This window comes from Xiphias gladius, chromosome 17 (genome assembly GCF_016859285.1).
Source record: "Xiphias gladius isolate SHS-SW01 ecotype Sanya breed wild chromosome 17, ASM1685928v1, whole genome shotgun sequence".
NCBI classification, from domain to species: Eukaryota; Metazoa; Chordata; class Actinopteri; order Istiophoriformes; family Xiphiidae; genus Xiphias; species Xiphias gladius.
In genome coordinates this window covers 25,403,323-25,521,575 of record NC_053416.1, presented here as the reverse complement: position 1 = coordinate 25,521,575, position 118,253 = coordinate 25,403,323, and the positions used below count along the sequence as shown (strand labels likewise).

Genomic DNA, 118,253 nt, shown 5'->3' with positions numbered 1-118,253 from the left:
TTTCCAGGTCCATGGAGGAGATGAGGTTGTGTGGCTCACGTCCCGTCTGTTTGGCAGCACCTCAAAGTTGCTGGGCGTCACCCACATCCATATTCATCATGCATGTTTAGGATGCATCTATAATATTGTCATCCCAGTTTTCCGTACTATAATTTTGCTCTATTCTGTACACGACCATCTATAGCAAGTTTGTCCATCCTCTAAGAGCGGCCCCTCTTCTGTTGCTCTGCCTGAGTATTCTTCCATTCTTAATCAATTTGAATGGTTTACAACTTGTGTTTTACATTAATTTCACCCGTTAATTCAGTTATTATTATTATTATTATTATTATTATTACTACACTAGCATTATCCAGGTTGGCATATAATTAGGGGTAGAAGTAGTCCAAACAACAAGTCATGGAAGGAACAGACATGACTCACAAATCAAGGAGTAAATTAAGAATACACAGCCCAGAGACCTTGCATGAAAGGGCAATGGTGTTCAATACATTGTAACACACTTCCTGGAAGCTGCTCCACAGAAAGGAATAAAGGCTCAGATCAGCAAATGTATTTTATTGTACATTTACAAAACAACAAGAGTACAAAAAATCAGCCCACAGACATTTTTCTGTTTGTTTTGGAAGGAGTATATGCAAATTTCATTTCACAACTGCAGCAAACAGTCCCTCAGATGAACAAGGGGAAGGGAGCAGAGAGGAGCGGGAGGGGTTACAATCAAACTTTCATAAAGCCTGTCTGTCTGCTGGCACACTGGAACAGATTGCTGCAGAGAAACCAAAGGAAACATAGAAAACTATGACATTCTTATCGGACTACATAGGTGCAGGGATCTCAGTGGGGAAGCGCTCAGGCAGAGGTGTCCTTCCGAGAGAGCGAGAACCCGCTCGTTTTGGCTTTTCCAACCGCCCCTCTCAACCAGCAAACACACTTTGTGCTTCATATTTTCTGTTGTTTTGCCATCACAACAAGAGAGTGCAACAGTAGTTAATGCTTTTCCAAAAAGTATACATTTTGACAAAAAAGTTGGCACATTCAAGACGACATGAGCTTTTTTTATAATAACAGACTTTTTTTGTTTTACATTTGTGAGTTTTTTTTTTAATTTTTTTTATTATCCTCATAAATACAATATACGTCTCTTTCCCTGTATCCAGAGCCCACAAAAGAACAGTACAGACACAGGTATTTACAAATCAAGGGAGAGGAATGAACTCGATAGCTCATAAATTATCATAGTAATACCAAAAAACAAAATGTAAAGTCCATTGTTCTTTCTTTCACAGCAGTGACAGAGTCTGGCATCCAGACACCCGAAACTTCTTCTCTTGTTCAGCTCATTGCGTCCACGGTGGAAAGCAGGCGGATGATGGAGGCATTGGTGGTAGGCTGACAGAGTCACTGGTGTCCTTATCTCATTTCCTGGAAAAAGGGGGAAAATATTTACATATAAGTCAAGGCAGATGCTGGGCTTATATACTCATATCAAGCCTTGCTCAAGTGGACAGTGGGTGCTGAAGACAGGAAGCACCATCGCTTTCTCTTCTTAAGATTTTTTTACAGCCCTCGCTTTCTGACCCGGAAGCTACTTCTCCAACAATCAGTCCACCTGATTAGGATTTTTAATATGCTGCGGAAAAATGAAAACCATTGAGAGACAATAAACCATTATGCCGGGAGCAACAGAATCTTGCCGTGGTTTGGTATCGCAACGGGTCAATTTTGTCACGACTGTCAGTTTTATCAAGGTTGAGTCAGTTTTGTCAAGACTGCTCTGTCGTCAGGGGTAAGGACTTCAATGTATTTCCTCTCAATCGAGGTCCCGTTTAGTAATAAGGTGTGATCCTGTACATTTTTATACTGTATGTGTTTCCCAAAGCAGCACTTCAGCACAAGCAGACTCTGCTATGCACTTCTTGACTTAAGCCTTCCATGCTGTTCTAGAGGCTGCTGAAAGACTCTCAAGTAACATGTTGTATTTCTGTGGGCCGCGTAGATATCAAAAACACATCAATTCCAAATTGTGAATGTCGTAAACAACAAAAAGAAATGTTTTATACTTGGAATTACTCAATATAAAATCAAATCTAATGTGCAGTGAACTGTCAGAGCTGTTTATGATTCAACTTACTGGGTAGAAGTCTGTTTCAGAAGGTGAACTTGATCACTTTAGCTGCTGCTAGACACGCACCTTACTCTTCTGCACATATGAAACTGAAAATAAAGCAGTGATGTTTCTGTACATTCCATGAATATGCACATCATCTGTTTGGATTGTCATCATTTCTGTAGTAGTCAATCTACTGTATATGAGCATGTGGCAAACTGTGCACCATAAATAAAAAGAAACATGGAGATGGAAAATCTGAAAACAAAAAATGGCATTTCAGCCAGAAAATATTTTATATTATATTATATACATATATATATATATATATATATATATATATATATATATATATATATGTATATATGTATATATATATATATATATGTATATATATATATATATATATATATATATATATATGTATATATATATATATATATGTATATATATATATATATATATATATATATATATATATATATGTGTATGTATATATATATATATATGTATATATATATATATATGTATATATATATATATATATTATATATTATATATATATATATATATATATCAGGCAGGAATAGAGAAATTGCACATCAATTAAACAAATCAAATGTTCAGTCATTTATTCTTGTGTGTGTGTAAAAACCTAAGTGAAACAGGTTTCACGTAGCTCTGTACAAGTAGGTTGGAAGCACTTGTTAATTGATCATTGCTGAGAGTGCCTTAAGTTACAATGCCTTTTTTAAACACCTCCCACGGTCAGAAAATGCGTTTGGGAAGCAGGGCCCTGGTCTTAAATCTAAACTGGTCGTCAAGTCAACTGGTCTTTATTGTGGTCCCTCAGAAACGAGTTAATTGGTCATCAAGCATGTGTTGCTCAAAGCGTCACCTATGCATGAACGATGTCTGGTGAAGAGAACAAGTCTTGTGTGTTCCCCACATCTAATGGCGTGTCTCTAAGTTTCATACATGCCTGTGCTATGACAATAACTGCACACTTGATGTGCATTGTCACCACAGTCTCAGAGCAGATGTAACAGGCTCGAGGACAGCAACACCCCCCACCCATCCTAGACTGACCGCCAGGGTCAAAGGGCAAAGATAGCAGTCAGCAACTGCACAGGAAGAAGGGGTAACCTAATCCAGGCTTCCTGTGGAAACAGCCCAAACTTTATTGCGAAGGATGTAGTGCTTTCATGTCCCCGACAAGGCGTGAAAAGGCCAGTGAGGGTCAGTTAGGGGCAGTTGGGGGGCTGAAGTGTTCCTTGCTGCCCCACTGGGGGCGACCTGAGAGGCACCAGATACAAGGGACCTCTGTGTGTGCATGTGTTGAGAGCGAGCGAAAAGAGCAATTGTGTCTGCCCGTGTGTCACTTTTACAAGTGTCTTTGCTCGGTTCCCATGTCAGATGTGTGTTGGGGTCAGCGTGGACTGACCCATGACGGGGCCATCCTTTCTCTTTCTCTGCACACAGGCAGCTTTATGACGCCTCAGGTTACAGCGTTAAACTTAACAACTACAGCACTTAAAGAAGCATCAAAGCTGCTACACAGCCCATTTCTCATGCAGCCATGCCTACGTATGGATGTTGGCTGACGTACCTCAATGTCATTTCCTCTCAAAGTCAATTTGATTGCTTTACTTGTAACCTATGTGATTGTTGCTATACAGGTAATTTAGTTCTGAAACTGTGGAGGATCATTTTGCTAAAAAGTGAACCAAAAGCAGTGGTAGAGTAACTAACTGCATTTACTCAAGTACTGTACTTAAGCACAATTTTGGGGTATTTTTAATTTTTATTTACTTTTGAGCAATTTCATTTTCTTACTTTATACTTCTACTCCACTACATTTCAGAGAGAACTCTTGTACTTTTTATTCTTTTCCATTTATTTGGCAGCTATAGTTTCTAGTTACTTTTAAAATCCAGATTCTGTATATAGAATATTAAATTGTAATGGAGCATTTTTGCGGTATAAGTGTGGTATTGCTACTTTTAAGTGGGTAATTAACAGGTTAGGTAAAAGATCTGAACATAGTTGATAATAATTTAAATCAACAGAGATGATGATAATTGTTTTTTTGTTCTACTTCTAGAGATAATCATACGCTATGAATAAATGTTGGAAAAGGAAAAGGAAATTGGATACTGAAATAATGTTACAAATATTGTGAAATAACAATATGAAATGGAAAGAAAATTGGAAAAATATAAATGAAAAATGTAAAATCTTTTGGAATCTTCAAATCGTTAAATTTGAAATGGCTTTTGTCATTTCAATATCTAATGACCTTTTCCAGTTTCTTTGTATTTTACATTTAATAATACCCTGATAATCATTAGGAGTACAATAAAATAATTATGTAATTTAACATTTCTCATAATTTTCCACTGATCCTTGGCATTTTATTTCTGGGCAAACTTAACCTCCATAATAAACCATCCTATTTAACACATTTTCCAAGTGTCTCTCCATCACGACGATGGCCAGGATTCTGACTTTAAGCAACTTCATGTGCTTTCTATCAGTTACTAACCCTGTCTACCTGCTGCAATGTTGTTTTTAAGTGTTGCCTCACCAGCATGAAATCTCTGCAGAGATTTCCATTCATCTGCCACAGCTTGTTCTGCCATAAAAGACACTGGCTCGTTGTGAGGGAGTCTGCATGTGGTGCACTTAAAGAAGCCCTCCCACTGCGAAGTGAGGCCTCAGAAGTGCACACCAGAGAGAGCAGTGGGCTTGCACTGTTTCTTACTGTAAAGCCTATCCTGAGTAGATGGTAATGGCAGATCTGTATGTATTAGCCTGAGAGCTCGTTTGTGTGTGTGTGGGCAGCAAGGGAGTGTAGTAGCTCCCACACGTTCTGTGGAAGATTATGTGTTTTATGGAGTGCAGGTAATGATATGTGGATAAAACTAAACCACATCAACCTTTCCATGGCATAGTCTTTGTTCCCATGCTCATGAATATCTGAAAGCATCAATTATTAAAACCACCGGAGGTGAACGGAGAACATTTTTTCTTGCATAAAACCACACTGAAATTATAAAACCATTTGCGTTGCTGTATTTTACCTCGTTGTGTTTCCTGGCCGAGTTGAGCCCCCGGGAGCTTGTGGAGCCTCTGGATGAGGAGCTTCCCGTGGTCGAGCAGTTACTGGACATCTGACTCCTGGAGAGGTAACAGGCCTTACTACCATACAGCATCATCTCCTCATCTGTGGAGGAAAGAAGATGGAGGATGACAGTGAGGCCTTGAGGTTGCCGTTTAACAGGCAGCAAAGTGTGTTGTTGGGAAAATGGTTTAAGTTAGATAGAGAAAGAACAGTTTTAGAACTCCTCTATTTTTGCAGTTGTTACTGAAATTCACATATTGTAATGTCTCAGAAATTAGGGCACAGAACAAATAAATGAAACTTTTGTTTAAACTAAATGAAAAATAACTTTTATAATAATAAAACTTTTAAATAAATAAATTAACACTAAAACTAAATGTTTGACTGATGCAGCTGTGACGTGTGTGCTTGCTAGTTACAATGTGAGGAATCCATTCATAGGAAATGATCTGGCACCCAGTCACCAGCCAGTCCCATTTTAATCTACTGTGTAACACTGGAGGGGGAAATACTGCAGTGCAGTAGTAGGACATGATACAGCAGAAATGTGGAAAAGGCCATATATAACTATATTTTACTCTGTCAGTGAAATATACAGGTCTTTTCATTCTATTTCTCATTTCTACAAAGAGCGAAATATTTCGGTACATGCACAATCTGCCCTAAGTTAGATTCTGCTAACCTTAAACTAGAAATGGTGTCATATGTGTCATAAACGAAATTATGACTGAAATACGAGACTCTGCAGAACTTTTTTCTTACTGTCAGCGTGTCTTTGTCCCGAGCCTTTCCGTTGGTGGCTACTGCTGCCGTACTCATTCCTCTCCAGGGAGGACAGAGCGCTATTCCCCACACTGTTGGCCTCCACGCACCCCTGGGGACCCTGCAACCTGTCCTCCTCTGGGGGCGGCTCCGGAGGTGGGGGCAGGTCTAAACACAAGAGATGGGGTGAAAATCATACGTGCAAGACCATCTGAGTTTGGAGTTTCAGGAGCTAATTTTAGTGTGAGGTTATTCTGTTACAGAATAGCTTTATATTGCTTTAAAAAAGAAGGAGAACGTTTCGTTTTTGTTTTCTGTTTTCCCATAATTGAAAGAACCCAAGAGACTAGTTAAAATGGTGTTTTCTTTTAGAAAACAGGGGTAATTTTAAATTAAAACTGACTGTCTTATTGTTAAAATGAGAGTTCTGGTTATGTGATTCACATGCAGCCACATGCTGTTAAACTGGTTTCAAGGTTATTTGATTGACAATGCAGTGTCACTTTAGATTCATAATCTTTTGCATTGCAGTGCGATGGTTATCTGGTAAACATATGGTGTGTGGAGAAATTCAGAGTCTGCAAACTAAGATTACAAGTCAGATTTATGTATATAATCAGGAACATTAGCCACAAATCTTGAATCAGAGTCATAAATATTCAACCACAGATGGTGTGTGTACTGTATGTGCTAGATTACTGTGATGCCTTTTTATTCACTCACTGACAAAGAGCAAGAGTATAAAGACAAAATAACTGCACAATTTTCTCCTGTGCAGTAGAGCTGCATATCCAGCTTCTGAAAACATTACTGTCCCCCAACAGTGCCATTGTCATGGTCATGCAAAATAACAGCCTTTTTGATAACACTTACTGAATTCGAGAAAATGTCAACCATGAAAAACAGAAATATAAAAGCTATTGTCCTTGTTCTGCTGAAGTGAACTTATTTGAATCCAAACTCAAACCCACTCACCTCCTTGCATATCTCTTCGGTATGCTGAACTCTTGGACACCTTTTTTTTCACTCTTGATTTTTGGTTGGGAGGAGTGCATGTATCTGCTGGGGATGAGCGACTGTGCACTGTATGCGAAAAAGCAAAAACATAACCATCAGAAAGTGTTTTTCCTCTATACTGAACCGACTGGTATTTGATGTATTTAATGCATATGGATTATTTAAATTACAAACAGTCAGCACAGTTTTAGGGTGAATGCATACACGTATATTCAGCTAAAGCAATCGAGCTTGCTAATGTGCATTTGTGCCTGTGTGTTACGCGCAGGCTTGTATGTGTGAGTCGCTTTACCAGGTGTAGTCGCGCTGCCGTTGTCTTCATTCAGAGCTGGCCCCTGGCTGTGCAGGCAGCGAACGGCAGGACTTTGGCACTGCAGAGTGCCAACTTCTGATGAGCCTTGATGCTGTTGGCCAGAGAGGTTGGGGTTGGACTGGGTGAGCGGCGGGCTTGGCGCCTGGGGAACTGGCACTGGACCGCAGGGTAACCTTCTGCTATGGGAAGTAAGGGCAAGATGTTAGTGGAAAGAACAAATGAATTGGAAGCTACATCTTTGCTAGAGGGTGAGGTTTATGTTACAGGAAAAAGTACAGATCGTGTGTGCTATTTTTATCCTCTGTTTGGTGCTGTAATATTTTTGCCCGCCTTCTCCTGTTATGATTTTAAATGTTTTCAGCTTCATTGTTATTTAAATGGCTGATAGAGCATCTGGCCAAGGGATTAGCCACTTGTCTAACAATGGCATATGTGGCTTGATGGACATTGTCGCTGTAAAAATAAAACAAATAAATAAATTAGATGAAATGATATAGATTTTCCTGAAGAAATTGTTGAGATGGATGTGAAAACTTGCAGCTACAATGTCAAAATAAACAACTAGAGTGAGACTAAAGCTGGTTTAACTTTAACTTTAACAAGGGTGTGTTGAATTGTGAATTGTGAAAACCACTTTTCATTTGTGATATTTTGTCTTGAAAAAGTTGCATATTCGCGCTTTAACGTCAAAAAGCCTCACAATAACAGTTAAATAAACGGATAAGACTGATTACACACTGTTACGGGGGAATTTCTCTATGTAAAATAGATTGATTTGAAAAAAATAACAGTAACTTGATTTTTTACCATTGCACTGTCCCTCTGTTCACTAGCAGTGAACAGTGGATGATAAAATCGAATTGGGGAAACACAACGATTAAAAATGAAATAACCTTCCTTCCACAAAGCAGAATCGAGGCTTGCATTCAGTAAATGTGAATAATGGATGAAAAATTGGTGTTTATGTTCATGAGTTAGTGTGTTAATGATGATATCTTTGCTTTTTGAAATTTAAAAAAATATTCAAACAGTGGATTCAAATACAAGCAGAACCATTAGGTGCTAGTCAATGCCGAGTCCTTCACATACCGTGACAGCTGCTGGCCATCTAGTTGGTTGAGGCGGGGGAGGTCATGGGGGGCTCGGGTCTCCTCGTGGGGTGACGGGGTGAGCGTGGCAGTCGACTGGTGACTGTAGGAGGTGGCCGGAGAGGAGGCGTTGTTCCTCTGCGGGGGAGAAGGTCCGTCCTCGCAGCCCTCCATCAGGTAGGTCCTCTCAGGGAGGGGAGGGCACCACTCCTCATCCGAGCTACACAGACAAAGACATAAAGATAGGGATACAGCTAAATGATGCAGTGTAGGAGATGCAGCTGGATCTTATCCTTATGTGCTCTTAAAAGATATTGTTGAGGTCAACCTGGTTGTTGGCTGGTGCCTTCAAATGCAGCTAGCTATGAGGCTACTTAGAGATTACTGCTGTTCTTTCAGGCTCGACTCAAGTTAGAGGGCCTTGCCACTGGCAAAAGTGCAGGAGGCTAAGCTTCCACTTGGGTGTGATACTCACTAACAATTTTGCCCTGAGGTTGCAGGGAGCAACTGGTACAGAGGAACACAGCTAACTATGTTTCAAGAGTTGGAAAAACAGCTAAATCACTAAAGCAATTGACCAAGGCTGAGGTAATTGAGTTGTCAAAGCCAGAAGCATAAGAACCACATCGGGTTTGAGACTTAATGTGCCTGTTAGAAGTGACAGTAAGTCTAAATGATGACGTAGCTGTGTAATACTAATTTATAGAGATGTCTGTTTGAGAAAGGGGAGTGGGAGTCTGACTCACCCTATGTCCATGTCCTCCTGCTCTGGGTACTGGTCATCCTGCTCACACTGTTCCAGCTCTCCAGTGGGGGGCGGCGGGGGCAACGCCTCCATCCAGGTCAGCGACGGGGTCTTGACAGGCTTACCCATCGCCTTCTGCTTGGGTTTACCTACAGAACAGACAGAGAGAGGAACACAATGATTCACCTGAAGAAGACAATTTGTCACACTGAGCCGATTCATCATGAGCATGATTTGACACCTATACCAGCAGGCCTGTGGCTGAAAGATATGAATATGTCTATGAGATTAGGGCCAAATGGGCAAGCAAAATGAGATTCTTAGAAGATATAGAAGAACTGTTTTCTTTTGACCTTTCTAGAAACCTTTTCCTGGGTGCAGTACTGATGCTAAGTCGAGTCAATTTATTTATAAAGCACATTTAAAAACAAAAGATGTTCACTCAAATTGCTTCTACGTAAAAAATTCAACCAGATAAGAAAAATAAGTAACGGAAATAAGGGCTGCAGCTAACAATTATTTCCATTATCGACTAATCAATTCATCATTTGGTCTGTAAAGTGTCAAAAAATGGTAATAAATATCTGTTACAGTTTCCCGAAACCCATGGTTATGTCTTTAAATCACTTGATCCAACCAACAGTCCAAAACCCTAAAATGTTCGGATTACAATCACATACGGTACAACAAAGAGTTCCTCACAACTGAGAATCTGAAACTAGGCAATTATTGGTATTTTTGCTTGAATAATTACTTGTCAAAATAGTTGCTTATTCTGTTGATCAACTCATCAATTACTTAACTGATTAATTTCAGTTCTAATGAAAATTATTAATTATAGATTAATGCAAAAATATTATAGAAAACCATTGAATAATAAAAACAGAATGTGGACAGTCATGTAGTCAGAACATTTGAAAAGATAAAAGCTGGGTTTTTAGTATAGTTGTCACAGTCTGGAGGCAACACTGGATAAAGCGTAACCACACGATTTCATTTGGGAGTGTGGAATGAGGAGCAGTGATTGGTCAGCTGAGGAGCCTGGAGGTGGAGTAGGGGCTGAGGACATTGGAGATACAAACTGGTGCCAGACAACACACACACCGCAACTAAACACATGCTTTGCTGGTTCGGTTTTATAAGCTGCAGCAAAAAAATCTGTGTATACTGAGCAAAGACAGAAAAGGTCATGCTTGTGGTGCATCCTCACCATTGCAGCGGTCCGGCTGTGCGTACTGAGCTCCAGAGGGCCCCGGCTGGGTGATCCAGTGTCCATCATCCTGATGCTCACTGCTGTGGGCCGGCGCCTGTGTCTGGTTGGTGAAGGGCATAATGGAGGTGGAGGCATAGGGGGTGGTGGAGGTGTGCTGGGCATAGGTGAAGCTGTGCAGGTCCTCGCTGGTGGCGTCTATGGTGCTGTAGATGGGACCTTCAGTGGAGCCGCCCATGCTGTACTTCTCCGTCTGATTCAGGTAGTTGGAGATACCAGCTTCTACACAGGGACAGAGGCTATATTTAGCACAGTTTTCTTGCGTTTTTGGGAGTCTGTTAACTCTGTTTTGTCAAACTGAGCTATTCTATTTATCACCATGCTCAATGACGCTTCACCTCAATAAGAAAATCTGCCACAACAGCTATTACATGAGCACGACAACACAATAACAGACATTCATACACTGTATCTACCAGACTATTCTGTCGAAGCAGCATCCTACCATTGTAGTATCTCTCAGCTGTGTCTTGATTGGCGCTGCAGCAGTTGACGGCCTCCTTACCACTGTGGACCAGGTTGGTGGTGGGCCAAGAGTCTGCCAGCCATGGGTAGTTGCCCATGTTGCCTGCCAGCACGCCGGGTCTACAGAGACATTCTGGCATTAATTTAAGGCTGGGTGGGACACAGTACAACACCAACGACTGTCCAGATGGAAATACAAGAAACAGCAAAGAAAAAGCTGCGTGTGTAGACAGTGAGAAACATTTACAGTTATCACTCCAGTCTACTGATGAGGGTAAGTGTTAAAAAGAGAAGACAGATTACAGACACATAATAGAAAAAAGACAAATGTTGGACATAATTTAATTACCTTCCATTGAGTCCTGATGCCTCTCCATGAGGGAAACCAACTGCAGAAGACAAAGAAAAAGAGAGAGTGATGAAGAGAAGTAAATGACCCACGCAGTGAGGATTAAATTATTTTTTTTTTTTTTACATCATACGTGCTCCTAAAAAATGTATTTAAATATGAAATGCCTTTGGCAACAATCTGATCTCCACTTAAGGTACTTTTCATGATTTCTGTCATAAGTGCAAAGTATCATCCCAGGCAGCAGCATCAGAGAGCCTCAGGTCAGTAACAACAAATCATTCCACATCACCATCATTCTTCCTGACCTGCTGGTGTGTAGGCGAAGGAGGCAGTGTAGTGGCTCAGCTCCTTCCTCTTCTTGCGCCTGCAGTAGATCCAGACACTGAAGCCCATGAGGATGACCCAACAGGCTCCGCCAATGCCTGCAATGAATGCTGGCTGCTTGACCACATCAGTAATCTGCTCGGCCAGACTTACGCTGCTCTCCTCGCCGTTGTTGCTGGTTCCACCGCTGCTGCTGCCGCCGCCTGGCATGGAGGGCTGTTCAGCTGGTAACTCTGGGAGAAAGAAAACAGGAGGGACGAGGGCAAAATGAGATGAGAAAGAAGAACTGAGTGAGAACGCAGCAATGCTCTGAGCTAAATGCTAAAGTCATCATGGCAACGTGCTCACAATGACAGTGCTAACATGCTGAAGATCAAAAAGTAAAATGTATACCATGTTCACCATCGTAGTTTAGCGTGTTAGCATGCTAAGATTATGGATGCTAATTAGCACAAAACCCAAAGTACACCTGAGGCTGATGAAAATGTCTTTAGTTTTGAACGTATTTGGTCAAAAACCAGAGTACTGGACAAAATTAAAATTTTGACCTGATGATGGTACTAGATGAAGAGTTAAGGGGTCATCAAAGTTACACATACTGGTGGTGGATGGATTCTGGTCCAAATCCGGACCAAAAGACAATTATTCCTATTATTATACCCAACCCTTAACAAAATTTAGGTGTAACCTTATCGGAACTGCTTGCAAGTGACACATGGCTATTTCATCACCTCACCAGTCATTTTTCACGCTAGAAGCTGCATTTTGAATCAAGCTGTCCTCAGAGTAAGGTGTTGAGAACCACAAAGCTGGAGAAATCTGCCGTTTTTCTATAACTTAACTTAAATATGATTATGAAAATTTGTAAGTGGACCTGCTTGACTTGTATTTGATGTCATTAGGACTCATCTTCTGGGATACATGAAAATCTATACCAGATGTCATGGCAATCAATCCAATAGTTAGTAGTTCACTCCAAACCAAAAATATTAACCTCATGTTGGAACAAAAGGAAGTTCGTCTTCTTGTCACCATAAACGTGTGTACAAAATTTCATGACAATCCATCTAAGGGTTGATAAAACAATTCAGTCTGGACCAAAGTAGTGGACCAACAGGCGTGGCTAGAGACGTTTGTCTCTCGTACATCTGTATGTTGTCCCGCCCTTATTGTTTTTCTCATTGTGGACTCACTGATGAGGACAGACACGGGCTGACTGCGAGTGCCAACACCAGCGCTGGTCACTGCCGCCACCTCCACCTGGTAGAGCACACCGGGAATCAGGCCTTTCAGCACGGTGGACAACGCGTTTCCGTCCACCGTCTTGTTGATGTAGTAGCGCGTCTGGTTGTCTCCACCACTGCCCACACACCAAACCTGTATGGATACAAAGAGTTGGAACTGAATTTGTTTTGCAGCTGCTTTTGGTCTCTGCTGTGTTTTTGTGACACTTTTAGATACTAGTCTGATATTCCTCAGCTCAGAGTGAATTTGCGTTTTAATTCGCTGAAGAAATAATGAACCATGGGCTGCAACATTTGATCTATTCAGAACGACATCAAAGCATGGTCAGACGTTCCCACTGTTAAATGTACAAAAGTCATTGAACTTCACCACGAACCAGTGTGTTCTACTCTGCGTTTGAAGTTTTAGAAAGACTGCCTGGATTCTTTTTTTCCTTTGACAAGGTTTAATCTCTGTATGTACAATGATTGAACAAAACATTAGGGCCATCTTGCTGAGATTGAATCACATTTCTTTTTTGTGCTATCAACTGTCCTCCAATAACCCTCTGCTCCCTTCATTCTACATCATTTTTTTTGATAAATATAAGTTTAATTAAGGAAATCTCATTAGTTTTAACATCTTATATATAAAATATTGTGCACGTTTTGTGTGAAATGAAGCTCATTGCATGCCATATATGCTCCATGCAGTGTTTTCTCTACTTGTTACGTGTTTTTTAGCGGCTTTGTGCTATTTGTCTGTTGGTGTTGGTGATTGGAGCTTGTTGCCTTCAGATAAAACTGCTCTTGTGTCAAATGCATGACTTGACTCAGCCGAGGCGTGTTTACCTTGTAGTCCTGGATGACTCCATTCTGCATCTCGCTAGGTGGAGGCTCCCAGGAGACACTGATGCTGGAGCTGTTGCTTAGCTTCACTGTTGCGACCGTAACAGCTCTGGGTGGCGCACTGGGGACTTTGATAGGTGGGAAACAGCATGCATGTCATTTCATCAACATACTGATACATGGCACAGTGAATGGCATAGAAATTGACATACCGTATAACGTATAAAGCAAAAGTTAAGAAACATGAAAGTGAACTGTAGCGGGAGGGGAAATTAAGTTTTAGCAAGTGCTTTTAAAAGTTTTATTTTACTTATTTATTTATATTTTGCCAGAATAAGCTACCCAGGCAGGTCGATCCTACGTCTATAAGGGCTGATGGCAAAAAAACACAAATGTCGACTCTCTTGTTTTTAATCTAGATAATCTAGATTCCATCGGCCAATGTAAACTTGCTGAGGACCTCGGGCTGGGTTACGCTGAAATGAATGAAAATAGGGATCAATATAATTAATCCAAATACAGGAGGATAGAAAATTAACCCCAAAATGAGATAACATTACTAGCGTGCATGCAGTGCCATACAGGCTAATGAACAGCCATTTTCAAGGCCCCAGAACGTCAAAGAAAACATAGCCTAGAATATAAAAATAATTTTTCTTTGAATTTATCTCAGATACAGACATAATTTATGAGATTTTTCTTACCTTCTTCTGGGGTTCGGATCAGTAATGTCCGGCTGTCCTTGCCCTGGAATTCATCGAAATAGGGACGGATCTTTATCTCATACTCAGTTCCTTTGAACAGGCTGGTGAGGACGGCGCTGCGCTCGGAGGGGGAGTTGATGTCCTGGAGGAGCCAGGTTCCCCCGCTGGGTCGGTAGAATAGACGGTAGCCCTGGACATACTGAGACTGACGGTCAACCTTGATGAATTGAAGGTGGCGGCGGGGGGAAAATGAGAAAAAAACAGAGGCAGAAGGCAGATGGAGATAAAGTCAAACAGTGAATTTCTCCTTTACTTAACCCTAACTGAGCCCTCAAACGTTCCTACTCTAAATACAACAAAGATTTGAGCCACTCACAGTCCAGGATACTCGGATGGAAGCAGGCGTTAGCGTGACAGGCTCTTGAAGCTGGACAGCCACCTCTCCCAGCTCCCTCTGCACCTGTCTGTGGTCCACTCCCTGACCTGTAGGACTGACATCTGAGGGAAACACATATATTCATACTCCTTAGAGCGCTGCTGCCAATGAATTGGCACACACTGTGTGGATTTTCACGATAATAGATCTGAGTCATGCTTTATTTGGTGTGAGAAGGATGCAGACTGACCTTGTGTTCTGACAGGCTCAGAGATGGGGCTCGGGTCACTGAGGCCGTAGGCATTGACGGCTCGGACAATGAACAGGTAGATGGTGTTGGGGAGAAGACCGGTGATTGTGTGTGTTTCCATCTTGACCATGTCGGCTACGGTCTGCCATGTGCTGCCCGCTGATTGGCTGCGAAAAGTTAGGAGAAAAAACTGTTGTTAAGTTTCTGATACCAGTGTGATATTTACCGACCACAGTTTGATCCCTAATCTTAGACTACACAGGTGCTTGTGTGTACTCTCAACATCTCAAGTCAGAATCTATGCATGTGACATGTACAGTATAGTATTTGATGTAACAATACAGTGGAGAGTTGAAGAATCAAGCGTATTCTTTTTGTCACTGTTGAAAGAAAAGAGTAGTGGAGAAAGTATGCCTTCCAATGTCAAAATACTCCACATCTAAAAGTCAAGCACTGAAAATGTTACTAAAGAGAAAGTATGGATGTATTACTTAAGTATACTTTATGTCACAGTTATCCAGAATGAAAATAATCCAAAATTATTAAATAATTACGGAATTAAGCAAAAAGCAGAAAATCCTCACGTCAGAAGCTGGACCAATGAAATATTTGGCATTTTTGCATGAAAAATAACTTAAACTACTATTAAAATAGTATTATTTTTCTGTCAGTTAATTAATTAACTAAGCATTTAAGCTGTAATTGTATGACCTGTTGGGTAGTTAGTTGGACAGTCTAAAACACAGCATGATAATTTATGAGCTCTTCATATGTTTTGATTGTCAAATCTTAATTTGTACAGGGACTAGTAGCTACAGCTGTCAAAAAAAAAATGTGAAAGCGCTCCCTGTGAAATGTAGCTTAAACTACTCACATAAAGTACAAGTACCTCAAATCAAAGTACAGTACTTGAGTAAATGTACTTAGTTACATTCCACCAAAGAAAGACGGCATACAAAAAGCTGTGTGTGTCTGCGCCAGTTTCATGCTGCATTCAGGAGCTGCATTCATGCTGATTTGATGTGCAGCTACACAATTAACCAGTGCATGGGAAGATCTCAAGGCAAAGGCAGGATCTATTTTTGGCTTCCTCTAGTATGTCTTATCTGGTAAACAATAGCAGATGTGAGAAAAGTCACTTGGTTCAGACAAGTTTGTGCTCACTAGAAGATTTCCTTTCATAATATACAATTTGCTGTCCTGATGAATAATGTAATGAGGCTTGTAAGAAGGCACAGCTGCCTGCAGGAAACGATCTTGGCCTTGTGGCATTCACCCAGATGCATAATCCCACCACCCCTCAAACCTGTTCCCCTTTTCCTCCCATCTCCCTTTTTCTCTGTGAATTTATTGTCACCTTGGCAGAGCAGCAGTCACAAAAAGGCCTCCCCAACCATTTGTTTGACACTTTTAGATTTTCCCCAAGGGTACTGAGGGGGTTTGTGGTGAACTAGCTTCAGTGCTGAATTGCACAATGAGACCAAAGAGGAAAACCACTCATGAATACTCATTGCGTATGTGTGAGTGCTAGCTGCCCTGAGCCAGCACTACATTCAAGGTAACTTTGTGGAGGAGATGCTCAGGGGGAGTTCACACAGTCACACACAAGGCTGTGGCCCCCAAAAAAGAGAAAATGAATGCAGTCTTAGCAGGAGAAGGGGAAAAGTCTGCCTTTTTACATTAACGAAACACTATTACACATTGCATTTGTGTAAACACACACACACACAAGCCCCAACCGTTTCCCTTCCCTGTGCTCCTACAAGCAAACCATAGCACCTCAGTCAAGGAAATGCTATTGCAAACATCCCAGCGGTCCCCTCCAGCTGCTTTATAAAGAACCAGTTTGCGTTACCCGGAAATGCTCAACTCAGCTGCCATGGGCCACGGTTTATGTCTGGATCTGATTAAGCTCGGCCAGTGTTCCCCTCTTTATCGAATTGGAAGGACAGATTTTCCCATAACACTGCCTATCTTCATCTGAAGGCCCACTCCCATCCGTCGAGCCACCCATACTGCTCTGCTAAATCTACTTTTCTCCTAATTAATCCAAGGTGAACTTCCTCTCCAGTGACAGTACCTGAAGGTTTCATTCAGGTTCACGAGTGTCCAGATTTGCCATGGAGGACAAGACTGACAGTCTCTCACTGTGTAGTCTGTGCATGTGTGTGAGCACCAGCAAGGGTTGGTAGACATTTTTTGGCTAGTTGTGTCGGACTGAACTGATTCGTAAAACCTTAAGTGAAGTGTTACAATCTTTGTACATTTCAGTCTGTAGTTTGTCTTTATTCTCAAGATCTTATTATATTTAATAAATGTGGTAGCTTGGATGACTTTAAAGAGCTGCAAACTGTGAACAAATCTAGTTAGTCTGGGCTTTCAAAAGGTTTTCTCTTCTGACATCACCAATACTCTTGCAGTACAACTGTCAAATCTTTTTAGGTATTCAGTACAAGAAGAATACAGCCTTGACTGCTCAGTGAAGAAGAGACATTTGTGGAGATTATTTGAAGAAAAAAGCACACAGGCAGAGAGCGGTGAAGGTCCCCTCGTCAAGGCCAAATCTCATTTGTCCTTGACGACCATGAGGATGTACTGACATCGGGTAAAAACAGGGGAAAGTGTGTCGATTTGTGTTTTTACCATTCAGGTGTGAAACTCACCTGAAGGCCTCAATGATGTAGGAGGTGACGGCAGCTCCTCCCTCGTGGGCATTGGGTTGCCAGGTCAGAGAGACGCTGTTCTTGGACACATCTGTGACTATGGGTTTGTGCGGAGGACCTGGCAACTGGAAGGGCTCTGTGGCCTGAGCTACTGATGGGTCTGCACTCTCTGGATGGTAGGAGAGCAAACAGAGGTGGAGGCAGGAAGGAAGAGAATGAAGCGAGAGGAGGAGGAGGAGAAACAAAAGCAGAGAGAGGAGGAGGGTGCAACGTTTGCCTTTAGCGTTACCGTTTCATAATGTCCTCTATATAATTCCACTAATGTTGAGTGAACATTTGCATCACCCTCGCTGCAGGCTGAGCTCCTCACTTCTAACAGACTTCACAATTTTTGCTATTCATGACAATTATTTGATCTTAACTAACCACTGCGATGCTAATAGTCAAATAACAAACATAGGTGTCATCAGAGCAGCTTGTTAACTCCTTCATTTACTGCCACTAATGAAATTTCTACTGCTTGAAATATTTTAAGTGCTAATGCCTGAGAGAATAAAAAGGGCCTAGGCTAACAGACGGTCTTGCTTTGAGCAGCAGCATCACTACACCCCAAATAAGGGCAATAGCATGTCTTAACTTTTATTTATCCCTATAAATGTGTCTGTTCTTTTTCAACATCAGGCTTCACACTCATGCACTTAACAGGCATTATTATTTGCGCTCTGCCCTCTAACAGCCTCAGGACCAGCAGGGGTTAAATGCTTTAATTAGACTCACCTACTTGTTTAATTGGCCATCAGTTAAATGGTCACAAGGAACACTACCATGTTACTCGGACTTTTTAAATTAAAAATCACACATTAAGAATAACTTCTCAGTGTGTAAATCTCCTTATCTGCAGTAACATTTTAATGTGTCAACGATAAGGTCATTACTGTTAATTAAAACAGTCTTACACAGTGACTTTTCTAAGTTTACACAAATTAATAACAGAGCAGAAATAGAAGACTTATATTAAGGATTTTTATACGCTTCCTCGTTTTAGCCTGCATAATTTTTTTTTTAAATTATATATCGCTATGTTGTTATACGTTGTCACTTCATAGAGCTGCCATTTGCATGTATTTAAACCCCGCAGAGACAATTTACCTTTGACTTTTAGCACTCCACTCCAACTCGTCTCTCCACTGGAGCTGGAAGCCAGGCAGGTGTAAACCCCAGAGTCCGTTTCCTGGCAACAGTAAAGTGTGTGTCATTACGTTAGTGTGAGTGCGTGTCTGGGTGTGTGTGTGTTTGTGTTTGTGTGAGCGTGTGATACTATGTTAATGCACCCATTACCAGTGATTGAGACTAAATGTCATATCTCTCACAGCAGAATGTTTGTACTCAGAATACTGAGCAGAGGGAAGTAAGTGTGGATAAAAAGCTGGCAGAACAGGGAGCTGTTATTCACACAAAGCCAACCAATTTTCGTATCAAATAAGATTGGCTTTTTAATATCAGTTTACATCAATTTGTGGCTCCCTTGGTGCCAATAAGTTTAAAAAGTTCATCCGAAATGCTATCAAGAGCCACCACCTTTTATCTTTCTGTATTCGTAGAGCATCACAGTGGGTTCATGGAAGAAACCTCTCACGTTGGCAGGCAGGAAAATCACTGATGACATCTTCTAAGTTTCTAAGATGAAACTTACATGTATCGCTGACAGTATGGGCAGAATTACAGATGCATGGATAGATAGAATAAGATGAAATTTTTAGACCCTAGACAGGTGAACTTTAAAGGCACATGGGGCCTCATGGTAATGCAGATGGATTTCATCTGCATGGTTCGGATGTGAAGTCATGCATGTGAATGATTTTTGATATATCTTCCCCTTATACGTCAGTAACTTGGAAATAATATTTTATAAAATTCTTTTTAAATATAATGCGACATTCAGCCTTAAAATTGGGTGTTTTTATCTAAATCTGTTCATCATTATTCTTTCGTTATAATATTAAAAACTGCTTCAGGAATCAATTATTGTTAATTTCATATGAATATTTTCATTCTCACTATGCAAGCCTCGACATAACATCTGCTTTAATTAACTGCTTCTACTTTGGACACTTTGTCAATTGTAGTTAACTCACTTTCTTCATAAATGATACATTCTCAGTGGACTTATCTGAAGTCAAAGCTTACGTCAAGCTGGTGGCTTTTATGTTCCTCTTTTGATTCCTACACAGAGGAGGAGGAGAGTTAAAGGAAGGATTAAAGGACTGAATTTTAATGAGCAGCTAGAGGTCCAGAAATTTCTGAGGCACCGGTCTTTATACTCAACAGCTACTTAGCATTCTGGACTGGCTATGAGCAGATGTAATTAAGAGGTGTGTGATAAATGTGCCTGTGTGTGTGCGCGTGTGTGAGCCCGGGTATGTGTGTATACATGTGAATGCTGGCAATTAAATTTTTGGGGAGGCAAGCCAAAAGCTAGACAGGCTGTGAAATTGCTTACAACAGAGGGAGATGTTGGGGGTCTCTACACTGGGGAATCTTTCAATGTGACATCGAGGTAGTAACAACTTGCAAGAGCAGTGCCTCTGAACATGTTTCTGTTTGTTTAGCTTCATCGCTCCCCGTCCGTCTTTCTTTCTTTCTGTCTTTCTGTCTTTTTTATTTCTTTCATTTTCTGTTTTAAGTTATGGATTTACCCTCACTTGAAGATGTAGAAACAAAACATATGATCGTTCTGTAACTATTAATGGGCGTTAGAAGACAGAGGACACCAAAAGATTGTCAATATATGTTTAATGAGGCTTTAACCCTTTTTTAAATTAAACAAATTATGGACATGCCAGAGAGGAAAACCTGTCAAAACTTTGTGGAAACAGGGATGTCTTATTCAAAGGGACCCTGTGGTGTATTTAAGGAGTAGTGGCACTATGAAACAATGTTTTGATGAGCAGGTCCATGATTTGTTTGTATCTCGTGCTACACTGGTATGTGCCCAAGGACTTGTGGGTGGCATGATACACATATGCACTGACGACTTCAGGGGGCAAATGTGTGTGAATATCTATGTGAGCCATTGTGATGAGTAATGAAACTACCATTTACCTCAAAAGTGGCTATGTTTGTCAAATGAAAAGGGGCTGTGGAGTGCCATCTGATACGCCTTCAGACTTACAGATCTATCACCCTAATTGGACTTCCTGGATCATATTTCATTGTCTCACTGCTACGTATAACAACATGCCCCCTCCAACACAGCCCCCCCTACATTTATGAAATGCACGGCTGCTTTAGGTCTGAGTGCCCACTAACGCCCCCAGAAATGATAAAAATATCCCAATCAAAATTGGCCTTGCAAATATTTAATGAAGAGGTACTCCACAGGGTACTTTTAACTGTATTTACGATTTACTTTAAAGCCTTTAATGTACCATGCAGAAATTATGACCACCAGTGGAGTTGTAGAACAATGTTCTAGTTGAAGGGTATTTATATAAGGAATTCTCCCAGCACATGTACAAGTTCAAAGGGCGGCAGTGCATATCAACAATTGGTGGCCTTAATGTACCATAAAGGTTAACAGAGCATCAATAAAACTAGGGGCGAAGAAGAAAAAGACTACAAGAGATGTGAACAGTGCAATTTACCAACACTCACAAATTTGCAAATGTTTTAGGAGCTGTGAAATTCAGCAATTTTGCTAAGGTCTTAAGGATACATAAAATATATTTTTGTGAGAAATTAGTTTAAAACAGAAACATGTTACAACATAATCTCCACATGGTAGGTTTAAAATTAGATCAATTATAATGTGAGTCACAGATACTCAGCTCCATTTAAAGTACATGGTGAGGTCAAAGGGACTAACTGTTTGTACTCTGACGTTAACTGGTGTGGGCTGCTGGCTCTGATAATAGTTCTCCTCTTGTGCATTGCGCATGCGGCTGTACAGCTGTGTATGTGGGATTGTTTTGGGGAATTTTTATTTGTTTTTTATCTGTTTTGCTGCAATATGTTTCAGTCTCCTTTATACATCAATTTACATGCAGACCCAATCCGCCACAAACACAATCAGCCTTTCCTTATTCACTTATTCTGTGAACACAGCCCATATTAGTCCCATTGAAAACCTTCTACATAATGCAGAGGATATGCACGGCAAAGTCTATCATGACTAATGCCTCGCTGAGTGCTGTGGACGCACTCGGCCATTCTCCTTACTTGCATCTGTGGGCAGGCTCATCAGTAAAACTGACAGAGGAATTACTCAAGCCTAAATGGCTTGTCAGAGTGTCCTGCAGGACACGGGACAGGTGACTCTCTGGCCAATACAACATCCCTCACTGCTTCTCCTCTCTTTCTATAGGCCCTGACCTTGAGCTGACCTGTGGGCTGGCTGATGATGTGCCTGTCTGAGGGGTCCCCAGATGGTAGCGTTTGAGCGGCGGATGGGGAATCGGCAAGGAGGGCGGGTGGGGTAAACAGCTGGGACACCTGACTATTAATCAAGGCAAGCAGCTCTGGGCACCATGTGAAACAGATTGCTGAAAAATGGATGAGGCGAGAAGAAGAGTGGAGAAGAGGAGGGAGGGAGGCAGGAGAGAGGAGCGCCAAACTTAAAGTGGGAATGTGTGAATATTTATTTATTTATCTTAGTCTGATTGCATCTTTGACATTTGAGATACATCTGCACTGCACTTCCCAGAAATCATCTGCCAGTCAAACAGAGTGATGTGAACTTTGGTGTTCTCTTCCTTTTCTTTGTCCACCACCTGCCAGTCAGCATGGGTATTAGCTTTCTGCACAATAGCACAGAGATAATGATGTCAGATCCTTTTTTGGATGGGTGCAGAAGGGAAATCTGATAACCGACTATAACATGTGTACACTGGGATTTAAAGTCAACACATGAACTCAATTTCCTGCTTTAACCTGATTATTCCAGTAATCTGTTTTCTTTTGCGTCCATGTAGTCCTCACTCTCCCTGGGCTTTGTTTGGGTTCCTGTGATTCCCAACTGTCCCTCTCCCTTCCTTTTTTACCTCGCCATTACCACACACACCCCCTCCTTGCTACACCCACATCAACCGTTTAGCAGAATGGCAGCACAAGCCTCGCTTAACCCCCCCCCACCAGCACAACACATGCACATGCACACACACACACACACACACACACAAACACACACACACACACATACACACACACACTCTTCCCGTCTGTCCAGGACGTCTTGGCAGTGGTGAGGGACAGCGGTAGTGTGTGTCTGGCGAAGATCCCAGGGTAATGGCATCTCCTCATTGCCAGGGTATGAGGAACGAACAGACCATCTGTCCCCCTCCAGGGGCCCAGATGAGAGTGACTTATTTATACTTATTATTTCAGGGTTAAATGTGATTTATGAACACTGATTTAATTTTTTCCTATCATTCAAATGGAAAATTGAGCTCAGTGTTTTGTGTTTAATGTGTTTCACGCTTTCTTTCGATTTGAATTTTGGAGTTAATTAATAGCAGAGTTCATATCGAGGGATGTTTAGAGGTTTTTATATATGTATAACGTGGGCCTCTAATGTAAAACAAACTTTTTACTTCAATCAGTTCACTTTACTGCGAATTTAGAAAATAGTCTTATTTTGTCAAACTGGAAATAGCCTGACTGACACACGTAAGTACATTACATCTACTGTTTCAGTAGTATCCACTGTTATTTGATAATTTAGGTCATATTACAGCAGGTTATATATCGAGTCTTCTAGTTTAAAGGTGCTATATGTAAGTTTTCTCAGCTGCTGAATGCGGTTTCTAGCTGGGAGTGGGTGGTGGGGATTGTCGCTTGCCAGGAGCTTGAGCCAATGTGGTGTTTACAAGAAAAGAGGTTAGAATTTGCCCTCTGAGCAGCGCTACTTCTTCATCCTCTCATGTTGGGCTGAGAGAAGACTGGAGGCTACAATAACTCAATATCACAAAGTGGTATTACGAGATGGGATGGGCTGGGGCTAGCCGGTTAGCATGCTAACGTCAGTAGAACAAAAAAGTGATAGAAATTGAAGCAAAACAAGAGTTAAGATTTCCGTTGCCTTCCAACACTGGAGGCAGCTCTTGGCGAGTAAAGGAATGACGTTTGATGCTAAACTTGCAACATTTCGTCATTGCAACATTTGTAGCACTTTTCTAGGCTTATCAACCACTCAAAGCGCTTTACACTACTGCCACAAATTCATACAGCGCTTTTTTCTATACATACAGCGCTTTCTACGCACACTCATACACCGCCGATACATCGGGGGCAACTCGGGGTTCAGTATCTTCCCCAAGGACACTTCAACATGCGGACTGGAGGAGCCGGGAATCAAACCACTGACCTTCCTGTGGCCCTGAATTCTGTGGCCCCTCCTCAGCTGTGACATAATAGCCAAGACTCCAACTCTGTATTTTGTTTGCTGGACGTTCACCTACAAGGCCAGCCAACAGACCTCAACAGAGGTTCAAACTGGTAAGACCGCAGACCTCAGTTATCTTCCAGCTCATTATCATCAGAGGGCATGTAGCAATAGTGCCCTGTGAGTCCTTGCTATCCAAACTAAAAGTGACTGATGCAATAGTGATGGTCAATGTGTCAATCTGTCTCTGTCTCTTGTCCCCCCATCTGATTTTCGTAGCTTTAGCACCAAATTAATTGCTGCGATTTCAGACTGCTGAGAAATCACTTGTTTCCTGATTCCTGCTCCTGTTTCCTTTCCTGAAAGGAAACAAGAGCAGTTAGGTTTTAAGTAGTTCAAAAGTTAAAACAGGTTATTTTAAGCACTTTATTTTAAGATACTGTAAAACCAAAATTGAACTAACCTAGGGGTTTGTTTAGACCCTGTCTGGTTGTCTTAGCACTCTCATTTTCATCCTTTTTGGACTTCACCAATTATCTTAGTGTGTACAATGTTTTGATCACTTACAGAAAGAATGGCCAAAACTAAGAAACAAAAATCCCAGTTGTATTAAAACAGAATTGCCCTTTAAGACAAAAACACAAACATCTTGTTTTCTACAATCATTACAGCTAATGGAAGTGAATATACAGAAACACTTTGCCTGAAATGCAATATAACTGCAGTATATCAATGTGACTGTGGGCCTTGACTCTTTGGTTTCGTGACTCCACTGATACCCCATTGCTGACATCACTGATCAAGACAAAATGTGTACGGAGCAACATTTCAAATAAAACAAACAATTTCTACAAGTAATTTTATGATCTCATCCGTAAATTCCAAGGCTGCAAAACAATATAAAATCAAACACACCACTATTATAAGGGCATGTCTGTTCACTGTGTGGAATCTGATTAGACTGAACCAAAGTCTACAGAGAACTTCAAACATGGTGTTTGACAGCTTCAAAAAGGTTCCAAAGCATGAGCACTTCCAAGTTGGTGCTCTCAGCTGTCAAGTCATTCACTTTTATTCCCACATGACCTGAGTGCAGCATAAAATGCACTTTAGGCTTCTGACTCCCAACTATTTTGGCTTCTATGTTCTCCTCTCACTTAGCCTCCTGCTCCTCCATCCTTCTCTCTCACTCATCCAGCCCTTACTCACACTGCCGCATTGAGGATTTAATTACTAGTCTCAGCGATCGTTAATCATTGAGAACCCACAATCAATTACTGCGTGAGCCTCCTCGAGCCTCGCTGAGGCTGCGGTGACCTCAGGTGCTGCTTTGTACCCAGGAGGGAATTCTGGGCAGAATGGATTTCATTAGCATTGAGTAAGACAGTGCTAACGACTTCTAATGGCCTCGCACGCTCATTATCATGGTGATCACGCCTCGCTGATGCTGTTTTTTCTACATTCCCCACCTCTATTCTTCTCATGAAAACACATCATTTGTGTCAACCGTAAAAATGTCCTCCGTTTAAGTGCTTCATACATACCCGTTAGTTAAAACTGTTCTGTTTAATCATGCGGAATATATTTATCTTGTGTGAACTGCATCATGTTTGATGTGCAAATAGTGATACATGTACAGTATATTGTGATTACATTTTAATGAGTTCTGTGGAACTGATGGAATGACAAGTAGCAATAAATACGCAAATAATTAAACTAAGTTGAAGGTCATCACAGAAAAGCTGTTCACTTAAAAAGCAAAATAAACACAGCTGTTGAAAGTTTTTCATTCCATATGTCAGTGCAATGGGATTTCATCAATGTTTTTGCAGTTTATTTAAGTGGAGATCTTTCATTTAAATACCTGGAGGTTGATGATTTGGAAGGTGCCGTTTTCCATCAAGCTGATTCGACCGTCATTTCCGAGGATCCTCTGGCCGTCTTTCTCCCACTGGATGCTGGGGATGGGGTTGCCCATGATGTGACAGTGTAACTGAGCGGTGGAACCTGGAGCTAAAGTGTGATTGGCTGGTCCCTGGCGGATGATGGGAGGGACACGGTCCGAAGGTGCTGTAAGGACAGAGAACAAAGTCAGATCCTGCTGCGGTTTGAAGTAAAAGGTCATAAATTTCTCCCTTCATGCCATTAGAGAATTGTGATAATTTGTTGACATGAACCTTATGTTTCTATTCTGACAAAAGTCTGGCTGTGTTCAAAATTTACTCCATTGTAGAGCTGCAGTATAAAGAGTCTGTACCACATAGTGTGATCGGAGTGTTTGCCCATATTTTCTAAATGGGAAAAAGAAAAACTCAACTTAACCTTTCAGCTTAATAGTGCTCACACTGCAATGAGACATACATCCAATATCTAACTACCCATGGCCTGAAACGTGATGATCATCCACGGTCCTGACACTCAACCTCATGGTATTTAAAGAGGGTTATAGCAGTCTCTAAAAAAACCACCAAAAAAACGCACATACAAAATAGCCACAGATATCTTTAACAGCAGAATTGCTAATGCAATCCTTTCAGCTACTAAGTCTTAGTGGCTATGTTGAAAAGTATACAGTGCTGCCCTGATACTATACTGACATTATGGCTTACACTAAATCCATCCACTCCGGGAGTTTCCAATCTCATTATCCATCACAACAACAAAAAGCTACAGGGCTCTAAACAGCTCACTCAGCAGTTCAGAAATCAAATCATTTATCCTAAAATTATTAGGATAAATGGAAATATTACATATCATTCTGCTTCTACGCTATTAAAAGTTGTAGTATTTTATCATCAATGCCCTAGAAGCCAGACTAAGAGAGAGAGACCCACTAAAGTCAGCTGTTTGGTTTTTGAGTTACAAATCTACATTTGCCTGTAAAACCACAGCATGTCCTACCATCTGAAATGTAAAATGTCACTAGAAGAGGACAACCATTCCCAGAGGCTCTTGGGTCTTGCTCTCTTTGGTCCTGCCCCAGTTCAACATGCAAATTCATGACATAGATTTTTCTCAGGCAGCAATATGTCGATGCAGTTACCTCCTGTCGAGTAATGGACCACTAGACAGGATATTAAGTAGAATATCAAAGAATATGCATTATTTATAACACTTGAAACTGAATAACACTGAATAACCATGAATAATATGGAGTGTAGTCCTGGTGGATAATTTATTATTAATTATTTATTAATTTTTTTTTTTTTTTTTTTACCACGACTTTGCAAAAGTTTTAGGCACTTTAGATGCTAGGATTCTTAACCATCACAGTACCATCAGGGAGGAGTCTGATCGGTCCCCAAATTCATTCTGCAGCAGGAAAACAAGCCCAAACATTCACCCAGAGTCATAAAGAACTATCTTCAGAAACAAGAAGAACAAGGAGTCCTACAACAGACGGTTTGGCCCCCACAGAACCCTGATCTCAACATCATGGAGTCAGTCTGGGATCACACGAAGAGACAGAAGACACTGAGACAGCGCAAAGCCACAGAAGAACTGAGGCAAGTTCTCCAACATGCTGGAACAACCTACCTGCCGAGAAACTGAGAAACTGTGTGCAGGTGTACCGACGAGAACTGGTGCTGTTTTAAAGGGGGTCACAGCAAATATTGGTGTAGGTTTTTTCTGTTTACTGCACTTTGTATGAAGTTAACTGGTAAATAAAAACTATTTATGACATTATTTTTGAAATCGTCCTAACTTTACTTTTATTGCTTAAAACTTTTGCAAGGTATTGTATGTGTTTGTAGGGTATAAAGCCCCACAATTTTATAGAATCCTGGCCAGAGACTCTGTATAGCCAATAATGAAGGTATCAATGAGCTGGTAATTACTTCAATACCCTGATTACCTGATTATTAACTATTTAAATGTAAAACATCTACTGTATCTCTGCAGGTTGTATCTATTACATTTGAAATGGGATTGCAGTAAGTGTGTAGGTCAGAATACAACATCATACACACATTTTGATATCTGACAAATAAATGTAAAAATAGATGAGTAATTGTTGTATGCTTTGTTTACATTAGCAGCACCACTGGGCTAAAAATCTGAGCAATAAGGAGACAAAGGAACACTTATTACACACATATGCACATGCACATCCCTATTAGAAGTGCAGCTGCAGGTTGCAAATTTGGGCATATTCGATAAATAAATGTGCTAGAGAGTTAGCATTCTTTCATTTGACCCTTGTGGCACACAGCCTTCCTGACATCTTGTCCTAGCCACAGACAGTCACCACCAAGAAACTCATGAACTTATATGGCTGTGCTCTATTTCTCTGTCTTTAAGTTCAATCTTAAATGAAAAGACCATGGTATGAGGGTTGACAGCTAGCAGAGTTATGCTCAGTTTGGACAAGTCAACTAAATTCCTGCACATTCTTAAATGGTTGTGGAAAGAGCTGATGCTTGTTCTGAACAGAAAGTCCCTGCTTTTCTTTTCTTTTCTTTGCTCTTCCTCTGTGGTGGTAAACCCTGCTCCCAAAGCCCTCGACATGCAGTGATTGAGCAAAACTAGAACATTTCACTCACCCTACAGCGTAACATTTTCCTACAGCATACCCTCACTTGTATTTTGTGCTGTAGGGAGCTGTGATATCATCAGATAACTGAAGCTAACTGAAAATGTGTAAAGTCAACACAGGAGTTAGTGTAGACAGAGCTGAGCAACATCCCTGTTTAGTACCTGAATGGGAGGGGTGCAGGGAGGGAAGCATATGTTGCTGCAGGGTTATTTGCATAGAGCTATTAACAGTTGTCCCATTTGATTACATCAGATAAGGACTCCTGCTGTTTTCCCATTTGAGGGAAGGATATTTTAATTTGAGACAGATTTGAAGGGGTTTTGAATTTATATGGGTGCACATGTGGGGGGCGGGGGTTAAATCAGCAGATTGTGAAAAATAATTCATTGAATAAGAAGCTGAAAAGTGTTAAGTTGAAAGATTGGCATGAAATCAATGGATTTCAATTGATTTTAGATGGTGTTGCATTTAGATAAGAATTGCATAGTGTTTTTACTCAAAACACATAAATGGTGTAAATTTCATTACTTTTTGTCTCGTCCAGTTTGCCAGCAAAGTTTCACAATTGTTTTTTTTTTTTTTTGGGCTCATTAGCATTAATTATTACACTGGTGGGTTAAACTAGCTGCAATCTGAAGATACAAATTGGTTTCAGTAGCAAATGCTAATGATACACAATCATCTTAAATTTGTACTAATTATACTATACTCTTTATAGTTATATTTACAGAGACCCAACATTCCCCCATGAACAGGTAGAAAACCTTGAGCAGAACCCACCTCATGGTGGGTGGCCATCTGTCTCGACATATGTGTGTGTGTGTGTGTGTGTGTGTGTGTGTGTACTGTATATATATAATATATAACAGTGTATCGGTCAACAATAAAACAAAGGAAAATTCATTAGGTCAAGATGTCATTTGAACCAAACTCCGAATTTAGACCTTGAGCAGAGCAGTCAAGTAGAACTAGAAACTACAAGTGGTAGTTTTTACTCTCCACATTGTAGTTAACAATCTCTCTTCAAGCTCTTTCAATCCCTCTTTATTTTGTGTCAGGATACTGTAATGATGTAATTCCACACCCCGCCTGCCTGTTTGTGTTTACACTCACCACTTTCCACCTCTAGCAGGGCTTTAGTCAGGATGCTGCCGGCCACACTGATGGCCTGGCAGATATAATAGCCAGAGTCTTTGACTTGGACATCGGTGATGGTCAGCTCACCGCTCAGCGACACAGAGAAGCGACCTGACTGTGACGGTTCCTGGATAGGGAACAGCAAGATCTGGAGAAGAAAAACATCATGAAAATTAGTCTCTTCATTTAGGTTATTCATCATTTACTCATATTATACATTAATATACGTTCACTGATTTGTTTTGTAATTAATATCAGTTTGATGTACAGTCAACTATCATGATTAATTTATGTTAACTTGTGGACATTATTTCATAGTTGACTTAACATATAGGTGCTCATTTTTGTGCTTTTACTCAGTAGGGCTGATATTGAAAGAAAAGCTTGAAAACCTCAAGTAAAAACACAAAGGAAGTTATATCAATGCCTGGCAAAAGCTGTTTGACTTGCAGCTGTATTCAGAATTGTATTTGAATTATGCAGGCATAGACAATATTAATTCATAAATGTGGCTCTCTTGACTATTCACGCATCAGAGCTTATTTAAGCTTGTGCTGACATTTTCATTTAGACAGAACAGATTTGAGATTTGAGTTCCCAAATTGACAAATTTACAACATAAACACACAAAATGCAGTTATATATATAAAAAAAATCTAGCACACAAGAAAGAGACATGATGTTGAGGGATGGAGGAACAGCAGCAGAGAGGATGAACAGATGCAGACAGTGGTTTCCAATCTAAAGACATGGGCTGGTTTGCTGCAAAAGGTCAAACATCAATTCAATAAATTAGTGTAGCCAATTATTGTAACCAGAAACTAATTTTCAGTATTGGTCCTCTGTTTGCCCTCAGTATAAAAAAAATCAAGAAAACAAATGGTGCACGGTGCCTGTAACTAATCTCTTTCATTACATCTACATCATGCAGACCCTCAGCTGTTAGTTTTATCCCGTGAACAAGAAGATAAGGTTTTAGGGCATTGGTCAGGGGCACTTCAACAGGGTACAGTGATGTGACTGCAAACCCAAAACCTTCTGGTAACCCTCTCAAACCACTGTCAAACTGTTGTATTAGATATTACCAGCGGTTTATAACCCTGTTACACACATGACTGTTTGTTCATCTATAGCCTGAAAGCAATTCACACCCAGCCTAGTAAAGATCTTCTATTGGCTTTCACTTTACATAATACCATGACAGCAAAAGCGTTTTATCCCTGATCTTGTCTTCTTTCCTTTTTCACTTGTCACTATGAAATAACTGTATATTTCCCGGGTAGTTCATTGAATAGCAGCCACCATTCCAAACACGCTACCTACATACTTCCTCTCCTCCTCCTCCTACTCTTCCTCCATCCTTCCTCCTTTTTATCTCTCTCCTCCACTCTTGTTCTTCCTCTCCCACACACATTCTCCAGGCTTCCTCCAACCTCACTCTTCCCCCTCTAATCTGTACCTGGGAGCCATTCCACAGGCACCCACGCACTCTCATCAGGCCTTTCAGCGCATTCCAACAGGCTGCAATGCTTATCATATACTCGCCTTTCTCACAAACAGTTCTGCATGCATAACATCCCCCCCGCCCCACCACCTCCACACACACATTTTTGAAGACATGCAGGCCTGTGCAGACTCACGTTGTGGCGTGTGTTTTCCCATCATCTGTGCAAATGATGGGAAAATAATGTGTGTGTGTGTGTGTGTGTGTGTGTGTGTGTGTGTGTGTGTGTGTGTGGGAATCACCCTGGCATTGAACTACAGCACATAATGATGAAAGCAAAGGATGACAGTCAAGAAGAGAAGAGAGGAGATGCAGGCTCTCTTTAAAGCACATGTATCAGAGTGGCATGGAAGGAAACTATGTGAAACTAGCATCATAACTTTATAACAAATAACCTTTAGGATTCGTTTTTTTCTTTACTTTGATCAATATGGGAATTTATCAGTGTTTATTTAAACATTTTAAAGATAGGTGAAATTGGCTAAAATTAGTTAATATTACAAAAAAGTGAAATTATACTGTAATTATGCCGTTTAATCCGGTAATTATGTGTACCGGACCTTTTTCATCATTGTTACAATAATAAACTCACGGAACAGTCACAGTTTGGTTCAGGTTGTGGAACGGTGATGGTTACAACGTTGACTGTGGGCTTCACACGGGAAACAAACAGCAGTCACAGCCACTAAAGGTCGCTTAAAAATGAAACCTAACTATGGGTCGTAATAAGCTGCCGCTCAGACAACCGATTGGGTTGATTTTTAGAGTCTCAGCAGAAGTTGACTGGGGTTTAACTTTTTTGCCAGATGACTCGCCTTTTTTTAAAAATAGAGTCTGCGTCAGTAAAGCTGGTATGTGGATGCAGTGGTCCAACTGAAATGAACGAAAAGGCTGTTTCATGCAGTGCGAATGTCAACCTGAACGCTGCCTTCATTTCTTTTTGTGTAAGCAGATCTGAACCATGCTTGTTTACTTCAAACTACAGTGGATAGGAAACACTGCTTTTCTGTACAAGGCACCCTGGGCTTGGAATCATTGTCACGACAAACTTCATTTTGGATGCTACCTGCGCACCATGCAGTTCCGTGAAGAATATAACTGCATTGTATAGTCAAGCTATCTCCTTTCTGCCTCTACGGTTATTGTGCTCCGTACAGTATATGTGAATGCTGTAAATTAAGTTTTTTTGTGACTCTGTGTTAACTACTCTTCAATGCCAGGTCTTTCCTGAAGAAAAAATTTTTGTTTTAGAAAATCACACAAAAAAAACATTGTAAAAAGTAAATTTCATTACTTTTAAAAGTACTGTTTCTCAAAATTGAAAAGGAATTGTACCAAAAAAAATATACATAGCATTGGTATTTATGGTAATACTTACAAAGACAGAAAGGAAATGTTGGAAATGTGTATCTTTGAGCTCTTTGACTACTCCAACTCAACCACCAACCAATGTGCTCCAATACCCCTACTGTCAGATACAAATTAATGGTGAGACCCCGACGGATGCGTCAGACGGTACAAGTGGAGTCATTCTTTGGGAAATACATTAAATTGTTTAATACAAAGCTGACTCCAATACATGTCACAGAAAGTTTCTTACCTGGCTCCCTTCTTTTTGCCAGAAGACAGCTGGCGGAGGGTTTCCTTTGGTGCCACAGAGGAAGGTTACGGTGCGACCCGGAGCTGTGATCTGGTCCCGCGGCCGAACCACAATCTGAGGGGGCACTGCAACACAGAGAATAGAGAGAAATGGTTAGCAGGTCACAGCAGAAATGAAGTCTTTTTGTGTCTTTCTTTGTGTGTGTGTGTGTGTGTGTGTGTGTGTGTGTGTGTGTGTGTGTGTGTGTGTGTGTGTGTGTGTGTGTGTGTGTGTGTGTGTGTGTGTGTGTGTGTGGTCAGTGTGTGCTGAGTGAGCTTAATACTGTGAGAATGTGCCAGCAGTGACACTGAGTGCATTAAGCCATGTCAGGCCACCAGTGATGACAGCAACTCATAACTGATAACTCTCACACTCAAGTTGTCCCTGTCTCTTTATCTTCCATGCACACACACACACACACACACACACTTGCACAGAGACATAAATGTACTCAGACAGAGGAGCACTATCACATCTACACATAGCTGTACTGGCTGTAAGTGGCATAAAACAGAACAACACAAATCTCTGCTGATTTGTTTCACTTGCAGACCATAAGGCTACAAAGGTCAAAATTTAAAAACAAGTATTAATATGAAGATATTTTTTAGGTAAAGGCAACAGAGTCAAGAGAAGTTTTTCTTCCTGACACAGTGAATTAACATTTCTCAAGTAGTTTATGAAGATAGTTCATTGAGGAGAGTGTCTGCAGCCTTGAGAGAGCTGAGAACTTATTCTATAATTAGCTGCCACTGTGCTTGCTTAAAACCTCAGGCAACTATGTTCAAATACTCACTCAAGGTTGCAAACCAATTACTCTTGATTAAATTTTTTTAAATAAGAGGGTTTTGTGTCAGAATAGCAAGTGGTGACACACTGTGTCAAGGCAAAAGGGGGAAAAAAATCAAAGAAAAGGGAAAGGGGGGGTGGGGAGCAAAAACAGACAATGACATCAATGACGTTATACTTATCAAGGGGTCAAGTCTAGTCTTTGTGAGTTATTCCAAACATAGTTCAGAACAGATACAACAGAGACTCCACAGCAATAGAAATAAAAAAAAAACTTAAAGATTCTCCTTTACAATAAAATCAGTATACAAAACATCAACCAAACCCTGACAAGTGGTTCTTTTTTTTTTTGGCTTCTACTTTTTGAGTTCTAGGAACCAGGAACTGTGCTTGCATTTTGACCAAAAGAACCAGGGACTAAATTCAGTTCGTCCTGGATAGTTGCTGGTGGTAGAACTATCCAATGATTCAGGAACTATGGGGGCGGAGTTTTCAGCGCTAAACGTCGATGATTGGCAAACCAGAAACCCAGAAGCTGCTTTAGCTTGTGTATCACTTAATTCACAAACAAGGAAGTAGTGAGCATGAGTAGCATCAATATTAGGATGTGGGATGAAAGTTTCATGTTATGTTTATTTAAATTAAAAACAATGTCCTGATTAGTTTAAAACAAAAGCAAGAAAAAGAAAGTGTGTGCGATCTGGCTGAGAGCATAACTAAAAGAGGGAGAGAGAGCAGTGACAAGCAATCAGAGTGAGTGAAGAGAAACAAAGCTGGATTTCCTAATTGTTTCTCTTGTTTAACACTCAACATGTCGTCTACTGTGAAGACAAGCATTTTTAGTCTCCTTTTCCACCTCTTCATGTCTCCATTGCATCCATTAATTTCATTCATGAGAGTCACGTAAATGCAAAGAACAACACAGTGGCTGTATGTCATTGTTCCCTTGTGTTAAAATTTCGTTCCTACCAACACAGTCATTTTTAATCCCTCATCAGACTAATTTTTAAAATTTTCATATTTATTCTGATGCAAACACAAATGCACAAAGGGCAGCTTTAGTTCCTACTTTAATTCCTGTGGCTCCTTAGTACCTGGAACTACTTGATCGAAAAGAGGATTTGTCTCCTCTGGGATGGGTCTACAAAACAGGTTTTCTGTGACCTTGATTTCTTTGGCTGTAATTGATTAAGGATGTCACACATGCTTATTGGTTAAGCTAAGGCTCATGATTGCCCACCATTGAAAAACTGATAAATCCCACCAGATCAATTCATGCTGAACTCCTCTCTTCAGATAAATGTAGTGAGTTTACCACTTACTATCAAGAAAAAATGTCCAGCATTAGAAATAATACTTTAATATCATGCAAATCGAATTTATCTTGTCTGTCCCCTCACATCAGCATACCATTTTGGGTTACCTGGTTGCCATGTGTTATTTTACAGCTGCTAACTCTAGTGGTCTTGACGAGGTGGTCCAGCAGCTTATATCTACCACCTGTTCACTTGACCCTATTCCCACAAAACTGTTTAAATGTCTTCTTCACTGCCTATCAGATGATCTACTGAATATTATTAATGTCTCCCTACAGTCTGGTGTTTTCCAAACTTCTTTCAAGAATGCTGTTGTCACTCTGTTAATGAAAAAGAGTAATCTAGACCCATCCATGACTAGCAACTATAGACCAATCTCCAACCTTCCTGTTATTAGTAAAATCCTTGAAAAGGTTGTTTACAATCAACTGCACAGTTACCTAGCCCTACACAGCCTGTATGATGTGTACCAGTCGGGTTTTAGAGTGAAACATAACAGTGAAACGGTTCTTGTCAAAGTAATCACTGATTTTAAAAGAAACAGCAAACAAACAAACATTCTATTCTACTGTTGTTAGACCTGAGTGCTTCTTTTGAAACTGTTGATCATGACATTCTACTAAACAGACTTAAAACTATATTAGCTTATCAGGACCTGTTCTTGGTTCTAAACATATTTAAAAAGAAAGGATTTTCTCTGTAACTGCTGGCAACTTCATATATGAAGAAGTCAACATTTTCTGTGGGGTTCCACAAGGGTTAGTTCTTGGGCCACTGCTGTTCAGTCTATACATGCTCCCTCTTGGTTCCATCTGAGAGAATCACAATGTATGCTACCATTCCTATGCTGATGATAGACGGCTGTAGGTCTCACTTTCTTTAGACAACCTCAATCCTGTAAATGAGCCTGTCAGATGCATTGATGACATCATGCTCTGGATGTCTCAAAACCTTCTACAACTTAAAAAAGAAAAAAAAAATGTAATTCTGATAGTAGGCCCAAAAATAAAGAAAGGAGATGTATCCATGTTATTATCTTTTTCTATAAAGCACAATGACCATGTCAGAAACCTGGATGTTAAGATTGAAGCCAATCTTAACTTCCAGCATCAAATCACCATCATTACGAAGACAGCTTTCTACCATTTAAAAAACATTTCCAAACTTAAGAACTTCCTCTCCCACCCTGACTCCGAAAAATTGGTCCATGCATTCATCTCCGGCAGATTAGATTGCTGTAATGCCCTTTTAGCAGGACTTCACAAAAAGACAATAGGTAGGCTGCAGTTACTTCAGAATTCTGCAGACAGAGGGACTGCAGACTAGGAAAATACTAGGACTGGGACTAGGAAAATACAACACATTACACTTGTACTGAAAAAACTTCACTGGCTGCCAGTACAGTACCGCATTGACTTTAGTGTATTACTGCTTGTTGACAAAGCCCTGAATGTACCTAGAATTAAAACCCAATTAGGTGAAGGTGCATGTAGTCACAATGGTGCTGTTCTCTGGAACAAACTGCCTGATGATCGGAGATCTGCTGCAATTGTATTTTCATTTAAAAGCAGTCTTAAAACATTGCTTTTCTCTCAGGCTTTTGGTTAGTGTGTGTGTGTGTATGTACTGTTATTGTATTTATGTGAGGTATTTTTATATGTGTTTTCTATCTAATTTGTTAAATATTATCCATGTTTTATTGTAAAGCACATTGACTTGACTTGTGTAAATTGACTCGACTTGACTTGATATTCAATCTCCTATGTTTGGGTGTAGAGCCTATCAGAAAGGTCAGCCCAGAACCCACATCTGATTCCAGGCACCAGGCTAATCAGATGTCTCTTAACATAGATGCAGACAGGGAGGGGATAGGGGCTGTCTCAGTTTCTCTTTACTGTTACATGCTGCTCCTTATCCCTGTGTGTGAGTGTGAGTGTGTGTGTGTGTGTGTGTGTCTCCACACAGACACATGTGCATCTCATTGATTTCTATCGATTCTGTAGCAAGTGACAGGCCTTCCTCCATAAACGGGATGTGAATGCATAATGATGCCCTCCACCAGTCCTAATTGATTTGTCATCTTCCCACCTGATCTCCTGCTTCTCTTTCATTTTCTGTCCCAATTAGCAATGGGAGAAACTGAGAGAAAGAGAAGGAGAACGTTCCTAAAGAATACAAAGACAAATAGAAAAACACTTCACAGTCATTGAAAGTGAAGGGAAAGAATAAATAGGAAATTCTCCAACCATTTATTTTCTCATGCAAAGTTTAAATTTGCACAGAGAAAATCCTAGAAGATCAAACTAAAATCTCTGAAAAATGAAAAGTTATAATGTACCTTGAGATGCAAAAGCTCTTGTGCTTTCTTAAATATAGTGTGTACCCTCCATAGAATATACTGCAGATGATGTATGCATGCCAGAGTTTGCCTTTTCTTTTTTGCCAGTTTTTTGGGAATTCAATTTTGCTAATTGATGGACAGATATCTTGTAATAAAAAAATGAAATGTAATAAATAATAAGTTCTTGTTTTGTTAAGAGGGTTAGAGTTCGACTGAGGACAAAACAGCTAGGAAACTAGGATAAACGGAGAGAAGTTGGAGGGTCCAGTCAGAAAAACAGGCAGGCATATAGAGCAGATGAGTGTCAAGTATTGAAATTTCTAAGATATGAAATGTTGATGCAAGCTTAATTTCATACCCTGCATACACATTTCATACCCTGTCCTTTCCTATTCGAAAGACTTCTTCCACCACGGGCCTCTTCACACCTTCACACAGCAGGAGGGGATCTATGCGTCAGATGCAGGATAAATCACAGCCAAGGGGTCCTTGGCTGAGGTGGGCAGGGTCATCTCCTGGGATCAAACATGCAGTTTTCTTTAACCCTAAAGGTCAAAGCTCAAACATGCACCCAGTGTTTGGAAGTGAACCAGAGTCGAATATGGGCCAGAGGCTCTGAACACCTGGTTTCACTCCCCAGGTAACTCAAGGACAGGCTTCCTGGTATGGCTGATGCAAGGCCTGAAATATTAAAGAAATGCAGTCCCTCTTCTTATGTAATGCAACTCCAGGCCTGTGCACATACACATGTGATGAACACACATGAGAAAAGAAACTGTATCAGAACATCCTGCTGTTTGACAAAAACTTGTCAACACCTGAACATTTCCCCCTCGTGTCTGACACAAAGCCATAACTTTGACCCAAATACAGTGACAGCTAGGAAGATTCAGCCTATTAAAATGCCATTTTGGTGCACAACACAGCCCTGTCTGGAGATTAACAATGTTTGATTTGATGAGGCAAGCCGGCACATTGCCTGAGGCTGTAATAAATAATTAGCAATAATGGGTGCACTCGGCGCGACACTAAGCTTTAGATTTAGGGCAGGAAGAAACATTAGCATCTTCACATGGGGTGGGAACAAGGAGATGAATTGTAACAGAACAGCTGAAATATACATGACAAAAACCAGCAAACAATGCCTGCATGAGGATAGAGTATTTGCACAGCTTGTACAATAATTTCCCTTTCTGGGCTCCTGGCTTTTACTGTTTAAAGTACCCTTAAAAAGATAGACACTGTCTCTGCTAATCAAACACCATGGCACCTTCATTTTCCAGTTTTATGAAATGTATAACCAGGTCAGTAAAATGATGGCACATGAACTGATAACTGCAGGAGGCAGTGTCAGGGAGGTAAATTGGGGAATGTCTAAATAAAGAATGAAACACTTGAGATCGGAATTCAAAAGAAGCATAGAGACTTCTTTTATATGCTGGATATTGCCAGAGCTGGAGAACACATTATAAGGCTAACATGCCAAGAGGGAGGCAGAAATAGAAAAGTACTGCAACTTAAATTTCCACTGCTTTTACGATAAGAACTGTCAGACTGAAGGGGGGAAGTCTGGCCTTAGTGTGAAGTGCTTGGCCTCTTTAAATATTTGCGTGTTTCTGTCTGACGTAGTCCAAATGTTATCCTAAAGATATGAAAAATCCACAAAATCCAAAGACATTTGGCCAGTCCTTACCTTTCAAAATGGAAATTTAAAGTAAGACTTGAGTTTGACGGGAAGTTCAAGATTAGGTTTGAGGTGGAGAGGGTTAAAGTTACTCTTATGTTCCACCACAGACTACACATTGAACCCTGAAGAATATTAGCTTGTTGCCTCCCTTGACATGCCTGATGTACAAAGGTGATCAGGTAGGAATGGCTGGAGGGAGACACCATGGCTACCCGGAGCACATCATAGATATTGTCATGCTAGGCAAAATAAGGCAAAACAATCGGCCATTCTAGTGTTTTCTGTTGGGACCAAATGAGGCGCAGAAATGGTCTTCCACTATGATGTCAGTTCTCATGTATTGTCATGTGTGTTGCAACGGGCCATTTTCGAGACATGTAGCCTGATCCCAGCCCAGTATCCTGTGAATTACATTTATAATGGACGGCTCTGCACTCAGTGATAATGCAGGAAGTAGTGAGCTCTTTATGTAGCAAGGCAAAAAATAAGGGTGTGGAGGCCATTGTGGTGGATGGATGTATAGCAATTTCATATTGACCTTTTTATTGGCTTTAACCACAATCTTTCCCTAAACTTATCCAAGTGTTTCAGCTGCTTAACTGTTACTCATACCTCATTTGCCATAGCCATGATCTTTCCCTGACCTTAACCATAACGTGGCTGCCAAAAAGTTTGGCAGGATTGTCCAGTATTGATGTATTGTCTGGTATTCATTCTTTTTTGGTGACAGGGACGCAGATCCCGGTTTGGTCAGGTTTGAGAAGGATAATCAGCTGCTCAACACGTACTCTGATCCCACTCAGACAGATCAGGTTGCACAACTTGCTCCCCTGCTGTTGTATGAACACGGCATGTTACTCAGTCACACAGCAAAGGCAGACAAAGTGCTTACAACCAAAGCATCTTACCTACCCCACTCCCCCACCCGCACACTTGACATGTGATTTGCACCAACATACTGAAGCTATCACAGACAGCGGAACACAAATACACACATACACACTCCTGGCAGGAGTTCCTTGGGGGCCTGGATGTGACAGGCAGCTGTCACAGTCCCACGCTGATGCAGACACCGTGTTTCACACACTTACGCTTGAGTAAACACACTCTCACGGTGCTGCTTCTACTGCCGCTGTTGCATGAGTCGTCATCTTCATTCGCTCATATAACACCCTCTCTCCCATACACATTTTTTTTCCTGAGACGGTTTCCATTCTGAAATGGTGATTGAAGATATTGGTTATTTCTTAAGCTTAATGTATTGTAGCTGGACCATATTTCATCTATGCTTTTATTTAATTTGGAGGTGGACATTTATGCCCAGAACTCCAGCCTATTTGTCCAACATCAATATAGTTAATCAATATAGTTCGAGGAGAGTTGGTCTGAGGTCTAAGTGAGAGCAATCAAATAAGCCGATTTGATATGCCAATCAATGTCAAATAAAAATCTCAGCCAGTTATCTGCTCCATAAAAAAAGGCTGTGTCAGATGAAATGGAAAATGTTCCTCCTTTTGGCCCTCTTGTAAATGTACTGCATTTCTGTAATGTTTTGTCATCTTGAATCAAAAATTTTCAACCCAAGAAATGTCCGTTAATTTCAGTGACTGGGCATTTCAAACCTTCATATCCCATTTATTCAAGATTGTTCTTCTAACTGTCTGAAAAAGAAATATTCTATTGCTAAAGTATGCTCATTTCACAGTGAGTGCACTGTGAAAACAAGTCATTTTGTTTGCATTTCCTTGATAACAACAAAGGTCTATGTATGAAGAGACAATGCCAACCAAGTAAACAGCATAGCAAACAATCTCTTTTTTCGGATTTTTTACTTGTTATGAGAAAAAACAGATTTAAGATTCAATACTAAAGGCAATGACTAGTTAACGTGGGTTAATTTTACGTCGTGTGGACCAGTGAGGGACTGGCCAATTCACACATTTTGCACATTTCTGCTCCACTGTACTACAGAGAATTGTTTCTCTAATGGACATAAATCTGTTGATGCCCTCTGCCAATGTGTTACAAAGCTTAAAAGGGTTGTTTCATCGCTCTCTATTGGCCCAGCCCACGCATATGCAAAGTGACTGAGAGAGGAAAAAGATGAAATGTTAAAATAATATCAACTTTTAAAGCATCAGGCCTCTTTCAGAAAGAAAATAAAGACACAGATAAATACAAACACAACACTTTCTACAAACACACACCACAGTTAAGACTTCTCTTTGCTGTGTTACCTAATCTGTTCCTGAAACCCATCATTTAAACTCCCTCCTCTTTATTCCATTTTTGCTGTGGTGACATTGGAAACAGAAATTGTCTGACTGCCGATTCCCCAGACACCTGTGAGAAATTGCAACTCCTTTCCTCAACGACATGTTTGTCTTCCAGGGATGCCAATGAAAAGTCCATACACTGTAAGAAATAGCAGTGAAGCAACAATATTTTCACTTTCATGGTAAAAAGTCTATTTTAGTGGCTTCGGTATTTTTTCTATTTCACAACACACAAAAGAAGGAACTTGTTCTGCCTTTTTATTCTCAGCCTTTCCTCCTTTAATTACCAGAAGTCCACCATTACATGTGGAAATGATATCATACCCAAGCAGCTTGGTGTTACAGGATGAGTTTGTCAGCTTCCAAACAACACTGCTCTGTTAGCTTAGGGGGTCTCTGCTGAAGAAGAAACACTATAAAATGACTATTTTTCACAGTGCAGAAGCATTTTTCCAGAGAGAAAATTAAATTGTCAGAGCATGTGTGATTAATCAATGTATGACTGCAGCACTATTATGCTATTTTCATTTATTTTACAGTGTGGGGGATATTTAGGGTTTTACTCACTGTATTTCCAGTCCACTATGACTTATGTATTCAAGAGTGTTTGTGTACTAAATTAAAGATCCTTGGTATTAATGGAGGCTTTTTCTCTGTAGTGATGGAAGCTCCACCTAGATGAACTAGAACATGACTGGAGTGCTGTTATGGAAAATCAAAGCCTACTCCCAGCGTTTCTAGAGGTACTTCAATAAAATTTGACTATCCTCTATTTAAAGTGACAGAATAGCAACAACTGTAGTGGGGTTATGCTGCCAACGTGGCTACCTTTAAAATCTGTATCTGTATCTGTACCTTTCTCTCATGTGTGTTAAGTCTCTCTCTCAGACACACACACAAACACACACACACACACACACACACACACACACACACACACACACACACACACACACACACATGCATGCAAAGAGGGGATGAAATGGAATACTTACTGGATGGGCCAACTGCGATAGTGATGCAGAAAAGTGGTGGAAAAGAAAAAAGGAACAGAGAGATGAATGAGAATGAGATGATGAGCTCATGATGAATGGTGACATTGGACGAAATATCTGAACAAAACAGAAGGAAACTTTGGAGAGCCACAGCCACCCACATCTATTTAAAATGAATAATAACATAATAAAAACAATAATTAGCTTATTGTGAATGGACTGAAATGAAACTGACTGCTATTTAAATAAAATGGTCCCGAAAGATCATTGGGCAACTAGGAGGAGGAACGATGAACTGAATGTGGAGGTTACAGGTGAAGATAAGAGGTTGTGTTCTGAGTGATCTGTGGTTTTCTACAATACATGGTCATTTTCCTTTGTGAGTGTGTGTGTGTGTGTGTGTGTGTGTGTGTGTGTGTGTGTGTGTGTGTGTGTGGTATTACTATTATCCCTAATACTGCAGCTGCATGCGCCAACCCATAATTAATTTCCATTTGCCTAACAGCTATTGCTGGGAACAACTTCTTCATTCTGCTACAAAATTCTTTTAGTAAAGTGAGTTTATGCATGTGCAAGAGTGTGTATACTGTATGTGTGTTGCCTCTTGCACCAACAAATACCCTGTGTCTGTTAATCAGTGCATGCGTATAGTATAGTATGTGAGCAAAAATGTGTTGACAGATGTCAGAAATGTCTGTACAGACTGGAGTGCATGCTCACATAATCAACTGTTGCAGAGTAAAACTCTCCATATTCCCTTTTATCATCACAAATGACAAATTTCTCATCTCAGTGCCTCTCTTCAAAAGACTAACTTTATTCTAATGCAATTTCAATGCTTTTTGATCTTGGCTCTCTCTCCAGGGGGTTGACAAGGCAAAGCTTGAAAGGCACTTAAAGTCCAGGCTTTTTCTCATTTATAGTTAACAGTTAACAGCATGTCTGTTTATTCACTTATTTTTTCTGACTTCTAATGGGCAACATCTTTTAGTGTAAACATTTTGGACATTTGATGATAACATTCAACATGTTCTTAAAGTCCTGTATTTTCACAGAAAATTATCATTAGAAAATTAAGAGAAAATTGACTTGATGGCAAATTTTCTGCAAAAGCTACCAAATCTAATTCATTAAAAGTAAGACAATTAAATGAGACAGCCTGTTGGTAGGTGAGCTGTGGGAATTATGTGATAGATCATAGCAGAACTGACCATCTGTGAAAATAATTTACTCATGTATTCAGTGTTTTTTTTTTTTTATCACAAGCAAAAGATCCTACCAATGCAGAACTTCCTCCACTGCAGTTTCACTTGTTTAATGATATTTTTTTTCGAAATAGGGAAGGATAAGACTTTTTTTTTTGTTGGAAGCAGATTTCTACTTTTATTTATTAAGAAAATGACAGTTTTTCTTTCTCTTCATTTTTCAGTTTTTCACCCTATTAAGACTTCATATTAAATCAAACAAGTTGCTAAGAAGAAAAGTTTTTGTGGTTTACATATTTTGCAAATGATATTTATTTGTATTCATCAAATTTTAACAGCTACATAATGTCTCTGCAGGACTATCAATAACTTAATCTGGAATTTCAGTTGCTTCAACAGTAAACTGAATTCAAGATGGAATTTCAGAGATAAAATTTTACTATAATATTTCTGATGCATGTATTTGTGTGTGTAGTGAGTGCGGTGCAGTAGCCCATGTATTACCATGCACTTGCAGGGTACCCGATGCCTCGGCTTTGCCCACACTGTTCTCTGACACACAGGTATAAGTGCCCTCGTCCTCAGCTCGCACCTGGGTCAGACGTAGGCTGTTGTCACTGCGGATCTCAAATCTGGAAAGACATACACACAAGATTTTTGCAAAAAATATATCAGTGTCCTTGAAGCTCCAGTTGTTATTGAATTTTATGTTTTAATGAAAATCGGAAGACTATCCGGTTCACTAAACCTCTGAAAAATTCAACGCCGTAGCTAGTAGCGCTATAAAGCTAAAACATTTTTCTTACTATCTGAAAGGTTATGCAATGCAGTTGGCATGTGGTTTGGTAAATCTCAGAATATTGTCTACATATCAACAGATCGACTCTTGACACCGTTGCCCCTTTTAAAAAGAAGGTATTGAATAGGAGGAGACTAGCGTCGTGGTACAATTCACAAAGGCGTCTTTGAAAGTAGACATCGTGAAAGCTGGAAAGGAAGTGGCCTTCCATGAATCTAGAAGAATTTCCTCGCCTAGAAAGATAGTCTGTTACCATGTAAAAAAGCCCTCTGTAATGCCAGCGAAGAAAATAAAAACAACCCCAGATTTCTTTTCAGCACTGTAGCCAGGCTGACAGAGTCATAGCATTATTGAGCCATGTGTTCTCTTAACTCTCAGTAGTGAAGAAATCATGAGCTTCTTTATAAATAAAATACAATTAAACAAATAAAAGAAAAAAATCATCATCACCTTTCCACAACTGGCACATGTATTGGCTAGTACCTTTAATTAACACTTCCATATTTGATCTGAACAATTTATCTTTATTAACAGGTTATGTACCGCAGGGTTTTAAGGTTACAGTAATTGTACCTCTATTTAAGAAGCCTACTCTTGATCCAGATGTTTAAGCCATAAACACATATCCAGCCTCCTCCTAATTTCTAAAATCCTTGAAAACTCTGTTGCAGGCAGGTAGCTAGTAAAAAATTTACACGGGTTTTGCTCTTTACAGCTATTGCAACTGCTTAGATAGATAACAGTATATACAGCTGTTCCTGGTCTCTCTCTCTTCTCTCTCCCCCTCTCCCTGCTCTATCTCCTCTTTCCCTATTTATCTCCTCTCAACCCAACCAGTTGAGGCAGACGGCCGCCCACCCTGGTTCTGTCGGAGGTTTCTTCCTGTTAAAAGGGACTTTTTCCTCTCCACTGTCGCCAAGTGCTTGCTCATGGTAGGGACTGTTGGGTTTCACTCTGTAGTTTTGTTCAAGTTTTTTGAACAAGCGGCTGATGTGATTAATGCCCACAGCCTTTAATACATGTGGAGACAGAGTGAGTTGTCCTGTATAGCTTCAGGCATCGGTCAAAAAATCCATCAGAGTCTCCCTGTGCAGATCTGAATCTTGCTGACAACAAAAGAACATTTTACCCTATTTCCCCTGAGGGATCATTAAAGTTTCATCCAATCAAATCCACAAAGTGTGTGAGAGAGCAAGTGAAAGAGCGTGAGTCTCACAGCACCACAGTCACAGTGTTACCCTGGAAGAGTATCATGACTGTTATCGCGTACTACCATGGTTCAGCTCCACACGATACAGAGAACTCCTTTCTGGCAACACAGCGAGCACAGAAACAGTCTTGAAGGCAGCTAACTTGATAGCTGTTTTAAAAAATGTCGCAAGCTGCTGTGCCATATGAGTCACACATCTTGATTCTAAAAACAACTTTTTATCTGCAGTAATCTGCATCTTAGGAATGTTACTGTATGTATGGTAAGCAACACTAAAGGGGTGAGAACATATTTAAATTGTTTTCATTTTGTATGCTAAATTGAGAGCAGTTTGAATCAGGCATTGGCTCACTTTTATTCTTGCCTACCTTATCATAGAACGATGATTAACTGCAGACAAGAAGACAGTTGCTCTCTAATTGGAGGTTGTTATTTAGTAGTTAGTAAAATAATAACTGCACTACTTGTTACTGAAATGTACTATATTTATAAGTACCACCCTGGCACCCAACATGTATTGTTAGTATGATGATACCAGGTTGGTACTGATGCATCATGCAGTACTAACAGACAGCACATAGGTGCTGTTTCAATCGTACCTGCTACGGGGCAACTCCCCCTCCTCTCTCCGCCAGCGGACAGTTGGAGTCGGGTCTCCATGCACCTCGCAGAAGAAGTCCACGGTGTCATCTGCCAACACCACTTGGTTCACCGGCTGTTTGGTGAACACTGGCCTCTCTGGAATTAGACAGAGACCAAGAATGGGGAGAGAGGATTGAAACTGCTTGTGGAGCTACATTCTTAATTGCAGTTTGACTTTTCATATTTTTCAGCAATTTATAACAACAGCCTTCATGTAATAGAACAGTGGACAAATTAGGGATAGCTTAGCCCAATACAGACACAACTATTGATGTAAAATCACATCTCTGATGCCTCAAATGACAGAAAAGAACACAGAAGCAATTGAGTTATGGAGTAAAAGGAAAGCAGGAAGTAAAGGTTTGGGAGGCTTAGGCATGGTGTAGAAAACTGTGTGGGAAAGCTGATGTCCACTGCATTGTACCAGAGCTCACCCTGGGTCTAAATATTTGTCAGAGCCTCAACTGAGCCAGAGAGATTTCTTACCAAACCTTTTCCAGGACAACAAAGGACCAGGTTTAAAACCCAGATACATGCAGGAACTGATGATGAATTGCTATTGACTCAGTATTTTTTAGCAGTATTTATCAGAAATTTGATTAAACTTAGGTAATAAGATTGTTGAAGCAGCACAGACTATTATATAGATGATAATAAGACATATAGTGGCTACCAAGGAAATAAACTGTGAAAACTAAAATTAATCACCACAACTACAGATGTAAGATTATCAAACAAGATTTTGCATCATCATTGACAGAGTTAAAGGCATGACAACACTGAGTTGCACAGGTGGGAGAATCAATAGGACAGTGACAAACAGTATGTCCAGAGAGACAAATATGCATTGTAAGCTCTTATCATGATCATAGGTTTTAAAAATTGTGATAGCTTTTAGAAATATGTGCAGACATGCAATAGCTATTATCTTGCAAAATTTCACAGATGGCATTAATACTAAATATAATGGGAAGTGTCAGGACATGCATTGTGAGGATCCATAAATTGATCAATCAAGTATTACACACTGGGTTTAGGTTTACTGTTGCACCACTATGTCCAGAAGGAACAGCATCTGAGTGGCAGTGGTGGTGAGAATGAGGGGGACAGAAAAGAAAATATCAAATCTCTATCTGTTAACTGGGATCAATACACATTTTGAGAACGCTTATACTGCTGATCTGTTGAGAGCAAAGCAGAGAATCAGAGAGGAGGTCAAGAGAGCAAAGCAAAGGGCAGCTGGGAGGGAAACATTCATCTTCCGTTCCAACAAAATCAGCTGCAGAAAGATAGAGCGGCCCAAGAGAAATAAATCCAGAAAAGGCAGAAAACAGATGATAAATGAAACATTGAGTCAAGTTTAGACAATTTGCACTGTTATTTGAATATATATTTTTTATGGATTACACTTTAACCTCAGCCGTTATTATCTGAAGATATGGAACTTTGCAAATTGAATATGTTTTTTGTGTAATCAATAATAACAATACCAGGGATTTGTAATGTGATGACAAATCAGAATACTATAATTACCATATTTTTAATTTCCCATACAGTGTATGAAAGTTGACCGTACTTGTGAAATACAGTAAAAATGGCTCACCAAACACCACTAGTTCAGCAGGATCACTGTCTTTCTCGCCAACCATGTTGGTACCAACACACACATACATGCCAGCATCACTCTTCCTGGTGTTGGAAATCATCAGCTTTCCTCCTCGGATCTGAAAACGAAGGGCACAGGAAGGGGCAGAAGAGGGAGGAGGGAGAGAGGTACAGAAGAAAATGGATAAAAAGATTAGAGGCAGAGGAGGAGGACAATTGGTGGTGGTGGAGGAGAGGGAAAGAAAAAAGACAAATGGAAAGAGGTTGGGAACAGGATATTGAGGCATGTGAGTCTAGAGAGAAACCAATCCATCATCATGTGTGTGTCATGACAGATGGCTCCTCTGCTAGTTCGCACACAGTTTGACAGTGTGTCTAGCCCCAGGACAGTCACCATAGAAACATCTTCCATTGCTCTGTGTGTAATAAGTAGCTCCAATGATTCATTGTATGATGAAGGCATACATTCTTTGCACAAACGTATGCTTCAAAATAGCAGGTTTACACGCTGGTTTTATTGTATTCTCAAGGTGTTGTGCCAATTATTTCTAGAAGGTGGGTTTGTTCTGAAGAATACCATCGAAGGATTAAATTAAAAAAAATCAATGCAGTTCATTAGCAGTGTTGCTTTTCAAATATCAACTGCGATTGAACTGGATTGCTTCTTAATTAAGTTCTTCTCATCAATAAACAAAATACTCGTCAGTGGATGTCCAAAATTTTATTTTGATGTTTACCTGAAAAAAAGAAAGTAGTTTGTGTGACCCAAAAACTGCAATGCACAAACGAAATAAGCTGCAAATTACTTTAAAAGTACCTGCTGGATTACTTGCATAAAGAAAAGATTCCAGCTGGAAACAAATGAATTGCTGATTTTCCTTCCCCGTAACAAAATATTTTTAGACTTGTCAATATATATGTAGAAATGTTTATACAGTGCAGTGCAGAAAGTATCACATTTCGTTATGTTGCAGCCTAATGCTAAACTCACCTAAATTCATTTTTTCCCTCATCAATCTACACTCAATACCCTAGAATGACAAAGCAAAAACAGAATTTGGGATTTTTTTGTAAATTTATTAAAGAGGAAAAACTAAAATATCACATTGACATACGTATTTGGACCCTTTGCTATGACACTTGAAATTTAGCTCCGGTGCTTTCAATTTCTCTTGATAATCTTTGGGTTGTTTCTACACCTTGACTGGATTCCATCTGTGGTAAATTCAAATGATTGGACATGATTTGGAAAGGCACACACCTGTCTACATAAGGTCTATCAGTTGACAATGCATATCAAAAACCAAGCAATGAGGTTGAAGGAACTGCCTGTAGAGTTCAGAGATAGGATGTGTAAAGGCACAGATCTGGGGAAGGCTACAAAAACATTTCTGCTGCATTTTGCAGGAAAGAGCAAAATGGCCTCCATAATTCTTCAATGGAAGAAGTTTGGAACAACCTAGAACTGGCTGCCCGGTCAAACTGAGCAATCTGGGAAGAAGGGCTTTGGTAATAGAGTTGACCAAGAACCCAATGGTCACTCTGGCTGAGCTCAAGAGATCCCGTGTGGAGATGGGAGAAACTTCCAGAAGGACAACCATCACCGCAGCACTTTACCATCTGGGCTTTATGGCAGAGTGACCAGATGGAAGCCTCTACTAAGTGAAAGACACATAAAAGCCCGATTGGAGTTTGCAAAAAAGCACCTAAAGGACTCTCAGACTGTGAGAAACAAATTATCTGGACTGATGACATCAAGATTGAACTCTTTGGCCTCAGTTCAAAGCATCATGTCCGGAGGAAATCAGGCACTGCTCATCACCTGCCCAACACCATCCCATCAGTGAACCATGGTGGTGGCAGCTTCAAGCTTTGTGGGTGTTTTCAGCAACAGGGACAAGGAGACAGGGTTGAGGGAAAGCTGAACGGAGCAAAATACAGAGATATCCTTAATGAAAACCTGGTCCAGAGCACCGATGACCTCAGCCTGGGCAGAATGTTCACTTTCCAACCTTCAATGGACAATGACCCTAAGCAAACAGCCAAGAAAACGCAGGAGTGTGAATGTCCATGAGTGGCCCAGCCAGAACCCTGACGTGAGCCCAATCAAACATCTCTGGAAAGACCTGAAAATGGCTGTCCGCTGACGGTCCCCATCCAGTGTGATAGAGTTTGAGAGGATCTGCAGAGAAGGATGGCGGAAAACCCAGGTGTGCAAAGCTTGTGCCTCATACCCAAGAAGACTCAAAGCTGTAATCGCTGCCAAAGGTGCTTCAACTAAGTACTGAGTAAAGGGTTTGGAAAAATTTCTAAAACTCTGTTTTTGCTTTGTCATAATGGGGCATTGAGCGTAGACTGATGAGGGAAAAAAAGAATTTAAACAATTTCAGCATAAGGCTGCAACATAACAAAATGTGAAAAAAGTGAAGAGTTCCTAATATTTTCTGAATACACTAAATATTTCTTTTAAATAACTGCACTCTGCAAAACTCTGTATATTAACTTTCTGTATTGGCTATATGACTTGTTAGGATGGATCATTTTTGCAGTGTTCCAGGCATCTTTATGGAAGCCACAAGCAAACTTACAGTGATCCTCTCATCTCGATCATTGACCCGGATGTTGTTTCTTTTCCAAGAGATGGTAGGCTCAGGATGGCCCCTGGGCGGAATACACTCCATGACAGCCGGCTCACCAGCTGCTACCACCACATCACTGGGCGTCTGACGGAAGTCATCTCTCAGAACTGGGGAAAAGAGCAAAGGTGCAGAGAGATGATTAGAATTAGTGTAAACCTCTTTGTTGATGATACTATCTTTTATCTGGCTTAGCATGTCAGCGTAGTTCTTCTCACATCCTGCTGACATCCAGCCTGCTGAATACTCTCCTTTGTCTGACTATGCACACATGTCATATTTACTCATATACTCACATACTAACTGCACTGAAATTTGGCCTTCAAAAAGAGACAAGATGAGTGCCAGATGCAAATAAAAAAATAGGATCATCTTTTACTATTTGAGCAGAATAACAGAAAGCAATGGGACATTGATACTGTATGACTGTGAATTTAACATAGTGTCCCTAAGGTCTTCATTGGCTCACTGTCATGCGTGTGGCATCACAGCACATCAATAATGAAGGCTCTTGTAGCTGACACACACAAAGTAGATGAATTATTCAATCCAAACACACACACACACACACACACACACACACACACACACACACACACACACACACACACACACACACTCTGTCTCTCTCTCTCTCTCTCTCTCTCTCTCTCCCTTGGCAAATGCACTTGCATTAATACACTTGAATATGTGGTCACGAAAACAAGTCACTATTCACAAAGTTCTGTTTGAAGCTATTGGCAGATGTTTGATTTGGACATCAAGGAGTTGGTGGATGATTAATTGAGGAAGGAGGATAACATGGCTGGTTTGCGTACATTTTGGCGATCTTACTGATGAAATCAATTAGTTGTATCAATAAAATGACATTCAACTCATGTCCTGACTAAAGTGTCTCCTGAGTGTGCAAAGATATGCAGGATCACCTCACCTTAAAAGTGCAAGTCATGTCTTAAAGCAGCGCCCTAGTTTACACCAACAGCTTTTCAGAAACTTTCAAACATTGCTACTAAAAAAGCTGTCAAGTATGTCCTCTCTGTCTAGGGGCTGACACTTTTATTTGAAAATTCAAATATTCGTTTGAACGTAGGGGGAAAAGTTAATATTCAAACTGTTATGATCTGTTGAAATTCAAAATTTATAGTCTATAAGCACAACAGACCGTTTGAAGTAGTTTGCCTTATGATTAAGCAGAGGGCGCCCTAAAACTTCACTATCAGCTTGATCTTTGGCATGCCATATTGACAGTAAACTAAGCTAGTAATGTTGTGCTGTTTGCTATGAAAGTGCAGCAGTGTGTGGAAGTATTTTGGGTTCTACACGTAGATTGCAAAGTTAGTGACAAAGATACGGCTGTTTGTCGACTTTGTACAAAGCAGCTATCTTACACTACAATGTCAACAAATCTGCACACTCACCTGCTAGCTTGCCACCCAGGTGAGGCAGCAGAGGCACCACAGACGAGCGTAGCAACATCAAGTGTACCGCGTCGTCTGACTGCCTACTATTCGGCACACTCAGCTTCAACAGGCCCCATGCCAGAAGCTTTTAAAAATGCCATCAACGATAAGCTAGCAAGACATACAGTATATGCAAGGATATGTGGTCCATTGGTATTGTTTCAGGAGAGGGGTTTTGGGATCTCATGATGGAACTGGAGCTGGGGGGGTTTGGTTAAAAGCATTTAACCAAATGTATTTAGCCTCATTTCTCACCTTTCAGGTTGAAATGTAGTTTGTTAATGGCAGCAACATTTACAAACTTAATACCACTGTTTTTAATTAGTCTATTATGTAAGTACTCCTTTTTCTATGATTGGGCAGCTTCTGCAAGCACTTGTACTTTTCTCAGTCTGGGCTGTAGTCAACCAAAGATGTTAAAAAATTGACTGAAATTGTACCTACTCTTCAACCGATCAACTGGAAGAAATGCAGACAAGTTAGTCTGCTGTTTTCATATGACTTACCATGTTGGTTGTCGAGCTGTGATATGCAAACTGCTGTCTGCAAAGTTTACACTTGACTTTTTGGCCGTCTGTAGTCTGCAGCTAAGCCGACAACTTCTTTGACACGTTGTCAATTAGTTTGGAGCTCTCTTTGTCAGGATCTGTATTCATTTCCTGTTTTATTTTGAAGTTGGCTCTGTTGTGTTATTGTTTGTTTTACTTCCTGGTTTTTCCCGCCTGTTTTGATTACTGTCTCCACCTTAATGTCTTTCACCTGTGTCTCGTTTTCTGTGTATTTAAACCCCGCCTCCTTTCTCATGCGTTGCCAGATTGTCTTGGTTACCATTGTGTTCAAGCTCTCTCGCATTTAGTCCCGATTTGGATTCCCTGTGTATGATCTTTTTTTCCGGTATTTTTGTGACCCTCGATTCTGCCTGTTCCTGATCTGCCTTGTTGCCTGGTTTAAATGACTCCTGGTATTTTGACCTCTGCTACGTCTCTCGGGTTAAAGATTTGGATTTTGGACATTGTACTTCGGCCTGACTCTCTCTCTTGCACTTGGATCCACACACACCTGTCCTTACAGTACAATCTGGCCATGTCGGACCCAGCGGAGGGAGAGAATTTTTGTCATGCTCTGGGAGCTCAAGGGTTGCGTCTCACCGATTTGGAGTGGGCAGTTTCCAGCCTGGGACCGGGAGTTCAGTCATTGTCTGAGCAGCTACAATTCCTGGCTGCCCAGACTTGCCAAGTGGTTACTTGTCTGGATTCCATGTCTTCTGCTACAACAGGCCCAGCTGTTCCTGCTCCACCTCCAATACCCAGGGATCCTCCAGTTCATTTTTCAAAACCCAGAGCACCCCCCATCTAAAGGTATGATGGCACTCCTGAAACGTGCCGCTCATTTTTGACTCTTTGCTCGCTAACTTTTGAACTGCAGCCTCTTACCTTTGCCACTGAGCGTTCTAAAGTAGCCTTTATGATCACTAATCTCACGGGACGAGCACGTGAGTGGGCCACGGCTGAGTGGCAGAGACATTCATCTACCTGTGACTCTGTAGCTACTTTTTCTGCTGCTTTGGGTCAGTTTTTTGGTCAACCTGTCTCGGGCCGTGAGGCAGCCCGTGCACGTGGTAATCTCAAGCAAGGTAGAAGCCGTGTATTTGATCATGCCATCAGATTTCGCACTCTGGCTGCGGAGAGTCAGTGGAACGACGAAGCACTTGCAGACACTTTTTTTTTTCCTGAGTCTCTCTGAAGATATAAAGGACAGACTTACCATGGTTGATCTTCCTACAAGTTTTGAGGGTCTTGTGGAACTTACTATTAAAATTGACAACCAGATGCAGGATCGAGAGCGGCTCAGAGGAGCTACAGGCCCTGGATCTGTGCCTTTTTAGTCCCCAGGAGGAACCTATGCAGCTTGGTCGTACCCGTCTGAGCCAACAGGAATGTCAGCGCCGCCAACGTGAAGGACTGTGCCTCTACTGTGGGGAAATGGGGCACTTCCTGGCTCAGTGCCTGGTAAAAGGGCCTGGCTCACCAGTAACCAGAGGCCTACTGGTGAGCCACACCGTGACTGCCTCTAGACCAGCACGCTCCTTGACCCCTGTTCAGCTCATCACTTCTCCCAAGAATTCCCTGGCCCCTTACAGCCTTCATTGACTCCGGGGCAGACGAAGACTTCATGGATCTGAACCTGGCCCACCAGCTGAATCTACAACTCCACCCTTTGTCCAAGCCACGCCGGGCCAGCGCTCTCGATGTCACCTGCTCAACTGGGTCACAGACCAGACCCCTCCTCTGTCTCTGTTGATGTCAGGTACTCACAAAGAGACCATTTAATTTTTTGTTATTGAGTCTCCTCAATACCTCCTTATCCTGGGTTATCCCTGGCTGTGTAAACACAACCCTCTCGTGAATTGGTCTACTGGGAGAGTTACAGTGGAGTCCTACTTGTCAGTCTTCCTGTTTGTCTTCTCTGTCGGTTTCCCCGCCTGCTGATTCCTCTTCTGAGTTTCCAGACCTGTCTTATCGCCCTGGAACTCGTAATGTCAAACCAGATGCCCTTTCAAGGCAGTTTGAGGCAGGAGACCGCCCTCAGGATGCAGCTCCCATTTTGCCTCCTGACTGTGTCGTCGCAGCCGTGACCTGGGACATTGAGCAGGAGGTCCAGCACGCCCTTTCGGAGGCCCAGGTTCCTGATGGCTGCCCTCCTGGTCGGCTCTTTGTTCCAGACCCGCTCTGTTCCCGAGTCCTGCAATGGGGGCACTCCTCTCCTCTTAGCTGTCATCCTGGGGTGAGTAGAACATTGAGTTTTATAACAACGCTTCTGGTGGCCCTCCCTCAGGGAGGATACCCGGGATTTTGTCTCTGCCTGTTCTGTTTGTGCCAGCAGCAAGGTCTCCCGACGCACCCCTACTGGTCTACTCAGGCCTTTGCCGGTTCCACACCGCCCCTGGTCTCATGTGTCCATGGACTTTGTCACTGGGTTGCCTCCCTCAGAGGGCAAGACGGTCATCCTCACTGTCGTCGACCGGTTCTCCAAGATGGCTCACTTTATTGCCCTGCCTAGGCTGCCCTCCGCCAAGGAGACAGCGGAGGCAGTCCTGTTTCATGTTTCGGCTCCATGGTCTTCCTCAGGATGTTGTCTGACCGGGGTCCCCAGTTCGCCTCACGTTTCTAGGAGGAGTTCTGTGTGCCTATGTTCGTGAGAAACAGCACCACTGTTGCTGTAATGTCATAGGACAGCAGGGGAGGGTCATTGCCTTATCTGATAAATGATACACCTCCCCTAATGATGGCACCGACAGGCCAACAAAGCCCCTGGACATAACCATTATCATCAGCATCCATATATCTCTGTCCATCCATATGAACTCACTTACACTCATTTTGAGGACATTTCTTTATCTCAAATACTTGGGCTTGTGTGAAGAATTCATTGTATCTGTGTCTCAGGCTGTACACAGCAAAGGCTCATTCCTCTTGTCAAGCTAGCATGGCATCCTCTTTGAATGAGGGTAAGGGTGGGTGTGTATGTGAGGAGATATATCTGCCTGTTTTGTTGATAATCAAGATCATGGTAGACAAGCACATCAGTGTTTAAGGACAAGAGGATATTTTTCATTTCCTCATTAGCTAACAGAGCTTGTACTTGCTTTTGCCCTGATAAAATACAGGTCTAGACCATTTATTGTTGGCTCCTGAACCATTGTTGCTTTTTTTTTTTTTTTTTTTAAATCTGTCTCATAGAGGGATGGAAATTGCTGCTTATGGCTCTAGTAAGACTGATATCCTGATGGCCAATTACTTAGCCACAGAGCATTTGTAGCACTCCAAATCCCATTGGCCCATCCAATCCTGGAATAATATGCCAAACCACACCCCTGACCTTATCTGTATCCGCTGCCGACATTCTTCCCAATCACTATTCACAGCAGATTACAAAACCTTCACTAAACTGTTCAGGAACCTGTCCAGTCACGCAAAGTGAAGAGGGAAATAGGACAGTTCGCTGCACCGCAGGTCTGAATTACCATGCAGCAGGGTTAAAGGACCACTGTGATGACCTGTCACACACCATTCTGAGATCATGGCTCCAGGGGCCCCTGATCTTTCCGAATCTACCCTCAGCACTCACCAGATCTGAGCAAAAAGAGGGTCTCCAGAAGTTTATTAGGCACTGGCAATTACCCATGAGGCCCTTGGGGGCCCATATTAAGTGGGTGCACTCTGACCCTTTCTTTAAACCCCTTCAACAAAGCCAAGATAATCCCCACCACTGGGCCTGAACGGCATGCTTTAATAAGAGCACAGACACGCAATAACACACACAAGAGATAAGGACCACAATTGTATACGGTATTTTTCAAATATAGATGTCTGATTGGAATTGAAACCCTAGAAAATGTAATATACAGTACATGCTCCAGATAAAACTATAGTCAGATGATGTGAAAATATATACTGTACCATATGACAATAAAAACTTGTCTACCAGTAGATGGTTTTTTTTTTTACTGTTTCTGGTGAGATTTTTCTACAGTATACAATAAAACTGAGTATAACCCTGTGCAATGTCACTAAATGTTAAATGATTTAAAATGTTATCTTGGAAAAATGTTTTATTTTTAAGTTGTAGTGTAGGGTATTTGATCTTACATATGATTAAAAACAAACAGACTACACTGAAAGGACATTTCAAATCCAGATATTGATACATATCACAATATAGGACATTTTCTGTAAAATTGAATGTAAATTCTGCCATGTAAATTGGGGCCATGTCTCTTGCAACGTCTGAGTCAGGGGTTTGTTTTGAGCACTCGACTGTACTTTTGTGGTTCTCATCCATAGATTATCATCGTACTCTTTGACATGATTCTTGCGTAGTTGGTAAAAGAGGTTAGCGGTGTTTTGAGTGTGTTGTGGGGACAAGTCTGCAGCATAATTTGCAATGTGTGGTTTTCTGGTCCATGTCAGACTTTTAATGCCCAAACAACATCGATGTGACAGAACTACCCCCTATCTTATAAACAAGCTCCTCGTTTTATCTTGGCTGGCCAATGTCCTTCTCCCATTTTGAATTACCCTGTTCTGTGTCACGTTCCCTCTCCTCCATGTTTCTTTGTGTTTCCTTCATGCAAATTTCCTGCTGTTATCTGTGCAATCTGAAAGAACGCAAGTGTCGTCCAAATGATGTAAAATATTGCTGTAAAAAAAAACAAAACGATAGACATTATTCATTCGTAACACTCTATATATAGTCATATCGCGCAGCTCTAGATGAAACCAAAATAAACTTGTTTGGATCAGATCGGGTCCAGCATGTTGGTGTGGTTCTGGCCAGGACCACCACTGCGTCAACATAGTGCCGACTGCGAAACATTGAATGGGAGTGTGCTGTGTGGGGCTGCATGATCGCAAAAAGGTGTAGGGGAGATGACATTTATAGATGGCACTATGCATGCAAGTTTGTGTACCCAATTACTGAAGCAAAAGATGATTCCCAGTCTCAAGAAGCTTGGCAGGATAGGAATTTTCCAACATGACGATGATCCCAAATACACTGCAAAAATCACAAGAGCTTTTTTAAAGAAGAAAAAAGTAAAACCATAACCTGGACAAGTACTACATATCCCATGACTTGATTCAAACAAAACACATATGGAGTATTTTAAGGCAAAAGGTATAGAAAAAAAAACATGATGATCGAATCTGGCGTACATACAAAATATTAAAAAAATAAAAAAATAGTCACACTAATAAAATCTGTACTGACTTTTGGTGCAGTTGGTTCTTAAATATGGATCTTTCATTGTAATTTATTAGTCAAACATTTCTTTTTTTAAATGAATTGGCTTCATTCTTCTTGGGCCTTGACTAAAAACAAATAAAATTGGATTAAATGGACAGGATTTGTAACTACTTAACATTGTACTGTGACTGCACAGGGGTGTACTCATTTTTGTTGTAGAGCGTATTGCTTTAAAAAACTCTTGTAATATATAGCTGTGGGCAATATTGCGGTAATATGGGAGTTACACAGTCTTTGCATCAATTTAATGAAATTGCTTAATTTGTCAGGTATTTAATTCATTGTGTTAGCGAAAACATATCATGATTCGGCCATTTTATTTATTAAGTACCTCTCAATTCAATTTCTAGAAACTTATTTCCTGAGCATATATACAGTACCAAGATCACAATATAAATATATATATCATGAGAGAAGATTATTTCACTCACCCTTCAACACAACCACATCTAAATCTTGACAATAATCAAAGTCGAATGACACCCATCTGCATGTAGTATTTATAAGCTCGTGATGTACACTGATGGATGTGCGAATAGTAAATTGTATTGAATCATAACCAAAATTAGAATCCATCAAAGAAGTGTCTATTCTAACCCAAACTATGTAAGTTACTGTATAGAAATAAGAAATATTTATCTAGACTTCTGTGATTTACCACATGTGCAAAGTATCCAGGCCTTGCTGTATATCAGGGCATCATTTGAGCTTTTAATTGCACATAAAAAACACCTTTGGGGGCAAGCTCAGGCCCACTTTTAATTAAATGGCTTTATCGCTGTTGTTAATGTTCCAAGGACTGCGCGCGTGTGTCTGTGTGACAGCACCCCCTAAAGAATAAATATTCAGATGGCAGAGAGAGAATGACGGATAGTCCCAATCGTCCCTTTGCTGGCAGAGCAAATAGAGGGATGGAGGGAAGGAATTAAGAAAACCGTCCTAGGGTTCAAGCAATGTTGCGGAGGATTGAGCTGGTCATCTGTCAATCCGTCAGTTTACATCCTGTCCCGGCACGAAGCAATCTGCTTTGGTGTGAACACACTCCCAAAAAAACACTGATGTTTTTGCTTTTTCGCCCAAGTACATACATTCTCCTTATCCCTTTATCTAGCCGGCTTAGACACAAACATACATATCTTCTCTGTTCTCTCAATAAGTGTAGTCTGTTCCCCAAGGCAATATCTGTCTAGGCCCTTGGGCCCAACAGGGGCCCCCGTCAGAGGCCACCTTCCATCAGCCATTCTCATTATCCAGAGTGGACCCCCTCCGATCACTATCAACCATTTCACAATGATGAAACGGCCTGAACAGAATATAGGTGTGTGTGTGTGTGTGTGTGTGTGTGTGTGTGTGTGTGTGTGTGTGTGTTTTCAGTGGTGATGGAAGGGTCTGAAGAGCATGGAGGGGAGGCGGGGGTCTCACGGTTGGAGACAGATGTCTATGCTGCCACTAAGTACCCATCGCCTCCCAATCCAGTACAAACACAGACACTCACGCAGATACGCCGCACAGCAGCTGGAACGGCAAATACAGAAAAACACTGTTTGCATCCAATATGACCAGCTGAGTCCAATATACAGGCTGACTGGAGAATGTAACCCCTACAGTTTATCAACACTCACAAACAAACACACACACACAAACACACACACAGTGTCAAGAAGCCCTTACCATTTCTTTATCAAAAATTTCTGTCAGCTGACCTGAAATGTCCCCCATTCTAAAAAACAACTTGGTTTTAGGTTTATTTCCATTTTTATCTTGGTGCCGTCATTTGGCTCTTTGGCCTGAGAGTCTTTTATGGCCTTGAGTAAATGACCTAACACGGTTTAGCTCTCTGGAAATACTAATATGGCCAACAGGAAAAATGAGCTGGCACTAAAGCTAAATGAATGGGAAGCAGGGCATTTCAATTACTCCTTACATAAGTCCAGAAGTGTCACCTTCTTGGCCCAGGCGCCTAGCCTTCAAGCACAATAACCTGTTCATCAATGTACGATGCATTTTTCCCCACAAATTTACTCCCTCCATTTTCTTTTGTCCCTTAGTGCGTCAGCTGGTGTAGCCATTTAGGCCACCGTTGCTGCTGTTTAGTCCCATCAGCTGACTCCATTTAGCAGCCACAGCAGCTGCCCCTGCCCCACCCACCCAATCCCCACCACCCTTACCCACAGCTCTCACACCCGTGATACCCCCAAACCTGTGCTGATGGGTGAAAAGCAGCTGGTTCCACTAACTATGATGAAAACAGCACAAAAAATGTTTTTCAGGAAAAGCTGCAAAAAAAATTAGACCCCACAGGTTGAGGTGAATGTTTGGAAAATCTTTTTGTTCTGTGTGATTAGTGAGGAGATCACTTATCATTAAATGATAACAATTCAAATAATCCGTTTGATACAGTGTGTTTGTCAGTGTTTGGTGAGTGTTTGCCAAATTGATCATGGCTAGAAGTTGACAGAAAGTCTCTGCAGTACAGATTAAAATTATGTGAAAGTACTGGTGTTTCTCACAGGAAACCCCAAGAAAACCAATTATTAGCTGCTGGGCTCAGATAAGACTGAAATAAAATTCAGAAGTCACTGTGATGCATTACAAGCTGATTATAAGCATGTTATAAGCATAGATAAATCTCCTTTTATAACATAATCATCAGGCAAACCCAAGAGAATTACATTCGATTTATTATTCAAGTCATACTGTTTATGATGCTTTAAAGTGTGTAATCAGCAATGCTACATGTAAAATCCTGCCCAAAATTGAATTAAGTGATAAAATATGGGAAACTCCCATCACACCACCACCTCCAAGTGCTGCAGAGAAAATAGATGGGGTTATCTGTCAAGGTGCCATGTTTCACAGCTTAAGCGCTCATAAATGCCCGGGCCTGGGCCCACCATAGTGTCTTGTCACACCCAGACATGCTGGAAGGGGGGTGGGGTAAGGGGTGAACAAGGAGCAGGTGGGTGAGGGGCTATGCTTGGTAGTGGTGCTGGATGCAGCCAACATAACCATGGGCCCCACATACAGCAGTGGGACAGCACAGGAGGCACTCATTATCAACCACACAGACACTAGAGGGAAAAGTGGTGCTCACAGGGAGGGATGGTTCTTTGTGGGAGTGTGTGTGTGTGTGTGTGTGTGTGTGTGTGTGTGTGTGTGTGTGTGTGTGTGTGATACTGAAGAACATGGCCAATAAACATGCTGAAGTGCAGAGGTTGAGGATAATCAGACCAATTTGTGGGCACCTTGTTAGCATGGAGCTGCAAACATGTGATAACAAGATTATATCTTTAAGCCAGTTCATACTCTACATAGGACTGCGTGCCACACAGTACACGTGGTAAAAAATTACGTAACTCTTGACTGGGAGCAAAGAAGTCTCATGAGGTTGTGCACTAACTATATGATACAAACAGAGGCACCACAGCGCTGCATCTAATTGGGGAAACACATGTGGACAGCTGGACTTTTTTAATATAACACTGAATGGTTGGAGCTATCGGGCACGCAGTTGTGACATGACATACATAAATGTCAAGGTTATCGTTCCTGCATCTCTAGCTGCACAAAAGTTTCAAGGCAAGATTTTATCTTCTCTAAAATGAGTAGTATATTTAGTAAAGCAGTCTAACATTGTCACTTCCACCTAATATCAGAATAAAGCTGAATTGCAAAGCTGCTCCTGTAGACTGCTATATCTTACGCAGGAAACCCTATCACTAAACAGAGTGCTGATATTGGATTATTCTGCAAAGCCTGGATTATATTTAGAGACTATATTTTTGAATGTTCAACATCAACATTGACATGCTGCATGTCCTATCTCAACCCTGACCTGCTGACTCTACAGCCGGATTTATCATTTTGTGTTAAGGGGTTACAGCGTAGGTACAGAGCCTACACATGTAGCTGACATAGCTACACTGTACACTGCTCTGGAGCTATCATGCGCACCCTCACAAAATCTACATTACGGCAGCTACAGAAATACCAACATGGTGACTGCAAGAACCGTGATTGGTCAGGTTGGGCAGCTTGTGTTTCTGTGCCCAATGCTGACGGAGATTGTTGAGAGTAAAGACAACATGAAGCAAGGTGAAACCATGATCGTCACTATCACAGTGGGTTTAAGAATGTAAATACAGCAACTGCACAGAGTAGTGTGATATCCAGGAATGTAACATTCCGACCATCGCTTGTATGGCAAAGTGAATGAAAGAATGTAAACAAAAGTTTAAGTGTGGGAGTGTAATTTAAAGCAAGATATGGCTGGACCAGGTACAATATATCCATCTAGGTCTGCAGGAGGTGCCTGTGAAATCCAACACTGAACAATACATCAAAACCTGCACCACAGGTATATACGACGAGATTTCTGTTAACCCCCTGCACCAAGAATAAATGCAGCTAGCTAAAGGGCACAGTACTGCCTGAACTGAATGTTTGATACTAGATGTACGTATATCCTGCCCTGAAGAATAGTCCAATAAAAATGAATTTCCTAGGTATGCTGGGCTGCACACTAGATTTTCTCAGGTTGGAAATATTTCACTGATTTGTTAATACAAAAAAAAATGAGGGCAAGAAAATTCCCTTATCGAAATTTTATATTTCTCCTACACTCATACGCAGTCACTGTATTGCACTTATTTTAAGTAAGTGATGTGTGTAGTTTTATCAGCTTCATCAAGGGAGTTCAGTCAAGAAAAAGATCAAGAAATAGATTGTTAAAGATGAAATACTAACAGTGTTTTTGAAGTGATTAATGATCAATGAGGAATACATGATTATTCGAGCATTGAGCCTCAAACTGTCCTTCGTGCATATACAGTATGTGTGTGTCCAGAGAGATATTAAAGGCTTTGGCTAACCTTCCATCCCTCCTGCTAGATCCCCCACCCCCATCACTCACCCCTTTCTTCAATCCTTCATTTCCCCATCACACATGCGTGCACACTCACACACACCCATGCACACACTCAAACAGAGCAGAACAAGTCTGAGGCATGCCAGGGCTGTTTCATTGAAATAATCATATTTCAAGTCGGGGGGGGGGGGGGGTCATTTTCCTACCTGGGAGCCAAAATCTTCTCACATCGACTCTCCCTACCCCCTACCCCAACCCCTCCCATTAACTTGGTACTACAGAAAATGCCCTAAGTTTGTACACAAACACGGATAAAGCCAGTCTGCTGTAAACACAGACATCCCTGTACATCCATACATACGCCAGCACTCACACAGACAAACTTTTCCTCATTTGAGTGTAAATCCCTCCAATCTCCTGGCACGAGGAGTGCTCACCTATGTTTGGCTCAGCAGCAGGTTCCCATCCCACTTCTGAGCTGGTGCTGCTGCTCCGGCTGTGCTCACCCACCCAGCAGGCTTGAGGTTAATCCACCGCAAACCTCCCCTGGCATGCCATGTTGGCCCTGCGTGTGTTTGTGTGTGTCCATGCGTTTTTCTGACAATTTTTCATCTATGTGTTTAATCTCTGCAATTCCTGATGAGACACACACGACTCCCCTGACCCCTGACGGTTTGCAAACCAAACTCAGCAGAGTATGGACTCTGTAATTCTCTGGGATTTAAAGTAAAACATTGTGGCTCCCTGGCTCTTGAATTTTCCTCTAAGAAAGTGGGAGGATCCCACAGGGCAGACAAGTGGAAAGAGAGACATCCTTCAGTCAGAGAACCCAGGATAGTGCCAAAAGCATCCACCCTGCTGAAGTGTCCTTTGACAAGATAGTGATTTGTTTCCTATTCTAGGTTGCTTGTCATGTAGCTCAACCTGACTTCTGACCTCCTGCAGAGAGGAGCAGGAAAAAACAATTTGGTAGCATGGATCAATAATATCACATTATCAAAAAGCTGTATTTAAGATTTATTTCTCCCTCTATTAGTGTCTCGATGGGAATGGATGATAAACAGTGCAGGCTCACAACGTCTGAGGAGGAAAGACATATTAGATGGAGCAAAGTCAAGGTGAATGGTTGTTCAATGTTTAGTCCATGTCGAATCTATCAGTTTAATGAAGCTATGTATTTATTCGCTCATCTTGGAGGCTTTCAGTTCAAAAATGTATATGTTTGATGATGAAAGACAAGAACTTAGGATTAGTTTGGATGGCAATCATAAATTTGTGATGCATATGTTATGAACTTGCCCTGTATGAGTCTTCTCTTTAATTGAAACTGGCATATATCCTTTAGGGAGTATGCAGAGATGCAGCCCGAAGCACCAGAACTCTCTGTTACTAAAGAAAATGTATGCTTCTATCATGGAAGCTATTATTTAAATGACAGAGACAGAGACTTGTCATGTCTCTTCGAATTACCTAAGCTATTCATGAAATATTCAAACTATTTGACAGTACTTACTATAGCTAGAGTGGCTCCTCACTCCTCATAAAGCTGAATAAATTCTCAGGTGAAGCTATTCACGCCTGATTGACAGGATTTCAAAAACAGCTTATGCCCTTTTGACAAAATATAAATCTGTTCGCAAAGACACACAGACATTTTTGAGTGGATTTGAAAGGAATTTTTTTGCTTTAGTTGGAAATGCGCCATGCCTTTAGAAACTGAGTAAAAGAGGAGATGAAACAACATTTTGATGGGAGATGTTTGGCAAAAACAAGCCAGTGGAGAGATTCAGAGAAAAAAAATCTGGACCACATGCCACAAAGGGAGGAGAAGGCGGAGGAGGAGGGGGATTTGCAAACATGCACATCCATACAAACACTTAATCTGATTGTAATTCATGCAATATGTCCTAAAATATGTCATATGGAGAATGAGGTGTGAGGATGATGTGTCTGTATTTACTATTGAGTGTGTTTCAACATTAAAAGGAAGAACCCCTGCTTAAACACATACATGGAGGGCAAAGACTAACATGACTGGTGTGAAGGGTTAAACAAGATGATGTTATGCAGAAGTAATGTATGCATGACATTGCTAAGGAGAGGCGAAACAACAATCCACCGATAACACCCACCCCAGGACCCCCAGGGCCCCCCACAACAATACCATTATAGAGGTGGTCAAAACTACTGTGTGTGGTCAGCTAATAAAGCAATTGTCTGGCCCTGAAAAGAGGATTACTTTAATCTAGTAATGGCCGCAGTCGTGCGGCCTATAGAAGCGGGGTAAGAGGGTCATAGGGAATTGGTGAGAAGCCCATTGTAAGGCAACTGAAACCCCCCTCTACTCCATCACCCCCCTCCAACGCGCCTGCCCCATACTGCCCTTAGCTGACCCACCAGCCCAATCAAGGCTACTGTAGTTCATCCATCTGGAAAACCAGAAACACTCTTTGACTCGACCCTTAAGGGGAACAGGGTGGACAGAGCCCATATAGACAATGGCTGCCCCGCCCCAAAATAGTACAAACTCAGAGATAACCCATTAATTATTGACCCCTGAAGTAGGATGGTGGCAATGAGCACTTTCAAGAATTCCACTCCAACAATAAGTCATTCAAGTGAAATTTTAACAGGGTGATTTAGGCTGTATTCAGACCAACAATAGCACTGTGTCAAAAAGCACAGCCTTCTCAGTTCAGTGAGACCACAGCGTTGGCATAAAAAAAAATACAGGGTTGTCAGTCAAGAAAGTTCATCCAGGTTTATCTTTTGCCACAAACTCAAGTATTCGCCAGTGCATATTACTGGTAGAATACTTTGTAACAACGGTGTACTTCACGATCATCAAGATGGAAGAGAAATTACCATTGTCATACTACTTTCTAAATTCACAGATGCATCACTTACACTGAACTCCATGGATCATACTTAATCAACTTGCCAATACCTGTCCAGTTTTTTTGTTTTTTTTAACAGTACTATTTTGGGGCTGGAATCGCACAGTATGAAGTTGAATTTGCACTCAGTGTTCTGAAAAACTTTTTCTAGTACTTGTGAAAAATATGTTCCAGACATATTTGCTGAGAAATGTATGGCTAAGAGCCAAAATATTGGGCAGGGGAACCCTGACCGAGCTTTTAAGTCTGTGAGCAGTTTTCTACACTGTCTCATTGTCTTGTAAGTCCTATCAATTTTCTCAATCTTATTATTCTGTATCTTGTTGTTTGAACACACATACACACATAGCCCTGGCAGTTTCTGCACTTGTGCAGTTTCACTGATTGCTTGCTAATTCTGACACTGTCCACTTTCCCTGGCTCACTGCGGTGCCTGGGAGGTGAAGAGGGTGAATCATCTCTCTGACATGAGCCTCTTCGTGCTGGAGGTGAGCCAGTCTGCCCGTGTCAGCTGACCCCCTGTCAGCTGTTCCTGTCCACTAACGCAACCTGTGGTTGAAGCCCAACCTGTCAAACATATATGAATTTGTTCACAAAGTTGAAGAAGATGGTCAGGCCTTACTGTATATCCTGCCTCGTGCCTAGCACACCTTTTACCTTGTTAGTGTGCCATACCTGTTCATGCCCATGCACTGAAAGGGGAGGAGGTGGTAAGTGGTAGAGTGACTGGGGGAGGGAAGAGCAACAGTTCCAATTTTCCACCCTGTCAACAAACTCTAAAAACAGATGGATCTTGGAGCAGAAATCCATTTAGCTCCACTTGAATGACTTAAGCCCCATTCGCTGACCTTTTCTAACTCCAAGGTGGGAGCGTGTCTTAAGGAGAAATGAATCTTGTGCAAATACACACGAGTAGAAATCAATAAGCATTTTCCACAGCTGTTCGCCCTCGTATTTACCATTTGCAGACAGGTCAAATATGCTTAAATCCCCCTGAAATACCCTTTTTACCACAAAGAGCTAGTGACTGGTATTACTTCAGCCATACCGAGTACTGTATAGGCAGATGCGTCTATTGATAAACAGTTCAGAAGATTAGTTTTAAGTGAGAAACTGCCTTGCTTCTGTCCCTCTTCATTCACCAGTCCGCCAGTTAGAAAGGTGAAACAATAAAAAGACGTACCATACTAAAAGCACATCCAACAAAGCTGACATTAAAGATCAAGCAATCTATACAGTTAATCATGTTCTCAATAAGATGTTCTTGTTATGACAGCAGCAAACATTCCTCAACATACAAAGGAACAACATAAACCCTTTATTTATATGCAGAGAAGGAAATTTTTCAATACACATTATGCCAATTGGGTATCGGAATAGACTGATATTTCCTTTAACTCAAATGTTAATTTTCCACCAAGTGCTTATAAGTTGCAGCATCAAAATTCAAAATATTGCTTAAAATCCTTCTTGATAGAAACCTGACTCTTCATCAAATTAAACCACAGACCTAAGATTTAGCTTGAGGGCAGCAGCAGTGAGAAGAATCCAATTACTGGACTGAGTTGTCCAGTTCCTGGAAGGAGTTGTCCTGTGAGTAGAATGAATTGCCAAATAACCAGAATGAGTTTCCAACTTAGATCGACTCATCCAATAGCTCTTACAAATTGTCCAATAATAAAATGAGCTGGAAAAATCTAGAATGGGTTATACAACATATACAACATCACGTGGGAAATTGGTGTTGTCCAATGATTTAACAAAGTTTTCCAGTTACCAGAATAATCTGGCCAATAATTGTTACACTGGATTGCCCAACTAAATAAAGTTGTCCCATGATAAGAATGAAATGAATGAACTGTTCAATCAAAACAGTCACATATCCTGCAGCTACTGTACACTGAGATGTCCTTTGAATAAAATGAACTCAATCTCATAATAAACAGAATGATTTTTACAGTACCTCCACTGATTTGTTCGGTAACTAGCCCAAAAACCCCAACAAAGGCTGGATGTCCATACAACATTTTTCTCTGGCATAAAAGCGCTGGGATGAAGTGCTCCCCAGCGCTCTGCCAGTGCTTCATCAAAAAAAACGCTGTGCATGGGTTCTGTTTGGATGGCAACAATATTGTGACAACACATCACCACTGCCGTTGTATGACAAACTAGCATTGCCCCTCTGCTTTTTATTACTATTTGTTTACCAACTTCAGAGATTTTCAACTTTTGTGTGCGGCTGCACAAAAAAGTGGAGCGCTCTGAAAAAAGATGTGGGGAGCAATGCTTTTTCTCTAGGCAGCTGCATGCAGCTGCATATGCTCTCTCCTCATTGGGATCAATTAAAAAATGATTTTGATGTGTCCATATAGCATTAAAAAAATGCTTTCTGGACACATGCCCAAATCGAGCAAAGATCATTTTGATTCTTATAAGACTCCATTTGGCGGGTTTAACATTCTCTTGTACACTGATAGCCTGCTCAGTAACAAGATTGGCAACCAGATACTTCTCTCTCTGTTACTGTAATGTCCACTCTGTACTTATGCTCTAATTGTGTTTGATTGATTTGTTTGAACCCTGTATTGATCATGTTGGTCTCTTGTGTTTATTGTCTGTCATGACTGATGCCTGAAACTCCCCAGATGTATTCTGTTTCTCGTGTTATTTGTGTTAAATTGATGGATATGTTTCGAACTATCCCGTCTGCATGTTTGTGCTGCTCATGCCCAAATGTCTGCCATTGGCATCACTGTTGTATCTGTTATTTGTGCTATGTCTATTTTCCTGTCGCATCTCATTATAATTGTCCTTTGTTCTACTTCCTCTACTTACTGACTGTATCTTTTGATGATGCTCCCTCATGCCCTCTATGGGTGCATTCAGACCAACATTAGCACTACATTAAAAAACACAGGCTGCTCATTAATTTCATTGAAACCAATGCAATGGTGAAGCAGGGGTGCTGTTGCAGAGGGCTCTGACTCAAAAATGCATATCCGACTGGGAAAAGGTTTATCTTGGTTTAAAATATGATACTGCACAGTGCGACATCTGGTAAAAATACAGTGATGGCCCACGCAACTACGTGCAAGTGTAAATTATAGGTAAAATACATTGCAGCAATTTTATTGTTTACCTGACAAACACTGCTGTGATAACTTTCCAGTTCCAGTTCTGCCTTACAGGGGAGTAAACTGCTGTGTAGTGTTATTGTGTCTGATAAGGCTTCCATCTGGACTTCCTTGTTTGTATTTCTTTCTCTAAATCTCTACCCTGAAGCAACACACCAAAACCACACAGCCTGTATAGTTTTACCAGAGGCCTATTGTTGGCCTCAATGAGACAGAGGAGGGGGTCATTTGCATCCTGTAAGACCATGACTAATGAATCTCAATTAATAATACTCTTAATCAAGGACACTTCAGGGAAAAATGCTTCAAGTAATCATGAAATTCATTCAGGCTTTCTGAGAATAGAAAAAATATCCACTGTATTTCGTTTTTTTTTTTTCTTTTAGTTTTAGCTTCCTTTCCTTTGCCTAGAATATCAGCAAAAAAATAAAAAATAAAATTTACTGTTAAATACTAAACCTCAATAAATGAAGCAGTGAGCGTAGGCTTTTGAAATGCATGGTGCATCCATTTATTTTGCCCCTCTTCCATATTTGTATGGAGGAGGAGCACCTGAAAATTAACATAATACGATACAATACAAAAAGAACTCCAACTTCCAACAACAACCAAGTAGTTTGTTTATCCATACCCTCAGATAAGACCCATAGGAGCGTACTAGCGGCAGGCATACTGAACCTAGTACACACATGGTTAAGGTTGTGGAAGGCCTTTGAGATGAATCAACACTCTGACACTGTCTCAGTAAAATTTCAAGCCAACAATTATTTTGAAGCTTTCTATTCGAGTGCACACGTGTTACTGTTATTCACACATTACATGGGAAGAATCCTGGGAAACAACCAACTACAAAATTCATTTAGCAGAGGGTCTGGTGTGTATGGCAGTGCAGCAACTGTGATCAGCAGCTCAGAAAGATAATGGGGCATGATTGGACACAACGGTTGAAGCAAGGGGCCTTTATTGTTCTCCACAGCCCCTGTGGTCACTCTGCTGTGTCGTTAAATGGGGGGAGGAGGTTAAAGCTTTTCCTCACACCACCTGTTGTCAAAAGCCCCCCCCCCCAAAAAAATCTCATCCTTATGCTTTTGTTCCACTGACCCTTCATGACACAAGGCAACACACACACACACACGCTTGTCACTGGTCATACTCGCCTTTAGTATGGTCTAATTAATTCATGGCTATCCTCTGGAGGAGGGTTGGGCTGGTGGCTCTGGCTCAATGACCGGCAGACGGTCGGATCATACAGAGGGGGTTTAGCCACAGGCCCGTGGCCTCACTCCGGCCATCTGATCCCCCTCTTTTAAGATCAGAATGGCCACCGGCTCTGTCCTCCACAAGGCTGGGACCTACAATCCCATTATTAAAGCATGAATACACCTCAGAGCTCACACAGATAGACAGACACATACACACAAACACAGAGAGGTTAACTTGTTATCATTAAGCAACTGAGAGTGTCACTGCTCAAGAGTTCAGTATGAGAGGTGACGGTGTTACTGTATCACTCTCTGTTGGCTCAGTGTGCTGAAAACAAATACACACAAACGGATTTATGGTAGGCATATGGGTATGATGATGAAACAATGTAATGCTCCTGGTGAGGTGTAGGAAGATACGGAGGGGCTGAATGTGAAACAGCACTCACAGATTCCTATCCTAAAATATTGTTTCTTTTTTTTTTGTCTTTTGTTTTTAATCGGCCTGTCAGCAATGCCAATCCTGATTAAGATGTTGTTCAAAGACTATACTTTATGAATTCACCTGACCAGCTTTCCTTACCTGCTACAACTAATAAAGGTGCCAAATGCAAATAATAACGTGAAGACTGCTCATTGATGCCATCTAGAAACAACTGATGATAGAACAAGTACAAGAGGAACAAGCTTCTGTACTAAGAACTGTAACACCGAAGATTTCAACAGAATTAAGGACAAGTCAATAGCCTCTTTCTTCAAACAGCTGATTGACAGGCTCTTAAAAACATCTTATCCTTAATAGGTCAAAAGACAAACAGATAAAATCAGCTGTCTTATTACAGCTTGACAGATTATATCAGATCATTCAAAAGAGGCTGGCAGCTAAAGGAAAGCAAATTCAGAATAGGGTAACAGATAAAACTGCTGTTAACAGTTAAAAACAGGACATTTAGCCTGGAGCAAAGGCTGTGCAGCCTAGAGCAAGGAGACCTTTTCCCTCCCACAATAAAGATTTTTTTAAACCTTGGCAGGGTATAGCATTAAAGCAACTTTATTTAAAATCAAATTGTGGTTAGAGCAACACTGACATATACTGCAGTGATACATAATGTTAACAGGTGTTGACAGAGATTGAAGGCAGGGCAAAGGCTGCTTAGCCATACCCTGCAGTTACTTGTACACACTGTATGGATGTAGAGATCAGTGTGACTGCACTCCACTGTGTATGACAGCATGAACCGCAGAGCTCCAATCACAACCCATATGGCTGAAGACCGCTGGGGTTAATAACAGGGACAGAGGGCAGCTTGAGGAGAGCACGGACAGCAGAAGGAGAGGGGCAAAGAGGAGCAAGTGGGATTGACGGGGGGGGCATGACTTTATCTCCTTTATCAGAGCCTCCCAACCCACACTTCTCTCCCTTCATAACTCTTTCCTAACCCCCCAAATCCTTTACCCATTTCCAAATCCATAAACCCCGAAATCCATTTTTCTGCACAGGGGTCTCTATGATCAAAACAGTATGACAGGTATGTGTGTGTGAGATTATGTATTTATGTGTGTATGTGTGAAAGGAAGGAGAAAGAAAGAGAAAGGAGAATCCAACTGGTGACAGTGCTGTTCAGCTGTTTCTTCAACAGTCTGTCTAGGATTACTGCTGGTGAGAAAGTCAACACAGACTACTCTTACAAAGACTTATGGATTTAAACACCTAGACACACACAGACACACACAAGAGCAAATTCACACAAACACAGAGGAAGACAGGAGTTTCATCACATCTTCACCTGTTCATTCCCTAGATTCCACAAGGCAGCTGTTATCTTGAATCTTGAAAGCTTGACCTCCATGCAACCTTAAAAACAAGGGTGGGGGTTGGTTTTGGGGGCATAAAACCCTAAGAGGTTACCCCCAGTCAGTTTTATTTGCAATGCCTCTGACTCCGCCCCCAGCACCTTAGAAAAAGCACCTCTTCCCCTCCCCTGTTAGCATGAATATTCATGAGCCATAAAGCTAGGCGGTGGAAACAGTAGGCATAATAAAAACGTCAGAGGTATAAAACACTCAAAGAAAAAGCCGCCAGGAGCGTGGGCAAGTCACTCTGAATGCCAAATCCCCACCCAGGGGTGTCTGGCCCGTTATGTCTATTGTGCTTGACTGACTTTTATGCATCTGAAATAAATTGGCCTCTGCTTCTAGCACGTAACTTTGCAGGCCACATTTTCAGGATCAAAGAATCTTTTTTAATGCGTAAAATCGGATTGGGGGGCAAAATACAAATTTTGGAAGGAAATATTCAGTAAAGTTGTGTAGGATCTGTTTCCTAATGCAAGATAAAGGAAGGTACAGATTGACAAAGAGCAAATGAGGGAATTTTCAAGGCTTATTGCTTGATGACAGCTACACTTAGTGCACATTCAAGAACTTAAGTAAGTCATGACACTGTATCAATTTTGTCTTTATCTTAGGACTTGCAATTGATCCTACATTTAGGACATGATTTTTAATTGCTCCCCAAGTTAATGCAGTGTGGTACTTTAACTGTTTTGTCTAGAATATTTAGTACTGTGCAAAGAAATTGGTGTAATGTTTATTTAAAAAAATTCAAAACTACTTTAACCAGCCAGCTATGTCATATATGAGGTTATGTTACACCTGCTGAAGCTTGAAAAGATTCTCACAGTTCATGCACCAAATATCCATTCATCAAACATGTCATTAATAATAAGTGGAAACTGTTAAGGAGGTAACTATGCAGAACCTTCCCTAATGAGTTATTGAGTTCCTAATTGTAAGTGAATGTCTGGACAGGAGAAGTGGTCAGGACACACTTGAGAAATAATGAGTAAGAATTATTGTACCAATCCGGACAAAAGCACAGTCAACTAGTGATTTTTAAAAAGTTTTTTTTGACAACTTTGAATGTCTTTCGTAGTCTACAGCTGTTATTTCAGTGTGTACTGATACATACAGTACTTAATCAACATTTAGGTAAATATGACTATTGGGTAGGATAGCAGATGGCAGATATTCAACGTTAAAAGACTCAGATCAGGATCAGGGCCAAAAACTTGATTGGCACACCCTTAATGTGCATACATTCTTTAATGGACAGATCTTTTTTGGGGGAATTGTACTATTTTTACTTAAACTAAAGGAGAAGGTGCAGGGATAGTGATTTTGATCTGCCCAACATGTTGTTCTAGAGTGAAATATCTTAGCTACTCAACAGATTGCCATGAATTTTGGTGCAGACATTCATGGTCCCCAGAGGATGAATCTTAATCTCTTGAATTTCTATCTAGCATCACCAACCAGTCATAATTTCCCATTGTCCATTACCTAATTTCATTACAAGGCACAGTGTCTATGTTGCACTATTGCGTTCTGATGTCAATGGCAATTCCAGTGGGAAGAGTGAAAAATATAAGTGTAAGTTGATTACACTGCAGGAGTTGTGTAAAGTCCTTTTTTTAAAAAAAAAAAAAAAACACTGCTACAACGGACTGATTTTAAGAGGACTAAAGCAGATGTTCTCTGTCAGTGAGGTATCTACAAACATTTTACAGCCACCTTTTAAGCCTGCACAGAGTGTTTGAGCTTCAAAAGATAGATTGATTGGGTGGAGTACCACTTTAAAGTTGAAATCCATAACTGTGTGCACATTCAAACTAAACAGCTAAGCTGAAAGAGTGTCTAGGGTTACATTTATTTGACCTCCAAGGATTCTTTCATCAACTGCTGCTTCAATTCAACATGAGAAAACGTCTAAACAAGCCATCTGTGTTAATATTTTTACTTTAAAATGATCTGTGCAGCTGTCATGAAACATTTCTGGGCAAACTCTCAGGTCAGGTATGTTTGTCAGCACTGCAAAATTCCGCCTTTTCATTCATACCGCAGCTCAGTGGACTGAATCACCCTGCCTGCCTCTCAGCCTGCAGTACTTGGACTGAGAGGGGTTAAACCTTCTGAACCTTCCACCCTTCCCAGCATGTTGTCTCCCACCCTAATACCAAATACATACACCAGTACACCATGCAGCTCCGCAGTTTGCCCTCAGTGCTTGCAAGTCACAGGCTGGGGAGCAAATTGACACCATGCCAAAAAGTGCCATCTTGTGCGTTCTCTGGTGCCACGCTGAGCCCCCTGGCAGCATCGGGCGGATTTAGGTGCCTGTTGCCTTACCTCTGGCCCTGTTGGTGCCATGCAGAGGGGGCTGGCAGGAGCTGGCACTGGCTTGGGTTTGGCACAGGCAACTGTTTGTTCTCTATAACCTCTCCCTCTCTCTCTCTGGAAATAATACTCCAAAAGTGTGTTTGCGGGTTTGTGTGCAGGCAGGCGCACAAACAAGAAGACACAAATAAGACACACACTTGCATTTTTTCCTCTGCCAACATGGGTTAAGGATTCTTATATGTGAAAGCAACTGCTGCGCACCAAGTTGTTTCCCTGAGCATGTGTCTTTTTGCAGACAGCTGCGGAGAACGTCACCTCCTGAAGGACCATCGCATTAGGAGAGAAAGCAACAGAAAGCCGGACATACAACAACATAGATGGACTGATCGGCTGCATGGGCCCTGCAGGCGGAAACACACTGGTATTAAAGACAAGAGCCACAGAATACACACCAAAACCGTTTGACTGCAAACATGACCCTGCATATCCTCACAGAGCTTTGTTTGAAATCCTGTCAGTGTTAGCCTACAAGAGGGATTGGACTCTCTTGTCACGTTCAGCAGCTGCCAGAAATATCACAACGGTGTTGGCAAAAATAATAATAACATTAATAATGTGTCTTTAGTTTTGGCTAAGCACCATTCTAATGACATTAATTAAGAAAAGCAAAGACAACTTCTTTGGAACTCAAAATGAGAGCTCAAAAGCAGCACGGTGTAAAGAAACTGTAGACAAAAACATTAGGGATTATACAAGTGGGTTGAGCAATTTCTGGCATCTGTCGCTGCTCTATTCCTTGGCTTTTTGTCATAACCAGCTCTGTGAAAAGTGATTCACAACACCTCCACCTATACTACCTGCCTGGTTTCCATATACAGCTTATATCATAAATATCCTGCAGTTTCTGATGTTGATACCGAAACAAATCAAAAGCAAGGCGAAAGGTAATTTTTCCTGCTGCTTGAGGAACGCTTTTTGGTAAGGTGACGGACACACTAGACAGATCCCAACTGTTCACTGAGGATAGCAAATGATCCATGGGTTGTTTTTTCTGTGGAGGCAGTCAGGGGAAATTCAGTCTTATTATTAAGTTTGAGGCTGGAGCTTTCAGGAAAATATGATGCCCAACCGTAAGGTGTTTGACAGGAGTCTAGAGTTTCAGAGATTTTTAATTGAATGGAGTTGGTTTTACTGTGGTCAGCTGGTTTGTGTTAATGCAATGAGAAATTCCTGAGATGGTTTCAGCTTTAAAAGGTGGGTGATATTAGGAGAGGCCAGAGTGAGGGGAAAAGAAGAAATGTGTAAATCTCAACTGGTGTTTCTGCCAAAGCTGCTAAAAGCATGATGTGAAGACTCAGTTTTCTCTAAATCCGTCGATAAGCGAGGGAAACAGGCAAAACTTCATTTTGTGTTTATTATTTCAGTTTTATGGCATGGCTTTCAATATCATTATAATTATCAGTACATATACTTTCAATGCTTTTGTGCATAATATAAATAATTCAACTGTGCAAAATTTGTAATCCATTTTGAAAACCCAAGTCACATTATTTTCTTACAATGTGACAAGCCCAAAACTATATTTATATTCAGATAAACATCCTAAACTTCTTTAAAATGCTTGCTGCTGCTGTCAAAACAAAGTTGCACTTTCTAGTTCTTTTCTAACACCAAAGGTAATGGCCCAGTCTAACAGCAAAGATTTAATTGGCCCTATCCGCATTTCATTAAAGTGCCACCTATCACAAGTAGCCCTGCAACAAAGAATAAAAACAGAAGAGGTGTCTGCTGGAAACTTATCTGACAGGAGTTTGTTGTATTTTATGGAACTAACATCTGCTAGTGAGAAGCTGCCAACTAACAGTGGCCTTTCCTCCCCTCCCTGCAAGAAAGTTATTCAGCTTTCCTGTCCAGTGGTGACAACTGTTATCTTTTTTTGCCAGGGCTAGCTGTCATCCATCTACATTAACAGGCCTGGTCGCAGAGGCCTGGTCACAACACGACAGAGGCCAGGCTCTCTGAAGCGGGAGAAGATAGGACGAGATGTCGGAGGCTGGGAAGCAGGATGAAGGGTGGGTAGGGGGTGGGGGACCTCAGGGTGCAAGCTGCCAAGAGATCTGACACCAAGGTCAGGGGTGGCATCTTACGTTGACTCACCCAAGTGATTGCGATGATAAGAGACAAGAGAGTCCTTTGAAGATGCCTCTACACTCCCCTGTTTTTATAGTTCATCTAACATTATTACTTGGGAAATCTATCTGTGATTTAATCAATTTCTTATTACTTGAACTACATTATACACAACATGATGTTTGACACCTGGCCTATCACCAATATCGTTTCTTGCCTATACTCAGACTTGTATTGCATGCACACTGTGTTCCTTTGGTTTTCTCAGTGTGTGATATTCTCTACAGCTCTGCATTTTCTGGTAACAAGTAAAGACTCTGAGTGGGAAATGCACTCTTGTTATTTCAGTTTATTTACATATACTTCTTATAAGTGTAAATTGCCTGATGATCATGAAAAACAGTCATTCTTGATACTTTTGTCTTTAGTATCATTGCACTAATGCCACATTATCTGTCCCTCGCACTCTTTTAGTTCCTATGAGTAGACTGCATTCAATTTCTATCTTTGGCTTCAGTATCACACACACACATACACACACACACACACACACACACACACACACACACACACACACACACACACACACACACACACACACACACCTAAGCAATCAAACCTATATAACAAAAAAATCAAAGGCACTTACTTGCCACCTCCAGAGATGAATTACGACTGACGGCCTCGCCCAGGTAGTTGCGTGCCACGCATACATAGACACCTTCATCGGGCTTGCTTCGCCTCCCGTGTACAATTCGCAAGAAGAACAGGGAGCCGCTGGGTAAGAGCATCCGGTGGGATCGAGGGTCCTCGCGATCTGTTTCGACGCGTTCGCCGTCTTTGTACCATTCCACCACTGGAGCTGGCCGTCCTTCGGCCTTACAGTTAAGGGTGGCTGGCTCGCCCTTCGACACAATCAGGTCAGACGGGTGTTCTACGATTCGGGGAGGAGCATCCTCTAACCTGGGTCTAGATCCTGGGGAGACCACAACGCAGGGAAAAGAAAAGGTTAAGATTTTCCTCATCAAAGGGCAGTTATTTGTGATGTTTTTTATCATGACGGTGCTAACATGATTTTTGAATATGAGTGTTAATTGGCACCAATAGGACTGAAATCTGGGGTTTATAGCAAACTAAGCAGGAGCCATTTTAAAGCTTTGACAATAGACAACAGATTGAAAGAAAAGCACAGAATTAACACTGTGTACTGTGAGTTGTTAAAGGTATTTAAAGAGCACCATATCTGCTCAGTAATTAATGCTAAATGATGCAAAATTTTAAATTCAAGCAGTTTTTGTTCTTTTTATTAAAATCCAATCTTATTTTGGACAACATGATACATGGCTGCTTACAGACTGAGAATGTGAAAGAAGTGTGGTTGCACAGGCATAGGAAGAGTAAGAACTATAATAAACACAGAACATAAAAATCCCCAGCCTTTTTTTACATTCTGGCCACTGCACACAAGAGGTGAGTAGTCAGCAACTTATAAAAACACACAGTTGCCCTCTCTCCAACCTTCTTAGCTGGGCATATGAACAGCTGCAGAAAAATACAGTTTTATCACCGACAACGTTGCTGTGTGAAATGAGCATGTAATGTCATTGCTCAACAGTTACATTCAAAGTATAAATCAAGAGGAAGTGTGAAATGACATGCTCTAAATTCTGGATCTATCAAACCGAAATCGAATGAGAGAAGTAAATGTGGTAGAACTGTGCTAATCGGAAGCTCATGGGAAAGTAGGTTGACTGAAGTACTGAAATATTCAGATATCAAACATGTACGAACAATTTAAATATATACTTTTTCCATATGGTTTTCAAGTGTAAATACTTAAGATCTTAAAGCCATTTGAAAAGGTGTTTATATTTAATATAATCGTTTGCATAGCTCTGCCAGGTACAAATTACTTATCAATATTAATATATTGTGTTTCTGGTCAGTGTTTATGCCGTTTAGTTTTTTTTTCTGATTCGAAGAAATAAATGAAAAGAGAGAGTCTGAAGCAGACAGAGATGGAGGCTGGATAATTCCCACAGGTTTTTTTGCCAAGCTTTGAAATTGCTTTCTTCCCCCCTCGTCTTTCTCTTCCCCTGTCAATTTGAATGACAGCGCGTTGGTGGTACAATTATGTATGAAAAGCAATAACACAAACTCAAGCACCATGAGGCACCAGTGACATTTCCCCCTGGAGAACATATGAGAGAATGACAACAGGAGGTGAGTCTTTCCAGACTAACCGAGTTTTGTTCGAGTAATGATTGTTCATGACTATGCAACAGTGTATTTGTCATTTGTCTTGCCTTCCCATTCAACCAGTAAGCTAAGCTGCTTTTAAACTAAAACCATTTTCACTTGCGCAGTAAGGCCGTCCCCTACTAGGGGTCGACCAATTATCAGCCTGGCTGATTATTGGATCCGATATTCCGCATTTTTACGATTAGTTCTTTTTTTTTATCCTATTGCAGATAAAATAAATACATTTAAAAATGCGCTACTTTGGCTTTCATGTAGCCACCTCAATAGTGTCTGTAGTCATCATTCTGTGGTCTCGAGCAATGTCCCGCCCACAGCACTATCTGATTTGTTACATGTCACAAGTAATAGCCTATCAACACTGAAGGCTACTGCAACAGACAAAGGAGCACAGAAAAAGGGTACAAAGGAACCAATTTGGAGAAGCTACAATGAGCTAGCGAAGCTCTGTGTTGGAGGTACGACAGCAGATGTTGCCGAAGTTGCAATAAACATTCAAATCTTCTACACTGACGTTGCAAAGACACCACAGTCTAATGAAGAAGTTCATTTGTTGATCCAAGACACACCGAATAAGAGAGCAGGAGAGTAAGAGGGAGAGAGAGAAGCCATTGCTTAGCTACTTAGCTAAAGTAACTGGCATAGCTAAATAGCATGTAAACAACAGTGGGATTAGCAAGACAGTCGCTAAAAGAAGGAGCAAACTAAGAGTGCTTGAGCAGAACTCGTGTAAGTTGAAATGTACAGCGGGTAATCAGCTGCTCTAATGAAGCAAAATTAAATTAGCTGGGTTGAGATAGAGCAGCAAATAATGCCACCAGTAACACTGGAACACTGGCAACCGAAAATGAGACTGTACGCTTACTGCAGCACTTCAGCATGTCAGCATGCGAGTGGCCACTCACTACTATTAAAAGAAACTCTACTCAAGTAGAAATAAAATGACTTGTGTAAAAATGTACTCAGATAAAAGTACAAAGTGAGTCAGTTAAAATGTACAATTTTAAAACGGGGAAGGTGTGTGTTGGAGTTTGTGTTATTCTTAATTTTGACACCATGATTATATATATATATATATATATATATATATATATACACATATATACATATATACAGATAGATATATAGATACATACATACATATATGTATATACATATATATATATAGAGCAGCAAATTATGCCACCAGTAACACTGGAACACTGGCAACCGAAAATGAGACTGTACGCTTACTGCAGCACTTCAGCATGTCAGCACGCGAGTGGCCACTCACTACTATTAAAATAAACTCAGAAAAACACAGATAGATATATAGATGCATATATATATATATATATATGTATATATATAAATATATATATACATATACACACAAATATATCACTTCAAAATATCATTTATCAGGCTCCTTGATTACTAATAATCAGTATCGGTATCGGCCCTGAAAAAACCATATCGGTCGACCCCTATCCCATACAGCGTTGTATTACACAACTCTGTGTTTTCAGAAGAATCACAGCAGGAGACTGGTGGGAGTGGTTGTGCTCATAATGGGAAGAAAGAAAACACGAATTGCTTTCTTCAGCACTATGGAGTTTTGTTGCCTCTGCATTACACAGAAGTCAGCATCACTTGAGTTTTGTTTCACTCATATGCTGCTGCTCTTGCGGAATAACACATTGCTCAGTTTAAGTCTGAAGAAGTTGAGTTTGAATAGCAATTGGATATAACTCAGGTCGACAGCTTCATACAGAAGCTGAAAAGTTTTGGTAATTGGTTTTTGTTTATGATTTAATGAACACAAAAAAGGAAACAGTAAAATGGAGCCACAAGTGAGCAGGTAGACAAAGAGGCAGGAGTCTGCTGCAGTTTGGGTAAATCTCAAACCTCCAAGGGGTGATCAAGATAGCAACTTGTTTCCAGTGTTCTTCCTCTCGTATGGAAAGATGGCTGACAATGTGCCTACAGCACACGTACATTAATAGTGTCAGGTAGGCCCTACATAAGAGAAAGGGTCGTAACGGTTCTTCCCACAGGTGCATGAATGAGAAGGAGTTCAAAGGTTCAGACTTTCCTGATAACACCTGATAAGAAAAGCAGTCAAAACTCCTCCCCTCAAAGTGACAAATCCTAAAAGGTTTTGGGAGATTAAGAACTCCACTAAAGAGCTTTTTGCTGATGGGAATATAGAGTACCGTCTGATGGCCCTGCTCTCAATGCAATTACATTCACAAAAAAGGAGAAATAGGTAGCTCCGGATAGAAGGAAATGGTATTGAGGCTTTGACGTTGCTCCTAGTCAGAGTCAGATAGTAGCTGGGCTTCTGTCTGACATTTACTTTCATGCACTGAAAGCACAACAGAATGTGATCAGATATACATTTTAAGGTTATATTTCACTGCCATTAATGCCAAAAACACATTACTGCAATTTTCTCTATTTTTCTCATTCTTCTTTAGATCAAAAAAATACACAATAATGTCTTGAGTTTAGAGGTTGCATTAGTGAATTGTTTTGAAAGCAGTGTATACAATAAATTACAATCTTCAAAAATGTCTGAAATGGGTTTGAATTAGGGTGTCCAGTGTACAGTGTTTGAACCAAGAATTCACCCACTGCTCTTTTGTCTAGTGCCTATTCCAAATATTACCATTTGCTGACTATCACAATGTAGAGTAAGGAAACCGTGTCACCACGGATGTGCTTTTGACTCTACATAAAAATGGGATTTTGCATTACAAAGACTTGGAGCCAAATTAATATTCAAAAATGAATCATGTGTGAGCTACATTCAATATAAATGACACCTGAGCATTGAGTTAAACCACTGAGGAAATCAATCTTAAGACATCAGTGTGTCACAACCCTACAGATGAACGTAATGCAGTTTCTTTTTATCGTTTTTATCTAGTTATTATTTCATATTCATAAAATCATGATAAAATGAAAATACAATTTAAAAAACTGTACCATAAAATTTGTGGCAAAGTATCAAGATGCAAAATTTGAAAAATTATTATGCTCCATGAATTAGTTGTGGTTGAATGTGGTCATATTGATGACGGCTAAGTCCTGATGGATGTACATTAACCGCTTGTCAGGAGACAGCTGGCCCCAAGTGCCGTCTTTGGTCCATGGAAATCTAATCTTATCTATGAAAACCCTAATATCTATGATTTGCATCAGAATTCCACAATGCTCGACTACCAGATAAATTGAGGTGATCAGTTTCTAAAAAGGAATACATAAGAAGCAAAATTTTCACAGGATTGATCTCCTGTTTAATAAAAACAATAAACAGTCATTATTTTGTGAAGTGCCTCTCTCTCTCAAGGTTGCTGAGCTATAGATAGAGACCGTTCATCTAATAGCCTTAAGGTAGCATATGTATCATGGCTGAGCTGAGTGATCCTGGCTTGGTGGTTTGGCGAGCGCTCAGCAGGACAGAGCCTTTAAGAGCTGACTCATAAATTTTACAGTCCAAGCTAGTTGGAACAAGCCATGTGGAAATGTTAAGTGAAGGCTTTTGAGAGACCACCATGTGAGACTGAGCTAAATATTATCAAGAGCACGTCAAAGTGGAAACCACTGAACACCAGCTCTTAAAGATGATATGCCTACCATCCAATTTAAACTTGATGAAATGATCTCTCAGCGACTGTTTTCTACAAATAAAAATGCTCTACGAACTTAATCTGTGATGTCACATAGATGTACAGCTCAGTACAGCTATCAACAAATAATCTAAATTTGATTATATAATCAAATTGTAAAAAAAAACAAAAAAACAAAAAGAACAGATATTTGATTGTGAAAATGAATATTCGATTGACTAAAAAAAAAAAAGCAGCACTAGCGCGGCTGTCTGCCTCGCGAGTTCTGGCGTGGGCCTGGACCGCTGCACTGAATGAACTGCAGCACGGACAGGAGTCACACTGCATCACTTTCACTGATTGAAAATGAAATGTAGGTTAAGCTGAAATGAGCGAATAGTTCAACGACAACCAGAAAAACAACAATGATGCCAGAGAGTTCACAACCCAGAGAGCCACAGAGAGTGATTTCCACTCAAAGCAATCTAAAAAGCCCCGTATGGAAATACTTCGGATTTTGGTCAGTAGACGGCAAAATTGTGGAACGTCGAGATAAGGTTTTATTCAAGCTATGTAAGCTACATTTAGCCTACCACTACATCACTAGCAACCTGAGGGCACATCTCGCAATAACCACCCAAGTAGTTATGTCCCTCCGTGTATTAGTTTGCCCTCTTATGGACGTAATGTGCAAAAATGGATATTCGAATCGTTCAAACCTATATGTTTTTTTTTATGTAAAAGATTAGGGTGAGGCTGGAAAAGATGAACTCAAATTGGGTTAAATGGACAGCTGGAGACTGTCGAGTATGACTAGTTGTCTTGGAGAAGGTGTCTAATAGGAAAGACAAGCACTCTCTAAGCTCCTGATAGCTCCTGTCGATGGTGTACTACAGCAGGATGGCAGGAACTCTCAAAGCTATATGTGAGCTAATGAAACCACAGGGATGCTGTATGAGTCCAGCCTGTGCAGAAAAAAACGAATCACTCTCAACTGCCATACCAAAAGACAGCTGTAGTACACTTGAAGGATTTATGTGTGATTTACCATGTAGATCTGATAGCTGTCACTCATCAATGGTAGTACAAATGTTGCCTTTAAGGCCCAGTCTACAATTTTTCAATGTAAATTTACAGGTGGGTGGCAAATTAAAGGAAAAACCTGCATAAATGAATGAGAAACATAAGGACTGCAGAGTCCTCTATACAGGATATGAGGGCTCACCGAGTAGTTTGATGAAGATGAAATTCATATGCTACAGCTTTTATAGCTATCACATCTCAGTCCAAATTAACACCTATGGGAGAAACTCTGAATCATTGTGGGAGATGAAACACACGTTGAATCAGGTGCAAAACTTTTTTTTAATTTTTAAGAACCTGGATTATTATGGGATGAACTTTCTGCAGTGTTGTTCTGTTACACTGCAGATGATAGAGCATTGCTTTATAGAACTTCTTTTCTCTAAATGGTCACTATCAAAATCACTTTTAGATAGCTTTGCAACTGATTTTAAGATGATGCAAATATGTGCTATGCTAGGTTTTTGGTAACTAAAGAGTTACTAAAGATTCCGCAAACAATGGGCCCTTACTTCAGTTTGAAAGTTGTACAGTACATCTCTTCATACAAAATTCGACACACTTGAACTTCTCTTGTAGTGTAATTATAAAACTGATTAATCCAGCAAAGAAAAAAAGAACACTGTTTATTTTAATGAATTCCACTCAGCACCAACTTCACCTACCTACTTTGTGATTTCAAACTGACAGACTCAAAATCAAAAAGACTCACAAGGCAGCACTCTGTATTTAGATTATATTTAACTATCAAGACAAATGCATGTACACAGTGAATTACTGTCAAACAACTTCAAAGTTGTTTTAACTGGGAAAAAGGGAGGAGGATGGAATAAAGCCTGAGAGTGTGACGGAGAAATATTGCGTAAGGTAAAAGTGCACAAAAACGAATGAAAAAAAATTGGAACAAAACAGCCACAGGCACACAGACACACACGCACACACACGCACACACACACACACACACACACACACACACACACACACACACACACACACACACACACACACACACACAAAAAAAAAACCCCAGCCTTTTTTCACCACAAACCCAAGTGGGCTTTCATCCCTATGCAGATTTACATTTACATCCTCTGTAAAAGGCAAAAACATCTCTACAACAGCCAGAAACTCACACACATCACATCGCTCCAGTACTCTTGACTTGCACTGAAATGCTACAAGAATGGGGTCGACTATTTATTTGCATGTCGGGGTCCGACTGTTGATATCAGTTAAGACATAAAGCAAAGTGATATCAGCACTTGTGAAGTCAACGTGAAGTCAATGTTAAAATATCTGAAAGCCCTAAAATAGAGAAAATTTTAAACATAAATCTTGGCTTTTCCTATTTTGATACCAAATTAGAAACACTTTTAAAGTTACTTTGACTGACAGTGTGATGATTTTCCAGATTCTTCTTCCATGAAAATAGTTCAGCTCCAGTTATCCAGAAATAATCCCCTACTAAAAAGTCACAGGTCAAATAAGGGACTGTCAACTTGCTTCAAGCATGTGATTAGAGATGTCCTCATTATGCTGCTGCTGGAGATAAAAGGCCTCATTAAAAAAAGGGAAAAATTAAGGTAAAATAAAAAGGAAGCAATCTTTTAAAGAAGTTGTACGGTAGGCAGAGAATGATATTGTGTGTAGATCTTTTGACCTCAATGATTTGATGGAGAGCGCCAAAAAGTTCATTTCAAGATAAGTTTACTTGACAAGCTATTTGCTTTAGGTTAAACCTTTTTCTGCACTTCTAAAGCTCCGGATGTAAATACGCACTAAGCCCTACATCTTACATCATCCCAGACTGGATTTCACAGACTCATACACTATTTTCTGAGTCTGTGATGGTACAATGCTCAGATGATGGTCGGACTTACACAATAAATCCAGGTTTAATAACCATTTCATCTGTTATTTATACAAGGCTCAGTCTTGAGGTCAACACAAATCCGCACACCTACTTACCAACTGTCCCCCTGCTGAAGATCCAGCATGCTACCCACCCCCGAGCCAGCCGTACCAGCTCATAGGTTTATGTGTCATCACACATAGGAACAAAATATTCAGCTCACTATAATCCTGCAGGGAAAAGGACATAAAAAACGGATGGCAGTTCAGCCCCATCAAGTCTTCCACCAAGACAAAGTAAGAAATGCCTTGCATTTCAGCAAGAAGGACTTGAAAATAAATCAGAATACTGCAATATATCAAAATACTGTACTCCTTATCACTCTGTGGTGAGTAGTGTTAAAAAGATTAAGCCATCTGCTGTTTTAGTAACTAAAATCAAGGCTAAGCTGAGCTAACCATCACAATGCACTCAAGATAACCACCCTCCCCAACCAATTCTACTTAAAAAGATATAGCTTTTAATGGCTAAGAAAAATCTTTTTTAATCTGAAATGTCAGTGCAGACGCAATGAAAGTACCTGCTACTGGTGAACAGAGGGAGCTTTATAATCTTAAAAGAAGGGACTGAGGAGAGAGGCGGAGGATGGAAGACGACGATCAAAGAAAATTCAACAACTTTCCTATTCCTATTCCTCCCTCATCTACAATTCCTTTTAGTGGGCTGGCTTCCCTCTTACAGAATTTGTTGTTTTACAGCTTTGCTGCCTCCTCCTCCGTCTCTCCATTATCACCAAAGCCACTGGAATTGATTTGTAAATGTGCATTCAAAGTTAAATTGGCATCTGTGAGGGAGGAAGGCTAGAGTGCATTCTCTGCTGCCTTCTATTCTTTGACCCTGTGGAGACAACAACATGACGCACTTGCATGAGAATACAAAGTACCAGCCATAAAGAGACAATCTCCTTAATTGAGCTTGTGTTGATGCTACGAATCTAAATGGGCAGGGTGAACTTTGAAAAAGGAAACTGCGTATTTTATCATGTCTCTCTCAGGGTAATGAACAGCTTCATGAGAATGGGCTAAAGCTACCTATTTCTGCTCTTTTCTTTGAGAAGAGAGGAACATGGAAATTGGGAGCGAGAAGATCCAAACTCCCAGGGCAGCACTAAAAAAAACAGCCTTTCCACTAAAAACTCTGTTTCACGCTCCCTCTGAGTATGGTCTCTTACACTGCCGAAACAGCTGAAATGAGTTTTGGCTGGATGTTTGGGCAAGTTGACAAGGCAGAAGCAGCTTGCTCTAGATAGACAACAAACAGTGGCGTCTTTTCTAGTCCAATAGCAACAGACAGTTGAGCCTAGCAGTCCATTTTTACACAAAAAGTTCCTCATGGTAAAACATAGCTGAGAGGCTTGGGAGTTGATTAAGGTTAGATTTAGTTCCAAGTACAGAAACAAGTCTGAGGAGGCAGCAACTCGTCCCTTTACACAGAGGTTTCAACTGCTTCCTTTGACTTTGATATGTGCTATCCTCAACTTTCTGCAGCACATTCTGGTTTGAGTAATCAAGCAGAGGCTTCTGCAAGACATTCAGTATCAACATCGATAAAGCAGAGGGTTATTCATCTAAACTATTCTCATATTTAAACATTCAGAGAACTTTGAATGTAACTCGGAGAGGCGTTGGCAAATAACAAGTCCTGAGGACTAATAAACTACCAGTCCAACATTCTTCAAGTTATCACAAATCCTGCCAAGAGTTGTCAGTTTGAGTTCCCGTAACCCGCCAGTAAGAAGCATCGATTTTCTACACTGCCTCTACCAAGGGGGGAAATGGATTGGCTTCGAAGAGAGAAGAGAGCAGCAACTGAATGTGGCGACTAGACTCACTCTTCATTTGATTTTGCTGTACGTGTCTGTGTGATGAGAGCAAGAAGAGACAAGAAGAAACAGGGGACAATATACTGGAGGGAGAGAAGTAGGGGTAGATATTGAATGGGATGACCCTTCCTGAGAGAGAAAAACCAGAAAAACCAAAGGGAAAACCATTTAATCATTGTTTCTCTGAAATAAGGCTGTATGTTAATGACTGGATTATTTCTTATCAGAAATCATCAGTCCATTAGGGTTCACCCATTAAGGCACAGCAGTGTATTTGCTCTCTCACTCATGTCAGGGAGGAAACCCTCGAAGGGCTCCAGGACCCACTGGTTGTGGGTGGCGTAACACAGCTGTGGGGAAATGCCATTGGTTTCCTGTCCCACGGCAGCATATTTCAAGATTAGCTCCTATTAGATCTGTTTCAATGTACACGCACATACACACAGGCTGACAGCTATCTGCTCCTATCTGTCTGAGTGGGGGTTTGGGGATTGGGGGGTTAGGGATCAACAGTGGATGATGATAGGGAGTTCTGAGATACAGTGAACTATTCAGCTTACTGACACGCTGCTCAGTCCTTCTCTTTCAATTGCATGATACAGTACAGAGTTCTTGTACTAAATATAAATTTTCATTAAGCATTTTTCATGATGATACACTGCTGGCAATGTAAATAGACTAGATTATGATACCAGCTCTAATCATATATGAAACACTCAGAATGAGTAATTGTAGTAGTGAAAGAGCAATGAATACTTTAGATTTTTGCTGAGATATGCACTCACAAGTTGAGGGGCACTCTGATTGCTTCGTCACCCAAGTCACATTTCTTTAAAAAGCATTTCCCTTCAGGATATCTTGCATGACCATCAATCATCAAAGAGAGCTGCTAGAGAGAACTAATAGCCAAAGAGACTCTCTAACTGCCTCCTATCCCCAAGTCCCTTTTTTTCAACACACCCATCACAAAATGACAGGTACCCAAAAACTGTCACTTTTCAAAAAGAGCTGTCCCTGTCCATTCTAAAGCCAGCCATTAAATCGTTGACAGAGGCTGGCAAAATCCCCCCCGCTACAGCATCAACTTGATACACCTGTGCCGAAAATGATCCATTATAAGGTAGCTCTTTCCTACATCGAGCTGTCAAGTGCCAGGCTCTCACAAATATATACAACATGCAGACAAAGTAACGGTGGAGACAGCTGTAGCTATATTCCTTATTATTATTATTATTGTTATTCCCTTTGACTCTGCGGCATATTTTTGTTGTGCACTCCAGAAGAGTCTGTGGACCATAAAAACTGGGTAAACATGAAGATTTGATCGACTGCCTCACCAGTTGATGAAAAACCATATGCAAGTTAGATTGGTGCTCAGACACTAAAGAAACAAAAGGATGCCGTGTTGGGGTTGTGTAAAAACAATGCAAAAACTAATCATCAGGATATTCCATTTGCGTACAGTCAGGTGTTCAGCTATACATGCTGTAAATATGCACCTCAGTTTCTGCATTTCTCCCGATATAATTAGGATAATATGAAATGTTTAAAACTCACTGATTCCATTAACCCTCAGTGTTAAAATCCATCTAAGTGACTAATTTAATCACTCTCTAAATGCAGGTAACACATTCGTCCTACTGTACCTACAGTAGTTGTGCAACATATTTATAATGTTTCTTAAGACTGTAATGACTTCAAGATTGTGTTTATACAGTCCAACAATATCTGTGTGGAAATCCATCTGGTTATGCATCTGGGGCTTACAGCATGGTGTTTTACTATTTAATGACTGTGATGAATTATAGACTTGCAAAACCTCTGTTGATGTATTTTAGTCCAGCTGAGGTGAAACATTTAGCCATTACGATTTATAGAGCTTTAAATTATCTGCATGAAATCACAAATACATCAACATATCAACTGAATATATATGATGTAATACAATGTAAATGGGGTGGGTAGGTCAGCTCCCTTGTTTGACATTATCTACAGTATAGCATTTCACACACACACGGTTCATTTATACCACATTTCTCTCTTACACACACATATTGTACAAACACATAATTCCCCCCTTTGAATTTGAACCATCAGAATTGTGTGCCTCCAAGCTGATCAATTCCTTTTTATCAATGCCGGCATGTTTTTCGGACAGTTGCACACTGCAAGACAATGATCTCAAAGCTCATTTGCATCCTGGAAACTTGCCACAAGAAGGAGTCATGGCGGAGAGGAAGAAACGGTCCAAAGTGTGGCTTCATTTCACAAAGAAAGATGACGGCAGTGCTCGTTGTAATGTCTATAAAATGGTCATTTCAAGTAAGGGTGGGAACACCAGCAATGTGGCGAAACATTTTTCTATGCAACATGGGCTTAAATTCCAGGAATGCCATATATTTGACCATCTACGCATGAGTGCCACTGCTTCCCAAACAAACAGCAAGTCCATTATCCAGGGCAAATATTGTATGCTATAATAACATCAGCGCCATGCAGGCAGGCGTAGCAGAGTTTTTCTTTGACCAAGAAAACCTAAATGAAAACCAGTGATGTACTGGTATTCTCTCACTTCATCCATTTTAGATGATGACAGACTCAGAGATAATAAAACGGTTGCTTTGACACTGAACAAAACCCTGTGTTGGCCTCATTTGTTTCCACACAGAAAATTGATCAGGAATCATTAAGAGAATCAATAAAGACTCGGACTGATAAGCAGAATCGATAATGGCCCAGGTGTCAATAAAATCTTATCAAATCCCATCCCTCAATGAGAGCAAGGAAACTTCCTCCACTTAGGAGATAAAAGTAACACCTATACCACCTGTACTGTCCAGTTACTAACTATATTATCCCTAAACTCTTATGCAGCACAAATACAGCCTCCGTAGGGCAACACTGCCCTGCGCTCTATGACTGAGTATGACCGAGAATTCATTATAGTCAGATGGCAGTGGCCTTTGATTCACCTCTCTCCTTGTCTGTTTCAGTATTATGACCAGCAATGGAGAGGTCAGCCCTCCTAAAACCCACTGGAACTAATGTTGGGGGCCATCCATCTGTCTACAACCTGAGGTGGGGAGCTCAGGCTGTATTGTGTTGGGCCCCTCAGGCGGTCGCACTTGAGACCTTTAAGGAGAAGGGATAGCTGACTTGTCCTGTCAGCACCCACTGCTTAGTAGTGATCCTGCTCAGTTTAGTCCCTTTTCTTTGATGCCCAATGGAGAGGTCTCTGGTACCCCATCGTGTGTTTATGTTGGCCCTCAGTGGTAGGAATGTGCAGGGATATTAAGCATTCCCATTAAGAGAGGAAGTGCAACCCTTGGTTTGCAGATTGAGTTGTACACTGTGAAAATTAGGAAAGGGAAAAACATGGGGCATGTTTGTGTTTTTTTTTTTTTTTCCTTTACTACACTCGAATGCACAAATAACCCTGTCATAATGCATCATAAGGTGTCGTCAAACATTCATGTAATGACTATTTGGGACTTCTGTTATCATGGGTATAAATGATGAGTGGCTGTTTTTCATTTTCATCTCAATTCCCACATTTTTTGATTATTTACTGTATTTCTTATTTCTAAATTTAGCGGGCCAGCAGCTGGGTGGAACAAAAAATACCGGAAATAGGCAACTATTTCAAACAGCTTCAAACAGCAGCTTCAGCTTGTGATTAACGCTGCTGATTCTGTGATGACAGGAAGAGGATGTTTATATCTTTAGCCCGGCCTTTTGAGTGTTATTTTTCAATCAGTGTAAATTAGGATTTGATATATCATAATGATTTTCAGGAGATATAGCTCATTTCCGTGTATCATACCAAAGCTTTCTGAGCTATTGACAGTCTAATTGATCTGTAAAGAACAGATGGGCAGACAGGTGGGGGAGGAGGAAGGTACACTCAGTGTGTGAGTGCGTGTTTGTTCTCAAAAATGACTACAAAGCTTTCTCTGTCTCCTTTTTCTCTCTGCAGAAAAAAGGAGAAATGTTGTCAATAAGCCAATAGTAAAAAATGAAGCTACTATATGTTGCAGTGTTATGAGTCATCCAGTTATAAGGTTACAAGTCAGTCACATCAACAATGACGTAATGACTCATTGTAAGACTGAGATAAACAAGAAACTAGACATGGATTAACCCTTTATAGTGCGGATAATCAGTTTAAGTTGCGGGCTTTCAACTAATCACCTGAGCAGTAAGATCAATTGTGTAATAAATATGCAATTAAACAAATGGGATATGTATCATTGATACTAAAAGGCCGGTTCCCCAAAATTACAAAAACATATATACATTTTTGTATACATTCAGTTCCAGCTTCTTAAATATGAGGAATTATACATAGAAAACTGAATGTCTTTGGGTTTTGGACTGTTGGTCAGATAGAACAAGACATTTGAAGATGTCAACTCTGGGAAATATTACTGAGGAATCTTTCACTTTTTTGTGGCATTTTGTAGACAAAACAATGAATCAGTTAATCAAAGAAAATAACAGACAGATTAGTCTAAAATGAAAATAATTGTGTGTTGCAGCCCTGTTTCACAGAACTTCCTGTCAACCGTTTTTTTAGGACCTGCCTTCTACCAAAAAAGATAGTCAACATTAAACCTGCTGGCAATGGGCCTGTTCAATATCCAAAGTAACAGGGATGTTGTTTCTGGAAACAACTGCTGCTCCCTTGTATTGGGAATGAGGCAGATTTATTTGTTCGTTTATGTTTTTTTTCTGTTTTAAAGGGTGGGGTGGGGGAGGTGAATCTACACTTAACTGGCTGAAACTTAGTAATTAGGATAAAAAGGCTGATATTTGTATCCCAAGTTTAAAGAGATCATACATTTCCTTGAATGTCTCAGATTCAATCCCAGCAACAGCTATAACTCCTGTCAAACTGTCCTTGACCAATCCATTAAAGCTCTCCCAAGCTCCTCCACTCACTGTGGATGACAGCGTGTCTTAAATGCCTCATGTGAAAATACACAACCAGTAACCAAAGAAAGGACTTTGAACAATGACACATCTAAATTGTGCTATTTCGGCCACATTATACCCTACTGCACCTCCCTCCCTGAAGGAAATGGAGTTGTATGCTAAAACTGTAATTATAGAGTGGGTATCAAGGTTTGGCACAGGCTATTTGATCTGGTTACTGATCTGTTTGGGGGCATACGTGAGACAACAAGATAGCTGCTCTCAGAGCCCTGCCTTCCTGTCATTCTAATAAAGAGCAGGGCAAACACACGGCCCGTCGACAGTCGCTGCAGAGAGCTGCCGGAGACCGCTGTGTTGACTGATGGTGACAGAGATGAGTGACAGTAACAGTGCAGACTCCAGTGTCACCTTACTGGACAAACAGTCTGAAGAGCAGAACTCTGGAACATGACTCTGGCTCAGCATTAAGGGGCCCCTCAGATGTGAAAGCGAAAAGAGAGACGGATGGCCAGGATTATTCTTAAATTCATTTTATCATATAAAGCTTATTTTACCATATGCATTTCCATGCATGTACTGATCTGAAGCTTGTTCTCGCTTTAATCCCCCTTTAAAAAGTAGCTCTTGATAACAGTGTCAGAATGTGACAAAAATTGTATTTAAATGTAAATTTCAGCTAATGAAAAAAGTGTCGTGGCTAAAAATAGCACAGGTTTTTTGTTGAACGTCACTGTGTGTTTTAATAAAGTAAAAATAAGTGGCTTTAATCCAGCCCTTGTAGTCCCAGAGGAGCATCTGGAGTCACTGAAGCAGCACTTTCACAGGTGCTCATATTCTTGGCTTCATAGCCAATATTTACAGCATTGTAAGAGGGAGCCTCGGCAGTAGTGGCAGGTCCAAGGAGACCACACTGTCAAAAACGATAGTATCCCATTTGCGGCAAAAAAAAATTGGTTTTGCACTTCATAGTCGGGGGGGGGGGGGGGGTCTTGTAGAACACAAAGACATACACCAATTAAAACCAGTTGACAGTTTTTCTTAATGTTGTAGCTGATCGGTGGAGTTGTGTTGACATAGAGCCAGTAGCCTACTGCTAGCAATTTACAAGTTACACATATTTGATTGAAGGAGGATCTGTGGATCCAGCATCCAGTCTCTTTTAAGCAGGTTTTCATCATCCCAGAGCTGACTCAGTCTACAAGTGGGAGTAATGCTCTGGTGGATGATGTGCCTGTAATGGTAGCTTTTTCTCCCCATAGTCTAGTATAAAAGGAACGAAATTAAAGGCACTGAATGCAACTATTTGAATATAGAGTCGTTAAAAAAACAGTTAAACAACAAAGGATAATTGGCTGTGTTGGACATGTCTATCTAGGGATTTAGTGGAAGCTAAACCCAAGGAAACTAAGCTTTGTACGACAGAATACATTTTTATCCACCATTACTATATATACTATATTTTCACTCTGCTCAGCTATGGAACCCCAACTCTACACAATACAATACAAGACTGCAAAAAGAAGAGGATGTAAGAACAGTTTGACATTTAACATGTGACATCTGGTGAAGGCTTTCATCCAAATGCAGCACCGTTAGAAGAAATCATACATTTTTTAAAATTGGGAAATCAAACTCCCAGCCCTGCCATGCTCACTGACAGTACACTGCATCAGTGAATGCAAACTGAATGGATCATGCTGTCTGTTTCACAATTGCATTGTGGTGAGGATATGTTTTCACCTAATGGGCCTAATAATAGAGATAAATGAGCAGGCTAGAATCCCTACAAAGTCAGATTTCTGTGGGGAGCAGATGCTGGTGTGAATCCACAGTCCCTTGGGCAGAACAGACAGTGAAGCTGCATATGGGCTACTCTGATGTCTGCTGGTTTAAGTGGTCTTTAAATGACATCATCTAGGAGGATTATTTACTTGCTGATGCTGATATAAATGCAATGCTTTGTAATTTTTTTTTTCATCTCAAAGATCCATTAAACTATATAAGAAAGGGAGGACATGAAATAGTCACTTTGTGTGAATAACATCGCCAGTAAAATTCATTTCTTATGTTTCTGTTTGTTTGTTTTGTTTTGTTTTGTTTTGTTTTGTTTGTTTTAGTTGTTGTTTCTGTGGAACCCCCTTTTGGAACCCTGGGGAGTCTGCTGGACCTAGTTTGGGAGCCACTGGTATGAAGCGTATAGGCTCCATCTGTGCAATCCTGACCAAAAACAACCAGCCGCACGCCAATTTAAACTTACCGTATGCCAAACTTCCGAGTGCAAAGAAAAGCAGGAGGACAACCAAAGTAGGGCGGTACTCCATTATACACTGAGATTCTTCATAGGTAGATAACGCTGGTCAGTCTTCAGAAAAAGCACCGTTTGTGAGACAAGCTGTCCTGCAGCGGCTCAGTAATACGTCCCACCAGACGCGCAAGTGATTTCCAGCCTACGGGATGAAATCTCCACACACAGCATAAAACTCCGCAGGCAGCATCTCAGCCGCTGCAGGATGAAACCACAAGTTCAAGCATCCCACACGGTAACTTTCCTCCCGGCTCCAAAAGTCCGCGTCCAATCCCGCGGATAGTCCGTATAAAAAAGCTAGGGGAGGCGGTTGTGAGTGGCAGACAGCGCCCGGTCAGTCCGTCCCGTTCTCTGCCGCGATCACATCAAGAGCACGGATGAGACGAGATGAATGTCCATAACGGCTTCCCCTGAGAGGGACTTAGCCCACAAGCACATGAAGTCACCACGGCTAGGGGAAGACTGCACTTTGTTCAACACAGAACTTCATTTCTTCCCTCTGAGCCCACCGCCTCCGTTCCTCCCCTCTGCTCCGCTACTACGAATGATTTACTACAGCCGGATCGCAAAACAACCCGGTCCCGGGGCCAAAACACACTGGGGTAAACATTGCCATAGTACCGTTCGCAACGTCCGGTGATCATTTAAAAAAATAAAAGTCGGATGAGCTAACGTTTGGCAATAATGGTGACCAGTATTGTATCACCGTGAATGAATAAATACAGGAATACATTCTAGAGGCTAATCTCTGGTAAATGAAAATGCAGTTGTGTCATTTCCCAGACAGTCACTATCACAGCACATAGTCAGTTCATTTCCATAAGTGTATGACAGGTTGTAGCTAAGAATGGAGCTCGAAGTATAGACTGGTTGAATATGTTAAAATTGATTACGAGAGGATAGGTGTCATCCTCCCAGGATTTTATATACCGCCTTTCGTTTTGCTCTTAAGACTTTATGGATCCTTTTTCAGCCTTCAAATTCCTCATAAACTCAGATGATATTTTGTAAATGCTGTTTATTATATATTTCCATTCAGTCACTAGTTAATATATCACTTATAATCCAATATCTATACTAATAATAATACTTTTTTGTGGGTCTACATTCAGTGATCAGTTTTTGTTGTTTCACCTGACAAATGTTACAGCCCACAGTAATTTTATGTTGAAGGCACACTCACCAGGCTTCCGGTTTAGTCAGGGCTAAGTCTGTCCCACTTCACCATCCCGGCGCCACTCTTAAAGGGCCAGTGCAGACGGTATAGCACGCGATGTGGGAGCCGCTGGGGGACTTTGCTACTGGAAACTGGTCAAACATTGAAAACGACCCTTTACTTTACAAGCCCATAAAAACGGAACAGCATCCGAGTGACTCCATTTGAACCCAAATTTCAGACATTGATGCTTGTCACACAAAGCATCACAAAAATGTCAACTTTAATTGTTTACTTGTAACAAAACAGACTTTTCTTTTGGTCATTTAGGCCTATTTATAGAGCTCCTATAGAGGGAATTGGGGCTGGATGATCAACTGGGTCATATTGTAATAAGGTTGGGAAGATTTCCAACTTTAGCATGTAACACCAGTGGGGACATGGATGACTAAGCAAAATCATCACCTCATCAAAGACTATAGCAGGTAAGCCTCTAGTACTCATTTGGAACCTGAATATTAATATTTTCATACTTTCACAGCATAACGTATTATCCCTATTTTGCAGCTTGGGAAAGTTTCCAGGAAATGTGAGTGATATCTAAGGGCATCCAAGGCCCTCTATAATTCTACTGATTCTACTTGGATTAAATCCATTTAGAAACAACTTTTTTCACTGAAGTCACACTAGTCGATGTGGGGCAAATGTCAACATGTATCTCAGAGCTGTTATCTAACCACAGAAGCATAAATTATGTTGCCAGTAGTATTAATCCAAATGCAAATTTGTCTTACATGTGAAAGACCTTTGATCGTGCCGACTGTGGTGCTATGTATACAAATCAGGCAATGGAAATGACTCAGGCACTAAGAGATACAAACAAACCCCATGCACCACTGTAAAATGTCACTATTTATCTGAGCACAGGCTTTGCCTGCACTTGAATGAAAGCGAAAAGCAATATTACATGTGCCAGGAGATATGGCAAACTGCAGCCAATGAGACTTGACATACCAAGAGACGCATTTCTGCAATGAAGCAATAAGGAATGATTGGGTAGAGTGCTGTTGAGCTGAATAAATATTAGGGGTCAGACAGACCCAGTAAACACACAGCTCTTGACATTTGTAGAAATGCATTGGATGGTGGTATGCATCAAGGAGCGCATACTAAAATGAGATTGAACACATTCTGTCACACACTGTTGTCAGTATAGGATGACAAAGAAATAATTCCACAACACTAAAGACAGAGCCTGCTGTAGAGGGCTGGGAATAAATACTCTCTTTTTGGGTTGACAGGAGCACTGAGAAGCAAGCAGCACTTGAACACCCCTGATAGTTCTTTCATGTTTTATGCATGTACATGTTTAATTTAATTGCAGAAACTGATTAATTGAGCATCGTTCTGTGATTGAATAAAACATGACGAAGCCCTCCACTAAATGCATTTTCGTTCATCTGTGACTGATGCTGCTACTTTGCTGCCTTCGTCAAACATTTGGCATAGCTGTCAGTGGAATCAAGCACTTCATGAATTTAGACTAATTATCCACATTAGGAACTGAATTACAACCACAGCTCATGAGTGTGGTTTGCTGCTGCTGAGCCATAGATCATAGACTTGCGCTCTCTCCACACACAAAAGCCTGGTTTTATGAGGCGATTTTTGCAATCCATTTGAATGTACTATAAAGGCCCTTAGAGTCAGCTTTTGGGAAATGCCAGCATTAAAACATTTCCTGGCAGTGCTATGAAAAGACAAACTCTGTGATCTATAGAGTCTAATTAATGGGAAAGGTTTGGTTGGTCAGTGATTTTTCATTTCCTTAGCTCAGGACTCATATTTTATACATTATTGTTTGAAGTAAAATGCTGGAATTTTACTAATGACTTTAAGCTAATTGCAACTATGATGTATGCCTGACCTCTGAATTGCTTGGTTCTTTTGGCCTACGCTGCGCAGCCACCAAAAGCAATTCCATTATTCCAAATTGTTTAGAGTTGATAAAATTACTTCATAAAAATAAAGAGCGATATCATGTGTCCAATTTTGACTTAATAACCAAACTTCAATTGCCAAGGAGACCAAATGAGCAGCTCAGAAAAACATTTGGATTCATTACACACATCTCACTTTTGCATGTCATCTCCAAAAATAATTAATGGAGTGATTGTAAGTGTTATTAATTTAAGATGAGCCAGTCCTTAGTTTGTAAAGCTGCGTAGACATTTTGTTAATTAACATTTGTCTAATGTTCCTCATGCAGAAGTCATACAGTGATTGCACTCATCATTTTATTGAAAATGAAAGTTTAGTCCTAATCAGTATAAAGGATATCCTTAAATATTCTTTCAAAAGGTGTAGTCCATGCAACAGCTTCTGGTAGCTCTGAAAAAATAGGAATTCTTGAAAAAAACTGTATTTCAATTTGTGCGATCCTTTTCCTTCTAGCAGCATGCACAGGTCAAACCTGTGGCTCTATGATTCATGAACCGTCAAACAACAATATTTCCTATTCAGAGATACATGTACATGTGACCCATCTCTTTACCTCTAAGGATGGAATAATACATCAATAAGAAATACATAGTTCAGTTGTTCATACTTTATTTCTTTGTAGGTTTAAAAAAAAAGAGCCTGTAATTTGGTGTATAGATTATTAGTGGTTCATCTTTTCTCTCCCAAAGGACAAGCACTGACCATTCAGCACAAGTACATAAGGATCCATTTATTACTGTTATCTGTTTTGAACACATTTTTAGCAATAAAATTCATATACTGTTCTCCAAGGTTGTGCCACTGTATATTGTAGATGCCACTTGTGTAACCCTAGGCACACAAACTTTACACTCTCGAATATTACAAAGTAATGGAATAATAATGGAGTAATAGAAAAACATCAGTAATAGTTTCTTAATAGAATGTAGAATTCACTGAATGAGCAATGTTGTGCTTAGCAAATGACAGGGCATAGTGCTAAAAAACCCTAAACATAATTCAGCAGAGCACCCATAATTGTAAATTCATGGTGTAAAGAGGGAATGTGGATAGCTACATGGCCCAAACCTCGCTATAAAATAGATCTCAAAAAACAATGGTTATCTTGTTCACTGGAGGTGAACAAGATCCATTTATCCTTACAACACCATATGAAATTATATAGTTTTCTGCCTGTAAAGAAATGGCCAACACCCTTTACCAGAAACACTTCCTTCCTGGGTATAAATCACCAGTATTCTTGGTGAAAACATGCGTGAACAACAGTGATGGCAGCTCTGATATTGTTAGGAGATTTCAAGAGGTAATTTTGCATGCTTACAATTACAGCTGATAAAGTTGGCTGGGTGAGTGGGTGTGCTTAAAATATTGCTTTTTAGTTATACCTACCTTGAGCTTTGCTTCACACTACTTGCTGAACAGTGAATGTCCATCTTTAAAGTACCTTTACAATCCCTGCATGACTGACCATGATGGAATATTTCCTATGTGGTTGTAGCCACTGCAACACTGTTGCCAAAGCTTGAAGCAGAAAATAACAGTGTATTAAGATAGCATCAACAATATACTGTGCGGTAAGCACACTGTACAGTCTCATGCAGCCTAATGCATGTCCCTATATCTCATGATGCAGCAGAGTTTGATAATAATTCATTAGGACTACTGCTTGAAATCATGGTAGGGTGACCTATTCTTGGTGAAAATGCAAGCACTGTTTCCTTGAAATGCCATTAAATGCATATCACTTGTATCTATAGCCAGGCATTTGAACCTATTCCAGTTTTCTCCTCCATTACTAGTAATGAGACCCCCATATGTCTGCACCTTTTTTGACCCATAGCTGGTAATAGGAGGACGGGCACTTTAAGGGGCTCCAGTGAATGGATTCTATTATAGATTAATTGATTAAGAGGGTGGCGCTCTGAGGTGACAATATATCTCTTTATTGATCTACCTTTCAATGGGATTGGCTGTTACCCAACCTCCCTGAGGGATGAAGAGAGAAAAAGAGGGGAAAAAATGAAACAGGGAGAAATTAAAGCAGGGCTGCTATTAAGGGGGGCAGCAATTTCCTGTTTCTCTTGCTGGTTTCTCCCGGCTTGGATTCAGTCCCACAGAAGGAATAAAGGGAAATAGCAATGAGCAATCAGCAATCCAGTGGGTTGCTTTCAGGCTGGAGCACTCTCTCACATTTGTCATCTCATTTCTCCTAGTTTCCTTCACACTCTCTCTTCTCATCTCATTATATAAGAATCCACCTCTCTGGCCTCCCTGTCTTCACCAAGACCTCTTTGTCTTTCCCATTTCTCCATAATGAGGGGCCCCCTATTAATTTTGGGGCTGTGAAGCGAGACGTGCCCTCTGCCCTCCCCCCCAACGCTCTCTGCAAATCTACAAATTGATATGGGTGTATGAAGACAGAGTGGGCTGGGCCGTCCCCGTCTGTTTGCCACCACACATTATGATGAGAAGGGCAGATTGGAGTGTCAAAGGCGACATTAACCTCTTCTCTATCTACTGTGGTTTAAACATTCAACTGGTTTCATATACTGATTGTGTTTTGTAATGAGTTTGGATTAGGTTTGGCAGGCACACCATAAGCTCAATGGGTCTCTCTCTGAAGACAGCAGTTGAGTGGGTTGCCAAAAATGGAAATCTGTTATGGAAGGACTGAAATGGGTGATAAAAAGGGTTCTTTTGGATATTTAACCATAATTTTGCGTTTTATGACTTGGCTTTCTTTTGAGGTTGCTAGATGATGAGGACAAAAAGGAATCCTGAATGTGCTTTTATTGGCACTGAACCAGAGGAGCTTCAGTGCACCTTGGAATACATTACAGCAGTGGTATCACTCTACAATCTCCTGTAATTTTTCACTTTGGTTTGGGTTTGGTAACAATGATGGCCATGGTAACACAGATGGCATGCACTTTCCAAAGTTTTCTTTTTTTTAAAACAAATAATTTCTTGACTAGTGGTGTTCTGTGGGTTGACATATTGCCATTACATTTGAACCAGCTCTCATCAAAAGAGAAATCCTTAAAAAAATCCTTCCACTGAAAATCTATAAACTGACTCATTTCTAAAATCTTAACTGGGCCTAAGGAAGAAAAATGCACCCTATCATTTATCAAATCATGTACTGTATATTTCATCTCTTCTATTTTGTAGACTGTCCTCACTACAGAAACAACAACTTTGCTCGTTATGCTTAAAACAACTTGTGTTCACGTTTACCTTACAAGTGAATTGGTGTTGGTTTTAAGAATAACAGAAAAAACAAATCGCAGCATCATTTGTTTCAATAAGTTCCAAGAAATGACATGTTTACATTCAAGTGACAAAGACGTCTAGTGATTGTCGGAACTATGAATTTTGTCTGTCGGAAGAAAATGAGGAGATGGTGTGACATTGTGATAGAGTATAGAGCCACAACATTGGTTGGATGGATCAACAAAAAGTTTGACATCTGTTGGTTCTCCGTTTTCTTCCAGCAATCGACATGAGTTTTTTTTAATGGTGACCATGATAGTTCCCTAACCGTAATGAAGTAATTCCTTTAAGTCAAACCATGAGCTTTGTCTAACCCTATCGAAGTTCTTTTTTGAAACTTTACCTAACCAAACATTTACAGTTTTGTTTTTGCAACTGTAATTTGTAACAGTTTTGGAAAGCACTGACAATTATGTCATCCTGCCAGTAATGGTGATCAGAAGCAAAAGGCAAAGGCAAGAGTAGCATGAAGATTTTATATAGGGTTGGATGATTGGGTGTACTACAGTAACAGTCCACACTGATTTCTTTTAAACATGACCGGAGTCTTAGGCTAAACATAACCAAGTTGTTTCTGTGCCTAAACCCAACCAAATATTAACCACAATGGTAGCAGATGAGAAAAAACCTTTGCAATGGTCATATTGGGTCTGGAAGGCAATGACAAACAATTCATTCAGGCAGGAGGACGTGTTAATTTTAGGCATTGCCCTTTTCACTCATAGCTAACTGAAACCTCACTTGTAAGTAGCTTTGGGTAAAAGCATCTGTCAAATGAGTAAACGCACACGTAAATGTAAACATTTCCAATTTAGTCTGACTACCACAACATTACAACAAAACAGAAGACTGCAGTGCAGGTTGCAACAACAATAATTATGCCAATCCAAAAATAATACCTTTGTAAAGCTTGGAGTTCATTTTTTTAAAGACACAGGTTGTTGCTGTTGTTGTTTCATTGCTTTGAACTGTTGGACACCTTGACAACACACATGGACGTGAAACAGAACAAAATTGTGGAAAGATTGTCTCTATCTCATCACTGGACAATATAATCTTCACAAAGGTAGTATTTATTGCATGGCTATTGTATTGGTTTGCTTGACATTGTACAGGATGTCATGACATTGTGCCCCTCCCCTGTAATTTCTGGCAGAAGATGTGCATCTTCTTCAAAATAGCCTTCTTCTCAGGCTCCAAGTAATGTCAGGACAGAGGGTCAGAGAACACAACCGACTGCCATACCATGCATATCTGTAATTTAGCCTCCTCTTCTTCCCCACCCCACAGAGCTCCCATCCGTTCGTTTCCTCCAAGATGAAATGACTCTTCCAATTCTCCCAGTCTGCACAAGGGCTCCGGGGAGGAGGGGTGGCGGCGGCAATTACGGCCCTCCTTCCAACACACACTCTGATAAAGCTGCTGGTGAGCCTGAACAAAATTGTCTCTGCTCCACAGACAAGCTCCTCCAACTCCATTCCTGCTTTCACCTATAGTTAACAGGCAGCCCTGGTCTTACAAGCTATTATGGTGTGTGACAGGAGCCATTCAAACCTAGCAGCTAGTTGCCCTGCTGAAGATCCTTTATTTTCAGTGGGAATAAATGGAAAGCCATTGTTAAGAGAAAAAAAGGCACTGATCTGTTAACATGCATAGGTTTTCTAACTTGTGAATGCACTGTAATTATTCCATTTGCATATGCAACATGCAAAGAGTTTATTCGCCTAAAGCCTCGTCACTTCTTTAAAGAATGACATGCAAAACACATTTCCCTACCAAAGAACCTGCAGCAAACTAGTGCTGGTCAAAAATGAACAAATTAATCTTTTCTACTGGTATTTTGCAAGTTTGATACAAATTGAGTTTACACGGTACCATACTGCCTCCTGAAAATAAGCTTATGCTCACAATGACAAAAGCTTTCACCTTCTCCCGTCTACTCGCCTTTCATATGTTACCAAACTAACTGCTAGCCATATAAAGGAAAGCATTAAAATCTTAAATAGTGTTGCAAACCCACTAGAGCCCTGTGTGACAAAGTTTAACGTAAAGCAGTGCGGTTGGTGACTGACTGAATCAAGACTTCCTCTCAGGGCTTACAATTTCTGCTGATGCTGTTCAGCACTACAAACCCGTATAGACCAGTACATTCAATTTGCCTCAGCTGACCTTGACACTTCCTGTACATGCTAAAATGCAGCTGGATTTGTTGTTGTACCAAAATCAGATTGCCTATCAGCCTGTGGATATTTCCCCTGATTCCTGCTGCCTGAGACTTTGTAGAGACTCAAGTTACACAACTTTTAGTACCTGATAGTGTTAATAATTGTTTTGCATTTTGATTTAAATACCTGATAGTACTTAATAATATATGAGTTTTGTTTATTTACTTTAAAAATATACGTGAATCATCAACACAATTAGTACTGGCACTATAGCACCTTTACTGACTGTCTCAGGATGTGCTGAGATTGCATCTGTAAGACTAAAATCAGAAAGGAGATTGCAGCTTGATATAATTCACAGTTTCATACCCTCGTTTCATCATATCCACTTCCAGGGAGCAATTATCACACATATACACTGATCAGACAATGCTATGTTTCACTGCAAACGGAAAATGCCAGGAGCTTTGTCTCCTGCATTGAATTTGACCCCATCTCATCGGAGTCCTGCTGAGGGGTAAGCTAATATTCTGTTATTACTTTAGCTGTGTTTGATGCAAAATAGTCCATTATGTTTCCAGGACAGAGCTGTTGTGTCTGGCAAATTGGAAAGGGAAAGTAATTATGCTATGAATATACACAGCCAGCTAATTTGTAAGTATTGAAAATTGATCTAATAAAGCAAAATAACACTCACAGCAGAGATGTTCTCGTTTTCATAGGAGATGACAATAAATGCTGAGGTACGGACTCTGCATATGATTTTGCATTCCTTTTTTGAAAGCGTAGAGCTTTACATTATACCAGTACCAGGCACAGCGGGTAAATTAAATGAGGCTTTTAGCCACATCTTAAATGTGACAATGGCCACTGTGGAATAAAGGGGGGGTGAAATTCATGAAAGCATACAGTATCTGTAATCAGGAGGAAATGTCAGTACACTTAAGTGGTGTCAGATAGCAGTGCCCACAGCTGCATGTGGTCTTGGTTCTTGCTTTGACTAAATTTCTTCAAGATAAAGAATTGTATTTCTATGCCATGCTGAAGTGTGTTTAATCTAACTATAAATAGAGGAAACTCTTTCTGTCCTTTTATTTTCTCGACAACCGCTCATCCGATCAACTTCAAATTGCACATGTGTATTTTCTGAGGACCCAAGAAATGGCAGTGTCAACTGTTAAGGTTTTTAGGCGAGCGTCTCTCAGGAAACATGAAAAAAGAAACATTAAACAACAGTCAGTTAGGGCTGGTGCGACTCATCCAAACTGCTGATGTCATTGATTGGATTGATGTGAAGATGGTTGTGCCAGGTCTAAGCATAGATTCCCCAGAAAAAAAAGCTGCAGCTACAAAACCTTGAGCAGGATCATCCAAAGTGTGGGACTATTTCAGACAGAAACCCAGGCTCTGCAGATTCGAAATGGCTTATCACAGCAGTACAACTGCTATGCACGGTCACTTAATGTAAAAGCATCCCAGAATGCTTTGGCTAAGACGCAGCGAAGGCAAAACAGCCCCGTTTTGTTTACTTTATATCCCCACCCAAGCATGACATATTAGGATTATTAACAGGCAGAACAAGTAATTTATGCACTGCTGCTTTTATGGTAACATAAATTTTCACCACGCGTCATCTAACATTGTTATTTGGCTGTTGTATGTTTTCTGTTTCCTTTAACAGCCATGTATGAGTGAAAAAATGGCCTAAACTGACGTTAAATCGTTTCAAATATTTTCCTTACTGACGTAATAATACATTAGCCAGCGATTTTCTTAACTGCATATGACTCCAGTGATGAAATAAATCCATGTCATACCAATTTTAGATTTTAAGTCAACTTCTTCAGTAAATATAATGATTCTCCAGTTCAGAGAAAGGGTTGCTATGACACACAGTGATTAAATTTATCTATACTCACTTGCTAGTTTATTGGGTACATGTAGATAAAACTGTGTTCCTAATATTTTGTCAACCTTCATTCATATAGAGGGATGGACAAAATGTTAGGAACACCTCTCAGTATAACCCAGTACACTTCAACAGCACCACAAATTACAGCCTCCAAAATGACCATTAAAATAAATCAACACCTCTTTCAAGCAGATTCAATAAAAACTGAACATTATAATCCTCATGAAAGGATTTAGTTAAAGATAACAAAATCTTTGGTGGTTACTTAATTGGTTGGTCACTTAATTGGTCACTTAATTTGAATCAGTATTTCTCCATTACTACTAAAAGGGTGGGAATACATTATTGCCTGTGATTTCTGAAATTTGTTATTACGCAATAATTAAAGGCTCTTAAAATATTATAGGTATGTCAGATACAACACAGTTTGCTTGGTAAACAGTTGAAAGCAGCATAGCGGTGCAGACACAGGTTTCACACAGCAGGAGGAAAAGCCCTTTCCAGTGTATTATCTTGCTACTGTTGACATTTTTAAGATGGCATTCCAATGTGCCTGTCCTGTGTTCAAAAGGAAGCACCTAGCACTGGCTCTAGAAGTCAGGAAAAGAAAAACAGCATACAAACAGACAGTATAGATGCATGATATTTATAATAGCTGTTTCATACTGAAACACAAACAGCCAGTGGTGTTAAAGTAGAATATATTCTTCCTGGTTGGCTTTGAGACAAAAACAAACAAACAAAAAAAAACAAACAACTTGCCCCTGGTGATATAATCTCTTTGGACCATACAGTATACACAAAAAACATGTTTCTCATGGTGTGGCACGAAAACTGCACTGAAAAATGCCGAACAACCCTGAACTATGAAGAGTTAAATATGAGTAGATTGGATGGTTTGTTCTGCTTCAGTTTGTTTATTTTATCTGCTAATTGCATTACATTCTCCTCCAGCTGTATGCAGTACAACCTATCCGTGGAATGCTACACTTTAATGAATAGAGACAATTTTTTTACCTAATTAGCCGAAATCAAACCTGTGAAACCCTGATCTTCATGCATTTTCACAGAAAAAATCCATAAAAAATGAAAAAAAAACAAAACACCAATGCAGCTTGATTTCCTCTCAGTCCTGCAGAAGCTCCTCTACAGCTCCAGTTTGAATAAGCCCTAAAGGTCCCTCAAGGAGTCTTCTCTTTTTACACACGCTCGATTCCACACCTCTCGGCGCTCTCCTTCATAACTCCCCTACCCTGTCTGGTGAGCAAATGTAAAGAGTCCAGTGAAAAGTAGTACTGGCTTTCTTCCTCAACCCTCTTCATAGGCTGTCAGGGTTAAGCCTCAATACCTCAAGGGGAAAATGTGAGATGATGGGTGAGAGCCAAGTCCAAACACTTGCAGGGGTTGGGGAGAGGGGCACAAAACATTCCACAAGGCTAATTGTGAGAGAGAGACAGATACCTGGGCCCAGAGGGACACTGATCAATGTCAGCGAGACTGAGGTAGCACTGAGTAAACCTATCTTGACAGCCTTAGTAAACAGTAGAAAATGGAGAGAAAATATATCATGCAGGCAAAAAAGATTTGGGACTTTGGGATCACGGGAGTTTGATGCAGATTAGTGTCTCCCTTGTCCCACCCTCTTCTTTTATTGGTTGTAATGTGTAAGCATATGGTCGCAGTGAATGTCCTTTCAAAAATCAAATACATTTAAAATTATAATCAAGATCTGGACCATTAAATGTGTAGGATGCTTTTGCTCATATAAACATATGATTTTTTGTGATTTGTAGTAGTGATTGTAGTTGGTATGGCATTGGGAGTGCAGTGAGTCACAGAGAGGCACAAAGACACAAAGATGCAACCATTCAGCCATCACATGCACACTCACACACACACACACACACACACACACACACACACACACACACACACACACACACACACACACACACACACACACACACACACACACACACACACACACATACACTGTCTTATCCCTTTCATCACTACTTCAATTCAGCCTCCTCCCTCTCCAGTAGCAATTTGTTTTTTTCCACAGTTGTCAGAGGTGGCTTTATCCCTGTGAATGCAAGGACATTGCTTGGCTGTAGGCTAGGCAGCGCGGCACTAGAAGAAAGCCCTTCACAGATGATTTCGACTTTCTCACTCCCTGATGGGGTAGAAACCAAAATCCCTTGTTCGCTGAAAATTATTGCTGGATTACCTTTGTCCCTCAGCGGCAGTGCTGTCAGAACTGAACCTACCCGGTCTGGATTTATGACCTGCGCAAGTGTGCAAGTGATGCTGAACGTATTAGAGAGACATGTACACACGTCTTCGTGTTTGCTGTTTTCATTATATTTGTCCATCTGAGAGGGAACCCCCCCCCCATCCCCACCTCCCCAAGCCTCATCATCATCTCTTCTTGCCGTTGTCTCCCACGCTCCCTAATGATGACAAGAATGGCCTGGTTCCCGGACAGCCAGGTTCCCACTTTAATGTCTCCTTGCCTTACTCCCTTGCTCCCGGCTCAGGTTTCTCCCCACCCCTGCCCTCTGATTTACAACGTCCCCAGTGGCTGACGGGAGAGGAGACAAAGCTGGAAGCGGGGGAAAGGGGGGATTCATTGTTCTCTTTCTCTCTCCACTGTCTGTCTTTATTTATGACATATCCAGTATGACCAGGGACACAGCATGACCTCAGGGACAACGTGCAGTCTGCAGTGTACTGGTGACAGTGACTCCCAAGGCAGACCTAGCTGAGTGTTGTGGATCTCTGGCTGATCACAAGAAAATAGCCCCCCTGCCCATCACTCTGAGGGAGTCAGCTGGACAGAAGTTTGGGATGAATGAGGACTTGCATACAAGGTTGGACCATGAGGAGTGAATAATGCTTGTATTTGAGAGTGATGCAGGGAGTGGGAGGTTTAACGCATTAGGTGTAACAATGAGTGTTGCAGCTGTCATCTGTCATCGTCCCTCGGGGAGATGTCACATATTCTGTATTGTAGTCCAATGTTGATGGAAAATAACAACCCTGATGCTTCTGTAATCCAGACTGACAATTTGAATGACAGAAAGAGGTATCACTCTGACATTTTCTTTACAGTCTGTTTCCATCCGTTTCATCCAATTTGTAGGATATGATTTCCATCTTTATTTAACCTACACATTTAACAGTTTTGACAGATTTAAAGGCCAGTATTATAGCATTGGGTTTCACTTGCCTCAAAGTTCCCTTTGATTTAATGAAAAACTCTAAATCTAAGGGTGCTTTCACAACTAACCTGTTTGGTCTGGTTAAAACCAACTCTGATGCGTTTGCCCATTTACTTCAGTAGGTTTTGGCTGTGTGAGAGTTGGACAACTGGACCATGATCTGTGTCGCTCTTATATTTTAAAAATTCAGCAAAACAATGAACAACTTTGGTCATAGTGTTTACACCTCTATACAATATATATCAATAACCCCAGGAGACATGGCTATGGAAAAGCGTGGATGTAAGTGTGTGGGTTTTTTTTTCCTTTTCCTTTTCCTTAATTTAAAAACATTTACAAAATGAATTGATGCCGGTGTCATCTTTTCATGTTGCATTTTGACTGGTTGGTTTGTAGCAGTCACACTTGTGAGAATTTGATCTCTGAATTTGGTAACAGGATGTCTTTAGTTGCTAAAGCTCGAAATCAGCTGTAGGTGGACATGTCTCACGGTTTGATCTAGGACCACGGTTTTGGAATGACAACAACAGATGTTGACATGTTTCGAACAACTGTCTACTAACGTCTTGGACATCACTTTAGCTGTTTTCTGTTCAGAGGTTTATTTTTCTCTTTGACGTTTGTCCCATCAATTTCTAATGTATAAATTGACAAAGTTGAAATAGCTAAACTTTGGACCTTTGGAAATTGTGACAGAAGTTGTCTTCCAATTTCTATTAAACAATTTTGCTGCACGTTCTTTCAATAATACAAACACCTTATAGAAAATAGACAAAACTTAGATGTTTGTAAAACTCAGAAGTCATTATTCGAGTATATGTGTATATTTTTTGTTCATTTTTTTTTGTTATACAAGTAAGTGGATTAGAAAGGAATAGTTAATCAATGAAAAACCGAAAAAACTAACACTTGCCATAAACAACTGCCTTTTGATAAGTAGGCCTACCCTGCAGAAAAGCACTGAGTCAGCAACACATGTCAAGACATGAGTCTACAAAGAGCTAATGCAGGTAATGATCTATTTGCAGTTGTTAAACAGACTATGTGTAATAGCTTGTTTGAGGAGTAAGTGGTCTGCACACCTGTTTGACTGAGCTTTAGAGCAGGTGGACAGGCCAAAGAGCAAAGGCCTGCGTCTGTCAGGAAGCAGTTTGTAGAGGTGAACCGCTGTGTGGAGCATTGGAAGTGGCTGAGAATAGCGTCCTCAATAAATGCAACAACTGATATGAATCAACCTTACATCTGTTCACGTAACTGTTGTTGCACATTATTTACTCTCCATTACCTCTTCCTGAGTCCTGTGGCTATGGTCATGACAGTGTATACACATTCAGTCTGTGTTCCAGAGGGCAGACAGGGTTCATCACTGCAGGAGACAGACATTTTGTATGTTTCCATAACAATCCACCTTCATATTTGAATCATAAATTTTGTTTTTTTCCAAACTTTGCGTTGGCTGAATGTATTATTCTAAACATAATTAGGTCACCATTTAATTTAAACCCAGTTTCTGTGCTCTAAACCACCAAGCCCTTATGTAAAGGGGGCTTATGTTACTTTTCAAAGGGAATGCACTGTCTATATATTTAGTTCCTTACTGAGTCTGGTTAACATTCATGAGGCATAATGTGAGTTTATATATGCTGAGTTTGAAAATGTGCTAGGTAGATCCCATAACTTGCACTTTCAAAGGAGTGAAAATACACTGAGCAGATCATTTCGGAAACCGAATTAATATAGAGAAGGATAGATATACAGTGAGATAAGATTTTTGATCAGTACCTTCAATTAAATCTTGCCTCATTCTGAGACAAACTCTCAAGCTGCTTCATAATGAAGATGTTTTTCATGGTAGCAATTACAAGATGATAGACATTTTAAAAAGTTTATCATGATGTCAAAACTTTGTTTAAGTTAATATCTGGATGTCAAGCATCACATATTTAATCTTCACCATCAAAACCATACATAAGCCTAAAGCAGTTTCTTGAATCGTATCCACTTCAAATACTTTGCTGGCTTGGATGAACCACAAAGACCCACTGGATGAATTCAATGTTTATCAGGAGACTTAAAAGAGAATGAAACAGGAATGTTTACAGGAATTGTATGTACTTTTCGTCAGACTCTAATGGAAGGAGAAAAAGCCCTCAGAATAAATTTCTACCGCTGGTAAGTAAGGCCAGCGTCAACAACAGCATATACAGTGAGGTACTCAGACTTTTGGACCCCACTGTATATCTGCACATTAAGACACAGTGGAAGAGATAAACATGGATAAGCATTAAGCCAAAGTAATAAGAGGTTTTGAATTCCAGCATGTGTCTACTGCAATTCCCATCCTTATCGTCTCAACTTCACACTCTGGCAGAATGGAATAAAAATGGTAGGACGAACTGTGAACAAGTCCTGAGAGCTCTGGTTGCATGGAGGCCAAATTGTGTGGGTGTGGAGAAGTGCAAATGAACTTTCAGTGTATGTCTGCTTCATCGGAAGGTCTCTGCTGGGAAGAGATCCTTCTTGAGAGCTGTATCCACCGTAGCATTGAAAAGGAATGGAGCAGTGGGGGTTAAAAAAAAAATGACCTGGTGCAGGAGAATCAGGAATTGATGGGACATTATTCCATGGATGTTGCTGTGAATATTTTTTACTGTACAAAATCTCCACCCTGTCTGCTGTATCTGTCTTCCTCTTCATATAGAGGATTTTAGATTGTCTGTCAATACACTGATGGACACCGTGAATTGTGATTTCTGGTAACTTGTTGTGCAGGTCTGTTAACTGGACAAGCGGGGCAAGGGCGGTTGAACGTAACTTAAAAAGTGTGAAGAAAAGGGAGCCAAGGGATTTGCTGCACAGCACCAGCTGCACAATGCCCATCACAATCTATTTCATACTTTCAATAACGTGGCCCATTCACACCGGTAGCAAGGACGACAAATGTGAAACATTCACACTTGCATTGGTAGCCTTGTATGGCAATGACAAAAACTAGTTCATGTGTTAAGACTTGACATAGAACAAGTCTAAAACTTGTGTACATGTATTTAGTGTGGCAGGCAGATTTTGATCAACACCCCCAAAAATATTCACAGGAAAACAAAACCTAACTTGAACTCAGAAGCGGAATATGTAACCAAATGCAGCAAACGCAGACATCACAAACCAGTGTGAGTGTAAAACCACATGTCATGTCTAAAGATAAAACAGTCTCTTTCACTGCAGTATCTCATTCGTTCATGTCAGACCACCACTCATTTGAAACACTCACAGCTGCAAAGCTGTGAAAGTAACCATGAAACCTTTACCAGTTTCTTCCGAGTAGTAAATCATGTTTTCATGCGGAATTTTAATCTTAATCCTGTACTATCAACATGTGTGAGTGCATCAGAGTTTCAGAGCTGTTCGTATCCATCATGTGCAGCACACTTTGTTGAGAATTTGGACAAACCGGTATACAGAGCACTCTCTAATAATATTATGCATGTACTTAATAGTAAAGTCAAATAGCCTCTCTAACCCCAGCTGACTTGTGAATAAAAACAGTGCAACTCCTGTCGGACACCGTCAAAACTGACTGTGACAATGCAAAGCTCCCGCTGCTAATGCCAGGCATCATTAGCTTTTTAGAGCGTCATCAGTTTCTCTCTTTTTTTGTACGTTGGAACTGATCCATGATATTGTTACGGTCAGCTCATTAATTCACAGAGCCTCATGCCAGAGAAACATCCCAGCTATGAAACTGGCCAATTATCTGCCGGTGTTTTCTTCCTGGACAGGCAAAGCAGAGCTGTCCTGCCAACCCCTCATTAGGAAATGACTGGCTGTGTCTCCTGAGCTGAGCTCAGGCTGAGTGAGAAAACGCAAACCACTGTGCTGAATGTGACATCTCAGATTGCAAACAATGGGTTAATTCGCGGATAAATTATAACTGATAACCTCACTGGAATTCAGTGCTTGTGAACAAGCAAAGCCAGAGGTTCCCAACCCTAGCGGCTGCAACCCACCCAAGTGTCACAAGATAAAACTGAGGTGTCACGAAATGATTAACAAAGTAGTAGATCAGAAAAAAATCTGCAACACAAAATTCTTATTTTTCCATATTTTTAATTAATTCTAATTTTTTCCTTGGGAAATACTTATCTCTTTAATTTCCTGTTGCAGTTTGAGTTGAACCTTTTTTTTTTTTACCTTGTGCTATGTGTTATTAAAACAGTTCTTAATATAACAATGATTCCTGAGCTGGCAAGACTGCAGTCCTCTGTCTGCTCTCAAACCAATCCCAGCTTCACTAGTGGATCAGAGTACTGAGCGACTCCGTGCTTGTCTCCCTTTGGACATTAAAACAAATGTGACTGGCTCTCATCTAGTTGTCACTCACGTTGTGTCAGAGGACTATTGCATAAAGTTGAGCTTTTCTTAGCTGTTCCCTGCAGGGCCGCGGGGCGCCTTTTAAATCTCTGTAGCGCAGCAGGGAGCGCCGCACTGTAACACCAGGTCCCGATCGCAATGAATAGCAGCCTGTTGCTGTCTCAGCTTTTGAGTCTGTATGTGTGAAGAGCGAATTTGAATGAAAACAATCTGAGATGGAGAACAGCTCACAGTTTACAGACATGGGCAATCTATTGGTCGCAGGTGAACACTGCTTTTCTTAAAGCAGCAACAAGCAGTAATTTTCACATCGATCAGCCACAACATTAAAACCTGTTACCGGATGTAATGCTGTGGCTGCATGGTGTATACAGTATGTTAACAATGGATCACAAGACTACTTGCATGTGAAAGGTGTCTGTCTTAGTTTCAGAGAAACCATAAATTGGCCTTTAGTGACAAACAAAGAGTTTATCACCAACTCCGCAGTTCCCCCCTACCATAAAGAGCTTTGTCGCAGCTTTCAGCTCCTTGTTTTTGATTTTCCAGTTCATCCACTCACATACTGAATGCTTAACCAAGTTACTATCACAAATTAAATAGGAAACAATACCTTTTTTTATTGCGGACATCATTTAATCGTCATATGGGTCATATTTCATATTTCCTTAAGAGGGGGTCTTCTCCTACTTTGTGTCTGGAAAACACAAAAAATGCTCTTTCCGATGCTTTTTCTGCTAGGGCACCACTAATGATCTGCTGTTAAACTCTATACTAAATCAAAGCATGCAAAATAACAAATCTTTCAACAGTCACCTCTTACCTCATGTTCTGTAAAATGACAATGATGCATTTATAGAAAAACTGCAAATACCGGTGGTGGTGGGGTATAGGTCGGGTAATTCAACATCAATTTCAACAACAAAAGAGTTTGGGTTATGTGTTGTAGTACTGCTGAAATATAAATAAGGGCCTAGGGGTTTAATACACCTCTCCTTGGTTTAAGGGTATTACTGCAGCATGACCACCTTACTTACTAAAAATATCACCAGGCATAAAAACCCTGACAGTAAAGGAGTGACAGTGTACAAAGCAGAAGGTTCAGACAGTACAGGGCAACATGAGCATGAATACCATGCTAACTGGATAATGCTGAAGATGTTCAGACAGTCATAATCTGGACAAATAATACTGACCAGTAAAAGGGTTTCTCACAAAGATAGATTTGAGCAGCTATTTTTGTGAAGAAAAAAAAAATTGGAAAGATATGTTACGCTCGACCTACATAAACAACCAAAAATTCAAACAAGAATATATCTTCTCAGAAAAGGATTCATGAATTTAATAGACATTAAGGGCCAATAAGTAATGGGATGATATATATTCTGAACTTCCCTCATGTAGATGTAAGAAGGTCTGCAACTAAGAATTATTTTAGTTATTGATTAATCTGACAATTACATTTTTGATAAATAGATGATTTGTTAAGTCTATCAAATGTGAGTTACATGTCATCACCGTCCACGGATGTCTTGTTTTGTCTGACCAACAGTCCAAAACCCACATATATTCAATTTATGATAAAACAGAAGAGCAGAAAATCCTCATGCTGGAGAAGGTGGAACCAGAGAGTGATTGGAGTTTCTGACTGATAAATTACTAAATCACTTATCAGAATTGTTAGCGATTAATTTTTCTGTCAATCACCTAGTCTGTTAGCTGACTGATTTCAGCTCTAATATCATCCCTACAAAGATTGGTGAGCTCCCCTTCTCAAAAAAAGTCTTCACTTGAGTAAATAATTCACAAGTGTTGAGTTGAGTTATTTTAGTTATTTTAGATATTGCTTTCAGGCTACTTCATAGGCTTTATAATATTAATTGCCCCCGCTTTCCAGGACAAGGCAAGAACGAGACCAGGACTCTGATGAAAATTTCTAAATGAACTGAGATGGTATTTATTCATTCATTGGCACTGATTCAGGGCACGTATGTAGCCAAGGTAAGGTCTTGTGTATGACCCTTTCTTTAATAGAGACATCCACACATGCAATCATCAAAACAATGGAATGAATAAATGATTTAGCACACAATTTCCAAATAAAATGAGATGAAAAGCTAAAAAAGATTGGGTTCACGTGTGTCAGTCAGCATGTTCCTGTGAAACATCACACCATGCATCTAATTCACTTGCAACTGAAATAAACTCTATTAATTACAGCCTCACCTTCAACAGAGCCTCCAATACTGGCAGTTCTGTGCTTAACCCAGCAGGAGCACGCCTCTGACTGAGCCTCGCTACTTTCAGCCCAATTAAATGAAGCTCATAAATAACATAAACAATGGTGCATTTCCTTCAGGCATTGTATTAATCAGCCTAAAGACGCCAGGGCAAAGAGGCAACAGCACACAACCTCATAAAAACAGGTAGAGTACTCAAGGATTTGTGTGATTGAGATGAAGTGGGAAGTGGGTTGCAATTATCTCTGCACACAGGTAAGCAAAAATGTGATCATAATAACCGGATTATGTGTGATGCCAAATCCTGTTACCGTTTGATCAGGTGATATGCTGTCATATCTGGTCTTAAGTAACTAACTAATGAATAAACTGCAAAAAGAGTGACAGCCTTAAACTGTAATACACATGCCTGATATTCAACAGTCTAATTGTAAATTTGATGCTAACTAAATATACAGTATATCCAAACGTAGTCACTAATTGAGTGGGGGCCAAATTTAGTCTACTCCAAGAACAGCTAATGAGTCGTTTGGGAGCGAAGATCTCTGGAGTCTGTGTAAAGTGGCTAGTTTTTGTAGCTTTGTTTGACTCTGTCTCCCAAATGCCTTGCATAGCTAATGCTTGCTCACAGCCAAGCCTAAACACATTGCCTATTGAAAGCTGGTACTTTCAGAGGGCTCCCTGGATAAATTGGCTAAGGCTTTATGCATACAGATTGTAGTTATTTTAATTGGCTGTTGTTTTCCAGCAAGATTATGAGAGATTTCTATGAAAACAGAGGAAGAGAGACACATGTGTGACGCACACACAAACACACGTACACATTCTTTGACAGCAGCAAAGGGAATGTGCCTGTAGCCACAGTGCTCAGTGTAATTGTCAATTTCGGAGCCCCAGATGGCCCTCCGTGGCCCTGGGCCTTCTGTTCTCACATCGGGGCACGTAAACACGTTCACATCATTCACTCCTGACTCATTAGATACAGCCTCCCTTTTATGATTTTCCTTGGCTGCTTAATTCCACGCGCTGCTCACTTTAAATCTGTGTATGACTGCGATTAAATTTTAATATACTGCTTCTGCTGTGACCTTGAGGCAAAGTCTGTCCCTCATCAGCTTTAAAAGGGGAAATTAGCAAAAATGTATTTTTAATTATGGATATGGTGAGACTGGCAGGCATTGTCTGGGTGAGGTTATGGGAAACAAGAATTTATTTCAGGCTGCATGAGCACAAATCATGCCTGTCTACCTATCCACTTACAGTAAAATATATCTTCAGATTTGTAGCAAAAATCCACACTCATGGTTCTGAATTCCTCTGAGCCAGCATAAAGTAGACTGGCATGTTCATAAGAGTACTACAGAATAAACAGTAGATGCATTATGCAGCCAAATGGGAATCATCAGTCTCAGCTTCATTGCTATTATAATTATCATGCAGTTGTTTCTCCCTTAATTGCTCTATGTAGTTCAATAGGCATAACTCCCAATAAATGTAGTTGCAGGTAAATTACCTTACATCAGAAAATGCAGCAGCATCAGCCCGAGTGTGCATAGCAAACTGCGAGCCAATTTGCCAGTGGTGGTAACAGTTATGGACGATTAATATCTTGTGTGTTCATAGGCGTCGCAGATAACTTGTGTCATAGATATATACTCAAAAATAAAGTGTGTCTGGAGTTAAAAGGATATTTGTCGGGAACAAAGGTCTGTGTAAAAGCGTACAGTACACAGGATGCCTGCTTAACAGATACATAAACCTTTGTGCCCCGCTCTTCATGCATGTGCACACACAGATACACACACACACAAACACACACACACATATTCTATCATTCTAGGCTGTTGCCTCTTGGGTTCCCATGAGGAGGATCTATTGATCAGAGAGGAATCTCCCTAATTAGGCCTGAACTGGGTATGAAGGAGAAAGAGTGAAGCGAGGGGGAAGGAAACACCAGGAAGGAAGAAAGGAAAAGACAAGAAAACAAAGGAGAAGAGAATGTGAAGAGGCAGTCTGACTTGTTGCTCTGCGATGGATTGGGACATGATGGAATAGATGACTAGAGGAGGGAGGAGAGAGAAGGACAGCGGAGAACCCATGGGAGACAGTAGGCAGGACCAAACGTATGAAGTGGGGAAGAACGCAACATAGAGGGCAAAGTAGAGACACATAAATAATACGTGTGGACCTGAATTTACTGCAAAAGCTCTTAGATGATCACATCCCAGAAATCACTGAAATAGTTTCAGGAAGAGGGCAGAAGCAAAAGGCTGAGGGTGATCTGATTCCAATCCCAGCATTTCAGTACTCCAGGGATTCAATTAAAGGATGCAATTATTTTTTCACCCACACTGCATCTTCATCTTTGCCCCCCCCAACCACACCTCCATTAGTGTTTCACAGAAACTACTGCAGCTGGAGGCTTGATGTGTAGCTTCCCCATGTTATCTCGCTTCTAGCATGAACATAATATATGCTAAGGGGTGGATGCTTTTATCCAAAGCACTGCACATTACCGTGAGTGCATTTTTAGTATGGACACTGCTTCAAATAGGTGCACCTGTGGTTCATAAAACATCAGAACACACAACAGTAATCAGCAGACTGCAACACTGAAGCATCTCATCCTCTGTCCACTCATTGAACATTTTTGCTTAAAATAATTTTCACTCTTGGAGGGTTTGTGGCATAAAGGCATTTTATCAAATCTTAATCCCTTCAAATCACATGTTGAATCTATTTGGTTTGAAGTGTGGAGTTGATTACAGTAGCTGTTGTGTAGTTTTAATTCTTGAAACGATTGTAAAAAACATATTTAACACTTTTCCCACTAACGTTTTTGAATTCAGTCGGCGTCATGCGTTGACATTTTCATATTCTAATAAGTGTCTCTTATTTTTTTCGTAGGATAGTGTGTATGAATGTTCTCAATTGACACACAAGCCTGATGTAAATGGCTTGTTTCAGCCAGATGAAAACCACCTGTTCAGGAGAAGGTGCACATTTGTGAGATTGGATCATCAGCATAATCAACTCCCTCAAAATCCTATATAAGGCAACCTGTTCTGCTCATTTGTGGCCAGGTGTCATTTGTAAACATGTTACCAAAGACTGAAAAAAAGAAGTTCACACTACAAACGTTAGTCCTGCAGTTGGAAATCAGGAGACAACAACAGAGAAAAATTTAGGACTGTCAGTAGTACCCATAGGGGACTTGACACAATTAGAAAATATTAATACAGCAGAGGACTTTAACTATTGAATTGTTTAAACAAAACTATGCCAATATTGAATTCAATTCAATAGTCAATTCTTTTAGTTTTTAAGTTTTCTTTTAGTTTATTTCAGTAAGTACATTAAGCACATTACACTCAGAATTCATTCAGATTAAGGCTTTAGGATTTTCAATTGAAAACAAGTGTTTTCTTGCTGTGAAGAAAGGTAGATTTCCTCTTCATGACTTCTATGACAGGTCTGGACCATGTCCATACCTAAGCAAGAATTTGAGCATGAAGAATATTGTGAATGCAGTTCTTGCATGACGCATATTTGTGTTTGCAAACTGCAAGTTGTTTAGTTGTTTTTTTTTCTAAATTCTAGTTCCCATTGATGGTGGTGACATCCACCATTCTGTGCAAACATGCACAGGAAATGTCTAATTTGGAATGAAACCGTTACATCTTCATTATGTAAACCTACTAGGCCTGCCCATCAGTCAAAAGAGATAACACTCAATGACCAGCAATACTATCATGATGAAGAATAGTCTACTTATTCCTTAGGAATCTTAAAAGCTTTCCATCTGTAGGACGCAGAAGACTTTGCTGCAGTGACAATAAATCAGTTTAGTAGTTGAAGAGTTATCCTTCGCCCTGCCAATCATCCCTGTTTGACTGTTGTCAGCCAACACCTACCCCGCTGAAGTGATCCAGAGCAGAGCTTAACTAGCTCCCACTCTGCAGTAGGCACATTCAGTGTATGCTACAGCATGTGGTG

The 118,253-nt window shown here is 40.6% G+C and overlaps 1 protein-coding gene across 3 annotated transcripts; it reads right to left on the bottom strand.

Moving 5' to 3' along the window:
• Positions 1 to 602: 602 nt before the first annotated feature.
• Positions 603 to 94,435, bottom strand: robo3 (roundabout, axon guidance receptor, homolog 3 (Drosophila)). 3 transcript variants are annotated; one of them, XM_040150507.1, is made up of 28 exons: positions 93,868 to 94,435; positions 76,656 to 76,982; positions 50,285 to 50,442; positions 47,695 to 47,815; positions 46,049 to 46,187; positions 43,945 to 44,072; positions 42,236 to 42,247; positions 32,793 to 32,917; positions 29,665 to 29,836; positions 25,879 to 26,084; positions 18,785 to 18,866; positions 17,636 to 17,804; positions 14,973 to 15,139; positions 14,723 to 14,844; positions 14,347 to 14,563; positions 13,646 to 13,770; positions 12,764 to 12,947; positions 11,552 to 11,803; positions 11,244 to 11,283; positions 10,875 to 11,014; positions 10,370 to 10,651; positions 9,161 to 9,308; positions 8,416 to 8,634; positions 7,306 to 7,505; positions 6,972 to 7,079; positions 5,997 to 6,164; positions 5,194 to 5,336; positions 603 to 1,425 (listed from the first exon to the last, which is right to left on the bottom strand). In XM_040150507.1, exons 1-28 carry the CDS (start codon positions 93,929 to 93,931, stop codon positions 1,414 to 1,416), a joined length of 4,230 nt encoding a protein of 1,409 aa, XP_040006441.1. In that variant the 5' UTR covers positions 93,932 to 94,435; the 3' UTR covers positions 603 to 1,413. The 3 variants fall into 3 exon arrangements, with proteins under 3 accessions (XP_040006441.1, XP_040006443.1, XP_040006444.1); XM_040150509.1 differs by lacking the exon at positions 42,236 to 42,247; XM_040150510.1 differs by lacking the exon at positions 42,236 to 42,247 and having other exon boundaries at positions 7,306 to 7,502.
• Between the last annotated feature and the right edge of the window lie 23,818 nt (positions 94,436 to 118,253).

Coding starts and splice junctions, on each gene's coding strand:
- robo3 (XM_040150507.1), bottom strand. CDS start 93,931: ATGGAGTACCGCCCTACTTTGGTTGTCCTCCTGCTTTTCTTTGCACTC. Junction 17,805..18,784: donor TGGAGTGCTAAAAGTCAAAG/GTAAATTGTCTC, acceptor CCTACCATCCAG/AGAGTGCAGACCCATCAGTA. Junction 10,652..10,874: donor AGCTGAGAGATACTACAATG/GTAGGATGCTGC, acceptor GTCCCTGTGTAG/AAGCTGGTATCTCCAACTAC.